General features: G+C 47.2%; 1 protein-coding gene across 2 annotated transcripts; it reads right to left on the bottom strand.

Annotated features, from left to right (window-relative positions):
• Positions 1-7,954: 7,954 nt before the first annotated feature.
• Positions 7,955-62,543, bottom strand: uap1 (UDP-N-acetylglucosamine pyrophosphorylase 1). 2 transcript variants are annotated; one of them, XM_038794918.1, is made up of 10 exons: positions 61,605-62,543; positions 43,069-43,273; positions 41,084-41,259; positions 37,361-37,533; positions 31,364-31,557; positions 31,103-31,243; positions 28,828-29,016; positions 26,797-26,844; positions 23,967-24,033; positions 7,955-9,391 (listed from the first exon to the last, which is right to left on the bottom strand). In XM_038794918.1, exons 1-10 carry the CDS (start codon positions 61,891-61,893, stop codon positions 9,299-9,301), a joined length of 1,575 nt encoding a protein of 524 aa, XP_038650846.1. In that variant the 5' UTR covers positions 61,894-62,543; the 3' UTR covers positions 7,955-9,298. The 2 variants fall into 2 exon arrangements, with proteins under 2 accessions (XP_038650846.1, XP_038650847.1); XM_038794919.1 differs by lacking the exon at positions 26,797-26,844 and having other exon boundaries at positions 61,605-62,528.
• Between the last annotated feature and the right edge of the window lie 66,986 nt (positions 62,544-129,529).

Here is a 129,529-nt window from a genome sequence, read left to right as displayed (position 1 = left end):
CGCTTCCTTCCATCATGTCCAGGCCTCGTTGTGCCAACCCTACCCCTGCCTGGCTGGACTGCCTCCCTGCCGGCACCGACACCAGCAGCCCTGGCGATGTGGGTCTGCTGTTGTCCCATACCTGCCATTCCCAAGAGCGTCCGCCACGAATCCTGTGCTTTCAGAACGGTTCCTTTTGCATCCTCCCTCACCGTCCAACATACCTGCGTCGCTGGCTCAGCTTCATCAGCCTATCACCGTCTCCAGCTCCTCCTCCGGTCTGTTGGCCGGTCACCAGCCCCGTGGTTCAGTATCTCGCTCTCTCTCCAGCCGCCATGAATTTATCAGTGTGTCAGTCCTATTGCTATCGATGATGACATTGGTTAAGGGACATGCTAAATGTTCATAACTTTATTTTTCTCATTAAAGCATGAATGATTTCTTCCTTCTTTAAGTGGGAAAATGAGTTTGGAAGACCTCAAAGTTATATCAACTTTAGGTACATATATGCTGCTCCTTCACTATCTTGTTCCTTCACCACCATCACTCCTCCTGTCTGGCTAATGTGGTGCTCTCCTATTCTAATCAAAATAAAGGGTAGGGTAATTTGTTCTACCATTTTCCATTCTCTATTTAGATAATGTTCCACTTCATTGCTATACAGTTCTCTGCTGTAGTCCTATCATGGTGAGATAGATGATAAAATCCTAAAATGTATTGACATCTCTGTATTTTGCATATTATGTTTTAAAAATAACAGTTTGATATATTGATTGAACAAAATATTCTATTTATGTGGTATGGACACTTCCTGAAGCCCATAGAAATGCGGGTTCAAATATTTGAATGAAATTATTGGATTTTATACTCATTCAATAATTAGAAGATTTAATAGACTATAGCCGTAAATTGAGAAGAGAATCAGCTAGGGTGTCTGCTATTAACCCCTTGGTGATTCTTAGTGAAGGCAGAATTGGCTTTATAAAAAATAATCTTTATTGTCACAAGTAGGCTTGCATTAACTCTGCAATGAAGTTACTGTGAAAAGCCCCTAGTCGCCACATTCCGGCGCCTGTTCGGGTACACTGAGGGAGAATTCAGAATGTCCAAATGACCTAACAGCACATCTTTTGAGACTTGTGGGAGGAAACCGGAGCACCGGGAGGAAACCCACGCAGACACGGGGAGAACGTGCAGACAGTGACCAAGCCAGGAATCGAACCCGAGACCCTGACGCTGTGAAGCAACAGTACTAACCACTGTGCTACCATGCTGCTTAACTGTGACGTACAGCCTGCTGGGCTTACTAACTCATACATAAAGAAGAGTCTCTTGGGTGAGATACCCAGTGCTGACATTTGGAATTGTTGCCAAGTGTGGTTCGTAGTTTCGAAAGAGATAAGAAAAAGATGGGAAAATGGAAAACTGGTGTGTGGGAATTCAGAAGCAGGAATAATACAAGTAAGCCAGTACTAAAAATATATAATTCACATTTGAGTGCAATGGTTTGTCTGAGGTTTGGTGACTCCTTCATCACAGGTGCAGCAGCAGACATATGGGAAAGTCAGAACAGACTTCACTACCTCTATCTTTTACTTCCCTCTATTCACACCCAGGAGAGACAACTGACTTTCCAACACAATGGGCGTGAAGTGTTTTTCCAATGCCAAAATAGCCTAAATAATTGCTTATTTACAAACTAAGTGAGCAGCATTGAAACTTAGTGCAGTGACAGTAACATTTTAACTGGATATCTATTTGGTGCCTTTTTTAATTTGTGTGAGTGCACTTCAGGAATCCCAACATTTTAAAAGAAAAAGACCACATGAAATTGGTGCTGGCACTTGATAATAATGTATCATAGAACATAGAACTTACAAAGCAGAAAGAAGCCATTTGGCCCATTGAGTCTGCGCCGGCCCATGGAAAGATCAGCCTACCTAAGCCCACGCCTCCATCCTATCCCCAGTAACCCCATCTAACCTTTTTGGACACTAAGGCCAATTTAGCATGGCCAATCCACCTAACCTGCACATCTTTGGACTGTGGGAGGAAACCGGAGCACACGGAGGAAATCCACACAGACACGGCGAGAACGTGCAGACTCCGCACAGACAGTGACCCAAACCGGCAATCAAACCGAGGACTCGGGAGCTGTGAAGCAACTGTGCTAACCATTGTGGTGCCGTGCGCCCAATGTATCAGTGGTGCCGCCAGCTTTCCACGCTATATGCTGGCTCCAACCCTACTTGGAGAAGGCCGGGAAATTATGGCCGGGTTTCTCTGATCCCGCGCTGAAGAATCGCTGCCAGCCGTGTGCATGCGGGTGATGCGGCGCCGGTCGGGGGCCCTGCGGCGATTCTCCACCGGCGTGGTTCCCATATGGTTCCACCCGGCGGGAGCTCAGACCCGCGGCCGCGGTGGCCGTCCTGATTGGGGGGGGGGATCAGACTCCGGGGGGTCCTCCACGATGGCCAGACCCGTGATCGGGGCCACCAATCGGTGGCCACGTGTGATCCGGGGGCGGAGCCTACCTTTTTCTGTGCAAGCCCGCTGTGTGGCTCCGCCATGTTGCGCGGTGCCAGCATGCAAGCGGCCGGCGCGTGCATGCACGGACCCATGGCCAACCGCCACGCATGCCGCGTGCATGCGCGGACCCGCAGCGAGCGGTGTAGGGCCGTGTATGGCAGCGCCGTGCTGTCCCCCCATTGATGCCGGTGTGAAACACTTAGCCGTGTTTTCAGAGAATCCCGGCCCATATGTCCCTGATGCATACTTAAAGGCAGCCAGTACCTCTTAAAGGGGCTGTAGGCATCAAGGCAACTTTCCAGATTGTGAAACAAAATGGTTGGAAGATATCCACAGCATGTAATCAAACTCCTTGATGCCCTCATGGATGTCCTATTCCAGGTGATAGACAGGTGCGATATCCTGTTCCATGGGGAGGATGGGGGAGGGCAGAAATCTCTCTAGACAACACTACTGGCACCAGTGAAAAGAAGCTGCAGAGGAGGTCACTCTCAGGAACTAAACAGAAAAGTACAAAATGACGATGCCAAAAACGTTCATAGAATTTACAGTGCAGAAGGAGGCCATTCAGCCCATCGAGTCTGCATCTTGGAAAGAGCACCCTACCCAAGTCCACACCTCCACCCTATCCCCATAACCCAGCAACCCCACCCAACACTAAGGGCAATTTTGGACACTAAGGGCAATTTAGCACGGCCAATCCACCTAACCAGCACATCTTTGGACTGTGGGAGGAAACCGGAGCACCCGGAGGAAACCCACGCACTCAGGGGGAGAACGTGCCGACTCCGTACAGACAGTGACCCAAGTCGGGAATCGAACCTGGGACCCTGGAGCTGTGAAACAATTGTGCTAACCACTATGCTACCGTGCTGCCCTTTACAAGCCAAGGTAGGAATAATGCTCATTATTTACTCATTGTCCAGGAAACCTAAAGAGGAGCCCAATTTAACATGCTGGACAGCAAAATCCAGCATGGGACAGAGCTTCATGCATTGCTTGTCGTATCAGATGCTGAGGTGCCTGTTTTCATGACGCCAATGAAATTCAGCTCAATATTGTCACTTTTGCCATTTTTCTAATGTGTTTCCATTGCATTTTAATTATTTATATCAAATCCTATTTCTCATTACTCCTACAGAACTTGTTGCCTACTCTGAATCTTTGAGCCCAATCTGCGACTCCCATCTCCAGACAATGCTCTGGTCATCAGCTCCAACTACAGCTTTCCACAATTATAAATTTAACTTGAAAATTGCCATACATTCAGTGTCCAGCCAAATCTATCCTTGCCTCTTCAACATCCTGGAGTAGCAACTAACACTCATTGCCATGGTTGATACATAGGTGAGGTTCTGCAAAGCAGCCCGAACTGTACCCATGTAAGTACTTAATACACGGGTTCTCCGTTGACCGATGGTGGAATGCGATTGGGCGGAAAATTGATTTTGCTGCCGAAATCGTGGCAGGCGCTGGCTTCACGCTAAATCACAATTCTCCGGTGCCTTGGCAGTGGTGTCACGAGTTACACTGCGCATGTACAGTAAGTGTCATTGACATATCATTAGTGGGCCAGACCTGGTATCCTCTGGGGCCTCCGAGATTCTCCGCCTCTGCTGGGGGAGTTGCCAACGGTGAGGTTCACTTGTGCTTTTAAAAATTGAGAAACAGGTGCCATGGCTGATGAGGGAAAGAGGTGAGGTAGGTCATGGAGAGGCACGACCATGAGCTGCTGGTCCTGACACTGGCAGGGCAGGCTTGTATGGCGGGAGTTGGCAGGGGGGCTCTGCCAGAGCAGGGGGAGGACGGGGGTGACTGGTGGGATGGGTCATGGGGCCAGTGTGACCCTCCACGGGACTAGAGACATGTCCAGGCATAGATTGCCATTGCCACGGTCTGCAAGGCAGCCATCTTGCTGCGCACCAAACTGACCACCTGCCTTGGCCCGTGGTTCAGCAGAGAGCCACCGGGCCATATGGATGACCCCACCCCTCCACCACATTCCATCCCAGCATCTACCCTCCACCTCACCACTTCTGTACCCCAACCTCCACCATACTTTCCCCCCAATCGGTCGCCACCCGCCGGCGTGGCATCACGCAGCCCTCCCAAGGGCAACAGCCACAGTAGCCCCTACAGGGGAGCACCGAACCTGGGCCATGGAGCGTACCGCTAGCATGGGCAGCGTCAGTTGACGGTACCCGACAGCAGGGACGGACGCTCGGGCCAGATGCACCCACGGTGCCGGGCACCGACAGGGCCATGGGTGCAGGGATAGAATGTGGGGATGGAAGGGGAACATGCGGGGACAGAATCTGCAGTGCCAACCAGGGCCACCAGGTAGCCCTTTTGACCTGGTTGGACACGGAGGTATGCAACATGGTATGCACCATGCTAACATGTCGGCCTTTCACCCCCTGCAGACAATGTATATCGGAATCCATCCAGCAATTAGTAAGTTTGCAGACGATACAAAGGTAGGTGGAATTGCGGATAGCGATGAGGACTGTCAGAGGATGCAGCAGGATTTAGATAGTTTGGAGACTTGGGCGAAGAGATGGCAGATGGAGTTTAATCCGGACAAATGTGAGGTAATGCATTTTGGAAGGTCTAATGCAGGTAGGGAATATGCAGTGAATGGTGAACCCTCAAGAGTATTGAAAGTCAGAGAGATCTAGGTGTACAGGTCCACAGGTCACTGAAAGGGGCAACACAGGTGGAGAAGGTAGTCAAGAAGGCATACGGCATGCTTGCCTTCATTGGCCGGGGCATTGAGTATAAGAATTGGCAAGTCATGTTGCAGCTGAATATAACCTGTTAGGCCACACTTGGGAGTATAGGGTTCAATTCTGGTCGTCACACTACCAGAAGGATGTGGAGGCTTTAGAGAGGGTGCAGAAGAGATTTACCAGGATGTTGCCTGGTATGGAGGGCATTAGCTAGGAGGAGCGGTTGAATAAACTCGGTTTGTTCTTACTGGAACGACGGAGGTTGAGGGGCGACCTGATAGAGGTCTACAAAATTATGAGGGGTATAGACAGAGTGGATCGTCAGAGGCTTTTCCCCAGGGTAGAGGGGTCAATTACTTTGGGGGGGGGGGGGGGGGGGGGTGGGCATAGGTTTAAGGTGCGAAGGGCAAGGTTTAGAGGAGATGTACGAGGCAAGTTTTTTTACACAGTGGGTAGTGGGTGCCTGGAACTCGCTGCCGGAGGAGGTGGTGGAAGCAGGGACGATAGTGACATTTAAGGGGCATCTTGACAAATAAATGAATAGGATGGGAATAGAGGGATACGGACCCAGGAAGTGTAGAGGATTTTAGTTTCGACGGACAGCATTGTCGGCATGGGCTTGGAGGGCCGAAGGGCCTGTTCCTGTGCTGTAATTTTCTTTGTTCTTTGTTCAATGGCGGCCTTCCTCCTCATCAACACAGCCCTGGAGGATGCATTGCAGCTGGAGCTGCTCAAGGAGGAGGAAGCTGCAGCAGCGGAGCCTGCCCCAGAGGAACAGGAGGCAGCCACAGAGGATGGAGAGCCAGCCACCCAACAGGCCGAGGAGGAGGTGCAAAGGAGGCGCCGCATGCGGCCTCGCGTGTACCGGCAGTGCCCGTCATTCGAGGACCCGCAGGACCGGACATGCCATTGAAGACTCCGGCTGAACAGGGGGACGGTGCTACATATCTGCCAGATCATGGCGCACCTGGCACCGTTGGGGAGGACACCCACTCCCAGTGGCCGTCAAGGTAATGGTCGCGCTGAACCTATACGCAATGGAGCCCTTCAAGGCGCTGAGTGGGGACTTGTCTGGCATCTTGCAGGGCTCGGTGCATTTGTGCACATTGCCGTCACGGAGGCCCTATATGTTTAGTCGGCACAATACATCTATTTCAATGTGGACGGTGCCCACCAGGATGCCCGGGCAGTGGGGTTCGCCACCATTGCCGAGATGCCTGGATCCACGGGTGATCGATGGAATGTATGCCGCCCTATGAGCACCTGCAGATGACAGGATGCTCTTCACAAATAAAAGGGGTACCACTCGATGAACATGCAGTTGGTCTGTGACTTTTAGATGTGCATTATGTACGTCTGCCCCGGATACCGGGGCAGCATGCACGACACCTTCATCCTGGCACACTCGGTTCCCAGCCTTTTCGAGGCACTCCACTGGCTTGGGGGTTGACTTTCGGGTGACAGGGGTTATCCGCTGCGGTCATGGCCAATTACACCTATCTGAAGGCCACAGACCGATGCGGAAACCCGCTACAACGATGCCCATGCAGCGACCAAGGGCCTGATTGAGCGGTGCTTCAGCCTCCTGAAGATGCAGTTCAGGAGCCTGGACCGCTCTGGAGGAGCTGTGAACATTAAGTCTCTGGTCGCGATGGGAGCAGGCCTCCAGGACTTTCAGCGCCAGATTGCGGGGGAGCCTCAGGGGTTATCTCCACTCGCACACCTGTCCCAAGGAGCAGCCATGGGGCCATCAGGTATCCCAAGGGAGGATGAGGTGATGGGGTTGTGCCGGTGATCCGTGCAGCGGTCGTGCCCTCAGACTCCCCGCTTCTGTCCCTGGCACATCTGATGCGCAACGGGCAGAACAGGGCAGCCCCATGTCCCCTGGGACACCCGAGTGGCAGCCGGGCCCACCTAGGCTCAGTCGCCCCAGAAGACGGCCACCAAAGGGAAGTTTTGGGTTGGGGGGGGGGACCCAATTTAGTTCCCCAATTAAGGTGCAATTTAGCATGGCCAATTTGTCTACCCTGCACATCTTTTTGGCTTGTGGGGGCGAGTCCCACACTGCCGCATGTAATTTGAGGTGAAGAGGTTAGATACATTTAAGGGAATGCTACATGAGCAAATAATGAAGGGAAGAGATGGCTATGTTGAAAGTGAGATGATAAAGATGAAAACACCTCAAGAGGAGCATAAACTATGGTATGGGCTGGTTGAGCTGAATGGCCTGTTTCCGAGCTGAAGTATGTTTCCATTTTTAACCATAGTGGATATCGCGGTGTTCAAGTCACCTGCTCTGGAGATACGAGTGCATCATTCTTTAAGTGTAGCTCCATTCATACTTTACCCCAAAATACTTAAAGGAAAGTCTCACTCAATAAGGTTCTTCTCGATTCCAATCATATTTCCACTCAACTTCTCTTAACACACCTAACTTCAAATGGCATATAAACTTAGACCTTTTAATAGAGAGGTGAAATTGCATCATGTGGGTCTGCATCATGCAATGGAAACATTTTCACAATCTTGTGTTTTGAACCCACTGTCCCCTGCACCAGCCAGGTCCCAACCAGATCCCAACTCCACCTTATTATCAATGCCAACATTTCAGCAAGAGAGAACCTATTAACTGGAACTTGCCTTAAAAGGTAGAATTTTCTCTAATCATTTGATAGGGAATCACCAACTTAACAGCTATAAGATTAATAAGCAAACAATAAAATTAGATGATTTTATTTGACTGTGAAAATAATCACTCTAAAAAGTGAGACACACAATCAGCAATTTGCTAATGCTGCAAAAGCCACATTCTGAATTTCTATGACAATACATCTCTTCCCATTATTGAACATTCTGTGGATGTAATTTAATAGTAAAATGTACCTTCATTCCTATTACAGAAAGTAAAAGTTAGAAAGATAGCTTTCATAAGAGCAGTAACACAAATTAAAAGATGTAGCATCTGGTTTAGCACACAGGGCTAAATTGCTGGCTTTTAAAGCAGACCAAGGCAGGCCAGCAGCACGGTTCAATTCCCGTACCAGCCTCCACGAACAGGCGCCGGAATGTGGCGACTAGGGGCTTTTCACAGTAACTTCATTTGAAGCCTACTCGTGACAATAAGTGATTTTCTTTCATTTCATTTCTTTAGAGCATGGCTTTAGAATCCTACCAATAGGCTAAGAAGTTCAAGATAAATTTAAAATTTGGCCAAGCCAGGCTTCAAAGGACCTATTTTTTTCTAATGGGAGTTGTTCTTCCTCATTTATTTACTGAATAAAACCACTGTAGTAAAGTTTAATCTGTGTTACAAGCCAGAGTATTGGTCCAGAATATGGGGTGATTTGGAATAGACATAATAAAATTGGACTGCAAGCTGCAATACAATCTCAGCTTTTGGAGAAGGGGAGTTATAGTAACTATAACAGACCAACTCTAATCTATAGAGATTATGCTTTAAAGGCTCAGTTTCAAAATATAAATATCCTAGTACCAATTGAAACCCTTCATACAGAACACAGACATATAAATATGTGTGTGTGTGAGATAATGCAGTAACAGTCATTTTTAATTGCAGGTGTAAGTTCCATAACTCAAAAGTGCTGTAACTGAGAGTTATGAAGGACTTCCCCACAATTAAAGAAATAATTAAGTTGAACCGTCACTCAAATGATATTCTAATTATTGTGTGGGTTTTGAGTTTAAAAAAAAATCAAATCAATTGTCACATTGAATATCACATTAGTGGATAAAACAATTTATTTTAATGTGAAATATTGGCCCTACAAAATACAACTGTACCCAGAGACCAAAACCCATTCTACTGAAAAAATAAATCAGTTTCTATAATAATGCAAGTAATGATTTAAATACTAAAACTGTAAAATAGTTTACTAAAATTTTCTTTCAAAGAAAATATTTAAATTATAATTTAAGACCTGTTTGGCTATAACTGTTGCTGAACAATGTACAAATGGTCCGAGTTACATTTTGTTGTGCGGTTTAACTGTTGTAAAAAAGTGACGTCAAAAGGATCTTCATATTCTGCTGCATGTTGCATTTTAAAGCCCATTTGTAGTCAATTCTCTGACTCCTTTCTCATCTATAATCAGCGGAGGTCGTAAATCTCGTCCTGCAACATATTTATCCAGACCCTGAAACACAAATTTCAGTTTTAATTCCAGTAAGATTAGTAAGAGAACAGCGCCATTCACATGGAATTAGAACATTTTCAGGATGGTTGTGGATTATAACTGTGTTCTGTCAATACTTTAAAAAATATATATATTTTATTCCAAACATTCACATCAACAAAATTACACAGTCCATCAAAGCATAATCCAAAATTTCCCCTTTTACTCTCTCCCCCTCGCTCCGACAAATAACTCCTCAAATAACATCATGAACGGCCTCACTGCATCTCGAGACCCTCCTCTGACCCCCTCAACTTCTTCTCCAGTCAGAGAAAGTTGTCCCCCAGCCAGGTTACCACCGCTGGCAGTGTATCCAATCTCCAATTCAACAGGATCCTTCGCCAGGCAATCAGAGAGGTGAAGGCCACAACATTGGCCCCCTTACGCTCCAGCATCTCCGGAACCCCTGAGACCCCAAAAATTGCCACCATAGGGTCTGACCTAACCTCTACCCCCATTATCTTAGATAATGTCCCAAACACTGCCTCCCAAAAACTCTCCACCTTCTTGCAGCCCCAGAACACGAGGATGGGGCTCCTCCCACTTGCGCTTTATTCTCACCACTTGTGTCCCACCCAGCTACCCCAACCACCCGTATATATCCCCCAAATGGTCAGGGAGCAGCAGTTGCTCCAACAACGTGTATTCTGGGAGCTTGGGGAACGTCCACCACTCCTTTCATGCAAAGTCCCGCACCTGCTCCTCGGCAGATTAAACCTCTCCGCAGCTTGTCCAGTTCCACAAACTTCCCCTCCAAGACTATATCCTTAACCTGCTCCAGCCCCGCCCTCGTCTACTTTCCAAATCTGTGGTTCCCACACAGTGGTGTCGCACAGACATATTCTTTCCAGCTTGAATTGCCTACTCAGCTGGTTGTATATCCCGATAGTCGACTGCACCACCGCACTCCCTGTATACTTCCCTGGAACTAATGGCAATGGGGCCGTCACCAAGGCCCACAGACTAGACCCCCTACAGGATCCTCTCCTCCAACCTGATCCACTCACCCCCCCCCCCCCTCCCCCCCCCACCTCCCTGGCCCCCACAAACCCCATTCTGTTGCCCAACAAAAGGGCCACCCCCACTCGACTTCGAATCAAAAACTCAGTGAAATACTTGTTCCACCCATTCCTTCCTTTGCCTAATCTGTTCCTTCACCTGGAAATATGTCTCCTGCAAGAAAATCGCCTCCGCTGTCATACCCCTCAGGTGTGCAAAAACCTGGGGCGCGATTCTCTGCTCCCCACCCGGGGGGTGGGGGGGGGGGGGGGGGGGGGGGGAGAGAATCGCGGGAGGGCCGATGAATCACGACACGCCGCCCTGGCACCCCCCGCGATTATCCCACCCCCCCAAAATGGCGAGTTGCGTTTTGCAACACGCCACTCGGAGAATCGCCGCTCGCTGTTTCTCATGGCGACCGGCGATTCTCCAGCCCGGATGGGCCGAGCGGCCTGCCGGACCCGACCGGTTCACGCCGGCGTCAACCACACCTGGTCACTGCCGGCGTGAACATCGCGCGACCGGTAAGTGTGGGGCCTGTGGGGGGGCGGAGGGAGGATCGAGCACCACGGGCGTGCTCATGAGATGTCTGGCCCGCGATCGGTGCCCACCAATCATCGGGCCGGCGTCTCTAAAGGACGCACTCTTTTCCCTCCGCCGCCCCACAAGATCAAGCCGCCATGTCTTGCGGGGCAGCGGAGGGGAAGACGGCAAACGGCATGCGGGGGTTGGTGCGGCCAACCTGTGCATGCGCGGCTGACGTCACTTAGGCACCGCTGGCCGCGTCATTCTCGACGCGCTGCTTTGACGCAATCGTCAAGGCCCGGCACCCGAGATTCACGTGCTGCCGCTTCTAGCCCCCCCGGCGTCAGCTGTTTCTCTCCATTTCAGAGAATCGCGCCCCAGGGATTTGGACCTGCCCATTTAGCCCCCATACGAGTCACGTTATGACTCGTCCTAGAGGCTTGTGCATCCATCCCCCTCTATCGTCTGCGATCGTCCCCCCCTCCCCATCCGTTCTGCCTCACCTAATCCCACTCTGAACCGGGCCCATCCAAGATGGCCCCCTCTCCACCCATGACTACACTCAACCTCCTAACCCGCCATGTTGCATTCCCCCAGTTTCCCCCCCCAACACGCACACCTGACCATCCCCTGCGACCTCCTCCCCCACCTCACTTCTGTTCACTAGCATTGCTTGCTAGCGTGGCAACTCCCGCCCGAAGGCCCCCTTTACACCGCTCCCACCCCCCCCCCCCCCCCACCAGTCCTTCCTTAGCCTGCGCAACATGCCTCTAACTCACCTGAATAACACCAAGGGCCCCATCAAATGCACCCCTTACATGAATCAAACACCAAAAGTCACAAACAACTTCCTCTCAAAAAACATACGGTCGGGGGTGGGAGGTGTGTGCGTGTGATTACTCCCCGTTACAAGCTTACAGCTTATAAAAATAAGACCTTCAGAAACACAAAACAGCAGCAACATTCAACTTTTGAGAACTTAACTCCTCCATCCCACACTGCCCCTCAGTTCTCCCCCAACTTATGATCCCTTTTAAAGCAATTCACCTCATCCAGCCTCTCAAAGTTATACTCCCAGCCGTCATAAGTAAGAGTCTGGCTGGATACAGCACCCCAAAACGGACATCACCTTGGCCTTGTTGAATCTCGCATGCCTCTTCGCCAGCTCTGGACCAATGTCCTGGTAAATCCAGACTTGATTATCCTCCCATTCAGAGACTCACTTCGCCCCAGCCCACCTCAGGATCTTCTGGCCCACGAACCTGTCGTGGCGCAGAATCACCGCCTGCGGCAGCTCCCCACTCAGCCTCTGCCTTGAGGACCTGTGGGCCCGATCCACTCTGGGGTCATGTCCGACAGCTTCTCCTCCACCAACCAACTAGCATCCTCGAAAGGTACTTTGTTGCGTTCATTCCCCCCACACCCTCCAGCAGTTCCACAATCCGCAAATTCTGTCATCTGGACCCATTTCCCCGCTCCTCCACCTTCAACCACAGCTACGTGCACAGATTCTCCAAGATCCCCATCTCCGCCTCCAACGATGCAATACGGTCACTCTGGCCGGACACCACTTTTCCACATCGTGGATTGTTGCCCCTTGCGCCTCGAGACACTTTTCGAGCCAATCCAACGACCCTCAAAGAGGTGTCACTGCTCCCTCAATTGTCCTCGTCTTGTCACTGTGCATCTCCTTCCTCTGCTGTCGAAATTCCTCCTTGATGAAGCTCATCAATTGCTCCATCTGAGGTTTTCCTACCCACAGCGGCCCTTCCCCCTCCGCCATTCTCATAATTGGTACTGTGCCACGTTTCCTCCAACTCCTTAGCCAGGTCCTTCACTATCTTCTGCCAAGTCTGATAGCCAGTAGACATGTCAATCAAGAGGAGAATCTCTTCTCCGACACCGTCCGCTCCAGATTACTGCCGAAACTACCCCGCTGATGGGTAAAAAGTGCAGAAACTAACGCCTTTGAGGCGGAGCGGCCCATAAGCGACCCCTCACAACATGGCCACCACCGGAAGTCGTGTCCTGTCACTAGTGGCTTCAAGTGATCCTACCTATTTGCAATTTAGAAAAATCCCACATGTAGTGAGTTTTGGGAGCCTAAATTCAGCTTGCAGAGGGGATGAACTGACAATATAGCACTGATAGTTCAGAGCAATTGACAGAAACCTGCCAATCCCATGCAGATAGGTCAAAGGGGACTGTGTTGGAAAGTGTAAACAATTGGACTGGAGGGTGTGTTCTTCTGATACTGGTGTTATAGGGACATAACGGGATGATTTCTTCTGTGTATTAGAACTGGTTAAGTACAAAGGGCGTACAATTTTGCTGCACTAAAGGAAGTCATTCTTTAATTCTTAGAAAAAAAGCAGAGGTGAACTTTATTCCACACATGATCCCAAGACATCGTATGTGGTCTTGGAATGCTCTTACAGATACAGGGGAACCAAAATGCTTCATTCTTTGGCAAGCACCAAAATTGAATGAAAAAAAGAAAAACAATTTTTATTTATATTCGCTTGGTAGCACAGATCTTGAGTACTGCTGAAAAAAAGAAATGCTGCTGGAGCTTTTCATTTTGCATTTCTCAGGACAGTATAAATGCTTGCTCTCTTTGAAACTTGGTATCTGTCCAGGTGAGTGCATGACAAAAAAACTTTGGCAGCACATCTCTTTTCAGCAATGTTTTGTACTCAGCAATCAGTGCTTACATCGTTGCATTTTCAGATCTGTCCTATTAATTGTTGATCAATGAAGGAGAATCTGGAGTATGTTTACACTGTCGATGCCTTCCAAGAATCCTTGAATGGTTCTTGCTGCCATATAGCACAGGACAATTTTTATACCCCCTGAAGTAATCTTAAAAGTACATTCAGCTATTTTAAAATCTCCTTCAATGAACATCCAAAGGTTTGTCATGATTATAGTAAGAAGTCTTACAACACCAGGTTAAAATCCAAAAGGTTTGTTTCAAATCACTAGCTTTCGGAGCACTGCTCCTTCCTATGGTGAATGAAGAGGCAGGTTCCATAAACATATATATATATATGGACAAAGTCAAAGATGCAAGACGATACTTTGAATGCAAGCATTTGCAGGTAATTAAGTCTTTACAGATCCCGAGAGAGGGGTAATCCCAAGTTAAAGAGGTGTGAATTGTAGGATTTAGCAAGCCCAGGCCAGGTGGTGAGGGGTGAATGTAATGCGGCATGACTCCAAGGTCCCGGTTGAGGCCGTACTCATGTGTGCGGAACTGGGCTATAAGTTTCTGCTCGGCGATTCTGCGTTGTTGCGCGTCCTGAAGGCTGCCTTGGAGAACACTTACCCGAAGATCAGATGCTGAATGCCCTTGACTGCTGAAGTGTTCCCCGACTGGAAGGGAACATTCCTGCCTGGTGATTGTCGCGCGATGCCTGTTCATCCGTTGTCGCAGCGTCTGCATGGTCTCGCCAATGTACCCCGCTTCGGGACATCCTTTCCTGCAGCGGATGAGGTACACAATGCTGGCCGAGTCGCACGAGTATGTACTGCGTACCTGGTGGGTGGTGTTCTCACGTGTAATGGTGGTACCCATGTCGATGATCTGGCACGTCTTGCAGAGATTGCCATGGCAGGGTTGTGTGGTGTCGTGGTCGCTGTTCTGAAGGCAGGATAGTTTGCTGCAAATGATGGGTTTGTTTGAGGTTGCGCGGTTGTTTGAAAGCAAGTAGTGGGGATGTGGGGATGACCTTGGCAAGATGCTCGTCTTCATCGATGATGTGTTGAAGGTTGCGAAGAAGATGTGTCATCATGTCATCGATGAAGACGAACGCTGAGGACCTGGGTTTGATCCCGACCCTGGGTCACTGTCCGTGTGGAGTTTGCACATTCTCCCAGTGTCTGCGTGGGTCTTTTTTTGACTGAGGCTTCCAGTTCTGAGCTTTCACCTTCAAACAGCCAGAGCCCAAACCATAGTCCAAGGAGATAGGGAGAGAAGTGGAACCTATAATAAATGGCCTTGACTGGGGAGCTCAACAGCGCCTTGTCAAATGCAGGGGGATTAAGTTTCTAATTACAGGGTGAATTTCAGTGAAATACGTTTACCACGAGTTACAGGTACAATATAGGGGCAATATTACTAGAACAGTGTATATTTCTTCAGCAGCCTTAATATAATAATATCCCAAGATGTTTCACAGGAGTATTATAAAACAAGAGGACACAAAGCCATAGAAGGAGGTATTAGGTTTGATGACCAAAAGCTTGGGCAAAGGAATTTTAAGGAGTGGCCTAAAGGAGAAAAGCATGGTAGAGAAACAGAGGTGCATGGACCGAATTCCAGAGCCGAGGATCCTGATACCCACCAAAGATTCAGAGCCCCCCCACTGCGATGATTGATGTGTGCGGCTAATGATGCCCCCTCTGTGTCCCACAGGAGAAGTTGGCCCACAACAGATAGAAGCGAGACTAGACATGGCAGCATGGTGGTTAACACTGCTGCCTCACGGCGCTGAGGACCTGGGTTCGATCCCGACCCTGGGTCATTGTCCGTGTGGAGTTTGCACATTCTCCCAGTGTCTAAGTTGGTAGATGGATTGGCCATGCTAAATTGCCCCTGAATTGGAAAAAAGATATTTGAGTACTCTAAATTTCTTTTAAAAAAGGGAGAGGGCCCAGATGTGCGGCAGGGTATCAGACATCAGAGTCCTCACTCCCTACAAGGAACGAGCCCTTGAAGTCACTGGGGGGCTGAGAACAGATCAGTCACCAACGTAGAGGTGGGCGTATGGTGCAGAGGCGAGGGTACATCCGCCCCCATCCAGATGAACTGTCAAACGTGAGTTGTTACTGCCTTACAGAATGACACATCACTCCCAGTGACCACATGTCCATTCTCCCGCAGGTTCTTCATCAGATGGTGCCGGCCAATCTGGGGTGCGGCCATGAGATTCCGAGGGGGATGTCAGCGACTCTCCAGCAGGTCCAAAATGGAGGAGTCCTAGAGGTCACGGGCGCAGAAGGTGGCCCCAGCAATGTGTGGCACTGAGGCCAACACTGCTAGGGTGGCAACCACAGTGCAGAGCCTGGTGCACGACCTCGGTAGCATGAGTGGATGAGTTCAAGGTGTGGCTCAGTCGGTGACACCCATGGCTGAGCGCCTAGACAATGTGTCCCAGTCACTGGGGGATGTGACCCCTGTACCAAGCAGACTTTGATGAGGTGCAGCGGCACATGTCCTAGTCTCAGGTGGGCATTGCCAAGGTCCTCCAGAGCACATCCAAGACCCATGTGGGCATTGCTGTGGCATTGCGTGACATGTCCCAGTCTCAGGTAGGCATAGCTGAGGTACTGCAGAGCATGTCCTGGTTACTGGAGGGATGTGTACTGCAGTTCACCACCAGAGTGGTTGAGGCATCGGGTCTGCATCTTGAGGAGTCTGATGCACCGATCAAAGACAGTCCAGATAGTCACATAGGCTTATTTTTATCGGGTCTTCATTTGGATCATCAGCCTTCGTACTGGAGTCATTAGCCAGATCCTCAGCGGGTATCTCTTATCACCCAAGAGCCAACCGGCCATCCTGGGATGGTCCTCGAAGAGGCCAGTGATGTCCGTCTGCCCCAGGATGTAGCTGTTAGGCACACTCCCTGGGAAGCGTGCATAAACGTCTCATGCCTCTTGGAAACCTTCCCAGACAGAATTCTTAACTTTGTCTCATTGAAGGACCATCAAGTTGCAGTAGCAGTGGTTACAGTAATTAATTAGCTGGGATAAAGGATGCATGTATCATTAGTTGCATTTATAGATTACATATCTGCAACAATTGAACCAATCATTTGTCCAGTTTATTTATTTATGTTTTTAGTCTGCTACATTATTTTATACACAATAATGTTTTTTAAATTCCAAAAGTGTAATAAAAAAGTGCTGGAAACACTCAGCAGATCTGGCAGCAACTGTGCGGAGAGAGACGAGTTAATGTTTCAAGTCCAATCTGACTCTTCTAAAGGTGTGCTAGTCAGTGGCCAGTCCAGCATTTCTTACTAATGCCTAGCTACCCTGGTGGTGGACTTCAGTGAATCATGGTATTCGATGTGGTAATTGCACTCCCACAATGCTGTTAAGGTAGGGAGTTCCAGGATTTTAACTCTGCGGTAATGAAGGAATGGTGAAGTATATTTAAGTCAAGATAGTCTGTGGCTCAGAGGAAACCTAGGAAGTGATGGTGTTCCTCTGCATTGGTTGCCCTTGTTCTCCTAGACTTTTGGAATTGCTGCCAAAGCAGCCATGGTGAGTTGCTGCAGTGCTTCCTGTAGACGAGACACTCTGCAGCCATGGTAGACCAATGGAGAAGGAAGAGGTTGTTGAAGCCAATGGATTGGGTAACAATCAAGCAGATTGCTTTATTCTGTATAGTGTCAAGCTACGAGTGCTGAAGCTGAAGGCGACTGAAAAGCATTCCATGACATTCCTGACTTGTGCCGTGTTGGTAGAAGAGAGTGCTTTGAAGACTCAGGGTGTGCTATTTGCTGTTAAATACCCAGCCTCTGATGCCACTAAAATACAGCATAGGTGGCTATGCTCTATGATGTTGGAAATGGTTATTGCATGATAATTGTGTGTGGTACCAATGTCACTTACTATTTATCATCCCAAGCCTGGGAACAGGATGGGCGACTTCATTATGTGAAGAATGAATTACTTTGTGCATTCATCTCCATTTGTAATTATAAGCAAGTGTTTCCATTTCTAACCTTATGGTTGAGAGATCATGGAAGCAACAGTCATCACTAAGGAATTCTTGCAGTGATACCCTGGGACTGACATGATTGTACTTAAACAACCACAACCATCCTTTGTGCCAAGCTGACTCCAGGTACTGAGAATTAACTGTGAGGTAACAAAGCACTACGCACTTTTTGGAGCAGACAGGAAAATGTGGGGGTTCGCTCATCTGGCTTCATGCATTTTATAGGCCTGTGATATGCTGTTTTATTCACTGTACTCATAAGGGTTCAGGTTCTGACTTACATAAGATTTGCTCCATTCATGGAAACTGCCATTTAGTTGTGAAGTTAAGATTTGGGAGGAACAGTCTTTTGCAACAGTCTGTTCTAATCATACTGTCCAAATCTTCTCAGAACTCATTGTTCAAAACCACTAATTAGTTGAAACAAAACTGTGACAAAAATGGCTTTTAGACAAGTGGAAAAGATTTGCAATAAATCCCATATGTCTCAAACAGAAAATAAAATTCAACTCTTCCTCACTTTTACATATTGCTAGAATTTGATTATCTTAGAACATAGAACAGTACAGCACAGAACAGGCCCTTCGGCCCTCGATGTTGTGCCGAGCAATGATCACCCTACTCAAACCCACATATCCACCCTGTACCCGTAACCCAACAACCCCCCCCTTAACCTTACTTTTTAGGACACTACGGGCAATTTAGCATGGCCAATCCACCTAACCCGCACATCTTTGGACTGTGGGAGGAAACCGGAGCACCCGGAGGAAACCCACGCCCACACGGGGAGGACGTGCAGACTCCGCACAGACAGTGACCCAGCCGGGAATCGAACCTGGGACCCTGGAGCTGTGAAGCATTTATGCTAACCACCATGCTACCGTGCTGCCACCATGATACCGTGCCAGGTTTAGTAATCAGGACGATTCTTTTATGAAATGAAATGAAATGAAAATTAAAATCGCTTATTGTCACAAATAGGCTTCAAATGAAGTTACTGTGAAAAGCCCCTAGTCGCCACATTCTGACGCCTGTTCGGGGAGGCTGGTACGGGAATTGAACCGTGCTGCTGGCCTGCTTTAAAAGCCGGCTCTTTAGCCCTGTGCTAAACCAGCCCCAGTAAATGTAGGTCTTCCGCTGTTCAAGCCAATTAATAATTATAAGTAATATTAGATTAGGACAATGATTTCTGAATTTAAAATAAAATTATAATATCAGTGATATTGTAGGTAGAATTAATTTAACTTTAGATAACATAAAATGTATCAGAATTTGCTCTTCAAAATGGTATGCTACCCGCCTGCTGATATTCTACTTTGGAATACAGGAAGTATGCTGCTACCTCCAAGGTGACTCATAAGCATTGATTGCAGGGGCTGCATTTCACAAAAAAAAAAAATTTATGCCACAAGATGTAACCTGACCAACAGCCCATTGTCATTCTCCACGGACCACTGGCAACAGCATTAAGAGGGTACTGCAATTTTAAAAGTAGCAGGATTCCCCAACGTTTATCAAGCTATAGATGTGTAACTGTGCAGCTAACGGTTCTCATTTGGCCGATCCTTTAATCGACTTTGTCCAGCACATTCGTGGCCAGCAAAACTGCATTATGCAATTGGATACTCACTTTCTGGCAGCTGACAAAATAAAATTTCACCCACACTCTTTGACTTAGCAAGGTACGTAACTGGGTAGATCTTGGGAGATCAAGAATACAATTTTTGGGGTGGCACTGTGGTTAGCATTGCTGCCTCACGGCGATGAGAAGTGGGTTCGATCCTGGCCCTGAGTCACTGTCTGTGTGGAGTTTCACATTCTCCTCGTATTTACGTGGGTCTCACCCCTACAACCCAAAAATGATATGCAGAGAAGGTGGATTGCCCATGCTAAATTGCCTCTTTATTGGGAAGAAAAGAACTGCGTACTCCAAATTTATTTTTTTAATTTTTAAAAAAGAATACCATTTACAGCAAATACCAATGCTTCTAATATGGTTATAACAAGGTCTATTTTGACAACAATCGTGATGAAGAATACAACTAGAAATCTTAAAACAGTGGCCTAGATTTTCCACTGTCCACCGCCGGTAGTAGGGTTCCCGATGCAGCGGAGAATTGAAAAATCCAGACCGGCGCCGGTAATGGGGTCCCTGATGCAACAGAGAATTGAAAAATCTGGTGCTGGTCGCGGTACTGCAGTTCGCGCCTGCGTGCCAGCGGGAGGATGTTAATCGACTTAGCGGGTCCGACCTTCAGTGATTCTTCTGTCCTCTGGGCCAGGCTTTACGACAGCTCTCACCAAATGTGAGCCTGGTGTGGTTGCCCTTGCAATGGTCCAAGGGGGTTGCCCTTAATGGAGTTGTCCCCAAAATCAACACCCCGCTCCCCCCCACCCACACACAATGAACAACTGCTCCTGAATCATAAATTTGCATGACGAGGAATACAGACTTGCTTCCTGATTTGCCTCCCAGGGGAATGTGAACCGGCAGCAATTCTCCCCCGGTGGGAGAACATAGGGCTGGATTCTCCGGTCGCTGACGCCAAAATTGCGTTCGGCGAACGGCCGGAGAATCTATATACCCAACGAAATCGGAGGTGGCGCCGCTTTTGCAATGCTCCACCTCCTCCAAAACGGCATACTCGTAGAGTACGCCGCGCCACGTATCGACGGCCTAAAGCCATTGCCTGAGGCCCGTCCCCCCTCGATGCTCCGTTCCCGCGACGTGGGACACGTGTGGTCTCATCCGTTGGGAACTTGGCGTGGCGGCTGCGGACTCAGTCCACCGCCACAGTCGGGGGAGGGCCAATCTGTTGGCGGAGGGGGGGGGGGGGGCGTATTCGGGGCTTGGGACACTGTGGTGGGGCAGTCCGGGGCGCGCGAGCCCGTGTCGCGTCTTTTCATCCGACGTCATTTCGTCCAACGACACTTCGTCCACGTCTTTTGGTCCAACGTCTTTTTGTCCGCCCGTCTTTTGGTCCAACGTCACTTCGTCCAATTAACCAATTACAAATCAACTCCGTATAAAAGCATTTAATTGATAGAAAGCAGGCACAATACAGCAAGTGAATTTAATTGCTAAAATGCAAGTAATTGATGAAATGCAAGTAAAATGCAAGCTGAAAAATGCAGTTAAAAAGTTAAAAAATCTAAAAATGCATTTAAAAAGATCTAAAAGTTTACTAAGGATGAATTCCCGAAATTACTTAAAATTGATGTAAATTGTGAGCAACATTCCTCAAGAAATCAATTTTCGCTGTAGGAACATATTCAACGACCAATCTTTTGAGGCGTTCAGTTATTTTCTTGTATCGCGTACATGACGTCGACTGATCTCCCCGAAGAATTTGAGCCTTTTTGCCTATTATTAGCCCTTCCCTGAACTTTGCCATTTCTGGATGGGCGAATTCGGGATTAGGAAAGAGACCGATAATATCTATCCTTTAACGAGGCTCGTTAAAGGGGAGAGAACGATAATAACTATCCTTTAACGAGGCTCGTTAAAGGAAAGAGGCTGGTAATAAAGATCCTTTATTGTATATTATGTGCATTTGAGAAGATTTCTATTTACAAAAGTTAAAGTGGAGTGGAGTGCTACTAAGCAAGTTTGGTCATGCTAAATTACTATGCTACTAAAAAAGTCTTTGACAAAAAAAATCATCCGACAAAAACACGTAAAAAGTCACAAACATTCTTTGACAAAAAAAATCATTCGACAAAAACACTCAAAAAGTCACAAAAATTATTTGACCAAGAAAATCATCCGACAAAAACACGTAAAAAGTCACATAAATTCTTTGACGAAAAAAATCACCGGACAAAATGACGTTGGACCAAAAGACGAGCGGACAAAAAGACGTTGGACCAAAAGACGTGGACGAATTGTCGTTGGACGAAATGACGTCGGACGAAAAGACATAGCACCGCGCGAGCCGGCCGAAAACGGCCTCCGCCACGAAGCATGGCGCGGCTGTGGCCGTGCCCATGCACCCGGCAATTTTCCAGCCTGTATCGGCAGCTAGAGCCGGTGCTTTATGCTGCCACCCTACTAGCCCCCAGCAAAATGTGGAATTGGTGGCCGTTTTGCGTCAGTTTTCCGCCACCGTTCCCACGACTCCGTGGGGACATAGCCCCCAGAATTGGAGAATCCAGCCTATAGTCTCCCAAACAAGAAACTTGTCTAGTGGTTAGAGCGTTCGGCAATATATTCTGGCTGGAGTCTCAAGGATTGTCCATGTTGGACCACTTGGAGGTACCAGAGAAGGAAGGTAGCCAAAAACAGTTTGAAATAGGCTGGCAACTTAACCTTCCAATGAAAGGAACAATTAAAAATGGCAGCAGCTGGCTTGGTATTAATAAGAGTTAATTATAGGCTGTTACTGCCAAGTTGTATCAATTTGGTCTGGTGAAAATTAACCCCAACGTGTGGAAGCAAGCCCAGTGATACAGCCCAATGCACAAAGATTATGGGCTATCCACATGCTAGGAAATAGAAAATAAAGAGAGAAGCAGAAAGATATGGGGCGGAATCCTCTGCTTCTGCGGCTAAGTGCCGACGCCGGCATGGGACCTGTGGTGTGTCATGACCCGCAAATCGGCGTGAACCCCTCACCGATTCTGGTGAGGGGCTAGCACCGGCACCGCGTGAAACACCCGGGGCTCGTGCCAAAAATGGCCGGAGAATCAACGGTTCCCGGGCCGCGCATGCGCACGGCTGATGACCTCCACCGGTCATGCCGTACAACATGGCGTCAGCCATGTGCGACCCCAACCTGCCAATCACGACCCTTCAGCCCACCCCCTGGCCACCTCCCACCAGTCTCCCCTAGCCCGAGCACATGCCCTCCCGGCCAGCGGAACGGATTCCCGCTGAGTGTGGGAGCGCTGGTACAGCCTGCAGCCATCACGCCGGGTTCCCACAGTTGGGACCATCCGTAGCCTGTGCCTTCGGGAACTTGGCCCATCGGGGCTGGAGCATCATGAGTGGGCCTACCAATGATGCGCCTACGCCATTGAAACGGTGCGCGTCACGATGACGGCAGTTTGAAGGGGGAGAAGCATGGCAGACCGGCATCAAACTGGCACCAGCCCCGACTTTGGCATGAAAATCCATTCGCCGCCTGATCGCCAAACACGACTTTGGCGCCGGGCTACGGAGAATCCCGCCCTGGGTCATGGTTGTGCACAGCCCAATTCCACAATCTCTTTTGCAGAGGTCCTGAAAGCTTTCTCTCTTCAATCCTGTCCCTAAAGCTCCCAGGTTTCTTTCCGTTTCTCCTTACCAGACTTAACCTTAACAGACTCATTCTTCAAGTTCCTCAGTAGAAAGTGTCATAAGTACATTCAAGTTTAAATTTCTTAAAATGAAAACAGGTTATACTTTGTATTATGGCAGGACTGAGAGGAGGTGGGTGTTGAGGAAGAGTGGAAGCCACATGGGATAATTCATTCAAAGGGGCATACTAAGGAGAAACAGGGAGCATAGGCAAAACGGTAGCACAGTGGTTAGGACTGTTGCTGCACAACTCCAAGGTCCCAGTTCGATTCGCGGCTTGGGTCACTTTCTGTGATGAGTCTGCACATTCTCCCCGTGTCTGTGTTGGTTTCCTCTGGGTGCTCCGGTTTCTTCCCACAGTCCAAAGATGTGCAGGTTAGGAGGATTAACCATGTAAATTGCCCTTTGTGTCCAAAAAGGTTAGGCGGGGTTACTGGGTTATGGGGATAGGGTGGAGGTGTGGCCTTAGGTGGGGTGCTCTTTCCAAGGACCGGTGCAGACTCAATGGGCCAAATGGCCTCCTTCTGCACTGCAAATTCTATGATTCTAAGTCCCAGCAAGAGGTTCCTATGGCTCTGCAATATAATACTCTACCAGTAGGACTCATGCTCAAATCTTGCCAGAAGCATGAGAAACATGTTTAATTGGACACCATTTAGAGATCGCCAGAGCTGATGCTGCCTGGGACTCATCTAACACTATGGCTGAAGATAGAGCAGTACATCTCGCGCCATGCGTATGCATGAATCATACTCACTCAGCAGCTCATGAGACATTCACCACTGCAATATGCGCATGTTTATCATGGTAGGTTTTCTGGTTAAATTGACTTCTCTGTACAAGGTTTGTTAGATTGGTTTATAGAAGACTTGCTCAACTATATACCACATTTAGCCTTGTAGCTATTGAATTGATTTTAAATAACTTACTAACCCTCACACTAATTATTTATAATTACGTTTTCACATCACTTCTTACTGGTGTTAAATAAACAGACTCACCTCTCCAGCATAAGACACAAGTGCAGAAATTTCACATTTGATTGGAACATCTGTTAACTCCTTCAGACTGAAAAGTAAAATATGATTTTCAGTAGTTTATTAAAAACTCACTCAGCAAATACCAAGTCTCCTTAGAATCTATCACCACAATTCTTGCATAGCCACTTTTTAACACATCATTTTAATAGACTTCAAAAGGTTCATGTTAAGCCAGAGATAATTGGATTCGAACTGTAAACAACTATGTGCCCCATTTGGAGGTGACTGGAAATATGTATTTTCAAAAAACCTGACATCATACAGCAGTGCTTTCCACTTCCCTGTGATACTAAAATCAAGTGGTCTTATTCACTATGAATCACAGTCATTGCAAAAGCATCAATACCGTTGAAACCTTCAATGTACTTCTGCAATCGGATCAAAACTTCATACTTATAAGTGAAGGGAACATGTTACATTGAACATGTAAAAAATGTCAAATCAGGTTGCAAGGTGGAATAATGGTAAACATAACCTCTGATTTTAATAACAGAACTGTTTCCTTTCTCTTATATATTCAATTGAAAGAAATGTGTTAATGTTAGTACATCAATGGAATTTAAGTTTATTTCAATATAAGGAAGTAAGGGCTGGGGTTGGAAGAGCCACTGTAAACAAAAATGAAGCTCAAAGATGAATTTGAGGACAATTTGGCTTTCAGTTAATTTTGTGGTATGTGAGTGCACTCTAGTAACCTCAACACTAAAGGAATCAAATGAATGACCTGTAATTTTAAATTGGAATTTTGACTGATGTATTTGTGGATAGATTCTTTCGAAGACACAGCATTGCTGAATTAAAAGCCCAAACCGACCACCAATACTCAAGTTAACATGCTAAGAAGTGTTGAGGCATGCAACCCTTGGTTTGTGTTAGTATGTCTCTTCACCGCCAATCTAACAAGCCCAGCATTTACCTGCAACTGCCAATGTCTAAACCTAACTGACGTGTGAAAGAATTGCATTATGAACACATAGGCATGGACTATTTTCTTATGCTCAATGGCATTATCTCTATTCTATTGATGCACATTTAAAAAAAAAATCAAGGATTGAGAAACAGCGAATATAGTGGGTGTGGTTTTTGTAAAATAAATTTAGAGGACCCAATTCATTTTTTCCAATTAAGGGGCAATTTAGCGTATTCAATTCACCTACCTTGCACATCTTTGGGTTGTGGGGGCCAAACCCGCGCAACACGGGGAGAATGTTCAAACTCCACACGGACAGTGACCCAGAGCCAGGATCGAACATGGGACCTCAGCGCTGTGAGACTGCAGTGCTTCCACTGCGCCATCGTGCTGCCCTATAGCGAGTGTGGTAAAGTGGCTGTGTTGTACTTGAGCAAGAGTGCAACCTGGCTGGTAGATCCCGGGAAGGGCCTCTTGCGGGCTTACCGGCAGCCTTCACGTCTCGTGGATATACCTAAGTCCCGTGAGGTGTAGAAATCGGAAATCATGCCCAACTACCGGTCTCTCAGTATCTACCAGCCTCCCCATAGATGCTGCAGCTGGGCGGCATTAAGTACTGCTTCACATAAACGTGGACCAGATGGAAGAGAACCCAGGGGTCTACCAGGCCATCAGAGACCTCGGGTAGCCAAGGATAGTGCAGGGTGCCTCCATGGCCCAACCCCTGGAATGCCAAGGTGCCCAGGTGGCACTGTCAACGGTCAAGGTCAGGGGGGGGGGGGCATACCCATAAAAGGAGAGTGGGGGGAAATCTGACGGATGGGGTGAATGTGGCAGATATGTAGGGGCCTCAAGGGGGTTGGAGGCTGACGGGTGGGGATCCATGAATGGGGGCGGGGCGGGCTGAAGAGGGAGAATCTGTAGGGTCCCCATCGTGGGGTGCCCTCACTCGGGGGTGGATGCGGGGTAGCGCACATGTGGGGGGGAGTGACATTGTCCATGGGTGGGTTGGGGGTGTGCCCACAAGCTGACTTAGAGATCGGGGCACCCTTTCAAAATGGAAGCCCGATCTCGGAGTTCAGGTCCCCAGTGCTGAAAATGTTTTAAGTGTGGGCTAAACCGCTGACAAATTCCTCAGGGCCCATAAAAATGACTGTCATTTGATGGAGTGGGGAACTCGCCGGCAGGAAACTCTCTGAAAAACCCGCCACAAATTAACTTAGAAATTTTTCCATTAAATTCCACCCACCATTTTTAAAAATGGGTCAAATTCAATATTTTAGTGGTTTGAGGTTGTATACACCCATGAATGGAATGATACCAAACAATGAATCACCAAGTAGAATAAAACTGAAGTGCCAAGGACTGTCAAATTAAGAACAAACTTTTTAAAAAAGCATGTCTTGAATATCAGTCTTGATAAGTGCAAGACAACTTTGCATTATTTTTGTTTTATTTACAAGACTGATGATCTGTAAAGAATAACAGAACATGAGCAGATCTATGGGTGACTACCCCTCACTTGACTTATTTAATGTGTAGCCACAAGGATCCAGATGTTCTTCTGCATTTAAGGCATCTCTACAGATTTCTAATGCAAAGGTAATACATTTGGACTTGTGTAAAAAAATTAGATCTTACACAATCTGCACATGTCCTTTTAACACTGCTGTTGTAAAATTTTCCAGAGGGCAATATTAAGTTCATTGTAAGGACCACAATTAAATATACAAAATCTGTTAATAGAATCTTGCTTTGCTTTAGGAGCACTTACACACTGGCAGTACAAAAAGGCAAAGTCCTTTTCTACAATCTTTTTTTAAAGTCAGCAAAGCAGCCACGACCCATCACCATGCATTAAACCGAATCCAAGATATTTACTTGTCATTGACAGCAGCAGTGACTGCTTCTGACATTCCAGTTGTCGAACTGCCACATGGGAAGAAAAAGTGAGTTAATGGGAAAATAAAATGCAACAAAATCACAATGTTAAAAATAAATTTTGGATTAAGATAAAACTGAATTAATAAAAACCACCTCCTATAAAATGATATTGCCGGAAAGTAAATTTTAATAAATGTAACAGACCATGGATGGATAACAAAGATTTTTTCTCTCACTTCAACGCACAATGTAATAAACTAGACTGGCTATTCTATTGTTCAAATGACGAATTAGAATGTAGACATTTCATATACTGGGCACCCCAAACAGAATTAAGATATCAAAAGAATTATGAACAAGTATTCATTGTGTATTAAACTTCTGTAAAAAAAAAAGAATTACTTTTCTGGATTGCATTATATCGATTTATCAGCAGTCAAATAAACAGACATTTTAATGCAGATTCATGGCATTTGAGGAAAATAAAGATAAAATTTTTAACTGCTGGAATTACTTTACAAACATGGGAATGTGAAGCTCAAATTTCTATATGATAGGGTAAAGGAAACTGCAAAAGAAAAATCCACATTAATTATGATGTACTCTAGTTAGTTTGAGAAATCAGGAAAATTCATGAGAACTCAGAACCATGAAAGTTTACCATGGGCTACTACCATAATGTATGCATAGGGATCATTAAATTGAGGTAGCAAATAAGCCACACAGGGCATGGGAAACATTTCATGTATCAACAGTCGTTTGGGAAGCTACCACCAAAATTAAAACCTAAATGTCATTGTTTCTGGCTATACTATCAATGACAGCCACTTGTGTGAATGCAAAAGCATACATGTACATGTAAAACACAGATTTCCACCTAGATTTCCTGATTGTTAATATTTTGATTCTGGTGATAACCCATTTATGTTCAATAGTTACAGTGACTTTTAAAAGGCAACATCATTTGGTAAATCTTAGCTTTGGCATCCATAATTATAACTACTGTTACTATGAAAATGCACCTACCATGTATCAAATCAACTGAAGGCTGTAATCCAATCTGTGTTCTAATAGTTATAAAACTTTTCAAACAGATTATGACCTTGAAATCTCTGCTTGTCCTTATATTCTACAACAGATTCTATTCCAGATGTTATTGCTTATGCAATAAAATATTGTTGTTCTGTAGCAATCTCGAGACACAATGTAGCATGTTTACAAGATTCCAGAACAAATACTGCAGGTAGGTGAAGACAATAGGTAGCCCCTGACACAGGTATAAGCAGAGTTTCTGCTGCTCTATTACAGGAGCCAATGTAATCACCTCCAAGAAGATTTTTTTTGATTACTTTCAATTTTATATCAACAGATGATTACTACTTTGAAGATAGAAACACCCCAGGGAAGTCCGAAAGGTGACGTTTACACTTGGACAATGTCACGGGGCTTATTTAGAGATATATTAATCTGCCCACCCAATGTCTTTACATTCATTTTTGGAAAGTAGGCATCACTTGGCAAGAACCATATTTAGTGCTCATCCCTAGATGTTCTTGAATAGATGGTGTAAACTTTGTTCTTGAAGCACAGCAGTCAGTGTGGCCAAGGTACTCCAATAATCCGGTAACATAGGGCGTTCCATGAATTTGACGAAGAAGAAACAACAAAATGTTAAAGTTTGAATGAGACTTGGAGGGAGATTTGGTGCTGATCATCTTCACATAAACCTGCTACCCTTGTACTTCCAGGTGGTAGAGGTTGCAGGTTTGGGAGGAGTTGCTAAAGGAGCAATGGCGAGTTGTTGAGTTTCATTCAGAATCTAAAAATTTGCTCTAGAACTTTCTGCAGAAATTTTGGTTGCGACATGAACTGCCTTTTTATTGTATTTAAGCCAAAGTTAAAAACAGAGGTGGGGATCATTCCATGTGCATGTTGCCCTTGACCTTCTAATTGGTAAAAGTCACGGGTTTGGGAGGTGCTGCCAAAGAAACGTATATTTTATTGTAGAAATATTGCTTAATTATATACCTGGGAATATCAGGAATCCTTGTTCCATTTTCATCAACAAACTTTCCACCTGCATTTAGCACCCAACGATGGTGCAGTGACATCAGAGATTGGCATGCTGTTGTAGGTGTGTCCTTCCCATTCTGACTATCTGCATTCTTCAGTGGAGAAAATTCATCTTCTCTTAAGACTTCAAAGACTACAAATTTCCTATGAAAATATATTTTAATTACATTTAAGAAACAGTTAGGATTGACTTGTCGAGGAACGAGGAGACACAACTTAAAATTGAGGGGTCTCCCATTTTAGACAGATGAGAATTTATTTCTTTCAAGATGGTCGTTAGCCTGTGGAATTCCCTTCCCCAAGGGATCATTGAATATATTCAAGACTGAGTAAGATAGTTTAATGAGCGACAAGGGAATCAAAGGTTATGGGGGCAGACAGGAAGAGAGAAGATGAGGCAAAAACCAGAGCAGCCATGATCTTATCAAATGGCGGAGTGGGCGCAAGTGGCCAAATGGCCTACTGCTGCCCCTAATTCTTGTGCGTAATGTGAAAGTGATTCCAAATACCACACCCTAAAGGAAACACAGTATAGATCGTAATTGCAGTTACATGGGAAAGCTTACAATAGTCCAAATTATACGTTAATGATTACCCTACTTCCCTCCTAAACCTGGAAATTCAATCTACTTGATGATTAGATACTTTCCTCCAGGCTAAAGAAAAACTTACCAGTGATAAAGGAATATTTAAAATCAGATCTATGAATTGGCTGGGTGAGAAACATTATGCATTTATAAATAGTAAAAGATGCAGTGAACAACTGAAACAAGTTGTGTGGGAACCTCTGCAGGTTTCTATAAAGAAAATCTCAGCTGAGTACCAAATTTAATTTATACTATAAGATCCCTATCAATTGGGGTGCAACATTAGGACAGAATCATTAGAAAATTATACTCAAATGTACACATCTTGGATGAGTGCAACATGACACCTGGAATTAAACTTAACCAAGGGTTCAGAATTATGAAAAATCACACGCATGTCCTGGTGACAAGATGTCCCAAAAAATAAAAAGACCATTCATGGGAAGTAGAGGTGGGAACAGCAATATGGGATCCAAAAGTAAAACCCTTCCAATGCAGTGCTTTAAATTATCACCGGTGGAATCCAGGAAGAGGATACTATTTTATTCCCACCCAAAGTCTAGCAGTTTCCCACTATTTTGTCCCATTTTGGATGTAAACATTCTAAAATTTATATCGACAAAAGGAACTAGTATTTGGCAAAGGATTCATCACACAGCGCAAATTTAAAGAACTGGTTTTGGCTGCTTTTGGCACAAAAACAATACTATATTGCAGGAGTTTGTTTACAGAGCTGACTCCCGAAGATACTGAAGCCAAGGCCACCTCTACTATGAAGTCTCAACACTCTTCCTGCACACTTGATATAATAGAACTCCAATTTGACAAAGTTTACTTCCATATTATTTAGTTTTAAGAAAGGGAGCTTATGCTCCCCATGCTCTCTGAACATTAAAAAAAATAAGCTGATGGAGTAGAATAAATAACACAGCTCTTGTGCAGCCAGCAGTGCAAATAGCATTTTCTGGTTGCAAAAATGGACAAATTTTTTTTAAAAGTCGGAATGATGCAAGGCTATTTTCAAAACCAAAACAGTATAATAATAAGTTAAGGAAAACATGAACTGAACAAAATCCGAGGAACTGTTTTTCCAAAGTTGGTATTAACTGCCACCTAGTGTTGCGAATGGCAAATCAGTATAGTGCAAAATGGTTCTCCATTCATCACGAAGAATGGGAGTTTAACACAAATAGGAACAAGTCAAACATGGCCAAAGAACCTGAAAGGGAAGCTCAGTAACAAGGGATTCTGGTTGGTATTGATTTTCCTACCCATTGTAGTCTTATAAATTATGTTTAATGAATGCAGAAGAATGGATTACGTTTTAAATAAATGGGAGTGCAAGTGACTCAATTAGAGGACAAAATACACACTGGATCAATGTATTTATCGATCAGATTCTTCCAGTGGCTGAGGGTAAAAGGGCTGATGGGCGTAGTAAGCCATTTATGTCAGGGAGGTTCAGGAGCGGATAAGGCTCTCCTGTCCCTATCGTCAAATAGTTGTTGATGTTCATTAACTAGACTCTTTTGTAAAGGGCAACATAGCCAGGGTATTGTATGAACCATCCCAAAGCATGTGTCATCACTGAAGAGGAGAAAGAGAACATTTATAAAGAGAATATTATTTGCAAGAAAACTTACTTTGAAAACTGAAAGATGTCAAATACAAATTTTTCCAATTTGATTCCATTCGGACGGTCTGGTTTAATTTGCTGGCCGCGATCATCAATAAAAGCAATTTTCTTCTGCGCAACATGGTGTCGCAATTTGGGTTCATAATCTCTGACAGAGAAAAAGAAAACTTCAACTAATTCCGTAGCATGGAAACAGTCAAATGCATTTATATAATGGAGTCTGAAAGCAATCATATTTTATAGAATAAAACCAAATGCAATAACTTACTTAACAATCTTCTTTAAAAACTTCAGCGTAAAGAAGTGGTTGCATATGTTCCCTGCGTTAAATGTTAGCCTCCCGTCAGCATTCCTTCTCTGTGCTGTAGTTAGGGCGATCTCACTGTATTCCACAACTTGATACAGGCCATTGACTTTACAAACAACACCAACAGCCTCAGTTGGATTAGTCTTTTCTACTACCTGAATTTAAACACAAAATATCACAAGAACACAGTTTTCAGTGCTGCTTTACTCAATCATAGGCAGCTAGAATATTTAATAACAACAGGAAAAAAGATCAATAAATTGTAGACATTTAGCCAAGATTGCAAACCACATAATCCCCCTTTAAGCATCCTCATTACTCTAAGTTTACATATGTAAAATTTACATTTGCATTTATTTTGGTATCACCACTGAAACATGAAAATCTTGGAGAAAGCATATAAAATGACTGGGACCCAACATAAGCAGTTGGCCTGCATTGAAATAGGCATCTGCATAATCACAGTAGGAATGTTTTGAGTTAATCTTTAAAAAAATATATATCCTCGAGTGACAATTGTTGTGTGGATTTATCTCTCAAAGCCGAGAGATGCTAAGGCTTGAATCACCCACTGAAAATAGAGTAGTGTGGGGCCTAAAATGGGAATGCTGCATTTATTACCTTGTCCCTTGACCTATCCCGCCATTTCCCTCCACCCCCAAGAGATGGTGCTCATTAGTTATACGAATAAGGATCCTAACACAACTTCCAATTTTTGAGGACAAATGGGCAAAGCAGGTGCTGGGCACATCCACCAATTTGGACCAGCCTTTTGAGCAATGGAGCCGGTACACAAAATGGTTCAAGTTATTTTGTTTTATTGGGGCCAGGAGAACCACGAGTGTGGGTGCACAAAAACAAATATCACTATGTTCTGCCTGTTTGTCCACCTCCTCCCAATGGTTGTCACTCATCCCTCACCACTGATTATCTGTTGGTCAGCTCAGTATTGGAGCCAGCCAATTATATGTCATAGAACATAGAACAGTACAGCACAGAACAGGCCCTTCGGCCCTCAATGTTGTGCCGAGCCATGATCACCCTACTCAAACCCACGTATCCACCCTATACCCGTAACCCAACAACCCCCCCCTAACCTTACTTTTTTATTAGGACACTACGGGCAATTTAGCATGGCCAATCCACCTAACCCGCACATCTTTGGACTGTGGGAGGAAACCGGAGCACCCAGAGGAAACCCACGCACACAGGGGGAGGACGTGCAGACTCCACACAGACAGGGACCCAGCCGGGAATCGAACCTGGGACCCTGGAGCTGTGAAGCATTTATGCTAACCACCACGCTACCCTGCTGCCCCTGTCAGGCTGCAGAAAGGGCATCGCAGCTTGCTGATGCAATAAAGATGAATCCAAGGCCAGCCAATGATTCAAGGAGCGACATTCAAAAACGAGCAGGCACACACCACCCATTCAACACGCCGTAACACAGCATGGCCGATAAAGTCAGGAGACCCTGCTCCCAGATCTACCTAGTTTGCAACGCCTCACGAGATCCAAAGTAATTTTGCGTTACATTGTGATGTAAACACCACCCATTGTGGGTGGGATCATTTTTTTGGCAAATCTGCATATTAGTGCAAGACAGCAAGCCTTACTCTAATATGCAGATTTCCAGAGGTACCTGAGGCTTTGGGATTCATCCCTTCGCCTTGAAGCCCTCGAGCGAGTGCCATTCAGCACTGATCAACATACACAAGGACCAGATGGAACGGCACTTGTCGGTGTCTCCCAGGGGAATGGACGCCTCCAGCTGCATACCCTTTGGGCAGGGTGGTACCCTGGCACTGTTGATGCCATTTGGGTACCCTGGCAGTGCCACTCTTGCAGTGCAGCCTGGCACTGTCAAGTTGCCACGTTTGCATTTTCTGCACGTGCCGATCGAGGAAGGAGTGCCCGATCGGCAAGTACTCTCGCTATACTGGGGAATTCGACGAGCAGAGCTGCCCAGTGTACAAAACTGGGCTCTGTGTGGCCTCGGCCACACGTTCCCCGCTTAGGCCCCTTATCGTGTTGTATAGCCATGTGTTTCTCGGTGCTGTGAGTGCCGGGAAACCTGCGGCTAAATGCACTCGGTACGGGACTGCATCTAAGCGCACTCGCTCCGGAACTTTGTTCCCAATTAGCTGAATTGGGCCCCTAGTCTACAATGATCTGATCACGTAAACCCATATACTGATGCCATGAAACACAGGAAGCATAAAAAAAGCTGCGGAATATGCAAGATTATGTTCAAACATCAAAATACTTGCATATCTTTTAGCTGCATTCACTGCATTAGGTGGTGGTGTAGTGGTATTGTCACTGGACTTGTGGTCCAGATTAATGCTCCAGGTTCCCAAGTTCAAATCCCACTATGGCAGATGGTGAAATTTGAATTCAATAAAAATCTGGAATTAAAAGTCTAATGATGATCAATGAAACCATTGTTGATTGTCTTAAAAAACATCTGGTTCACTAATGCCCTTCAGGTAACGAAAACTACACGTCACTCCAGACCCACACAGCAATGTGGTTGACTCTTAATTGCCACCCATTGAAATGGCCTAGCAAGCCACTCAATTCAAGGGCAATTAGGGATGGGCAACAAATGCTGGCCCAAACAGGCATGCCCATATCCCCAAGAATGAATTAAAAAAAATGAATGGTCACATCCCTTGCGGGCTCTCTTCAAGATCAATTTGACCCACTGCCCCACCCTTGCCCCATAATCTTGTAATTTATTTTCCCCATAATATGTTTTATCGAGTTTCCTTTTGAAAGCCTCAATTGCATCCTCCTCCACTTTCCTTTCAGGCAGTGCATTCCAGTTCACAGCTACTCACTACCTAAAAGTTATTTTGCCCATCACTTTGTCCTCTGATTCTCAACCCTTTAAACAAAAAGGTCATTATGCCAGTGTAATATGTCCATATATTTATACAAGTTAGACACTCTATTTTTTTGAAAGAACAGAATGAAAATGGTCAGGTGACTTGTGTGCTTTGTACAGACAAGGGAACTGACATGGCTGGGCACATCTCTAAAAAGTTACTCCAAATGTAAATGCCTTCCCAGGTGTTGATGATTGTCCCTCTCCATTTCAATTGCAGAGACCAAAACTAACAAAGGCCGTTAGACTTTGCTGACCCCATGAAGATAGAATTACAAATAAAAGACATTTTAGCTATCCACAGCTATCCACAACTGGAATGTTAATGGGATATCAAACATCCTCAATTATGAGAAACATTGCTTAGCCATCAGTCCATTGCGTGCACAAAGAAACAGAGGACTGGGAATGTCATTTTAAGAAATGTTTATCTTCTCAAGTGGCTGCAGTGATGTCAGTGTGGGTGGAGCTGAGCTCTGGCTCTGCTTTTTACTTTTGTTTTGAGCTGGAAGCTGTTTTTGGCTCTGAGTTTTAGTTTTGTTTTCAGTTGGAGAGCTGCATTCAAACCAAGGAGGTGCATTTTGGTCTCTCTCTCTGCATGCTTAAGAATGTCTCCAGATCACTTGATGATTTCAATGTAATACCTGTTTCTGTAAGGAATGCAAACCTATTGTCTTTGTTGAAAAGAGTCTTTGACTTATGGATGTTGTTAGGAAAGTTACTAAGGGCTACCTATAGAGTACTTATCTTTGGGGGGTATCAGTGTTGATAGTTGATAAGATGTTTACTGTGTGTTTATAAAATGTTAACTGGATTCATAGAATAAACATTGTTTTGTTTAAAAATACTTTAGATCTCTGTTGCATCACACCTGTAAAGTGGGCCCTTGTGCTTCCCATACCAAAATCTATTAAAGGTCGTGGGTCAGGTGAACTCCATGATATACTTTGGTGTTCTCTAAACCCTGGCCCATAATACTGGTCCCCTGGCCGCTTGTTTCTCAGTGGTATGCTGTTTGCTGGCGGCAGGATTCTCTACTCCCAATTGTCAATGGGGTTTCCCATTGAAGCTACCCCACGCCATCAGAAAATCTGCATGCCATGCAGCAGTACACTGCCGACGGGAACAAGGAATCCCAATGACTGGAGAATTCCGTTGAGGGATACTGTTGTCACATAGGTCTAGGATACAAAGATCAAAGCCATTTCGCCTAGCAAAAGGAATGATCTTGCCCAGAAAATCCATCAAAGGTACTGAATTGGGAATAAATTGTTTTGCTCAAGATTACATATTTTTGCTGAGGGGTTCATCCATTTCAAGTGGAAAACAGAAACCTGCTTTTGCGTGGAATGAACTATTGTGAATTCATCAGAAATCTCTGACACCTATCTTTTTCTCCAGGGAGCCAAGAGAATTCTCAGCCTGCATTGCTTCCAACCAAAGAATGCACCACTCAACACTGACAACTGTTATTGTCAGATACCAGCTGCTGCTAAGCTGTCTTAACAGGCCAAGAACAATACCAAGTATCATTTTTTCTCACATGTAAAGGCCCTTTCCATTCACAGCACATTTGGAGATTAATTTTGTTCTTGCACCCAATATTTAAGACATGCTCTAGAATCACACCCACAAAAAGAAGCCATTAGGCCCATCATTCCTGTTACAGTTTTCTGAAAGAGCTATCAAATTAACCCCATTACCCCGGCACCTTTATCCCACAGGCCCATAATTTTACCTTTCCATTTCCCTTTGTGACAATCCCAGCGGATGATGATACTGGACAAGCCAGATTCCAGAGTGAAACCTGGCTTGAAAGATCCTAACCTTTTTTTAAAAAAAAGTTGTGGAGGAAAGTGAAAGAGTCAGGCAGAACCTACCAGCCAAACCTGCCTGAAGTGACACTTTAGAAATTTTCCATTACATTGTGCCCCATGCTTCAAACTCACTTTCAGTAGCAACGCCACAGAACCGATCACATTAGTGAGCCCCATAATTGACTATTAAGTTAATTACCGTCCCATTTTTCTTTTCAAAGCTGAGAAACCCAGTCTTCCCTCTCTGACACACACTAACTGAAATGCCTCTCAGCTCCTGTTTGTGTCTCTTGACCAATGTCATTCAGTGCAGCCCTGTTTTTCTACTTTGTTTTTACCCCCCAAAATTTAAGGGATTTTGAATCCCTTATTAATCTCTTTCAAACTTCAGGGTGTTGTAATAACCCATTAAAATGTATATACATATCAACAAACCCACCCAGATCTCTAGGCATATATAAATAAATAAACATATATATATATATCACACACAATAAATATATATATACACACAAAATTATATATATATATATATAAATATATAAAAATTATACATTGTTCATCATACTTTTGAAAGTTACTACTGAATCCGTTTCCACCACAACTTCAGCCTGTGCATTCCAGATAATTTGCTGTGTAAAAAAGAAATTCTTCACTTCCCTTCGGGTTCCTTTACTAATTATCTTCTTGTTTCCTTGGATTACAGACCCTCATATCAGCAGAAACATTTTTTCCTCAATCTTCTGTTTCAAGGAGACAATTTCAACTTTCTGCTCTTTCTTCATAACCGAAGTCCAACATCCATGATATAATTCTGGCTAATCTCCTCTGCTCTGCTGAAGGCCTTGACTTCCTCTGTAAAGTGGTGCCTAAAATTGAACATAATATTGCAGCGGAGGCCTAACCAGCAGCTAATAAAGATTTCTTCACACAGAGTTAAAGTTGGGCTTCATGCCTCTAAGCCACGGATTTTAAAATTGAACGTTCATCCACATTTCTGTTTGTAATGGTGAGAAGCAACTTATACTATAGGACTTTATTGGAGAGAAAAACCAACAAAATAAGATATTTATTTAATATATTTATCAATATATTTAGGTGTTCCTTAACAAATCCCCTGCTCTCTCTGCTGTAAGATCTTTTATGTCTACCATGGGGGTAGACATCTTGCCGGAGTAAGTTATAAACTGAACTGTACAGCAAGTTTAGGTGCCAAAAGATGTTGAGCAAGGTTTTAAAATATACACATACCTTGGCTCCACAGTCAGCTTGCTGCTTCACACAGAAGCCAATAAATGTTGGATCTGCAACTTTAACAAGAATATTGTCCACACAGTACACATGAATAAAACCAATGCCTCGTTTTTCCATATCCTCCACAATCTTCTGATTACGAAGTGCACGATAAAGACCTCCGTTCCCATCTGTGAAACAGAGTATTTTATATAACATCTCTTGGAATGTATATAGTACAACTGCCAGCTTTAAATTCTATATATTTTGAATGTGAAACTTGGCTAAATTTCAAAATATTGGGGATAAATGCAACACCATAAACAGCATGGTTGTTGCAAAACGGCTGGTAAGTAAGGCTACAGGGCCACCCAGTGACTATTGGTGGTGTTGCAAGAACAGGCAATTCTGTGAGACCATTTGTAGATATTGATAGAAGAGAAGCAGTCCAGGTGATTGGCACCCCATCCATTACCTTCAGAATGCTCTCCCTCCACCACCAACACACAGTGGCAGCATCTACAAGATGCTCTGCAGCAAATCACCAAGACGCCTTTGACATAAGCTTACAAATCCCGACCTCTACCACCTGGAAGGACAAGGGAAGCAGATACATGGGACCACCACCACCACGTGCAGGATTCCCTCAAAGTCATGCAGCATTATGACTTGGAACTATATGGTTCTTCATTCACTGTCGCTGAGTCAAAATCCTGTTTCATCCCACAGTCCAAAGATGTGCAGGTTAGGTGGATTGGCCATGCTAAATTACCCCTTAGTGTCCAAATTGTTAAGTGGGGTCACGGTGATAGGGTGGGGTCCTGACCCTAGGTAGGGTTCCCTTTCAGAGAGGCAGTGCAGACCTGATGGGCCAAATGGCCCCCTTCAGCACCATAGGGATTCTATTCCATGAATTTTCATCCTCATATAATTGCACAATAATGGTTCTTTCTCAAAGGTTATGGCTGACATTCAAACAATCCAAGTTGACAAATTTATACTGTACCGAAATATCATAACTATAAAGGGGTCCACAGTGCCAGTAATACTCTATATTGAACTGACTTGAGAATGTAATCAAGTGATCTGGGATTTTAAAAGGATAATGGTTCTGTTACTTTTTGCAGAGTTAGGAGTAGACAAAGCTAAAGCAGATGCAGTTCAGAGTGGTGAAGTGGGGTTATTTTTTTCACTATCAAGACAGACAAATGCAAGAGATCAGGACCCGGGAAGCAGCAGGTGAATTTAGGTGCCCATGTACACAAATCTTTAAAAGTTTGTGCGATGGTATAAAAAAATTATCAAAACGGCTAATGGAATTTGGCCTTTATTCAAGTGGTTGTAATACAAAAGTGAAGAAGAACTGCTTCAGCTATATAGAGTTAGTGTTAAACCTTATGTCAAGCACTGTGTGAAAATTAGGGCAATAAATCTAAGGACAGATTTATTGGCCTTAGAAGAACACAACATAGATTCATTCGGTAAAGGGTTAAATTGACAACAGCTCACAAAATTGGCTCAATTTAATTCAGTTTAGAAAGTCAAGGGACGATAAAATTAAGATATTATAAATGATAAAGGGATTCAATAAGTTAGATGTAAGCGAGAGATTTTTTTCAGATGAGGGAATCCAGAACGAGAGGGCACAACCTTAAAATGAGGGCAAAACTGAACAAAATTAGGAACCTGAATCTTATCACAGACCTTTCATTTATTCTTGTTCTCACCCGTCCCTTACTCAAAATCTAGTTCTAACTTTCTACATGAAAGATCACAGAACTCAAACATTTCTCTCATAGACATGTTGACTGTTTCCAGCATTTTCGATAGTTATTTCAAAATGAGGGAGCAATATAGGAATTTCCGATATATTGTATTATAAGTATTTGGTACCATAAGTGTTAAATTCCTGAATTAGTATGTGACTGCTGCAGCAGCCATGTTTTAAAATAATCTTGGCTGAAAGGGTTTTAGGAGCCAGGAAAAAGCTTGAGCTAATGCAGTATTGTTTGGATTAAGGGGATTCCCTGTGGAGTTAGTTAGATTTCAACTTGGTAAGATGATGTAATTACTGGATAGAGCTACGGTATCTGTCATTTTTTGCAGAAAAACAAGTTTAGTTGTGTTCTAGATGAAACTGTGAACAGATGTCAAGCAACTTTCTCTCACTGCTGTTCACGTAAATATATGTTGGTAGGTAGATTAGCAGTCTTTCCAAGCAGTTCAGAATGGTCTGATAAGGTGGTGAGCGGAAAACAGCAGAAGCAGCTTCTGGAAGAAATACTGCCAGAGTTTCTGCATGGTTCTGACAGGATTCAGGTCTTTTCTTTAAAACAGTCTCAAAGAACATCTCTTTACAGTAGGTATTCCTGGGTGCTAACTGTATTTTAACAGTGGATTGAGAGCGGAGATTTTTTTTATTGTTTGAGTGAGAATAAATATAGCAGTTAGCGGTTACTGTATTCACTGTTTTGATTAGCATTATTTAAGGGGTAATTGGAAGTTATTTTCTGGTGTGATGTTAAAGATATTTTAATATTGTGTTCGGAATAAAGTTTAGGAATAAAGTTTATTCCTAACTGTACAACTATTTTTTTTCGTGAAATCATTCGAGGAACCAGGGCCGGGATTCTCCCCTAACCGGCGGGGCAGGGGGGATCCCGGCGTTGTGGAGTGGCGAGAACCACTCCGATGTCGCGACTCCCCAAAGGTGCGGAATTCTCCGCACCATTAGGGGCTAGGCCTGCACCGGAGTGGTTTCCGCTCCGCGCACCGGAGTGGTTTCCGCTCCGCCGGCCGGCGCGAACGGCCTTTAGGGCCGAAAGGCCTTGGCCGGCGGAAGTTCGCACCTGCGCCGGAGTGTCAGCGGCTGCTGACGTCATCCTGGCGCATGTGCGGGGGAGGGGGTCTCTTCCGCCTCCGCCATGGTGGCGACCGTGGTGTAGGCGGAAGAAAAAAGAGTGCCCCCACGGCACAGGCCCGCTAATCGGTGGGTCTCGATCGCGGGCCAGGCCACCGTGGGGGCACATCCCGGAGCCAGAACGCCCCACACCCCCCCCAGGACCCCGGCGCCCGCCCGGGCTGCCAATCCTGCCGGCACCAGACGTGCTTTGATTCCTGCCGGCGGTCCGGAGAATCGCCGCGGGGGGCCCGTCGATCGGCGCCCCAGGTATCCTTTCCTCACAGTCTTACAAATTTTAAATAAAATATTGGGGTATCTGTCCAGTATCCTCGTCACTGTTGGGGTCTGGTCTGGGATAAAAAAATATGGAAGTCTGGAGTTCTCTCTCAAAACTCTACGGATGTTAAATGAATTGCAGTGTTTAACATGGAGATTTTCAGTTGTCAAAATTATCAAGGGATATGGAGCAAAGGCAGATAAATACCTCAGCAATGATCGAAACGAATAGCAGTACTGGCTTGAGGACTGAATAGTTCACTCCTTCCTTCCTATTTACTTACCTGAACAATTTTAATTCCTATCATAAAGCATTCTGATAACGTTCAATGATGTTTGTTTTTTTATTAAAAGCAAATAAAAGCTGCCATTAGTGATGTCTTTATGAAAACTGCTCAACATATAAATGTTATCTTGTGGAAGATGTAACACGTTACACCTTGATTCATTTTGGACAAGGGGAAGAGGACAGTTATGACCAAGCATGCATTCTTGATCTAAACCCAGTTGTAATATTGAACCAACCTTATACATGCAGTTCTCCCCAAAGTTTTTAAACCAACCTGGTGCCATTGAAATTTTGCTTTTTCCTTCAAGGATGGCTTTCCCATCAAACGTCATGGCCGGCAACATTCCCTGTTGGAAAAAGATGACATTTCCTTCCTCCAAGCCAAAGTAGTTATTTTTAGCAAAAAACTTTTCCGTAGATTCCATTGTCTGGCCACTTGTCATGATATACCTAAGAATTATTTCAAAAGGCAAAAAAAATAAAAAATAAAAGTCTAATCTATTGGTTCAATTAAAAAAAGACATTTGAGCAATATTAAAATTATCCAGAAAGGTGTCCAGGCGCATCAGCATACTACAATATTGATCTGAAAATAACAGGCATCATAGAGTAATATATGACAAAAGCAATATTTGACTATTCAATCAACAATGTTCTCAGGCAGAATGAAGAATGTCATATCCATTAAGTATGTTGAATCAAAGGGCAGTACGTGGCACAGTGGTCCGCTGAGGACCCGGGTTCGAATCCCGGCCCTGGGTCACTGTACGTGTGGAGTTTGTACATTCTCCCAGTGTCTGCGTGGGTTTCACCCCCACAACCCAAAGATGAGCAGGTTAGGTGGATTGGCCACGCTAAATTGCCATAAATTGGAAGAAAAATAAATGTTTGTCTAATCAAGTTGAGAAAGTAAAAACGGCATATTCCAAAGTACTTTTCACAAGAAAATAAATCTTGCAAAAAGCAGCTGTGTTTTAAAATTTGGTTTAAATCCAATTAAAAGGCCATTGTATAGAAACAAGGGCCGGGATTCTCTGCGCCTCCATGACGGCCAGGCCCACAATCGGGGGGCTACCGATTGGCGGGCGCGCGTGATCCGTGGGGGGCCTGCCTTCTTTTGAGCCAGGCTGCTGTGTCGCTACGTCATGTTGCGCGACGCCAGCATGGAAACGGCCACCATGCGCATGCGACGGCACAGAAACAGCCGCTGTGCGCTTGCGTGGGAACGACCGACGCGGAATCACACTGACAATACAGGGGTGCGTGTCGGCTCCTGAACTGCGTGCCACACTCCGGCGCTGTGCTGGCCCCCTGTGGGCCACTGAATCGCTGGGCCAAGAGGTTAATTTACACCGTCGTGAAACACTCCGGTGTTTACGCCAGCGTCAACATTTAGCTGGGATTTTGGAGAATCCCGGCCAAGATCTCTGTAGAAAAGTGCAGAGTATATTTTTAGATTCAGAATAAAACCAATTAATTCTCAGTAACTCACCAAGGATCCTTCAACAACACTTTCTAAACCAGTGACCGCAACCATCCAAGACAAGGACAAGAAATGTTTGGGAACAGGACTATCTACAAGCTCTACCCCAAGTCACAAAGTTTATAATTTAGCCATGTGGCTCTTTTGCATCTTTCAAAGATAAAGAGATCATATGACAGCCTACAATAAAGCCAGCAGCTGAAATAAACCGAAGACAGTTCTCTACTTGGTCGAGGAAGCTATTTACAGAAAATAAAACCACTAAAACACTGGGAGCCATTTGCATCAAAAACAGAAGCCAAAAAATACCTAGTGCAAAAAAAAAGTAAATCCTCAAAATGGAAGGTACATTTTCTCATCCAGAATCCACTAACATTTTATTCCCCATAAGATCTACAGTAAGGGGCCATGAATTAAAGCAGTGAATTCATTAAAAAAATTGACTAGTCACCATCCTTAATTCACCCCACGTTAAACTGATTACGCAAGTGTATGCAAAAGTTCTGCAAGGGATCTCTACATGTTCTTTTCTCCCCTCCCTAGCCTTGGTGCCATGCAATTGTTTCCATATTTGGCATGGAAGCCAATTTCATACAGCTGAAATAACATTGTAACAAGCAAAAAAGCTATGATTGAATCAATTAAGACAAACTGAATTCAATCTACATCCACTTCAGTGATCCTTTTAATTGTGCAGAATCCTTCATTCAAAATCTCATCTGTACATTTAAACACACACAAGAGTAAAAATACGAAAATCGGATAGACATACTGACCATGGAATAGTGCATTTGTGACCAAACTGCTCTGTAGCCAACCGCTGAAGTTTCAGAATACGTTCAGCTTGAATTTGGAAGAGAGTTTTTCTTGAAAGTAAACCAATATTGTACATTCCTTTAGGATAGGATACTCCAAGGCGTGTTCCCTGTCCACCAGCTAAAAGCAATACAGCTACTTTGTTTTCAGAGATTCGAAGAAGTCCTGAGGAAAAACAAAGATCAGAAAATGGATTTGTTTTTTCCCTATACACACCGAAATAAGCGCTGATATAGTACATAACAATAATCATTAAACCAGCAAAAACAACATTGCTGGTGCAAGGGGGAATCAAAGTATCATTTTAATTTAACGCTTTTGGGGATTGCAAACCGAAAAATAGCTTTGTGAGAAAATTGCAAATGGTGAACTAACTGTAGTGATGGAAACATAATGAAAGAAATAAAGAATAAACAGCAATCAAGTGTCAGAGAATGAGGAAATTATTCAGTTAGGCACAGTAAGGTTGTGGAAGGCTTGGATATTTAACCCCAAGTGGAAAAATGGCTGTTTCTCCATTTTTCCAAGCTTCGGCCTGTCAGGAAAGATGCAATCACATCCTTACTGAAGTCAACACTAAAATGACAGTTGGGTCCAAATGATTTAATCGGAACCCAATCTTCGATCAAATGTCCTTGACACCTGCAATTGAAAACTGTAGTTTGTGGGAATAGGGTGGGACAGATCTCCTATTAAACTTCAACTGCCAGTGTGTGGGAAAGTTAAAATCACCTCTTAATATTTTTCAGTACATGGGTAGCTGCAAGTATAATGAATGTGAGCACTGTTCAATCGCAGCTGACTGCAACATCTATGTCATCAAATTCACGACTGATGCCAGACAGATAGTTGTAATGCATTTCCAACAGTGCTTTTTGCCAATGGTAGCATGCAAATGATGACTAGAAGGGAGTCCAAGCGAAGAGTTCTGAAACACAGAGGAGGTGGTGCTAGCATTAAGGAAGAAACCTTTGAAAAGGTTGCAGTGACTCTGCTAAGTGCCGGCTGAAATAGAGAATTTTTTTTTTTTTAATAAATTTAGATTACCCAATTATTTTTTCCAATTAAGGGGCAATTTAGCGTGGCCAATCCACCTACTCTGCACATTTTTGGGTTGTGGGGGCAAAACCCACGCAGACACGGGGAGAATGTGCAAACTCCACACGGACAGTGACCCAGAGCCGGGATCGAACCTGGGACCTCAGCGCCGTGAGGCGGTTGTGCTAATCACTAGGCCACCGTGCTGCCCATGAAATAGAGAATTTGAGGGTGTTTTATGACATCATAATCGGCACCGAACACTCATCGATTCTGGGACCGGTGAAGGGCTAGCAACGGCGCCGGGTGAAACTCCCGGCTCCCATGCCAAAATCTTTTTTCAAAAATAAATTTAGAGTACCCAATTCATTTTTTTCCAATTAAGGGGCAATTCTGCGTACTAGTCCCCTTAGCTAAGGAAAGATAAGACAGGCTTTGGAGGCTGTCCAGAGAAGGGTCACTCGGCTGATCCCGGGTATGGAGGGGTTTTCTCATGAGAAGAGGTGAGTAGGTTGGACCTGTACTCATTGGAATTTAGAAGAATGAGGCAACCTTATTGAGACATATAGGAGTCTCATGGGGCTAGACAGGGTAGCTGCACCGAAGGTTGTTTTCCCTTTTGGGAAGAGTCCAGAGGGCATAATCTCAAGACTAAGGGGTCGCACATTTACGACAGAAATGAGAAGGAATTTCATGTCTCAGGACTAGGGAATCTGTGGAATTTCTTACTGCAGAGGCTGGGTCATTAAGTATGTTCCAAGGCGGAGATGGACAGATTTTTCATCAGTTAGGAAATTAAGCGTTATAGGGATAAGGTGGAAAAGTGGAGTTGATGATCATCATATCAAATCGATCATGATCTCATTCAATGGCGGAGCAGGCTTAATGGACTGATTGACCTACTTCTGCTCCCAAGCCTTATGGTCTTAAAATGTGAAGGAGAACAAATACACAATTTGGAAAGCACCCACATCAGCAAATTGATAGAAGCCCAAACCACAAAAGAAATGCAAGGTGAACCAATTAGGAAAGATGAAACAAGTGCTCATCTTTACAATACTTAAACACCTGAATTAGATCACCACCTGCTCGTTTACAATCCAGGGATTACTAACCTAGTTTATGCATATATTTTTATTAAAACAAACCTTTTGGTGACTGCAGTATCAAATCATATTTGACTGGAAACATTACTTTGTTTCTCTCTCTACATGCTACCATACCTGCTGAGTATTTTCAGTATTTTGTGTTTTTATTTTTGGTTCCTAATTTGTAGGAGCTGAGTGCCTCATTCAGTAACAAATTACCATTTGGCTTTTAGAGCAAGAGTCTAGGGTTGAATAAAAGATTGACCTGGATGGTCCATTAAATTTGGAATTATTAGTGCAGGACATTTTCTCCCCAACCTCCTCGTATCACCAAAAAAGTTGTCAATTTCAACAAGACCAAAACAGAAGCGGAGGTGAAAAGAACATCCATATCTGGTAAAATAGCATAATTGAGTGTAACAGCAAAGCCATGGTATGTGCATCTTATGAAAGAGTATTAAGTAATCTAGTAGTTATCCAGCATTTTTCAACTGAAACTTACCTCAGAAGCTAAAACTTAATTAACTGCTACAGTATTTGAACAGAACTACTACATTTACAATTTAGCCCCTTTTGAAACAAGAAACAAGACTTGTAGCAAAGGAGTTTTCTCATTATATTAGCTGGTTTTCCAGTGGAATTTCTCCAAGGACAATTCTGCTCATCAGTAAAGTTGTTATTAATTTGTTCCTCATTGCAGAATATTTAATGCTATAAATAGCTGCTGCATTCCAACTTGGAGGGAGGGAACTACATTTTTTTAATTAACCATCATTCACATACAAGAACTTTGTCAATTTATACAATTACTCAGCTTTAATCAATTTACAACACTTGGATTGTTAGTAATTTTCATTGCTTTCTAATTTTGAAGACTGCAAAATAACTTAGTAACTGAGAACAGGAGCTACACCAACTTATTTAATCGCCTTAAACATTCTCCCTATACAATTTCCAACGTTTACAAAGACAGGGAACTTGGTTCAGCAGTTGGCAAAATACATAGGCATCCCAAGTCTTTGCGCAGATATTTTACCAACTATTGCTATGACCCTGGTCCTAGATTAAACTGTGTCAGATAAAATGTGGTATAGTAGCGTCTCAAATCCAGCTGTCCAAATATTGGAGTTGTCTGAAAACTGAACATTTTTAGAATGTGTCATGCATCAATTTTAATTGAGGAAAATTTAGAAAATTACCATGGCAATTTGGCTAGGCACTGTATTGGCACGGTGCATCACCATACTAGTTATAACAATGGCTGTTTTCGTGCCGGTAATTTTTAATATATTTGTTCATGTGGTGTTGGCATCACTGGCTAGGCCCTTATTTATTGCCCATCCCTAATTGGTATTGAGAAGGTGGTGATGAGCTGCCTTCTTGAACTGCTGCAATCCACGTGTTCGGAACACCCACAGTGCTGTTGGGGAGTTCCAGGGTTTTGACACATCGACAGTGAAGAAATGCCGATATAATTGCATCAGTATGGGCGTGTGGCTTGGAGGGCAAATTGCAGGTGGTGGTGTTCCAATGCATCTGCTGTCCTTACCCTTCTGGATCAGACAGGGGTTGTAAGGTGGACGGTGCTGTTGAAGGACCCTTGGTGAGCTCCTGCAGTGCATCTTGTAGATGATACACACTGTTGCCACTGTGTACTAAATGAATGTTTATAGCGATGGATCGGGTACCCATCAAGCAAGCTGTTTTGTCCTGAATTGAACCACGTTTCAAGTATTATCGTTGCTACATTCACCCAGGCAAGTGGACAGGATTCCATCGCACTCCTGACTTGTGCCTTTAGATTCTGACCTGCTCTTGTAGCCACAGTATTAATATGGTTGGTCCAGTTCAGTTTCTAGTCAATGGCAAACCTAAATGTTGATATTCTTGTGCTCTAGGCAACCCTGATCCCCACCCGATCTGGCTTGTTTCTAACTGCCCATGGCCCAAACCTAAATCTGGCAAGATCTGAAATCCAGCACAACTTCAGTCCTGAGGTTGCCGATTTTGAGACACTGTGCCTATATGAATTCTGATTTATTAGCTCTATCTTTCATTCCACTTACAACATAACTTGCCGAACAGCTTGTAATACAAGTCAGAATCTTGTGACAGCTCTATTCCAATACAATATTGCAAATGGAATACTGAAGGCTGGAGATTGGATTGGATAATTAATTAGATATAATGGCTCAGCTTTTACTTTGAAATAACTGCACCATTAATAGGGTCTGCTGGGCTGGCAAGGTGGCACAGTGGTTAGCACTGCTGCCTCACAGTGTTGAGTACCCAGGTTCAATCCCGACCCGGGGCACTGTGTGGGGTTTGGACATTCTCCCCGTGTCTGCGTGGGTCTCACCGCCACAACCTAAAGATGTGCAGGGTAGATGGATTGGCCACGCTAAATTTCCCCTCAATTGGAAAAAAATAATTGGGCACTCTAAATTTATATTACAAAAGATGGGCGGCATGGTGGCACCGTGGTTAGCACTGCTGCCTCAGTGCCAGGGACACAGGTTCAATTCCAGCCTGGGCTTACTGTCTGTGTGGAGTTTGTATGTTCTCCCTGTGACTGCGTGGGTCTCCTCTGGGTGCTCCGGTTTCCTCCCGCAGTCCAAAGATATGCGGGTTAGGTGGATTGGCTATGTTAAATTGCCCCTTAAAAAAAAGGGATCTGCCGGTGTCTAAACTCAGCCAGTAAACTTGCAGGAAGATGTCCCATCAGTTTTAAATCCATAGGCAATTTGACTCACTCTCCTTAGCTTATAAAAATAGTAGCTGGCCTCAATCATCTCAAATTTTGTAGAATTCCAGCATTTAGGCATGTTTTGCCAATTGATCTCTGCAGAAATTGAGGCCTGCTTTATCAGTGATACAGAGCATTGGGCAGATAGCATTTGGAGTAGTGTATAGTCTTGGGGCGAAATTTACCAGCTGTTCACGCCAGTGGGACATTCCCGTCTCACTGACGGCACATGGGTTCCCCGGCGACGAGGGGTGCAGTCAACAGGAAATCCCGTTGACAGCAGCAGGATCAGAAAATCCCACAAGCAGGCCACCTCCGCAAAACACACGGCAGGTTGATTGGTATATCCCACCCTTGATCTCCTTCTTTAAAGGAATGATGTAAATGTGTTGGAAGTTCAGAGGTTTATTAGTCTAACATCTGGAATGGGCAGTTTGTCTTATGAGGAAAGGCTGGATAGGTTAGGTTTGTATGTGCTAAAGCAGTGGTTAGCATTGTTGCTTCACAGTTCCAAGGTCCCAGGTTCGATTCCCAGCTTGCGTCAGGGTCCAAGGTTCAATTCTTGGCTGGGTCACTGTCTTTGCAGAGTCTGCAAGTTCTCCCCGTGTCTGCGTGGGTTTCCTCCGGGTGCTCCGATTTCCTCCCACAAGTCCTGAAAGACGTGCTGTTAGGTAATTTCGACATTCTGAATTCTCCCTCTGTGTACCCAAACAGGCACCGGAATGTGGCGACTAGGGGCTTTTCACATTGCAATGTAAGCCTCCTTTGTGACAATAAAGAGTATAAATATATATAACGATACATGAAGTTTGGAAGCTTCGAAAAGTTGAAAAAACTTTTATTATGGAAGTATACAAAGCAAAACATTGAGTACATTTTTAAACTAAACTGAATTTACAATTTGGCTCTGTAAGCCTGTATCCACTGGGAATGAATATTTACTGAAAAATATTTTACCCAACAGGCAGAGGAGAATTTCAACATTATGTTTAGCTTGGATTTTGACCAAGAACCTTTATGATGAATGAATAACTAATTTCAGTGTACCAACCAGTCTCTAACTTCTTTTATGAATGCCTACTCTTTTAGAAGAATTTTGTTAACTCTAACATGCAATACTAAATGGAAAACTGGAATCTTCTGCCTATATAACAAATTATTAGAAATTGATTTGGAAAGCTATAAAGATATTTTGTGAAGATGTCCACATGTTGGAAAAACATGAATGTTTATACACAATTATCTCTGTGGAGAAAAAAAGGTCTCACTGGAAGGATGCTAAATCAACCCTGCTTGAATTCAGGGCAAAATCGATTAGCTTATCTTTCATGATGTTCTTTGAAAAATCTAACATCTACAGCACATTTATAATATTTAGTTGCTAACATGGCATATCAACTGCCCCTTTCTGAGCACTACTCAGTTACTTCCTGTGCAATGCGTCTAAAAAGGTCTAATGTTGATTTAGGAATAACCTATGCAATAAGCTCTTTTTGTTGTCAGCTACTAGGTAGCTCTCCAAATAAAAATAAACTAACACAATTTTATTTTAACCTGCTTGGTAGAAAACCTATGGGATTAGGTTTGATGACAGCTTCTCTTTTAGTATGCTTTTCCCTTAAAATTGTTGGTGCTTTACAAAAAGTGTGATGAATGACATGACTTTCAATGATGTGGAGATGCCGGCGTTGGACTGGGGTGAGCACAGTAAGAAGTCTTACAACACCAGGTTAAAGTCCAACAGGTTTGTTTCAAACACGAGCTTTCGGAGCACGGCTCCTTCTTCAGGTGAATGAAGGAGAATTCTTCAGGTGAATTCACCTGAAGAAGGAGCCGTGCTCCGAAAGCTCGTGTTTGAAACAAACCTGTTGGACTTTAACCTGGTGTTGTAAGACTTCTTACATGACTTTCAATGCAATTGTTTACCTCAATTAAAAGGCCAAGCATGTGACAAGAGACTTTTATACATATTGTATTACAAGCAGAGGAGTAGGCCAGTAGCCCCTCAAGCCTGTTGTGCCATTCAAAAAGATCATAGGGCTTCCCCGCCCTTTTCCTGTAACCCCCTCAGGGGGTTTGCGTGGGTTTCCTCCGGGTGCTTTGTTTCCTCCCACGGTCCAAAAGACGTGCAGGTTAGGTGGATTGAACATGCTAAATTGCCCTTGTGTCCAAAAAGGTGAGGAGGGGTTATTGGGTTACAGGGATGGGGTGGAGGTGAGGGCTTAAGTGGGTCGGTCCAGACTCGATGGGCCAAATGGCCTCCTTCTGCACTGTATCTTCTAATCCACTTAACCTGCACATCTTTGGAATGTGGGAGGAAACCGGAGCACCTGGAGGAAACTCACGCAGACACGGGAAGAAGATGCAAAATTTCACACAGGCCGTATACTCCACACAGGCTGGAAATGAACCTGGGTCCCTGGCACTGTGAGGCAGCAGTGCTAACCACTGTGCTGTCCTTATCATTTAATATCACTTTACTGGATTACCTAACAAAAATTTATTGATCTGTCTCTGAAGTTCAATTTATTTTTTTGACTTAGCATCCTCAGCTTTTGGAGAAATAAAGTTCCAGATTTACTTTGTGTAGAAGAAAATGCTTCCCGAGTTAACATGATGGCTTTGCTTTAAGATTATGCCCTCTTGTTTTGGGATCGTCCTACCCTAACTTGAGGAAATAACACATCTATGCTACTGAATCACCTTTTCATTTTAAACATCTTGTTCAGATAACCCCAAATGTAAGCCAGGTTTTTGTAACTTGTCTTATTATTTCAATTCTCATATTATTCTGATGAATCTGTTATATCCCAAAAAACTGAAAGCAGTGCTCCAGGGGTGAGATCTGACCAAACCTCGTACAATAAAAGCATCACTTTTTCTGAAGAGGGTTGACATTCTAAAGGGAAATATTCTATGAGCATTTGGTTATCGCTGTCCCTTTGCTCGTCAATAGTTCATAGGATTTAGTGCAGAAGGAGGCCATTTCTACACTAGCCCTTGGAAAGAACACCCTACGCAAGCCCACACCTCCACCCTATCCCACACACACACAATTTACTGTGCAGAAGGAGGCCATTCGGCCCATCGAGTCTGCACTGGCTCTTGGAAAGAGCACCCTACCCAAGGTCAATACCTCCACCCTATCCCCATAACCCAGTAACCACACCCAACACTGACGGCAATTTTGGACACTAAGGGCAATTTATCATGGTCAATCCACCTAACCTGCACATCTTTAGACTGTGGGAGGAAACCGGAGCACCCGGAGGAAACCCACGCATACACGGGGAGGATGTGCAGACTCAGCACAGACAGTGACCCGAGCCAGGGATCGAACCTGGAACCCTGGAACTGTGAACCAACTGTGCCACCGTGCTGCAAATTCTACATGTTTCATCATTAAGAGAACACTTGATGTTCCGATTACTTTTTGGATTCTGATTTTCTAGTCACAGGGTTAAATTTAGTTAACATTAGCTCTTTTTCTAATCAAAGCGAATAGACATAAAGGTCTGGCATGCCAAAAACAATATACATCTGGATCTTATTCCGATGGGTCAATGGGTATTTTAATGCCCGTTGACTGTTAAGCCATTCTGTCCAGATGGCTGGAAAGTGATCATTTGCCATAACCACAAGTTGAATGAAATATTACAAAAAATTAACATGGTATCAAATTATTCAGTTTAAAACTCCAATATGATTGACTTCCTAAGAATCGTTTTGAAGCAATAGATTTGACTAACTGGAAGACTTAAGCCAGGTTTTTGACTGTGATTCTTTATTGTTCCTTTGACTGACAGCTTTCAGCTCGGATTCTCAAATCCCTCAGCTCAAACAAGCACTCTAAAAGATGCTGTGACAGAGATAGAGAACAGCCATGCACAAGATGATAAAAAATTAGGGAAAGGCTATTTTGGTCTCTTGAGCCTGCTCCATTCAATAAATAGTTGATCTTTTACCGTAGCTACATTAACTCATGAGTGAGGCTATTCAAGTCTACACTGACCCTCCGAAAAAACTGCCTACGCCCCACCATATCCACGTAACCCCACACATTGATTATGACCAATCCAACTAACCTGCACATCTTTGGACTGTGGGAGGAACCTGGAGCACCCGGGGGGAACCCTCGCAGACATGGGGGAAAATGTGCAAACTCCACACAGTCACCCAAGGCCAGACTCAAACCCAAATCCCTGGTGCTGAGGCAGCAGTGCTAACCACTGTGCAGCTGTGCTGTCCCTTTCTATCCAAACATTTATTGATCTCTGACTTGAATATGCTCAACAACCGAGTATCCAGAGTTCTCCGAGTTCCAAAGATTCATAATTCTGAAAGCCAAAATTTCTTCTTGTCTCAGTCCTAAATGACTGACTCTTTACCCTTAAACACTTAATTTTCAACTCCCCAGCCAGGTGAAACATCCTCCCAGCATCTAGCACATGAAGTCCTTTGAGAACTTTAAATTTGAATCAGACTTGTACAGTGTTGCTTTTATAATAATATTAGTGTCACCAGTAGGCTTACATCAGCAGTGCAATGAGGTTACTCTAAAAGACCCCTAGTCGCCACACTCCTCTGCCTGTTTGGGTACACTGAGGGAGAACTCAGAATGTCCAATTCACCTAACAAGCACGTCTTTCAGGACTTGTGGGAGGAAACCGGAGCAACCAGTGGAAAACCATACAGACACGAGGAGAACGTGCGGACTCCACACAGACAGAGACCCAAGCTGGGAATCGAACCTGGGTCCCTGGCGCCGTGATTTTGATCAAGGCGATTAACAAAAATATTATTGAAAATATATAGTGAAGATTGCTCTTTATTTGTTTGACAACACAAGAAAGAGTAGTAGGCCCCTTGAGTCCCTCCACCATTTAACAAAGATTGGTTCATCTTTTACAACTCCATCAACCTGCTCTATCCCCATATCCCTCAATGTTTTATTATGTGTCATTATGCGATGCGATAGATCTAGTAACTTTAGTCATCACTACCGGTGTATTGGGAGGAACAGGCAGATCTGAGTTCATGACAGAAGCAGGACCTGCTTTTGGGATTGATCCGTTAGACTAAGCCCAAGGGGATAGCTCACATAAAAACGCATAATAAATGTGCAACACACCACTTGAAAATAAATTACATAATAGCAACTGAAAACCAGTTTTACACTGATTTGGCTTCTAAAATCTGATCTTTTGAATACTTTTCTAAGCATTCAAGAGCATCATGTTCAACAGGATTATTGAAACAACAGTGAGCATAAGTTTCTGAAATTTGGCAACTTTCAATGGGATAGCCACAACATTATCCCTATTTCGAACAAGTTCTTCCAGCAAATGTTAATGCTTAAAATTCCAAAATGTAGCAATACGGCTTAACCAATCTGGTTAAAGGAGTTATTGAAGCTTGTGAAGTCAAAAACAATTTCTCTGAACAATAAATTTGTGCAATGGAACTTATTAACTATGCTATCCAAAATGATATATGGGCTAATTTATTTCTCTCCCTGCAGGATATACATCAAGATTAGCAGTTTCTGCAAAATTAGGAAAGTCATATGTACCCTCCCACTTCCTCCTTAAAACCTTATTGACCAACCTTTTGGTCACCTGTCAAGTCAATGTTCCTGTTCAGTTGTGTACTTGCACGACTGCTCAGATCATTCCCTCCCTACACGAAACCATGTGCGCAAGGCTATGCGAAAAAATTTGAAAGAATCATGCATTGAAATAAACAGGCCACGCACAAAGAAATTTAAAGGGAACAACGATCTTAATACCTCTGCATGTGGCTCAATTTGTTTGTTAACGTTCAACATTTTGTAGAAGTGCACATTTTGTTAAAGAAATTAAAACTCAGCATTACGCTGACAAGAGGGTACAGGGGCTTTTCACAATAACTTCATTGCAGTGTTAATGTAAGCCTACTTGTGACAATAAAGATTATTATTACTTTCAAAAGTTTACATACACCAGACGACAGCTTTTTCTTTTGTGTATTGAGTCAGACAACTCCACACTTGTGTCTGGGGCCAGGGCCACAAAGGAATTTAGTGTTACTCTGGCTAGTTTCACTTAGCGGTACTGTATAGTAATTAGGGATTAATGGATTCACTTGCTCTCACAAAGATGAAAAGCATTTGGGAATATTTTAAACTGGATATATTGCTTGTAACATGCTTCAATTCAGGACTTCCAGTTTGCTTTATTTTTCGTATAGAATGGTTCTGCAAGGCAATGTAATGATTGAACTTGATTTGCTGAAGTAGAAACCAGATAAATCTAATCTAATCCACATTCTCAACACTTCAAATCTGGGAGCAAACAACATGAAAGACTAGTCAATAATTCTTCCTGTTTGCCTTTTCAGGTGAAGATGATCATGCTCATCATCCGCAGTGTTCCAGTGGGTATGTAGGTGACAGCAACTTAAAGCTATTGACTTGAAGATGGAGAAACAAACTCATTACTTTATGACAATTTTAATTGCAGCAGAATCAGTGTAACACTAAATAGTACAAAGATATGTAGCCTGTGTTTGCAGCAAAATGCTGTTGCTTCATGGAGTTTGTGTAAATATTGACTTTTAACAAATGACACTTTCAGCTTCTTGTCTACAGCAACATCGATAACTCATTAAAAACCTACCATTTAATGATTATTACCTTATGTGAGGCAATATTGCAGTGGGAAATATAGTTTTGCTCAATAAATCAAACAATATTTTTGAACAAAAAGTGATTAAACCTAGATCATTAGACAGGTTAATTATCTATTTCACTTCAATTTGGATTGCAACATTCTCATGACTGCACAAAACATGGATCATTGAAAACAAATTTAGATTGCTCAATTAACCAAGTTTATAAAGGAAAGAAAGACTTGCATTTATGTAGCGCCTTTCAAAAATGCAAGATGTTCCAAAACACTTTACAGTCTCTGAAGTACAGTCACTGTGGTAATGTAGAAAATATAGCCAATTTGTGTGCAGCAAGTTCCCACAAATGGTAATGTGATATGACTAGATTATCTGTTCTCGCGATATTGATTGAGATATAGATTAATTAATATTTAAGGTTTCATTGTAGAACTGTGGTGAGCGAATTGGTTCAACATGGCTGACATTATTATACATTACATTGACTGAACACAATTTCCATGAAGTGATACAAGACTTGACATCTTTAACAAATGAGTCTTTTTAGAAAATATACATCATCTATATGTATATCACTGATCAACTGGATTGACATTCATGTCAGCACTTCCACACAAAGCTGGAGCAATTATCTCAAATTTAGTTCAGGCAAATCATGTAATATTAAGTGAGTCATTCTTTCCACAGATGTTGCTAGATGTTTCCAACATTTCCTGACTTTGCTCCCTCAAATTTAGTGGACAATAGCTACATACATGCAAAAACCAGCTGGTTCAATGAAAAAAATAGCCTGGTCAGTCATAGTGAACCAGTGTTAAGCAGTTATTTTACAAGCAATTTTTACAACGGTGCAGTTGTCCTACTGTGATTGAGATACACATCTAAACTGACAAATGTTACTGAATTTTTAAACCAATTCAATTTTTTTAATGCACATGCAAAGATATTCATTTTTTGTTTTTCACTGGTTAATGTAATACACATTAACAGAAACAGAGACTAACAGAGACTAAGTGGTTATTTTACCATTGGTTGTCATGTTCTGTAAACTGGCCGAAGTGAATGATGAATGACAGAACATAGTCTTAAGTAATTTATTATAGAACAAACTGTGGTAAGATAACTAGGATAAAAATGATCTAACTAACAACTAACACGAAATAACACTCGTGGAGCTACTGCAAATATGTCTATCTTTCAGCACGATCAACTCCCAACTCCTAGATCACATGGTGACGTGAAGGGTTTACAATGCCACCTAGTGGTCAGAGGTCATGCATAACATTATGTACAAACCTACAATATGTATATCATCACATTGGTCTTGAACCAATGCTCAGTGTACACCCAAACTGAACTGCTAACAGCCCAGGTGTCCCAAAGGCACAGATTCAAACTTCTCCCAAAAGTGTCCATTGTATAGGACAGGGAGATGTTGACAAGCTAATGTTTACTTGCAAATTTCTTTACTTGCTAGTGTTATTCTATGAAGAGTTTAAGTTGAAGTGACCTTTTAACTATTAGGTAACAAATGAATTGTCATAGGAGCTTTAAGTAAGCAATTTTTTTAAAAACTGGGAAACTTCAGTCTTTTCTCTTTATAGATGCTGACTACTGTGCATTTCCCACATTTTGTTTGAGGTTTCCGATATTTGCAAAAATAATTTTCATGTGTACCCAGTTAAGAGAGCTCTGTTGTATTTGGCATTCTACAAATGTTTCACAACCTGATGTAATTAGGATACATGGTTTGACTTCTTTCATTCCTGGACAACTTTGGAAAGGTACAGATATCAACAATAAGAATGTATGCTCTGATGATCAGATTTCCACTGAAACCATCAGCAGGACGGCTATGATCTCTATGTAAAGCTATAGTCATGCTATCCTACTTTCAAGCATGGAAATACCCATCACTTAATTTTTGTACAGGTTGAAAATCCCTCATCTGAAAAGCTTGGGGCCAAATTTGTATCAGATTTCGGAATATACTGCGCACGGGCGGTGTGCATTGTTAACTGCGCATGGGCGAAAGATTGGGAACTGCACATGTGCAGGGTGTGTTGGGAACTGCGCATCGCCCGGGCACCTTGTGGGATTTACCACTCGTGATGTCATGTTGCTGTTCGAAAAAAGTGTGGATTTGGGAATTTTTCAGAATTTCAGATAAGGGATGCTCAATCTGTACTTGCGGTTTTCTATGCACTTCTGTAAATCTTTTCTGCAGTTATTTAATCGGTTAGTAAATTTGTTTTGCATAATTTACATGCATCGGATAATATTTTATAATGCTTTATAAAGTCTAGATGATCATAAGGGGGACCATAATAGACTACATAAGCTGAAAATAGTAGTAAGGGTCTCTCTTCTAAGTGTCTTTTGCTTATACTTTCTTGTTAATATTCTAAAACATTTTGCATACCTCAAATTTCTAAATTTACAGCTTACATTTTCTATTCTTTCTTCAGTCTGGGGCTGTTTAGCACAGGGCTAAATCGCTGGCTTTGAAAGCAGGCCAAGCAGGCCAGTAGCACGGTTCGATTCCCGTAACAGCCTCCCCGAACAGGCGCTGGAATGTGGCGACTAGGGGCTTTTTACAATAACTTCATTTGAAGCCTACTTGTGACAATAAGCGATTTTCATTTCATTAATTCAACTCTCCCCGAACAGGCGCCGGTGTGGCGACTAGGGGCTTTTCACAGTAACTTCATTTGAAGCCTACTTGTGACAATAAGCGATTTACATTCTCATTTAGACTTGGGATCAATGTTTTTGTTCTTCTTGCATCATCCACAACATAATTCATCTGGAAATGGTAAGGAAAAGGAATGATAAAGGGACTGTCCTGTCTCTGATACCCTGGTTCACATTTCATCACTCCTAATTCTCGTTGTCAGAGAGTTCCCATACAAAAGTGCAAGTTGCATCACCAGCTTATTTACCTCACCTACATCACTGTTGAGGACTCATGAAAGAGCAATTTATTCATACATTTCATCTAATCTATAATACTGTATATGCTGCCAGCATGCAGTCATCTCTATATTGAGGACAAAACAAAGTGGTAACATAGAACATTGCAGCACAGTACAGGCCCTTCAGCCCACGATGTTGTGTCGACCATTTATCCTAACCCAAGATCAACTTAATCTACACCCCTTCAATTTACTGCTGTCCATGTGCCTGTCCAAGAGTCACTTAAATGTCCCTAATGACTCTGACTCCACCACCTCTGCTGGCAGTGCATTGCACACACCCACCACTCTGTGTAAAGAACCGACCTCTGACATTTCCCCTATACCTTACTCCAATCACCTTAAAATTATGTCCCGTCATGACAGCCACATCCGCCCGGGGGAAAAGTCTCTGGCTATCCACGCCTCTGATCACCTTTACACCTCAATCAAGTACCTCTCTGCCTTCTTCGCTCCAGTGAGAAAAGACCTAGCTCCCTCAACATTTCTTCATAAGACATGCGCTCCAGTACAGGCAGCATCCTGGTAAATCTCCTCTGTACCGTCTCCAAAGCATCCACATCCTTCCTATAATGAGGCGACCAGAACTGGACACAATATTCCAAGTGTGGTCTAACCAGGGTTTTATAAAGCTGCAGCAAAACCTCGCGGCTCTTAAGCTCAATCCCCCTGTTAATGAAAGCCAACACGCCATACGTCTTAACAACCCTAAAAACCTCGGTAGCAACTTTGAGGGATCTATGTACGTGAACCCCAAGATCCTTCTGTTCCTCCACACTTCCAAGAATCCTGCCTTTAACCCTGTATTCAGCAATCAAATTCACCCTTCCAAAACAAACCACTTCACATTTATCTAGGTTGAACTCCATCTGTCACTTCCCAGCTCTTAAGTGTGACGAGGGATCCTCACTTTAAAACCCCTAACCTCACTGATCCTTGTCATTTCTACAGAGGTGCTTCCAACACAGCCTTAAAGAACAATGTTTCAGTTTTCTTCTGGGCATTCTGAACCCCCTGGCCCAAACACTGATGTCAGTAACTTAGACTTAGCTACATCATTTTCAAACTGGTTTTAATTACGTTTTCCATCTCTCTCATTTCCCCAAACATACTTTCTCAAGCCCTTGGTCTCTTTAGATATCAATCTTTCTTAATGCTCATTGGTACTTTAGAGTCTAAAAAATCTGTAACCAAAACATTAACTTGTGTCCTTATTCCATAAATCTTTACAGCAGTTTTGGTTTTACATTTCGGGCATCTAAAGTATTTTGCTCTTCTCCCTCCAACATGAAATTCAATGCATTCTCTCCAAAGCACATAACTGTTTCTGTAACCATAATGAACAGTGTTTCAAGAGTTGTCTGACCAGTTAATTACTTGACCCCAGAATTACTGGAACTGCTGCTAAACTGATCATTTGTTTGTTTTTGTAATTACCTTCCCACTTTGTTCTAACATTCAAAGTGGTGAGGATCACTTCACAATCTGCCAATTCAATCTCATCTATTGTATGATGTAAATGTCAATTTCAAAAATTGCTCAATGTTGAATTTAATTTGCTGTTTTTTCAATCCAATTGTAGATCATTCTGCAAATCTTTTAGTACATTCTCGATACAACCAATCTTTGAGCATGAAATACATTTTTTTTTAAAAGTACCCAATTAATTTTTTCTAATTAAGGGGCAATTTAGCATGTTCAATCCACCTACCTTGCACATCTTTGTGTTGTGGGGGCGGAACTCATGCAAACACAGGGAGAATGTGCAAACTCCACACGGATGGTGACCCAGAGCCGGGATCGAACCTGGGACCTCAGTGGCGTGAGACTGCGGTGCTAACCACTGCACCACCGTGCTGCCCTTTAGCATTAAATTTTTTTTTTAAAACCACAGGACACCATGGCCAATGACAGCTAACATGATAACAAACAATTCACTCAATGTTTAGTTTGGACCGTTAAGTACTTCCAAGTTCAGTAGGATATGTTAATCGTCTGAATGATTTGCATTCTGCCTTAAAACTAATTCCAAATAACCACGATACTCTGTATATCATTTTTTTTTTGCCTTTCAGCATACTTAATAGCCTCAAAAGAAACAGCCACACCTCCATGTTTTGAGATCAGGAAATAAGCAATAGATGTGACCCGAAACCATGAATCAGTCTACTTTAAAATGGATGTTAAGTTGTCTTGTATCTGAAAAACTAGCTAATGTGAAAGACGAGTAAGTACAGCCCTACAAAACATCTGTGGTTAAATTAATCTCATTATTGCAACAGTGTTGCTTTAAACGTTTGTGTGGTAGCATGCACATTATAATAATAATCTTTATTGTCACAAGTATGCTTACATTTACACTGCAGTGAAGTTACTGTGAAAAGTCCCTAGTCCCACAATCCAGCACCTTTTCGGGTACAGAGGTAGAATTCAGAATGTCCAAATTACCTAACAGCACGTCTTTTGGGACTTGTCGGAGGAAACCAGAACGCCTGGAGGAAACCCATGCAGACACAGGGAGAACGTGCAGACTCCGCGGACACAGACAGTGGTCCAAGCCAGGAATCGAACCTGGCACCCTGGAGCTGTGAAGCAACAGCCATCCAAATCAGACTGTGTAAAAACTGTGGAGGGTAAAGACTGCAAACATCTTCTTCGCCTACGGAATCATTACTGATGTATTGTTTTAATTTGTCCGGCAGCCCTCCTATAGAACAGTACAGCACAGAACAGGCCCTTCGGCCCTCAATGTTGTGCCGAGCCATGATCACCCTACTCAACCCACGTATCCACCCTATACCCGTAACCCCCCACACCATTAACCTTACTTTTATTAGGACACTACGGACAATTTAGCATGGCCAATCCACCTAACCCGCACATCTTTGGACTGTGGGAGGAAACCGGAGCACCCGGAGGAAACCCACGCACACAGGGGGAGGACGTGCAGACTCCACACAGACAGTGACCCAGCCGGGAATCGAACCTGGGACCCTGGAGCTGTGAAGCATTTATGCTAACCACCATGCTACCCTGCTCCTAAAAGCTTTCCATTCAAATCTAGCAAATTCTCAATTTTAGCACAAAGAAAAGTTTCTAAATAATAAGTTGCATCAAATTGCCCCTGCCATTTTGCTGCACTTCATCAAATTTATCATTGCATCCACCCTTCCCATTCCTTTCATCTCCATTTCTCACAGCAAGAATCTTGGCAGTCATAGTAGTTTTATTGTTGGGCTCCCCTTACCATCAATTGTTTTTGCTCTCCAGCACGCCTCCCTCTTACCCACCATTTCCACTGACCATTGGTAATCATACGCAAGTTGTGTGCCCATTTGTGCCAGGCACCACTCGCCAAATAAACCCATCAACAGGCTCGCCCTTGGTTAACCAATCAAGACAGGGTGGGCAGGCAAAAAAAATCATTGATTCTGTTTCGTCTATGACAGTGGGAGAAAGCATGCAGCAGTTGAACAAAACATAAGTACTGAGCACAGTGGTAGCAGGGCAGTCTCACAGTGCCGAGGTCTCAGGTTCGATCCCGGCTCTGGGTCACTATCTGTGTGGAGTGTGCACATTCTCCCCATGGATTGGCCACACTAAATTGCCCCTTAATTGGAAAAAATGAATTGGGTACTCTAAATGTTTTTTAAAAATACTGAGCACATCAACAATTGGGGGTTTAGAAGACCAATGGACAGCAAAAATAAATCAGTTTTCTCAGGCATCTGGATACAATTAAATGACTGGGATTGTAAAACCATGTGCGTCCCATGCTGCATGGAAATCGCACGTTTTTCTTCCTCTTTTACTGAAACTTGTTACGGGTTCGCAGCTGTCACCCCATCGCCAACTCCACCACCGTCCCATCCCCCTGGTTGTACTGCCTGTTTGAGGATTATAGGCACAGCTTGGAGTGGCTACCCAGCTGAAGTTTCAAAGGGGGGGGGAAAAGGTGACAGCGTCGCCCAACACGGACTCACCTTCCGCCTCCCATTCGGGCAGCCGAACCTCGTCTCTGCCCACGCTGCCCTGCACGTCCCTGGGCACCGGCTCCATCTGCTCGTCTATTTGCTTCTGCTGCCTCTGGAGAGTCGCCGGCACCTGCATAGCCCGCTCGAAGAAGCGCGTGATCTCGGCGAAGTGGCAGCCGCGCAGGTCGCCCAGTAGCTCGGCTCGCTCGGCCTCGTTCAGCTCGTCCCAGAAGCGGAGTAAGTGAGCCTGTCCGGCCAGCTCCAGCTGCTGCCGCTGGGCGGCCAGCTCCCCGTCCATTCCCCACCCCTCCTCAGCCGGGGTCGCGAGCGAGCGAGCGAGCCGCCCGGACCAACCGACCCCGCGTTCGAAATCCGGTTTAAACCGAGCGCGAGCTCAGCGCAGGCCGATTCAATTCAAAAATTATATAGTTATGAGCAAAATATTATATAGTTATTAGCAATTTCAATAATCTATTTTGAAATTTCAAAATTGAGGCGGATTTACTGAACGCCGAATGGTTTTTAAAATGTACAATCCTTCGGTTCCAACCGTTAATACGGTGAGTAATCACTTATTTAAAAAAAATTCCGTGAATATATATTTTTCAGTAGGTTAAGTAAAACGCTGTCCCACTGATAGCATACACGCCTTTCCGTGTCCGGCTACACACGGATTTAAAGTCACAGTATATTAAAGGTGTCAGCAAGCACACGGAGTTGATGGACACGGATGGGGCTGTACTGCCCCGCCTCTCTCTCTCATCTCCTCTCCTCTGCTGCCTGATCTCCTTCCTCTCTCGGCTCAATGCAAAACCGGCCCTCCCTCATTCCTTCCGCCAGTCTCACTGACGTGGCGCTACCGCAGGCCTTCTGTGCGAGGCCAGGACCCGCCTCACGGGCGAACACAATAGTCCGCCTCCTCCTCCTCCTCCTCTTATTATCAGCAGGTCCGACAATGAACAGGGCGGCTCTGCTCTGCTCGGCTGCCAAGACACCACTGCGGGGCAGGGAGTTCCCCCGTGCTCATACCTGTGACTGCCAGGCGCACACATCCGCATTCCCAAAGTACACGTACACATACATTCCCAGTGACATTTTCGATGTCAACACCCATACGGAGAATCTAAATATCTTCCCTTGATATTAATTTCTGTTGAATCCCTGCCTCATTCTGGGGGTGACCATTGACCAAAAACTGAACTGGACCGGCCATATAAATACTGTGGCAACGAGCAGGCCAGAGGCTGGGAATTCTGTAAATGGTCACTGACCTCCCTCCCCAAAGGCTGTCCATGTACAAGGCATAAGTAATGGAATACTCTCCACTTGCCTAGCTAAGTGCAGCATTTGAAACTCAACGTAATCTTGGACAAAGCAGCTTGATGGGTACCCAATTTACCATCTTGAGCATTAATTCTCTTGTGCGTAACTATGAGTTTGGTGTTTTGTAATTTCTTACCCCAGTCGGGTAGGTACTTCTACATTGGTGCAGCTGGTAGTGTCCTATCATGTGGATTTCATGCTATACTGATTTATTTATAGTGCTGTTTCCTTTATGGTAGATTGACGGCTAAATCCGTCACGTCCTGAGTGGTTTGCGGAGCAGAGTGGCTCTGAAACAGAATGGCATCTAAATAGAGTGACTTAATTGGGAATTTGGAGACAGTGGGAAGTCCTGGCAAGTATTGATAAGTGGAATCTGTAAAAGCGAAAGTCTAGTTTATCTTGATTAAACTAGAATTTCTAAAGTTCTAAGTTTATCAGAACCTGCTTGCCGGTGGCAGTTAACTGTCAATCAGTTGTAAAGCATTTGGTTTTGAACAGGTGCGGGGCAACATGGTGGAGCAGTGGTTAACACAACCGCCTCATGGCACCTAGGACCTGGGTTCGATCCCAGCCCCAGGTCACTGTGTGGAGTTTGCATTCTCCCCATTTCTGTGTGGGTCTCACCCCCACGATGAAAAGATGTGCAGGCTAGGTGAATTGGCTACTCTTTGAGGTCAACCAAATATAAGAAAGTACAGTAAGAAGTCTTACAACACCAGGTTAAAGTCCAACAGGTTTGATTCAAACACGAGCTTTCGGAGCGCAGCTCCTTCCTCAGGTGATTTCCGTGGAACTGCGCTCCGAAAGCTCGTGTTTGAATCAAACCTGTTGGACTTTAACCTGGTGTTGTAAGACTTCTTACTGTGCTCACCCCAGTCCAACGCCGGCATCTCCACATCAAATATAAGAAAGGAAACAAACTTGAGGATAAAGTAAAAATGGCCGCTCCTGATAGGGACACTGCCTTAATGTAACAAAGATCAATGGAAACTTAAAAACATTAAATAAGAGTGCAATTAATGGAGTCAATAAAGCATCCGACCCCTCCTTTTTAAAAAAAAAAATTAAATAAATTTAGAGTACCCAATTCATTTTTCCAATTAAGGGGCAATTTAGTGTAGCCAATCCACCTAACCTGCACATCTTTGGGTTGTGGGGGCGAAACCCAGGCAAACACGGGGAGAATGTGCAAACTCCACACAGACAGTGACCCAGAGCCGGGATCGAACCTGGGACCTCGGCGCTGTGAGGCAGCAGGGCTAACCCACTGCGCCACCGTGCTGTCCTGACCCCTTCCTTTTCTTGATCTCTTTGCCATTTGCATTCATCCTCTGTTGCTGTGCTGTCGGGAATGTGCAGCCATTCAACGAGCTCAAGTGCCTCATGTGCTTCCACTCCCATGATAGACTCACCGTTCCGTGTCCACAATGGAAAATGGTATGATGTGACATCTGTTGCTTCGAGCTCACATGTTCCCAATGTCGCAATCTCATTCCCATTGTAGCTTTCAGTAGTCTTGTTTGATTGACGTCTTTCGGTTTAACTCGCAGTCCGTTCAAATCTGACAAAACTGATAAGATTTGACATCGCTCCTGTGTCGAGCTTGCATTTAATCAATGTGTCATTCAGCATTGATGGAATTGTCCATCTGTCTTCCATGGTATCGGCATCACTATCACTATTGCCGCAACTGGTAAATAAGACTTCTTCACTTTGCATATTTGGACTCATTGTTTCCTCAGTCGAAATCAGATCAATAAAAAACAGGTCTTCAATGCACATCTCATCAATCACGTTGACTGACCCTGTTTGGTCTACTGTTGGACGTGAAAAACATTCCCAAAGTGATTTGTTCTGGCACACTTGGAACACACCATCCCAAATGCTGGACAGTGTCGTGTCAAATGTCGATTGCTGCATCGCTGGCATAAAATGGCGGACCCTGTTAGTCGCTTAAAATGGCTGCCCACATTGGGACCCTTTTTATTCAACTGCGTCGCAATGCTTATGGTGCTGGCATCTTCTCCCACATTGGCACCAAAAATGTTTCAGATTGAACATGCTAATCTGCTGTGCAGCTAGCTCGCAGGCATGACAAATCATGATTGCGTTTTCTAGTCGAAGCTCACCTTCCCTTAATAGCCTCTTGCGTACCTTGTCATTTGACATCTCGAACACTATCTAATTGTGGATTATTGACGACTTTAAAGTACTAAAATTGAATGATTGCGCCTTCAAACGGAAGTCGGTTAGAAAACTATCAAACGATTCGCCAGCCTTCTGAGTAAGTGCGAAAAGATTTAATGCTCAAACGTTTCATTTTTTTTCGGGGGGGGAAGGAGGGCGCTATGTCGATCAGAGTATTGTATTACTTCATCAAAGCTCTTGCTTTCTGCTTTGCTGTCGAATGCGAAAATATTATAAATTTGGACCTGCTACCGTGAGCTGCAACGCAATATGCCCCTCGTCAGGCTATGCCTGCAAGCCAAGGACTGTAACATACAGCTTGAATTGCTGCTTAAAAACTCACCAATTCTCATCTGCATTACCGGTGACTTGAAGCAGGTGAGGTGCCTTCAGACCTTCCATCTCTAACTTCACAGTCTTTCTGTGCGTTGAGTTCCAGTTGCCCTAGTAGTTTACCAGGCCAATGGAAGAATTAGCTTTTTTCATTCTTCGGTCTGTTTCGTCCTGTCTTCTCCATAGTCATCTTCAATTGTTCAACACACCTGGTACCATGTTATGTTCTGTGTCTTGGTTGTGGTAAAGATGCGCACAGAACATTTAGTTCTTTACTAGTAATATAGTTAATTCACAAAATGAACACGTGGAAAGATAACTAAAGGAACCATGATAGAAACGGTTACAATAAGTGAATTCTCCTGGAGCTACCTCTAATGCTACTGTCCTCGAGTACAACTTACTACCAACTGCCCGATCTCTTGAGTTACGTGGTGGATCTCTGTCCCCACTTGCTGGGCAGAGGTCGTAAATCTAACTATATACATTACTATGCAAATGCACATCACCACATCCGTGTCGGCATGGGTCTCACTTCCACAACCCAAAAAGGTGTGCAGAGTAGGTGGATTGACCATGCTAAATTTCTTCCTTAATTGGGGGAAAAAAAAGAATTGGGTTCTCTAAATTTAGGGAGTAAAAACGGGAGGAACTCAAAACAATTATAACCACCAGGGAAAGTATACTGAGAGAACTATTAGAACTAAAGTCTGACCAGTCCCCATGACCTGATGGCCTGAATCCTAGGGTCTTCAAATAAGTGGCTACAGAGATAGTAGATGCATAGTTTGTAATTTTCTAAACTTCCCTAGATCAGATTGGAAAATAGCAAAAGTAATTCCTCTACACAAGAAAGGAGGGAGTTAAAGGGTTGGAAACTACAAGACAGCTTGCCTAACATCTATCATAGATAAAATGCTAAAAACTATTATGAAGGAGGTTATAGAAGGGCACTTTGAAAGTGGAAAAAAAATTATTTTTCACTAATTTGTTAGAGGCCTTTGAGGAAATAACAAGAAAAATGGATAAAGAGAAACCAGTTGCCGTGGTCTGCCTGGTTTCCAAAAGGAATTTGATAAGGTGTCACGTTAAAGATTGCTGCACAAAAAAGGAGCTTATTATGTAGGAGGTAACATATTAGAATGAAAGGGGGATTGATTAGCTAACATGAAGCAGAGAGTAGGGATAAAGGGGTCATTGTTCTGCTGTCAAGCTGTAACTAATGACGTGCCACAGGGATCAGTACTGGGGCCTCAACTATATACAATCTATATCAATGACTTGGAAGAAAGGATGGAATGTATGGTTTCGAAATTTGCTGATGACACAAAGATAGGTAGGAGGAATTCTCAATTCCTGAGATTAAGTGTTGACGCCGGGTCAGGATTTGTGGGCTTCTACGACAGAAAAACTGGCACTGCACCTGAACCATTTCAGTGACCATTGATGGGCTAGCACCGGCACCACGTGAAACAATCGATTCCAATGAGAAACCGTGCCAGATTCGCTGGATTCACGATAGACACTCAGGAGACTGACAAGATGCAGTCGCATATACATACTGCACTCCCCATGCACACCATTGCAGCCAACAAGATGGCAGAGAGGAGAGCGACACCCCCACATCATTGCAGGACCTGCTGATGATGGGCGAACCATTTTGGTGTTCCCAGCCACAGCCAGTGCCATAGCCCCAGATGCTGAACAGCGACAAGGATGATACCAACACGGACTGGAGCCATCAATCCAAGACCAGGCCAGCCCGGAGTTCGAGTCCGGGGATGTCACAGATTTCCTGTCAACACCCTCCAGCATCCCAGAACCACTCACCTTGGTTGGGCACTAAGGAGAAGGGGTTCCTGGGACACATTCTGGTTCACACCACACAGTTGATCAGGTATCATCAAGTGGAGATAGGAACTCTCAAGGGGAGGACGGTCAGAGGGCAGGCCGATCCCAGAGACTAGAGCAACACGGTAGCACAGCGGTTAGCACTGTTGCTTCACCGCTCCAGGGACCCGAGTTCGATTCCCGGCTTGGCCACTGTCTGTGTGGAGCCTGCACGTTCTCCCCGTCTGTGCGTGGGTTTCCTCTGAGTGCTCTGCTTTCCTCCCACAAGGCCTGAAAGACGTGTTTATTCAGTGGATTGGACATTTTGAATTCTCCCTCTATGTAGCTGAACAGGTGCTGGAGTGCGGCGACTCGGGGATTTTCACAACAACTTCCGTGCAGTGTTAATGTACGCCTACATGTGACACTAATAATGATCATTATTTTTAGCTGCCATCTGGATGGGTTTCGGGCTTCTGGACGGTCCTATTGACCGTGGAGATGCAGTTGCAGAGCTAGGGACTGCATGAGGGGTTCTCGGCTCGCATCCAGCACCTGCAAGCACAGGTGGAGGAGACCAACCGTGTGCAGGAACAGGGGGTGTGCTGACCATAGCGCCACCCAGGCCAACCCCGCACGGGTGGCGTTTGCTGTGGTGGCCTCGGAGGCAAAGGTATTGGCCATGGGTCAAGATGTCCAAGGCCTAGGCACTCTATGCGGGCACTGGCCAAGTCACCTGGACAATGCAGCGGCGCTCCTGAGCATGTTGGGCTTGGGCAACATGTTGTGCGGCCTTTTGTGCCTGCTCAGACCCCATGTCCTGCCCATCCTCGTCCTTTCCTGCATCCTCCTCATTAGATGAGGACTGGCATTCATCCTCCTCCTCCCAGCATGTTGCCCCTGTGTTGCGCAATGTTGTGCAGGATGCAGCAGGCCGCACGATGTGTGCAACTCTCCCAGCGTCATATTGGAGGGTCCCTCCACAGCAGTCTAGATTCCTGAACCGCTGGGAATCGTTGAATGTGCCAGGATGAATGTGTCGTGCACATTGCCCGGGTATCAGGCGCAGGCGTGCATGCTGCGAATCTGATGGTCATACACCAGCTGCCCGTTCATCGAGTGGAACCTCTTTCGGTTTCTGAAGACTGGCCTGTCATCTACAGGTGCCCATCGGGCAACATGCATCCCGTCAATCACCCCCTGGACCCAGGGCATCACGGCGATGGCAGCGAACCCCACTGCCCAGGCTTGCTGATGGGCTTGGTCCACATTGAAATAGATGTATTATGCAGACTGGGCATATAGACCCTCCGTGCACCGAGATCTGTGAGATCCTAGACAGATCCCCACTCGGCGCCTGGGCAGAGCCCGTGGCGTAGAAGTTCAGGGTGTTATGGGCCAGGGTTTAGTGAACTCCAAAGTGTATCAAGATCATCTGACCCACGACTTTTAGTTAGTGATGAAGATTGTCAGAGGCTAAACAGGTTATAGGTAGGCTGCAAAATTGGGCAGAGAAATGGCAGATGGAGTTTAACCCAGAAAAATGTGATGTGATGCATTTTGGTAATGGAACTATAAAATAAATGGCAGAGCCATCAGGAGTATCGAGACACAGATCTGGGCATGCAGGTCCACAGATCCTTATCGAGTATAAAAGCTTGAAAATTATGTTACAGTTATATAGAATGTTGGTTCGGCCACATTTGGAATACTGTGTCCAATTCTGGTCACCGCACTACCCGAAGGTCGTGGAGGCTCTGGAGAGAGTTCAGAAAAGGTTTATCAGGATGTTGCCTGGTATGGAGGGTATTGGAGCTATGAGGAGAGATTGAATAAACTGGGATTGTTCTCCCTAGAGAGAGAGAGGCTGAGGGACAACCTGATAGAAGTGTAAAAAAATTATTAGAGGTATAAATAGGGTGAACAGTTGGAGGTTTTTTCCCAGGGCGGAAATGACAATTGCATGGGGGTTCAAGGTGAGGGGGGAAAGGGTCAGTGAAGATGTGTGGGGGAGGCTTTTTACGCAGAGGGTGGTGGTGGCCTGGAATGCACTGCCAAGTGAGGTGGTTATGGCATATATGTTAGCGACCTTTAAGACTTATCTGGATAGGCACATGAACAGACGGGGTATAGAAGGATACAGGCGGTTGGTCTAGATAGGACACATGATCGGCGCAGGCTTGGAGGGCCGAAGGGCCTGTTCCTGTGCTGTATTGTTCTTTGGCACGCTCCACTGCTGGAATTTCCTCCTTCTCGAGCAACTCCAGTTCATACCTCAGTGCATCCCTAAGGGCTGCGGCGACTAAGAGGAAGGCCACCATTGCTGGTTGTATTCCAATATCCATTGTTTTCAGGAGGTGGAAGGCAGCCATGTTAGCATGGTACGTACTCCTACGCCCAACCAGGTCCAATGGGCTACACGGTTCACCTGGTTGGCACTATGGACTCTGCCCCTGCACGTTCCCCCTCTGTTCCACCTCCAATCTATCTTCTCCGTACCCTGGGCCCCATCGGTGCCTGGCACCGTAGTGCCCTCTGGCCCTGGCACCCACCCATACTGCCAGTGGTACTGTTGGCTGGCACTGTCCATGACAAAAATACACTCTGTAGCCTCCTGTGGGGTTACTGTGGGTGTTGCCCTTGGGTAAGTCATGTGATGCCCCACCGGTGGGTGGCAGCTGGTTGGGGACGGGGGTCGTGTGAGGAGGGTGGTGGGTGGGGGCACCCATGGGGCCAGTGACACTGCAGAACCAGGAGCCAAAGTGGGTGGTCAGTGGGGTGCGCAGGAAGATGGCTGCCTTGCAGGCCATGGCAATGGTGGCCTGTGCCTGGACACCGCCCTGGTCCCATGGTGGGGTCATCACAGCCACTCCCCCCCCCCCCCCCCCCATGGCCTTGGCAGGGCTCTTCCACCCCCCCCCCCCCCCCCCCCCCCCCCCTGCCCAGCCAGCTCACCAGTGTCTCTCCAGGTCCTACTTCCTCTTACTCCCTCATCAGCCACGGTGCCTGGTTCTCAGTTTTTAAAAGCACAAGTGAACGTCGCCGTCGGGAATTCGCCCCTAATGGTATGCGAATGGAGTTTACTGTATATGCGGAGTGGAACGCATTGGCATTGCAGTCAAGGCACCGGAGAAGTGCGATTTGGCATGAAACCGGCCCTGCCACGATTTTGGTATCAAGACCGCGCTGGGTCGGAGAATCGCCAAGGGGGTGTGTATCCCACGACGTCGCTCCGACGCTGGGCTGGCGATTCTCCGGCGACCAGAAAATCGGCGCCAACGGCACTGTGGCGGTCGCTGTGGCGCCGCTGGGGGGCCATTCACCATGGCCCCCCCCCAGCATTTCTCTGCGCTTGACGAGCCGAATGCCCGCTGAGTTTGGGCGAGGCCAGCTGGCGTCGTTCGCGTGTCGTCCTACAGGGTGGGAACTCCGCGTTCTGGCTGCGGGAGGTGTCCTGGTTGGGGGGGGGGGGGGAGATCCGACTCCGGTGGAGGAGGGGCCTCCACGGTTGCCAGGCCCGCTCGGGGGCTACCGATCGGGCAGGCTAATTCTGGCCTCCACGGTGGCCAGGCCCGATCGGGGGCTACCGATCGACGGGCGGGCTAATTCTGGGGGCGGGGGGCCTATGTTCCTCCGTGCCGGCCCCCTGTAGGGTTCCGCCATGTTGCCTGGGGGCCGGCATCCCACACGCATATGCGGACCCGCGCCGACCGTGCTGGCGCCCGTATCGGCAGCTGGAGCTACGTGCTACCAAGTGCTCCAGTGCCGTGCTGGCCCCCTGTGCGGCGCAGGATCGCTGCTCCTAGCGTTTACGATGGCGTCAACACTTAGCCCCATTATTGGAGAATGCCGCCCCGATTCTCTGAACAATCGTCCTGATTCCAGCATCAGCTGACGGAGAATCCTGCCCAAGGTGTCCGTAAAGTTAGTTTAAGTGAGTGGGCAAAAATTGGCCAATGGAAAATAATGTGGGAAAATAGAAAAGCCAGATATTATTTAAATAGACCGTGATTGCAGAACTCTGCAGTACTCGGTTCCCTGGTGCACAAATACATAAAATGTACAGCAAGTGATTAGGAAGTCAAATGTGATGCTGGTATTTACAGCAATAGGACTTAAATAGAAAAGCAGTGAAATTTTATTCCAGTTGTGCTGTGTGTTGATGAGACCAGATCTTGGAGTACTGTGTGTAGTTTTGGTCTTGTTACTTAAAAAAGATAATTACACCAGAAGCAGTTCAGAGAAGGTTCATTTGACTAATTCCTTGAATAGGGATGTTATCTTATGAGGAAAGGCTGGGCAAGTTGGGCTAGTACTGGAGAAGATTGAGAGGTGATCTTATTGAAACATTTAAGCTTTTGAGGCGATTTGACAGGGTGGGTACCAAGAGGATACATCCCCTTAAGGGAGATACTGGAACTAGGAAGCACAGTTCAAAAATAAGGGGTGGGATTCTCTGCTCCAGAAATTAAGTGTTGATCCTGGGACTGAATCAGTGACATCTACAACAACTAAATTGGCGTCAGTCCTAGAGCAATTCATGATCCGTTAATGGGCCAACACTGGCGCCATGTGGAACTCGATTGCTTTCAAAGAAAAACTGTGTCCGTTTCACGGATGTGGATCTCGAGACCCTACTGTACGCCATGGAGGAGAGACGGGCCACCCTGTTCCCTGGAGTGTGAAGGAGGCTGTCACCTGCTGTTTTACACCGTGCCTGGGCGCAGGTGGCAGAGGCCGTGAGTGGCCTGGACCACACCACTAGGACTGGACCGCAATGTTGCAAGAAGCTGTATGACCTTAGGGCGGCCAAGGTAAGTAGGCAGCACTGTGCCCCTCTCACCAACTCCTGTCCTAAACACCCAGAACCCCAACCCAGAGGGTGAATGAACCCCACCCGCCTGCAGTCTGCGCGCCACCCCACTATGTACCACATGCCAGCACCCATACTGCGTGCCATGGCCGAGTGCCCTAGCCACGAATGCCCCAAGCTGCTCATCCCCTTTGCTGACCGTTTCCAACTATCTAACACTGCGCTTTCTGTCTGCCCCCAACCCCCAGGAGAAGGCAATTGCATAACCGGAGAGTGGGAGAGAAGACCGGAGGAGGACTGCCAGACCTGCAGCCCCTTACTCCCGCGGAGCGGCGTGCACTGGACCTGGTTGGTGGGCCCGGAGAGAGGGAAGCCGCCAAGGGCAAGGTTGGCATTGGACAACCAAGTGAGACCCCACTGCATTAAGGTTTCCCATGGCACGACCCTAACCACCGCCTCACCACCCGAACCCGCAATCAAAACATGTGTTGTGACTTGTGTCTTGCAGGTTCACATGGCACCGAGGCGGGTCCTTGTGGTGTCCCCCGCCCTGACCCCCAACCCCGAGAAGATTCCAGCGACGAGAAGGCAATGGACAGTGACACGAGCCCCCAAATGCCAGCCCATGACACCCCGGAGCACCAATCTGGGGAGAACACTGACCTCCCATCATAGCTGTCTCCAACACCTTCCAGCATCCCAGAATCACTCAACCCGGTTGGGCACTTTAGTGAAGAGGCTCCTGGGGCACTATCTGGTCGTCTGCTCCACACATGTGCAGCGGTATATCAGATGGAGGTAGAAACCCCAGAGGGGGCAGGCAGCCAAAGGGCAGCCCCACCCCAGGGACTACATGAGGGGCTGTCCAGACTGGTATCGTATTCCAGAAAGGGTAGTCCCATCGATAATGGAGAGGCAGACACAAAGCCAGTGACTACATGAGGGGGCTGTCAGCAACTAACCAGCACCTGCAGGTGCAGTTGGAGGAGTCCTACAGTGGTAGGATACAGTGCTGACTCCGCATGCCACCCAGGCCAACACCGCATGAGTAGTGACTGCGGTGGAGGCCTTAGGGATGAATTTATCGGCCATGGATCAGGATATCCAAGGCCTGGGGCACTCTGTGCGGGCAGTGGTTGAGGCACAGGCAGCTATGTATCAGGGCCATCTGGACAATGCGGCAGTGCTCCAAAGCTTGGCCCAGTCACAACGGTTATGGCTGAGGGTATCATCGGCATTGCCTGGGCACTGGCTGACCTTCACCTGTCCCAGAGGGAGGTGGCACAGTCACTGAGTGAGGTGGCACCGTCCCCAAGGGAGGTGGCCCAATCCCTGTTCTCCATGGCTGCAAGCATGGAGATCCTGGTCGGGACGAGAGCAGGCCTCCAGGTCTGGCACCGTCAGGTGCCCCCCCCCCCCCATTCCTGGCACATTCAATGACCAACAGGCAGAACAGGGTGGAAGCACACCACTTTGGGCACCCGAGCAACTGCGGACCCATTCAGGCCCGGTCGCTTCAGAGGACAGCGGCCAAAAGGGACCGATGTCACAGGGCGGGATTCGCAGCAGACCACCTCCACCCCGATGTACCACCTGTGGATCCATCCAGACATGGCGTTAGGGCCTGTGAGGCCAGAAAGGCAGACAACAGTTATGTTGGCACAGGCGCAATACATAGATTAGCGTTTGTAGCGGGGGCACAGACCTTTGCAGTGATGTTCACCTGTTACTTGCAAAATAATCACCTGTGCAAAAAAGTTCCATCCTGCCTTGGTGCTCTTTCAGAAGGATGTGAGGGCAGGGGTGGGCTGGCTGGCTGCAGAGCAGAGGGCCCCGCTGGGTCAGAGGGGGGGATGGGGGGTTGTGTGGGGGGAGGGGGGGGGAGACAGATGGGCGGATGGTGGGGGTGGTCACAGGCCAGGGCACCATGTCGGTCACCGCACATTGCCCTGGTACCCTGCCCCTCCCTTTCCTCTCGCCCAACACCCTGCCCCGGCAACCTGTCCCCACCTCCGCCACCCCAAGGGTTTGGTGGGCCGTGTGATGCAATGGGCAATAGGCATGCAGGGATCACCGAGGCGGATGATGGGAACTGCTACCGTGGGCAGGAGTCAGACGTTGTCAAACGATGAGGAGCACTAGAGGTCATCGCAGAGTGGGGCATCATCATCCTCCACACCATAGAGGAGACCTGTTGTTACCACAGGCTGGGGGGTGAAGGGCGGTGGGTGGGGGTGGTATGGGATGTTCGTGCTGTCGGCCCGGTCCCCTAGACATAGAATCATAGAATGTACAGTGCAGAAGGAGGCCATTTGTCCCATCGCGTCTGCATCAGCCCCTAGAAAGAGCAGCCTACTTAAGCCCACGCCTCCACCCTATCCCCGTAACCCAGTAACACCACCTCAAATTTGTGACACGATGGGGCAATTTAGCATGGCCAATCCACAGACCCTGCATATTTTTGGACTGTGGGAGGAAACTGGAGCACCCGGAGGAAACCCAGGCAGACTTGGGGAGAAAGTGCAAACTCCACAGTCACCCGAGGCCGAATTGAACCCGTGTCCTTGGAGCTGCGACCACAGTGCCACCGTTCCGCCCCATTTCAATCCTTCACTTTGCCCCCACTCTGACCTTGCTGTCCTTGATCTGCTACAGAATTTCAATGAAGCTCAATGTGTCGGTGAACCTGGAGACGATTAGAGCATCCCGTGACGACCAGCCCTGGCACATGTGTTGTGTGGCCTGTGCCTGCCCATCCTGACCCTCCCCTGCATCCTCCTCATCGGATGAGGCCAGCCGTTTTTCCCCTTGCAGACGATGTGGGAGGTCCTAGCGCTATACTGGAGGGTCCCTGCAGAGCACCTGAACCCCATCATCTGGATGCCGACGCACTGCTCGATCAAGTCCTTGATCGCAGCATAGGCATCGTTGTAGCGGGTCTCTGCATTGGTCTGTGGCCTCCGGATAGACATCATCGGGCACGACCACAACGGATATCCGCTGTCGCCCAAGAGCTAAGGGTGACCTTCACGGTGACGGGCACTGGGAGTGGGTGTCCTCCCGCGTACCCCTGTGGGTCCAGGTGCGCAATGATCCAGCAGATATGCCTTACGGTCCCCCTGTTCAACTGGAGTCTTCGGTAACATGCCCAGTCCAGCAGGCCCTCAATCGACAGGCACTGAGGTCTGATGCAGCGCCTGCTTCCCACCTCCTCATTGGCTTGTTGGGCGGCCGACTCTCTATTCTAACTGGCTGACTCCTGTTCCACTGGGTCCTCCCTGAGAAGTTCCTGCTCGTACAGCCTCAGTGTATCCTGCGGCCGTTATGAAGGCTACCATTCCTGGATGGATTCCGAAGTCCATTGTCTGTAGGGGGTTAAAGGCAGACAAAATAGTACAGTGAGTAACCCGTGCCCAACCAGGTCCAACGGGCTACACGGTGACCCCAGACTGCACTGCAATCCCTGCTACGCATCCCCCCCTCCTCTCCGGCACCACTCACATCCCCATACCGAACCCTGGCCTGTCCCCCTGCACTCTACCCTCCGTATTGTACCCCTGGCCCTACCAGTGCCAGGCACCGTTGGGGCCTATGGCCCCAGCAACCGTCCCTGCCCGTAGAGGTACCGTTGGCATGTGCTACACATGCCAGCTGCATGCTCTGTGGCCCCCGTTTGGTGCACTCCTGTAGGGGCTACTGTGGGCATCCTCCTTGGCTGGGTCGCTTGATGCCCTGCCAACATGTTGGCACCCGGGTGTGGGAGGGATAGGTGGGGCACCCATATGGCTGGTGTCACTCTGTGCAACCATGGGCCATGGTGGAAGGTTAGTGGGGTGCGCCGCTGGTTTGTAGGCCATGGCAATGACACCCCCGTCCCCGCCCACATGGCCTATCGCCTGGTTGCCCCCATCAACCGACGCTACTCCAACCCCCTGCCCTGGCCCTGGCAGGCGCTGCTCCCCAGCCCCAGTCAGCCCTGCCAGCGGCAGGACCCGCAGCCCACGGTCGTGCCTCGGGGAACATGTCCGACCTCCTCTCCCTCTCAGCAGCCTGTTTCCCGATTTTTTATTTTTTTATTTTTTTATTTTTTTTTATTAAACAATTTTATTGAGGTAGTTTTTGGCTTTATAAACAGTTACAGACATCATCAGAAAGGAAGCAAAAAAGGCAAAAATGTGCAAACATCCACGTACTTTCAATACTTCCACCGTAACATATTGCACAAGCCCGCTCCCCTCCCACCGGTACTACCCGCCATATTTTCCCTCCTACTCTACTCTAACCCCCCCCCTGCTGACGCTCACTCTCCCGCAAAGAAGTCAATAAATGGTTGCCACCTCCGGGTGAACCCCTGCACAGAACCCCTCAAGGCGAACTTGATTTTTTCCATCCCCAGGAAACTCGACATGTCCGCAAGCCACCACTCAGTCTTCGGGGGCTTTGAGTCCCTCCACGCCAATAATATTCGTCGCCGGGCTATCAGGGAAGCAAAGGCCAGCACATCGGCCTCTTTCTCCCCCTGGACGCCCGGGTCTTCCGAAACCCCAAAAATTGCCACCCCTGGGCTCATCACCACCCTTGTTTTTAGCACCTGGGACATGACCCCCGCAAATCCCTCCCAGTACCCCCTCAGCTCAGGGCATGCCCAGAACATGTGAACATGGTTCGCTGGTCCTCCCGCGCACCTAGCGCATTTGTCCTCTATCCCGAAAAATTTGCTCATCCGAGCCACCGTCATATGGGCCCGGTGAACGACCTTAAATTGGATCAGCCCGAGCCTAGCACATGTCGCGGTCGAGTTTACCCTACTCAGGGCCTCTGCCCACAGCCCATCCTCCATTTCCCCGCCTATCTCCTTCTCCCATTTAAGTTTCAGTTCCTCTGTCTGGGACCCTTCCTCCCTCATGAGCACCTTATAAATACCCGAGACTCTACCCTCCCCTTCATCCCTCCCAGAGACTATTCTGTCTAGGATCCCCATTGGCGGGAGGCGCGGGAAAGATGGGACCTGTCTACGAACAAAGTCCCGCAACTGTAGGTATCTAAAATCATTTCCCCTTACCACCCCAAATTTCTCCTCCAAGCTCCTCAAACTCGCGAAGCTCCCTTCGAGGAACATATCACCCACCCTTCCCGCCCCTGCTCGCCGCCATACTCGGAACCCCCCATCCATTCTGCCGGGGGCAAACCGATGGTTGTCGCAGATTGGCGCCCAGACAGACGCCCCCATCTCCCCCACATGCCTCCTCCACTGGCCCCATATCCGCAGGGTCGCCACCACTACCGGGCTGGTGGTGTACTTGGCCGGCGGCAGCGGTAGAGGAGCCGTGACCAGGGCTTCCAAACTGGAGCCCCTGCACGAAGCCGCCTCCACCCGCTCCCAAATAGACCCCGTACCCACCATCCACTTCCTTATCATAGCGATGTTGGCCGCCCAGTAATAATTGACCAGACTCGGCAAAGCCAGCCCTCCCTCGCTGCGGTTCCTCTCCAACATTGCCTTCTTCACCCGCGGAGACTTTCCCGCCCAGACAAAGCTCATGATCAGCCCGTTAACTCTTTTGAAGAAGGACTGTGGGATAAAGATCGGGAGGCACTGAAAAATAAACAAAAATCGAGGGAGGATTGTCATCTTTACAGTCTGCACCCTCCCTGCCAGCGACAGCGGGAGTGCATCCCATCTCCGAAACTCTCCCTTCATTTGCTCCACCACCCTGGCCAAATTTAACTTATGCAGCCTGCCCCAGTCTCGTGCCACCTGGATTCCCAAATACCGGAAATTTTCCTCAACCAGCCTAAACGGTAGCCCTCTCAATCTGTTCTCCTGGCCCCTTGCCTGGACCACAAACATTTCACTCTTGACCGTATTTAATTTGTACCCTGAGAACTGGCCGAACTCCCTCAGCATTCCCAGTATAGTTCCCATCCCGGCCACTGGGTCCGACACGTACAGGAGCAGGTCGTCTGTATAAAGAGAAACCCTGTGTTCAACCCCGCCCCTCACCATCCCCTTCCAACCCTCTGCGGCTCTCAGCGCCATCGCCAGCGGCTCTATGGCCAGCGCAAACAGCAGCGGGGAGAGCGGGCAGCCCTGCCTGGTCCCTCGGTACAACCTAAAGTACTCCGACACTTCTCTGTTGGTCCTGACGCTGGCCCTCGGGGCCTGATATAATAATTTGATCCAATCCACCAATCCCTCCCCGAACCCAAACCGTCCGAGCACCTCCCATAGATAGTCCCACTCCACCCGGTCAAAGGCCTTCTCGGCGTCCATTGCCACCACTACCTCCACCTCTCTACCCGCCGGGGGCATCATTATCACGTTGAGCAATCTCCTCAGATTGGCCGCCAGCTGCCGACCTTTCACGAACCCCGTTTGATCCTCCCCAATCACCTCCGGTACACAGTCCTCCATTCTCCCCACCAGTACCTTTGCCAGGAGCTTGGCGTCTACATTAATCAGGGAGATTGGCCTGTAGGACCCGCACACCTCCGGGTCTTTACCCCGCTTCAATATCAGAGATATGGTGGCTTGTGACATTGTCGGCGGCAGGGTCCTTCTGTCCCTTGCCTCATTGAAAACCCTCGCCAAGACCGGGCCCACCAGCTCCGAGAACTTCCTATAAAACTCTACTGGGTATCCATCCGGCCCCGGGGACTTCCCCGACTGCATGGCCTTTAGGCCCCCCAATACCTCCTCTACTCTAATCGGGGCGCCCAGCTCTTCCACTCGCCCCCCCCCCCCAACTGTTGGGAATGTTAACCCGTCCAGAAACCTTTTCATCCCCTCCGGTTCTTCCGGCGGCTCCGAAGTATACAGCTTACGATAGAAGTCCCGGAATACCCTGTTCAATTCTGCCGGATCCTCCACTTTGCGCCCCCCCTCGTCCCTCACTCTACCTATTTCCCTGGCCGCCTCCCTCCTCCTGAGTTGCTGCGCTAACAGTCTGCTAGCCTTTTCCCCATACTCGTACACCACTCCCCTCGCCTTCCTAAGCTGTTCCACGGCCCTGCTCGTGGATAGTGCCCCCAGTTCCGCCTGTAGCCTCCGCCTTTCCCTGAGTAAAACCTCCCCCGGGGACTCCGCGTGCTCTTCATCTATCCGGCCCATTTCCCTGACCAATCTATCCATCTCTGCCCGGTCTGCCTTGGCTTTGTGGGCCCCAATTGAAATCAGCTCCCCCCGCACTACTGCCTTTAGCGCCTCCCACACGGTCGCCGCTGAGACCTCCCCAGTGTCATTCACCTGCAGGTAATTTTTTATACATTTCCGAAGCCTCTCGCAGATCCCCTCCTCCGACAGCAGTCCCACATCTAGCCTCCATTGCGGGCGTTGATAACTCGCTCCCCCGAACTGCAGGTCCACCCAATGCGGGGCATGGTCTGAAATGGTAATTGCTGAGTATTCCGTGTTCTTTACCTCCCCCATACAGTCCCTGCTTATTACAAAGAAATCTATCCTGGAATATACTTTATGGACGTGCGAGTAAAACGAGTAGCCCCTTCCTGTTGGCTGTCCCTCTCTCCAGGGGTCCACTGCCCCCATTTGCCCCATAAACCCTTTCAGCTCCCTTGCCATTGCTGAGAGTCTACCCGTTCTGGGACACGACCGATCCAAAGTCGGGTCAAGGACCATGTTAAAGTCCCCTCCCATTATTAGCCTGCGAGAATCCAAGTCCGGGATCTTCCCCAGCACTCTTTTAATAAAGTCCACGTCATCCCAGTTCGGGGCATATATATTCACCAGCACCACCCTTCTCCCCTCCAGTCTGCCCCGTACCATCAGGTATCTGCCCCCCCTGTCTGCAGATATGCCCTCTGCCTCAAATTGCACGCGCTTGTTGATCATGATTGCCACCCCTCTGGACTTCGAGTCCAAGTCCGAGTGGAAGACCTGGCTAATCCAGCCCTTCCTTAGCCTGGTCTGGTCTGACACTTTCAGATGTGTCTCCTGCAACATATTTACGTCCGCCCTCAGGGCCCGCAAGTGCGTGAACACCCGCGCCCTCTTAACCGGCCCATTCAGTCCCTTGACGTTCCAGGTGATCAGCCTGGTCGGGGGGCACATCCCACCCCCCCCACCCCGCCGGTCAGCCATAGCCTTTCTCGGGCCGGCCCCTGACCCGTGCGTCGCGCCATTCCTGGCCCGCCCTTTGGCTGCCTCCACCCTCGACCTCCTTTCCAGTGCCTATTTCAAGTCCCTCTCCCGTCAGCAGAACAACCCCCCCTCCCCTAACCCCATCCCCCGATACCCCCACCCCCGCCATCTACTGGCTGTAACTTCCCCCCCCCATCTGACTTCCTTGACTAGCCAATCTGCTAGCCCGGTGACTCAGCACTCCGGCGCCTTCCTGTCCCATTCCCCTTGTTCCCCCGTCCTCCTCCCCACCCACTGGGGCAAGCTGGTTCCAGTGTCTTCCACGAGCTGCACAAAAAGCCCAAACAGGAAAGAAAAAAACAAAAAAAGGGAAAAAACCACAGAAAAAAGAGAAAAAGCACATAAATGTCCATGAACAAAGGAAAGAGTCTCAAATGTTCTGCTTGGCCCCTTTGGCCCAGCAAACCGTTGAGCAGCGGTCCAGGCACATTCGGCGTTCCTTCCCACAAAAATCCTCGGGCCCTAACTCGCGTCCTTGGGGCCTCCTTTCGGGACCAGCCCCAGGTCCCTCACAAAATCCATCGCTTCTTCGGGCTCGGAGAAGTAGTGGTGTTGACCCTGGTGCGTGACCCATAGCCGGGCTGGGAACAGCAGACCAAACTTCACGTGCTTCTTGAACAGCACCTCCTTGACATTCTTAAAGGCTGCTCGCCGCCGAGTCACCTCCTGGCTTAGATCCTGATAAATGCGGAGAACACTGTTGTTCCACGTGCTGCTCCTGGCGCTCTTTGCCCACTGCAGCACCCGCTCCTTGTCCACGAACCTGTGGAACCTAATCACCATCGGGCGGGGGGGTCCGCCCGGCCGCCCCTGCCTTGCCTGCACTCTGTGTGCCCCCTCCAGCTCCAGCGGTCGTGGAAAGGCTTCGGTTCCCATCAGCTGCTTCAGCAGGTCTGCTACAAACGCTGCAGCATCAGCTCCCTCCGCCCCCTCCGGGAGGCCGACCATCCTCAGATTGTTCCTGCGGACTCTATTCTCCAGCTCCTCCACTCTGTCCAGCAGTCTTCTCTGCCGCTCTTTCAGGCCGTCCACTTCTATCGCTGCAACCGTTTGCGCATCCGCCTGTTCCTCCACCGCCTCTCCCAGCTCCTTAACTCTAACATCCTGGGCGTCCAGCCTCTGGTTCAGCTGATCCACCGCTTTCTGGATTGGGTCCAAGCTGTCCCGCTTCAGCGCTTCAAAACTGGACTTCATTACCTGGAGCATGTTACCCAGCGCCAACTGGATTGCTGAGTCCGGGGTCCGTGTGTCCGCCATCTTAGGTCCCAGGTAATTTTCTTCAGGTCCTTGTCTCTGTCCCTTTTTCTCCTTCTTCTTCTGCCTTCTGGAGTCCCGCTGTTCCATATGCCGCAGCCCGCTCCTCAGCGCCTTCGCTGCCGCTTTCCTTTGCCCAGCACCTTAAATTTTTCCCCCCTCCTGGGCATCTGAAGCGGGTCCAAGCTGTCCCTCCTCAGCAACTCCAAACTTTTTTTTCCCTTTGTCCTGGAGGAAGGAAGGTCCGTGGGTCCGCCATCTTACCCTTCAGGTCAGCTTCCTCCTTGCCTCCGTCTCTCTCTCTTTCTTCCTCACCTGCTGGCCTCCCACACTTCCATTTGCTGCAGCTCGCTCTCCTCTTCTATTCCCGGCAGCTTTTCTGCCGCCCCCGTGGTCCCGCTATCGCGGGGAAACAGCTGTTCAGGCCCGCCGGAGTGAGAGCCCACCGAATGTGCGGCTCACTCGGACATCGCCGCCACCGGAAGTGATGTTTCCCGATTTTTAAAGCCACGAGTGAACCTTGCTGTCGGTAATTACTCCTCGCTGAGGTGAAGCATCAGAGCATCACGGAGGCCCGGGAGAATACTGTTAAGAGGCCTGTTAATGATATGCCAATGGCATATACTGTGCGTGCAGAATAGAATGCATCGACGCCGCTGTCAAGGTACTGAAACTTGGCATTCCGTCGGGTGCCCTCCGGCGGCCATGATTTTCACCTCGTGCACGATTCTCCGTTCAATCGCGTTTCACGATTCCCACTTCACTGGATGGCCCAAGGGGGTGTCCTACTTAAGATGAAGCTGATAATTTTTTTCTTAGCGTTGGTTAATATGTGGAATTTTCTTCCCTAACAAGCAGTGAAGGCATAGTAAGGCTGAGTTAGTTAGATTCTTGATTAGAAAAGGAGTCAAAGGTTAGAGGGGTAAGATAGGAAAGTAGAGTTGAGACCATTATCAGATCATTCATGAACTTGTTGAATGGCAGAGCAGGTTTAGGAAGCTGAATTGTCTACTCCTGCTTCTAATTTGTATGGTTGCACGTTCCTTGGCAACATCATCCAAACACAGCTTCAGCTTTCACATGTGTGTGCCGGTGCCATGCAGCTCTACCTCACTATCTTCACTCTGCCACTGTCTTTAATTTATCAAATTGCTGTTTGAACATGAATAGTGGGTGAACAGAAATTGCTTCCAATTAAATTTTGGGAAAACAAAGCCATTGTCCTTGATTCTCCCACAATTCCACTTCCTTTCCACCAACTTCATCCTTCTGCCTGCCTGGAACCTGATTCTTGGTTTTGTGGCCGAACATATACCTTTGCCTCCACTAAAACTGCTTATTTCCATCTCCATAACATCACCTCAGGTCCTGTGCTGCTGAAACTGTCATTTTGACTCCATTGTTACCTCTAAACATGACCACTCCAATACACTTTTTGTCATCTTTTCACATTCTACGCTTTTCCTAATAGATATTAATGATCCAGATCGAGGTATGTAGGGGACAATTTCAAAGTTTGTGGATAACATGAAACTGCAACTGTGAAGAGAGCAGTGTAGAACTTCAAACAAACATAGACAAGGTGGAGGAGTGGGCAAATAGGTGGCAATGAAGTTCAGTGTGGAGAAACGTGAGGTCATGCATTTTGCTCGGATGAACCTGGAAAGATAATGTTAAATAAGGGGTAAAAATTCTTCAAGGGGTGCAGGAACAGAGAGACCTCGGTGTACATGTGCATGGATCATTGAAAACTGCAGTGGTAATGTTGAGAATAGCATTTGACAGGAAATCAGAGATGCATGTGCTAAAAGAACATCTGTGATTATGGGTGACTTTAATCTGCAAATAGATTGGTGACTCAAATTAGTCACAGTACAATAGACGAGGAATTTTTGGAGTGTATACAGATGGTTTTCTGGACCAGTATGTTGAGGAACCAACCAGGGAACAAGCCATTTTGGACTGGGTGTTGTGCAATGAGAAATGATTAGTTGGCAATCTAGTCGTGAGAGAACTCTTGGGGATGAGTGACCTTAATTTGGTAGAATTCTTTATCAAAGTTTATTTTTTTAAATTTAGAGTACCCAATTATTTTTTCCAATTAAGGGGTAATTTAGCGTGGCCAATCCACCTACCATACACATCTTTTGGATTGTGGGGGTGAAACCCACACAGACACGGGGATAATGTGCAAACTCCACATGGACAGTGACCCAGGGCCGTGATTCGAACCCAGGTCCTCAGCGCCGTAGGCAGCAATGCTAGCCACTGTGCTGCCCCTTTCTTTATCAAAGTTAATAGTCAGGCAGTTGATTCTGAGACCAAGGTCCTGAACCTCAATAAAGGTAACTATGATGGTATGAGGCATGAGCTGGCTACGACAGACTGGGAAATGGTATGATAGCCTTCATTGCGAGAGGATTTGAGTACAGTAATAGAGATGTTTTACTGCAATTTTGTAGGGCATTGGTGAAGCCACACCTGGAGTATTGTGTGCAGTTTTGGTGTCCTTATCTGAGGAAGGATGTGATTGCTATGGAGGAAGTGCAGCAAAGGTTCACCAGGCTGATTCCTGGGATGACAGGACTGTCATATGAGGAGAGACTAAATGAGGAGAGACTAAGTCAATGTTCTCTGTTGATTATTCTTTTGTCTACTATGTATGTACTGTGTACGTTCCCTCGGCCGCTGAAAAATACTTTTCACTGTACTTCTGTATATGTGACAATAAATCAAATCAATCAATCAATAAATCGATTGGATTATATTCATTGGAGTTTAGAAGAGTGAGAGGGGGTCTCATAGAAACTTACAAAATTCTAACAGGATTAGACCGGGTAGATTCAGAAAGAATGTTTCTGATGGTGGGGGAGTCCAGAACAAGGGGTCATAGTTTGAGGATAAGGGGTAAACCTTTTTAGAACTGAGGTGAGGAGAAAATTCTTCATTTAGAGAGTGGTGAATCTGTGGAATTCACTATCACAGAAAGTAGTTGAGGCCAAAACATTGTGTAATTTCAAGCAGGAATTAGATATAGCTCTTGGGCCGAAAGGGATCAAGGGATATGGGGGAAGGTGGGATCAGGGTATTGAACCTGATGATCAGCCATGATCATAATGAATGGCGGAGCAGGCTTGAAGAGCCGAATGAACTCCTGCATCTATTTTCTATGTTTCTATGAAAATGGCAGGACGGATGGAGAGAGCAGTGAATAAAGTATGTAGTATTCTGGGCTTTATTCATAGGGACACAGAGCATAATAGCAAGGGGGTTATGCTGAATTTATACACAAGTTAAGACTTTTGGAAAATGGAGTACAGTTCTCTGCGCCACACGAGAGGAAGTGTCCACCACCTTGAAGTGCCATGGAAGCAGGTTTAATTGAGATATTTAAGAGGGCATTACATAATTACTTGAATAGAAATAATGTGTAGAGCTATGGGGAAAAGTCATGGGAATGAGAATGTCAAGATGCTTGATTGGGGAGTCTGTGTCAATACATTGGGCCAAATGCTCTCCTTCTGTGCCATAACAATTCTGTGATTCTATGATACTCTCTGTAAGCATGTGGTCAATCAAAGTTCTCCTGTGATCAATCAAAGCTCTTCTTGCTCACACTCAGTCCCAGTCACCCATCACCCCAGTGCTCACTGACCTTCAGTGGCTCACAGTTAAGCAGCATCTTAACTTTAAAATTAATTCTTGTTTTAAATTCCTTTGTTGCCTTGTCCTTCACTATCTCTGTACTCTCCTCCAGGCCCATAACCCTTTAAGATTTATTTGGTCCTCTAATTCTGGCCTCTTGAGCATCCCTGGTTCATTGTTCTACTATAAAGTTGTTTTTGCTCTTCTCCCCAATTAAGCAATCTAATTTTTGTCCTCATTGGATTGTCTCTTTCACTACCACTTGAATATATCACACAAGAGGCTTTTGTTGAGTTTTTATTTGTAGTGAGGAATGTTGATTAAATGCAGTCAACTGCATGTAGAATATATGTAGCAGGGTAAAGACATGGCAAATAAAGTGAATATATAGCCTCCACATAGGAATTGCTGGCTAAATATACTAACCTCATAAGATATTAACACAGGAGTGTCCGAGTTGGATCTCTGGAATATGCTCTGTTACCCGTCCTGTCAATTCGCAAGAAGAGTGCCTCCAACATCTTTTGGAAAGCTGAGATAATGTCAGCCAAAATTCCCACTGATGATTGACACCCAATGAGTCCTGTTGGAAAATATGTCCAGACATCACTTGGAGCAAGATGCTATGGTGCAAGTGAATGCAGCACTGAAAGTATTGGTCCTGCTTAGTACCACAAACTTATGTAAAGCTGGATGTTTAACATTGACACAGATGAAAATAAAATACCAATTCACCATAGTATGTGCAAGTCAAATATACCTTTACAGCTTGACAGAATTGTTGCTCAGCACCAACAACAGGTTTCATAAAAACAAAACTGATAAATAGATACATTTAATTGGTTAACTGATCATTATACAGTAATAAATATTTGTGTTATGGGGGGGTTCATCTATTTTTTATAACATTAAGTTGACTATGCTTTTAAGTGAGTTTGTGTAATTGTGGGCCCCTCTGTTCAGCCTCATTTGGTTACCACCACATTGGCACATGCAGAGGTGGTGCTGTTGTTAATGAGTGGGAGATACCAAGAGAAGTGATGGTGACCAAGATAGTCTCGTGGATCAAATCAGATTGCTAGTTAAATCTTAAAATTACCAGCAAATCTCAAATCTCCCTGGCATCTAAAACATACTACACACTGGCTTGCACAATTCTCTATCATGGTTCATCCATTGTGTCAGAGGGCGGCAAGGTGGTGCAGTGGTTAGCACTGCTGCCTGCGGGGCTGAGGATCACGGTCCGACCCTGGCCCCTGTCTGTGTGGAGTTTGCACATTCACCTTGAGGCTGCATGGGTTTCACCCCCACAACCCAAAGATGTGCAGGGTAGGTGGATTTGCCAAACTAATTTGCCCCTTAATTGGAAAAAATAATTGGGTTTTCTAAATTTAAAAAAACATCCACTGTCAGACTCACCCATCCGACTCCTCAAATGAGGCTTGTGCTTGCTCCATTTGATCCTCCTCTATAAGCTTCCCACTCTGGAGTGCCAGGATGTGCAAGGCACATATTACTCGAGTAGGAGAGTATTGAAGAGCATCACTTGACTAGTCTAAGAATTGAAATTTGTCTGCTCAATAATGGCCCTGTGTGAAGGATGGCTCACATAGTTCCTCTCCAGCTCAGTATGTGGATTTCAGACTGAGGTTATTAGGCAACTTTTCAGGGGGTGTCCTTTGTCATCCAGAAGCCAATCATCCAAATTCTGGTCCACAGAGCACCTCAGATACCTGGCAAGGCAGCATGGTAGCACAGTTGCTTCACAGCTCCAGGGTCCCAGGTTCGATTCCCAGTTTGGGTCACTGTCTGTGTGGAGTCTACATGTTCTCCCCATGTGTGCATGGGTTTCCTCCGGGTGCTCCGGTTTCCTCCCACAAGTCCTGAAAGACGTGCTGTTAGGTAATTTGGACATTCTGACTTCTCCCTCTGTGTACCCGAACAGGTGCCGAAATGTGGTGACACGGGGCTTTTCACAGTAGCTTCATTGCAGTGTTAATGTAAGCCTACTTGTGACAATTGTTGCTCGTTCTGAGTAAGTGTGTTTAACACTCTTCCAGCAGAGGAAGTGTGCTTAACACTCGCTTGGCTCTGTTTCTCGTTTCTATGCTCTGGAGTCGCCAGGTGCCGTAAGAGACACCATCACAAGTATCAAGGTCAAGTTCAAAGCAATAAAGCTATACACCAATTAGTAAGTCCAAACAGTTAGAGTTTATTATAACAATTATAATAAATACTCATGCACACGCTAAAGACTAACTTACTTCTACCATTAAACGACTAATACTTATCTAAGAAGGAACAGGCAAGGCCAGGGAACAAGGCCTTCGTTCCGTTCTGGTCTGCAACTTCTTGTTACTACTGGTCGGCACGGGTATAAGTAATGCCTGGGTCAAGGTAGCGATCGTCGTTTGGCACTTACTTATCGATGGCTGCTGCTCGACGGCTGGTGTAAAAGACAGGAGTCTGGAGGCTGGAGTCGGAGGCCGGAGACAGGAGACCGAACCATGTGCGGGACCTTCTTTTATAGGTCCCAGGAGGTCCATGCCCCTTGGGGCGGGCTTCCTCACCTGCTGGGGATCGATTGGGCCTTTTCCCAATCGATATGATTTGAACCCCCCGATCCTAGGGTCGTTCCTTGATGGCTGGGGCGGTTCTTAGGACTCATTGTCCTTGTTTCGCTGGCTCCATCGTGTCTGCTTCACTTTTGAAAGTATCGATTGATACTTGAGTGTATCTATTGTGCCCGGGATTGTCCCGGTATCACCTCATTAATATGTAAACTGTTTTCCCATTTACAGCGCTGCCTGAACTCTGCAGCTGTCAGGAAACCGGTTTTTGCAAGTGTCTCAATGCTGACTGCTTCTGCAAGCTGTTTGCTCTTTACTATGTCCGTTTTTCCCTGTATTCTTTGCAGTCTTCCATTTTGTGTTACTGGTGTCCATCTTAGATGGCTACACAATAAAGATTTTTTTTTTATAAGTGTTTAAGGATTATAGGCACCATGACTGCTCCTAAGACAGCGTGCACAAACCTCCATTATCCTTTGCCTGTGGTCATGTGCAAATTGCACATTGATGGAATCATCAATGTTAAGGAAGGCCCCTGGCTATCCCAGTGATTTTTACAGATACATGTGCAATCTATTATGTTTTGCACCTTTGGAAATCCTGCAATGTTTGAAAAGTCTCTGGATCTGTCTGCCTGATGGACATTGTCATGGCTAAATAGAATGAACTCATGGGCACATCTGAATATTGCATCTGTAAAAATCTATAAGCAATAATGGGTTGCTGGCTTTAAGATCCCACAAAGGTTGCCAGATTTTGGCTGTAAGGACACTAGACTAAAAGACCAATGTGATCGTCAATGCCACAGGCATGGTGTTTTCACCAGCATAATTTGAGGCAATCTTCTCAGCCAACACGTCACACAATAATGTGTCTGTCTCCCTGGAGAGATGCAGCCTTCTCCGGCACTGACACCCTGACATTTGAAATTATGTTATCGTTTGCTGGTATATTTGTTGGCAGGCTAGTGTTTCTGCCTACTGTCTGCCTGCTGCTGCTGTCTCTCCTCTACAAGCTCTTGGCCAACAGCAGGTTCCAAAACTTGCTGAACCACAGGGTGTACTTGTACTTGGCGAGCTTCCCTCCTCCTCACTGGAGGATCCTCCTCCAGAATGTACAGTGATTTCAGGGTCCAATACTGGGTTGCAGAACATTCACTTTCTACCTATCTTGAGGTCACATTCCCTGACAATATTTCCCACTGAAGGCTCAAAAGGATTATTAAAGTAACTTTTAACAATACTGGCAAACACAGGCAGCATGGTGGCACAGTGGTTAGCACTGCTGTCTCACAGCTCCAGGGTCCCAGGTTCAATTCCAGCCTCGGGTGACTATGTGGTGTTTGCACATTCTCACCGTGTCTGCGTGGCGTTCCTCTGGGTGCTCCAGTTTCCTCCCACAATCCAAAGAAATGCAGGTTAGGTGGATTGGCCATGCTAATTTGCCGTTTAGTTTCCAAAAGGTTAGGTGAGGTTACTGGATTATGGGGATAAGGTGGAGGCGTGGGCTTAAGTGCAGTGCTCTCTCCAAGGGTTGGTGCAGACCCGATGGGCTGAATGGCCTCCTTCTGCACATTCTATGATTCTACCTCTTCCAGCTGATCATTCTACGAAAGACAGCCATACTTCCCTTTGGCTTTTTTATTCGCCTTTGCAATGCCTCCTCATATCTGATGTAACTGCTTTCAAACATTTTCCTATGCACCCATGAAGAAAATAGCATGGGCAATGTAAAATGTAAGTCGATTGGGCTGTTAATCATTGAATCATTCGGCCTGTCGGGTCTGTACCAGCCCTTGGAAAGAGCATCCTACCCCTACACGCTATCCCTGTTACCCAGTAACCCCATCTAACCTTTTGGAAACTAAAGGGCAATTTAGATGTTTGTGCCATTTGGCCTTGTATATATTTTGTACTGTTTTAATAAAGAGATATGGCCAATCCGCCTAACCTGCACATGTTTGGACTAATAAGCTTAATAGCTTATTAATTTATTTTTTTAAATGGCAGATGGCTTGCCAATTTTGATGCTGACTTGACCTCTATTATAGACTAACATGACGACGTTGGGTGGGCGAGCCGACATGAATACCCCAGATTTTGCATAAGCATGGGTGGGCAGCAGTCCTGATTTCCAAACCTAAAATTCAATTTCGTATGTTGATACTGAGCAAGAGATAAATGCGTAAAGCCTCAGGGTAAATTCCAACAGAAAAAACCTGGAAGTCAAAGCACTGAAGTTTGGAGATACAGCATCTGAAAGAATGAAGGGTGCTGAAGTTGCTGGTTAGAATGTTGTTAAATTAAAATATTTGTCATTTCCATTGAACATTATGCAAATTCACATGCTGCCACAACCCATTGTCTCGTAGAAATGGGTACTCTGCATAATAATGATACAAATGTATGAATAATTAAATAAAGCGATTGCTGTTTTTGGGATTGTTCCTGATTATGCCTTTTACATTGCTATGTACTCATAATCAATATCACTGAGGGTAATTTGATTACTAAGTTCATTAAGACACAACAGGAGGCATAGATAGTGGAATCAATTGATTAAAATGTCACTAAATGAATTCAATATTCTCAAACACCGATGTAATTTAAAGGAATGCTACAGGTGAATATTCAAATATAGCCTCCCCCCAAAAATATTCAAATATAGTCTGAAATCTCTCCACAATGGTGGTATTGGTTAAACAAGTCTTTCTGCCTTAAGACTGGGAGTTATTTTGATTAAAGGGTGAAAGCAGGTGTTAAATGGGTGTGTGAATAAGCATTCCTGTTTGAAAGTCTGGTTTTAGCATGCAATTTTGATCCTAATTGCTGAATTTACCTGGAGTTAATAAACATACAGCTGTGCGTTTAGCATGCTAGAACTGATTAGATGTAATTTCCATGGAGCAACATGTATGGGGTTCACTCACTCATGTCTGCTGAAGTGCTGACATACAGCAGCACATTTCAGAATGACACAGATTCTTCTGGAGTCACGGTGGAAGAGGTCGAGAGCAGTGTTTTTCAAACTTTTTTGCCCGGGACCCATTTTTGCCAACCGGCCATCCTTCGGGACCCACACCGACTGACCTTTGCGACCCACCATTTTCACTTACCTTCAATAAGACTATAAGACATAGGAGCAGAATTAGGCCACTCGGCCCATCGAGTCTGCTCCGCCATTCAATCATGGCTGATACTTTCTCATCCCCATTCTCCTGCCTTCTCCCCATAACTCCTGATCCCCGTATTAATCAAAAACCTATCTATATCTGTCTTAAAGACACTCAGTGATTTGGCCTATAACCTTCTGTGGCAAAGGGTTCCACAGATTCACCACCCTCTGGTTGAAGAAATTCCTCCTCATCTCAGTTTTAAAGGGTCATCCCTTTAGTCTGAGATGGTGTCCTCTGGTTCTACTTTTTCCTACAAGTGGAAACATCCTCTCCACGTCCATTCTATCCAGGCCTCCCAGTATCCTGTTAGTTTCAATAAGATCCACCCTCATCCTTCTAAACTCCAACGAGTACAGACCCAGTGTCCTCCACAGTGCCTCATACGACAAGTTCTTCATTCCAGGGATCATTCTTGTGAACCTCCTCTGGACCCTTTCCAAGGCCAACACATCCTTCCTTAGATACGGAGCCCAAAACTGCTCACAATACTCCAAATGGGGTCTGACCAGAGCCTTGCATAGCCTTAGAAGTACCTCCTTGGTCTTGTATTCTAGCCCTCTCGACATGAATGCGAACATTGCATTTGCCTTCTTAACTGCTGACTGAACCTGCACGTTAACCGTAAGTGAATCGTGAACAAGGACTCCCAAGTCCCTTTGTGCTTCTGATTTCTAAGCTTTTCCCCATTTAGAAAATAGTCTATGCCTAAATTCCTCCTTCCAAAGTGCATAACCTCACACTTTTCCACATTGTATTTCATTTGCCACTTCATTGCCCACTCTCCTAGCTTATCCAAATCCTTCTGCAGCCCCCATGCTTCATCAATACTACCTGTCCCTCTAACGATCTTTGTATCATCTGCAAACTTAGCAACAGTGCTTTCAGTTCCACCTTCCAGATCATTAACATCTATTGTGAAAGTTGTGGTCCCAGCACAGACCCCTGGGGCACACCACTAGTCACCGGCTGCCATCCCGAAAATGACCCCTTTATCCCCGATAAGCCTGCTTAGTACTCATGATGTCACTTGCTTTGTTATTCAATACAATATTTCTGATAATGACATCCGTTGATGATTTAAGATCTCACTGCATTCGTTGAAACAAATAAAGAGGTTTGTCCTTGAACCCGCCATGTTTAGTCTCAAATGTCTTTGAAGTTTGGAAGGTTTAAAACTTTCATGCGGCAATCTCAAATGTCCATCACTGCCAGCGTTTTTAAAGGCCGGTCGTGGCCATTTTGCCGTTCCTCCCACAATCGGGAATGCCGCGATCGAGTGTCGTGATCGTCTCGAAACCTGCCCAAAACCCATCCGCAGGTTGCGACCCTGAGTTTGAAAACTGGTCCAGAAGGAAACAGATGTCCTACATTTGCAGTGTGGAAGGTGTCTACTTTGCCCTCCTGTTTCTCTCCATGACCCTTCTCCTCCTCCTCTTCTCATTTCTGCTGACCTTCACCCTGTTACACAATTACTAGTAGTAATGTCTGCTCTTGTGATTACAAGATTGTGGGGCATGCAGAAAGTCATCATGATTCTGGAGCTCTCCTCACTCCCAGGATCTCCTCTTACTCTCACTTGCAGCAGCTGGGATGGCTCTGTGTGGCTTTATCTTATTTTCTCATTCCTCCTGCAGACCAAGGAAGGACCCCAAGCATGAAACCAGTGATCAAGCATTCCTTTTTCCCTGGGGATTCCAATTAGGTGGAATAACCACTAGATGGCAGCACCAGATATATGTACATGAGGTACACTCAGAGAGAGTTTCCGCCTGTTTGTATCAGAAGTGACTCGTGAACAGTGTTAGAGATATAGCTTAGTGTGCAGGTGTAGTTAAACAATATAAATGTACTTAATCTTATTTATCTAATCTATAGTTATAGTTATTGAAGAGTGAACAGACTCATAGTTAATTTATAATCGTTACTCAATAAACAGTATATGCTTTATTTGAAGACTTCGAGTGTTACTGAACATCAAGCATATGACCATTCTGAAAGTAAGCAAATGAGTAACAAGATATTACAATGCGTAGTATAACAGAGGGCTTTCCAAGTTTGGAGGAGCTAGAGGAGGAGTGTGAGTTGCCAGGCGGGAACGGGTTCCGGTACCTGTAAGTGTGGGAGTCCGTTCGGAGGCAGGTCCCAAATTCCTGCGCCTCCTACAAAGGCGGCAGCAGGACAAGGTGGTGTCAAAAACATGAGTTGAGGAGGGGAAGGTCTTGGAAGTATATAAGGAGCTGATGGAGTGGGAAGGAGTTCCAATAGGAGAGGTGAAGAGGAAGTGGGAGAAAGAGTTGGGAGGGGAGTTGGAGCTTGGGTTGTGGGAGGACGCCCTACGGAGATTGAACGCGTACTCATTGTGTGCCAGGCTCAGCCTGATCAAATTCAAGGTGGCCCACAGGGCTCATATGACTGTAACCCAGATGAGCAGGGTTTTTTGAGGAGGTGGAGGACAGGTGTGGCCGCTGTGGGGGAGGTCCTGCGAATCATGTGCACATGTTCTGGGTGTTGAGCGGCTTTTGGCAGGGATTTGCGGACGTCATGTCTGAGTCCTGCAGGGAGGGTGACTCTGAAGCCAGAGGTGGCGATAGATCCGGGAGCCCGGGGTGGGGGGGGGAGAGAGAGCCGACGTTTTGGCCTTTGCTTCCCTGGTGGCCTGGAGACGGATTCTGCTGGGCTGGAGGGACTCAGAGCCCCTGAAGTCGGGAGTATGGGTAAGCGACATGGCGGGGTTTCTCGGGTTGGAGAAAATGAAATTCACCTTAAGGGGTTCATTACAGGGGTTCGCTTGGAGGTTGGAGCCGTTCATCAACGTCTTTAAGGAAAATTAGCGGGGGGGGGAATGGGGGGTGGAGGGGGGAAAGGGGGAGGCATGGAAGGGATGAATAATGGTAGGAAAACCCAATGAAGGGAGGATCGTGAGATGGAGTGTTTATATGGACCATGTTAGTTGAGATCTGTGTTTGGGGGTGCGGTGACTATGTTATTGTGGATTCTTTGTCTTTGTTGGATCTTTCCATTTAAAAGTGTTGAAATTATAAATGCCTTAATAAAACATTTTCTAAAAAAAAATCTGTTGTTAGCTTTTGTAGCTATGTGGCTCTTTTTACTTTAATGCTTAGGAATGTGTATTAGTTGACTGTATCATGTTATATTTTTAAGTGAATCTTGCACACCAAACACTTTTAAGCACTGATTTTATATGGATTTTATATAGACTGTAATTTCTGAAACTTTGTAATTTTTGTAAGTACATCATTCTGTATTTTCAATTGACTTACACCAAGCACTGGCAGATATAACAAAAACATACAATTGCAAAGCAGTTGTCTTGAACATAACACATTGATAAGACCTGTTTCAATGAAAACACACTGATAATCCCTATCTCCAATGAAAGTTCTATAGGACATGTGATACTGATACCTACAAATCAATTAGAAACCTGGAATTATTAGACCTAGACATCACACACTCTCTTATCTCAAATAAACAGATACCCAAACTATCTTAAGGTCTCTGTTATTTCAATAGAAAGTCATAGAATTGAATGAAATAACAGTAAAAGCTATAATAAGGTTGGTTCCACAAATAATTGAGATTAAGGGTCGGTCAGGAGACAACAGGAAATTATATCAAAAGATCATCGTCAGTCTCCAGAGAGAGGAAAAAATATACCTCACATCATCTTGTGCCCGAGGCTGAATTTGGAATCAAGAACCACGTCGAGCCAGTAAAGTCATTGCTTAGATTGTGAAGTATAATTTTTGTTGCTTAATTAATGTTTCTTGAATTACATAAATTGCCTCCAATTGTCTGAATGGTTATAGTCTCAAAAGAACAAATTAATGTTAAGTGAGTGGATTTGGAAGCTAAACACCACTCCTCCCCCTGCCCCCCAAATGTTTGTTACCTTCAATGATTTGTGCACATACAGTAACAGAGAGACCTAGGGGTGCATCACCTTTAGAATAGTATCCTTTAGTTTCTATTGCCTCTCGTCATTCTTCCTATCAAAATGCATCTTCTCACATTTTTCAGTGTTAAATTTCATCTACTACCTCCTATTTCCTGTAGCTGTCCACTTACTGCCAGCGATGTCGGTGAGAACCTGAATCAGCTGCACTTCAGTGAATCTGATGCAGTGCAGCCATTAGCAAACTAATTCTGAGCCCACTGTACACCCCCAGTCTCAGTTCCCAGGACAAAGAAGACCCACCAAAACCAACATATTCTCTTGAAATCTATCACCTGATGTAGTATAGGGTGTAGCAGATCAGTACCATGAACTCAGCTCCTGAATACTGAAGGGCATCCTCAGATATCCCAAGCAACCAGCATTGCATCTGCAGCACTCCAATTTCAATTACAACTCTGGTGCTCATGTGGCTTCTGTGTACCTTTCCTGGACCTCAGCGGTAGTGGTTCTCACAGAATTCATCAACCATACTCCGAGGATAGCCCTCGTCTTCAGGGAAGCTTTCTCTGACTCTGCTTCGAGGTGTACATATCTGTGGGACACTTGGCTGGCACAGGAAGGCAGCCCCCTAGGAGGCTTTCACATACATGCACATTGATTTTTCAGTGGTTGCAAACCAGCTAAGTATTGTTAAAGTGAAATCTTGGAACCACTACCATGCTGGCAGTTTCAGGTGCTTTAATCTGCTTCCAGCACATAAAGTGGCCTGCCGAGACTGATTAAAGCTTGGGTGGAAGATCCAAAGGGATTTGTCGGTACAGATACCCAAATCACTGAATGTAATGATTCAGATTAATAATATCATTAAAAAATACTGGCCGCGATTCTCCGCTCCCCACGCCGGGTGGGAGAATCGCGGGAGGGCCCCCCGCCAAATTTAATGCCCCCTGGCGCCCCCCGCAATTCCCCCCCCCCCCCCCCCCCCCCCCCCCGCTCAGAAGAATCGGCGCTCGCTGTTTTTCACGACCTGGATGGGCTGAGCGGCCTGCCGTTCGCGACCGTTTCACGGTGGCGACAACCACACCTGGTCGCTGCCGTCGTGAAACGGGTGAGATATGCCCGTTTGGGGCTTGTGGGGGGAGTACAGGGGAAAGAGCACCACGACTGTGCTCGGGAGTGGACAGGCCTGCGATCGGTGCCCACCGATCATCAGGCCGGCGTCCAAATCGGACGCACAATTTCCCCTCCGCCGCCCCGCAAGATCAAGCCGCCACGTCTTGCGGGACGACTGAGGGGAAAGACGGCCACCGCGCATGCGCGGGTTCATGACGTCAGCCGCGCATGCGCGGGTTGGAGCTGGCCAACCTGCGCATGTGCGGCTGATGTCATTAGGCGCGTCGGCCGCGTCATTCTTGGCGCGACGCCCCCGCGGCAGAGAGTTACGGAGCGCCGCTCCTAGCCCCGCCGGGAGGGGAGAATAGGGGGCGAGGAGCGGCCTCCAAGGCCGTCGTGAAACTCGGTCGAGTTCACGACGGCCCTCCCGATTTTTCCCGGGAGCGGAGAATTCCGCCCACTGGATTTCATATTTAGAGGAGTAGAGCTTCAAAGCAGAGTCATTGGGCAGGATTCTCTATTTCTGTTGACGCCAGTGCAGGATTCCTGGAGTTCCACGGTAGCAAAACTGGAGCCGCACCTGGACAGATTCAGCTACTGTTAAGGGGCTAGCACCGGTACCACGAGGAACACAAACAATTCCAATGAGAAATGGTGCAGTACTCGCCAGTTTCACGATTGACACACAGGAGGCTGACAAGTTGCAGCCGCATATACAGACTGCACTCTGCACACACACCACCCCAGTCAACAAGATGGCAGGAAGACATGTGCCCCCATGCTTCAAGGATGCTGATCTGGAGACTCTCTTGAACGCGGTGGAGAAGAGCCAGATGACCCTGTATCCTGGCCCAGGAAGGAGGCTACCAGCTGCCGCTATTTGTCATACCTGGGCACAGGTGGCAGAGGCGGTGTGCGCCATGGGCAACACCACCTGGTCCAGCCAGCAGTGCCAGAAAAATCTGCACAACCTCCTCAGGGCGGCAGGGTGAGTAGGCAGCACCAAACCCCCCCCCCCCCCCGCCGACACCCATACTCCTATCCCCCCGCACAACCTGGAGGGAAGCCGAACCCCCACCCCGCACCACATGCCGGCATCCATACTAGCCGCCATGGCCAGATGCCCTGGCCGCTGAGGCCACCAGCTACCCACCCACTGGGCTACATGTGTCGCACTGTCTAACACTGTCATTTTCTGTTCCCCCCCCCCCCCCCGCCCCTCCGCCATCTGTGATGCAGTCACAGAGCCAGGGACTACATGAGGGGATGTCGGGTCAATTACTAGGGTGCATAGGTTTAAGGTGCGAAGGGCAAGGTTTAGAGGCGATGTACAAGGCAAGTTTTTTACACAGAGGGTAATGGGTGCCTGGAACCAGCTGCCGGAGGAGGTGGTGGAAGCAGGGACTACAGTCACGTTTAAGGGGCATCTTGATAAATACATGAATAGGATGGGAATAGAGGGATATGGACCCTGGAAGTGTAGAAGATTTTTGTTTCGACGGGCAACATGGTTGGTGCAGGCTTGGAGGGCTGAAGGGCCTGTTCCTGTGCTGTACCTTTCTTTGTCCTATGTTCTTTGAGCGTCCAGTACCCGCAGGCGCAGTTGGAGGAGTCAAACTGCATGCAGGAGCAGGAAGTGGTGACGACCATGCGTGCCACCCAGGCCAACACTGCATGGGTGGCGTCCATGGTGGAAGCATTGGGGATGACGGTTTTGGTTTTGGATCAGCATGTCCAAGACCTGGGGCATTCTGTGCAGGTGCTGGCCGAGGCCCAGGACAGGGTTGCCACCTCACAGGCAACCATGTGCCAGAACCACCTCGAAATTGCAGCGGCACTCCTGAACGTGGCCCAGTCACAGCGGGCCATAGCTGGGAAGGTTGGCGGCATTGCCCAGGCGCTGGCTGATATGGCGTGGACACAGAGGGAGGTGGCCCAATCCCAGAGGGAGATGGCGCAGTCACTGGCTGATGTGACACAAATTCAGAAGGTGGCGCAGTCACAGTGTGATGTGGTGCAATCCCAGACGGAGATGATCCACTCCCTGTGCGAGCGTGTAGACCCTGGCCGAGACCAGAGCAGGCCTGCAGGACTGGCAGCACCAGGTGGCGGGGGAGCCTCAGGGGTTATCTCTGCTTGCGCCCTTGTCCCATGGTGTAGCCCGGGGGCCATCGGACACCCCGAGGGAAGAAGACATGATGGGACCCGTGCCGGTGCTGGAACACCGCAGCATCTCGCACACCCACCCACCCCTCCCCCAATCTCCTGTCCCTGGTGCATCTGGTGGGCAGCAGGTGGCATCACGCCACCTGGAACACCCAAGCAGCAGCTATCCAGGCCTGGGCACCCCTGAAGACAACCGCCAACAGGGACTCAGGTCGTAGGGCAGAAATCAGCAGGTCACTACCATTCCTGCTGTACTGTCTGGGAACCTAGCATTAGGGCCCATAAGACCAGAAAATTATACACCAGTTAACTTGCCCGGGTGCAGGGCATTTTGCTATAGGGGCTAGGGCACAAATCTGTATACATGTTGTCACATTAAACACCTGTTCACACTGTTGCAACCTGTCTCGGTACTCTGTCAGATGGGTGTGAGGGGTGGGCTGGTCTGGTCTGGCCACAGAGAGGGGGGAATGGGCAGACATTGTGAGTGGCCTGCACAACCCCCCCCCCCCCCCCCCCACCACCACCCCCCCCACCCCCCACCACCCCCCCCCCCCCCACCCCCTCCCCCACAGACCATCCCCACCACTGTAAACCCAGGGATTTGATGGCACCGTGTGATGGAATGGCCAGCACGCATACAGGGACCACCCAGGTGGACAGTGGAAAGTGCTACTGTGAGCAGGTCAGGCGTCGTCAAATGATGTGGAGCACCAGAGCTCATCGCAGAACGGTTTGTCATCATCCTCCATCCCATGGACCAGACCTGGTGTTACTTCCAACCCAGGGCCCCCACCCCATAATGTGGCAGGTATGTATCACGGAGGGGGTTGCAGGTGGGGAGAGGGGGGGTGGCCAGTGATCCTGGCCAGTCCCTACCCCCACCCCCCTCCAGCACATCGCCCCTCTGCTGTGCAATGTTGTGGAGGATGCAGCAGGCTGCCATAATGCGGCCGAACCTCTCAGTGCCACCCTGGAGAGCCCCTCCAGAGCGGTCCAGGCACCTGAACCACATCTTCAGGTGGCCAAAGCACCGCTCGATCACGGACCTGGTCGCTTTATGGGCGTCGCTGTAGTGGGTCTCCGCACCGGTCTGTGGCCTCCGGATAGGTGTCATGAGACACGACCACAGTGGATAACCCCTGTCACCCAGGAGGGGAGGGAGGGGGTGTCTCGTACATGTCAGGAACTGTCGAGTGTGCCAACAAAGCGTTGTTCACACTGCCCGGGTTTCAGGCGTAACTGATGATCAGATATCAGCTGCACGTTTATCGAGCGGAATCCCTTTCGGTTTGCGTAGAGTAGCCAGTTATCTGCAGGTGCTCATAGGGGGACATGCATCCCATCGATCACCCACTGGATGCAGGGCATGCCGTCAATGGAGGCGAACCCGACTGCCCGGGTATCCTGGTGGAGTTGGTCCACATTGAAATGGTTGTATTGAGCCACCTGGCACATAGGGCCTCGGTAATGACACAAATGCACCTGTGCACCGAGGTCTATGAGATCCCGGATAGGTCCCCACTCGGTGCCTGGAAGGACCCCGTGGAATAAACGTTCAGGGCGACCGTCACCTTGACGACCACCGGGAGTGATGTCCTCCCTCATGCCCCTGTGGTAACATGTGAGCCATGCTAAATTGCCGATTAGTTTCCAGGGATGTGAAGGTTAGTTTATAGGGTTGGTACATGGTTCAGTGCAGACTGTCGGGATTCTATGAATTTATTCTATGATCTGGCATAGATCATAGCTTTGTCTCCCTGCTGAACCAGTAAGGCAGGTCCTCGAATGACTGCTGTCGAGGTGACGGATAATTGCAATTTGGCGTCAAATTGGCACCCGTGACGATTTTGGCGTCGGAACCTATTTTCTGCCCAATTGCGAGGGCCAACGGAGATTCTCTCCCATATGTTTAACTTGAATGCAAGTTGATTAGGTCAAAACTTTCACAGCCAGATGGAGATGGGTTCAGATGTGTATGGGGTCGGGAAAGTCTGAGAAACTGACAATTATAGGAACTCCTGATTTTATCCCGCTGTTATAAAACCCATGAAACACATGGTTGATCATTCTTTTTGTCAACTATGTACCTTCTGTGTACGTTCCCTCGGCCACAGAAAAATACTTTTCACTGTACTTCGGTACATGTGACAATAAATCAAATCAAAACAAGGGACGATTAATCTCCTGGGAGCTTCTTGGAGTATGAGCATCCCCACTGAGGGGCAGAGGCCCATCAGTGGGATAGTTAACTCAGGACCTTAAAAACAGGCCAGATGGGAGCTGAGCTGCTGAATAGTCCCAGCATTGGGACTGTACTTGTAAATACTCAACTTTTGGTAATAAATCTTTTGTTTCACTCTCCTTTCCAGACTCCACTTTGACTACGAAACCCACTCTCCTCTGGCTTTCCCGGAAATGGATTTTGTTTCCTGCAGGGAACCCCCTTGAGTATGCCAGGAAGGCAATTGAGGCGGCGATTTTAAAAGAGCAGGAGCTGAAAGCCACAGCGGTAGGAGTCAGAGAGGAGACCAGTGGCTAGGATACTGGATACTGGACTGAAATCCCAATATTTTAGTTCATTTAAGACTGTGCAGAAAGAATGATTTGCTCCAGGAGTGATTGCATGAAAAAAAGGCTTTGGTATTTCTAAAATAAAACTTTATTAGGAATACAATATTGTACTTTTAACTTCACATCCTAAGAGAACAGCTTACAATTACCCCTTAATAATCCTATACAATTTCCGAATTAACAACAAGAAAAGAAACATGCAGCTCTCAATTTGACTTAAAAAATAGTAAAGCACAGATTAACAATTACTTTATAAAGCAGATTTGGCTCCGGTTCGAAACCCTTCAGACTCTGGCTGAATATCTTCAGAATAGCTGCTTCAACCATGTTGTTTCAGCCTCTTCCTTGTCTTCAGACAAGAATGCTCTGCTTTAAAAATTATTACTCTTTTTAAACTATACTACTGCCAAAGAATGATGGATGGTTCAGGCAGATCAGAATTAAGCCCCTCCTCTCTCTCTCTCTCTCAAAGCTTACTGCCTCTCTGCTTCCTGAGCTCCACACAGCAATGACCTTATCTCCCCAAGCTCAAAAACAAATTATCTCTGCAGGTTGCAAAAGCACATTAACTCCCAGGGACTTTGGCAGTCAGTCCACATTTCCCTGGTCAATTTCACTGCTGTTTTCTAGAAGCAAAACAAAATCCTTTTTAAAACATGACCATTGCAGTCAAACACTCTATACCTCCAGACTTTTAATTCTTGCCCCAATATTTAGAATTCAATAATCCTAAAATCTCCCAATCATCACAGCTTTAAAAAGAGCGAGAGCCGAGAGTCAAAGCGGAGATTTAAAAATAGAGAGAGCTGAGAGTCAGAGCGGAGATTTAAAAAGAGCGGAAGCTGAGAGTCAGAGCGGAGATTTAAAAAGAGCGGAAGCTGAGAGTCAGAGCGGAGATTTAAAAAGAGCGGGAGCTGAGAGTCAGAGCGGAGATTTAAAAAGAGCCGGAGCTGAGAGTCAGAGCGGAGATTTAAAAAGAGCCGGAGCTGAGAGTCAGAGCGGAGATTTAAAAAGAGCGGGAGCTGAGAGTCAGAGCGGAGATTTAAAAAGAGCGGGAGCTGAGAGTCAGAGCGGAGATTTAAAAAGAGCGGGAGCTGAGAGTCAGAGCGGAGATTTAAAAAGAGCGGGAGCTGAGAGTCAGAGCGGGGATTTAAAAAGAGCGGGAGCTGAGAGTCAGAGCGGGGATTTAAAAAGAGCGAGAGCTGAGAGTCAGAGCGGGGATTTAAAAAGAGCGGGAGCTGAGAGTCAGAGCGGGGATTTAAAAAGAGCGGGAGCTGAGAGTCAGAGCGGGGATTTAAAAAGAGCGAGAGCTGAGAGTCAGAGCGGGGAATTAAAAAGAGCGAGAGCTGAGAGTCAGAGCGGAGATTTAATAAGAGCAGGAGTTTACTGCCAGGGCAGAGATTTAAAAAGAGTGGGAGCTGACAGAGGCACCTCTGGGCAGCGGGCTGAAAGCAATCAGGAGTGACTACATAGGAAAACGTTACGTTTATTGGCTGGTAACTGATTTGTATTACCAATTCTAAATTGCTTTCAGATTAAAGGTAAAAAGATAATTATCTTACAGATTAGAAAGACTGAAAACCAGCTGGAAATAAAAAAAATTAAGTAAAAATTAACCAAATAAAATAGAGAGTCATGGCCAGGCGATGTGTTGTATCTACGTAATGTGGGAGCTGGTGGGCCCCAAGTTGGTTGCTTGAGGAACTTCGGCTCAGAGTTGATGAGCTGGAGTCTGAGCTTCGGATGCTGCGACATGTCAGGCAGGGGGAGAGGTACCTGGACGCTGTGTTTCAGGAGGCAGTCACACTCTTTAGATTAACGACATGGAATTTGGCCAGTAGTCAGGGACAGGAGAGTATGACTATGAATGAGGTAGGTAGAGGGATCGAGGTGGTAGGGTTGCAGGAGCCTCAGCTCTCGTCCTTGTCAAACAGGTTGAAGATTCTGGCTCCCTGTATGGATGAGAGCGGGTACTGAAGGGAGAATGAGCAAACTGACTACAGCAGCGTGGTACAGGAAGCCGTTCAAATGGGGGAGGGAGCAAAAAGAAATATAGTCGTAATCGGGGATGATACATATAGTTAGGGGCATAAACTTTGCTCTCTGTGACCAGGATGGCGAGTCCCAAAGGTTTGTGTTGCCTACCTGGCGCTCGGGTTCGGGATATCTCGGGCGCGATTCTCCACTCCCCACGCTGGGTGGGAGAATCGAGGGAGGACCGGGCGACTCACGACATGCCCCCCTGGCGCCCCCCGCGTTTCTCCCACCCCCCGCTCGGAAGAATCGCTGCTCGCCGTTTTTCACGGCGACCGGCGATTCTCCGACCCGGATGGGCCGAGCGGCCTGCCGTTCGCGACCGGTTCACGACGGCGGCAACCACACCTGGTCGCTGCCGTCGTGAACATGGCGCCAAACGCTGGTTTGACGCTTGTGGGGGGCGGAGAAGGTAGTGAGCACCACGGCTGTGCTCGGGAGGGAACTGGCCCGCGATCGGTGCCCACCGATCGTCGGGCCGGCGTCTCAAGTGGACGCACTCTTTCCCCTCCGCCGCCCCGCAAGATCAAGCCGCCACATCTTGCGGGGTTGCAGAAGGGAAGACGGCAACCGCGCATGCGCGGGTTGGCGCTGGCCAACCTGCGCATGCGCGGCTGACGTCATTAGGTGCAATCAGCCGCGTCATTCTTGGCGTGCCGGGCCTTGACGCCAGAGACAAGGCCCGGCGGCCGAGAATAACGGAGCGCCGCTCCTAGCCCCCCGGGTGGGGGTGAATAAGGTGAGAGGAACGGCCTCCGAGGCCGGCGTGAAACTTGGCCGAGTTTACGACGGCCTTTTCGTTTTCCACGGGAGCGAAGAATTCCGCCCCTCATCTGGGTTACAGAGGAACATGGAGTGGACGGTAACGATCCAGTTGTCATGGTCCACGTGGGTACCAATGAGACAGGTAGGACAAGGATAGAGGTTCTGCTGAAGGAAAATGAGCAGTTAGGACAAAATTAAAAAGCAGAACCAAAAAGGTAATAATTTCTGGATTGCTACCTGAGTCACAATCTAATTGGCACAGGGTCATTAAGATTAAAGGGGTAAATGCGTGGCTGAGACTTCCGGTGGCGGGGATGTCCTCCTTGGAAACCAAATTTAGGCAATTTTCACTGGCGGGTCGGGTACGGGCGGTTAAAACATGTTGAACGTGTTGCCGCGATTTCTGTTTATTTTCCAATGCCTGCCGATTTTCCTGTCAAAGGCATTTTTGAGTTCAAAGCAAAGTGGGAGGAAGAGTTGGGAGAGGATATAGAGGAGGGGGTCTGATGTGAGGTGCTCTGTAGAGTGAACGTCTCCACCTCGTGTGCGAGGTTGGGGCTGAGACAGCTGAAGGTGGTATACAGAGCACACCTCACGAGGGCGAGGATGAGCCGATTCTTTGATGGGGTAGAAGATGTGTGTGAACGTTGCGGGGGGGGGGACCCCGAAAATCACGTTCATATATTTTGGTCCTGTCCAAAGCTGGAGGATTACTGGAAGGAGGTTTTTAGGGTAATCTCTAAAGTGGTGCACATGATACTGGACCCGGGCCCCCGGGAGGCCATATTCGGGGTGTCGGACCAGCCAGGGTTGGAAACGGGTGCGGAGGCAGATGTTGTAGCCTTCGCCTCGTTGATCGCCCGAAGGCGGATCCTGATGGGTTGGAGAGCAACCTCTCCACCCTGTGCCCTGGCGTGGCGGGGGGACCTGTTGGAATTCTTAACTCTTGAGAAGGTTAAGTTAGAACTGAGGAGAAGGATGGAGGGGTTCTACAATTCATGGGCATTATTCATTATGCACTTTCAAGAACTGGATAACATCAAACATTAGTTGGGGGGGTGGGTGGGAGGGCTGGGGGAAGGGGACTGTGTGTGTTAATGGTGACTGTGGGTGATTCCTGATCCCTTTTTGTCATTTGTTTATGTGGACATGCGGGCAATGTTTGGGGTTTGGTGGGAGGATGGGATCGTTGTTATTGATATGAGGATTGACATATTTGTTACTGTTTATTGTTTATTGTTGGTGGGTGTAAATTTGAGAGAAAATGTGAAAAAGGAGAATAAAAATATTTTTTTTAAATTTAGGCAATTTTAGACATAGAATTTACAATGCAGAAGGAGGACATTCGGCCGATCGAGTCTACACCAACCCTTGGAAAGAACACCCCACACCTCCACCCTATCCCCGTAACCCAGTAACCCCACCTAACCTTTTTGGACACTAAGGGTAATTTAGCATGGCCAATCAACCTAACCTGCACATCTTTGGATTGTGGGAGGAAACTGGCGCACCCGGAGGAAACCCACGCAGACACTGGGAGAACATGCAGGCGCCGCACAGACAGTGACTTAGCGGGGAATCGAACATGGGACCCTGGAGCTGTGAAGCAGCAGTGCTAACCACTGTGCTACATGCTGCCCTTTTAGAAATAATCTGTCAGAACAAAGAAAAAAAAGCATCCCCTCACCATCCTCTGCAACCTACACAAAAAGATACAGGAACTGTCAAAAAAGGACGAGCAACAGCTGCACCAGAGGCCGCAAGGAAACCAGGGGCAACAGGAGCCTGGATAAACTGACAAGCAGGACGGAGGATCCACGAGGCGAGGAAGCCCCAGCGGCATCTGAAGGAGAGGGGCCATTTCATTTTTTCATTTCACAGGGAACTACCCCTCGCCAGAGGCTGGCTGGAGGAAGTTCCTCACCAGAGAGCTGAAGGAGCTCAAGGGGAACATAGGCTCAGAATCCAGGCAACAGTCAACGTGGCAGTCGCAGAAGCGCTGGCCGCCATCCAGGTGGCCCTCAACAAAGCAGAAAGGTGACTAGAAGTCCAGGGAAACACAATCAGGGAACTAGAAAAGGCCTCCACAAACCAAAGCAACCGGATCATCGCTCTGGATGCAGAAATAACCAGGTGGGTGATGGCCCAGGGAAACCTTAGAGGGAAGATCGAGGACCAAGAAAACCAGTCGAGGTGCCAGAACCTCAGAATAGTGGGACTGCGTGAGGGTGCCGAAGACAGGAATCCCATGGACTACGTGGTCCAGATGGTGGGAAGCCTGGTGTGAATGGATAGCTTCCCCAGTCCGCCAGAGATAGACAGAGCACACAGGTCTCTCCGGCCAAAATCCAGGGCCAGGGAACAGCTGAGGGCAATTATCATGAAGATGCACTGGCACCAAGACTGGGAGGGAATGTTGAGATGGGCCAGGCAGAGAAGAGCCTGCAACAGCGAGGGACACCAGATACGGATTTAACAAGACATTGGGGCAGATCTGGACAAGTGCCGAACTACATTCAGAGCGAAGTGGCCATGACCAAAAGTGAGGGGAAATTTGGATGCTCTACTTAGCCAAGCTGTGGGTGACCTACCAGAGCAGAGCACTATTTTACAGCCCCTGCAGAAGCGGATGTGTTTGCCCAAAAGAACAGAAATCAAACAATCACCCTGAGGAACTGAAAGGCTGAAATTGTACTGGGATTGTACTGCCTCATTCTGAATCCAAAAGCTAATGCACAGAAAGGATGGTGTGAGGGCAGTGGGGAGCAGGAGAAAGGGAAGAAGGAAGAAAAACAACGGGCGAAGGTAAGGTTCAGACCAACCCCAGGAGGGGATGCCGCCACACTAGTGGGGAAGTTAGTGTGAGGAAGTAGGAAGTATGAGCGAGGAGGGCAGTGGTTGAATTCCCATGGGAGAAAGAGTGCCTGGCAAAGGTGGGGTGTGGGGGGGGGGGGGGGGGCAAATACAACGAGGAGGCAACAAGTAGTGGGGTAGAAAAGGGAGAGAGAGGGGGTGCACGGGTAGGGGGGAAGGTGCAAATCCAAAGGGAGTGGAAGGGCGATAGACTGGCTACAACAGGCCACTCATGGCTTCACGGAATAGGATAACGCTGCAAGCAGTCACTTTGGCAGGACCCCAAACAAAAGGATGCAGGGGCTCACCCACATGCTGTACACATTGGCAGTGGCCATGTTGAGTGGCTCCTGGACAAAGGGAAGCCTCGGAGGGCAGGGGCCCGACCTCATGGTGAGTACGGTCACCGTGGCCATTTTGGATGGCCCCCTAACAAATGGAAACCTAGAGTGCAGGGGCGCATCCACGAGGTAAGTATGGTTGATCCTGCAGGGGTGGGGGGGACAGAAACTCCCTATCAGGTTAGGCACCTGGAACATCAGGGGACTTAGCGGTCCGGTGGAAAGACTGAGAATCTTTGCCCACTTGAAAAGTATGAAAGCCGACATAGTCATTCTCCAAAAAACGCATCTGAGGGAGAAGGACCAATTGCGGGTAAGAAAGGCTGTGTGGGATAGACATACCTTTCTTACTTCGGGATGAGAGCTATACTGCTTAGTAAGAAGATGGTGTTCATGGCGATGAGAATGGTTATGGACCCAGGGGATGTGATGGTCAGTGGTGTTCTGGAAAGGGCACATTGGTCTTGGTTAACTTGTACGCGCTCAACCGGGGATGACACGGAGTTCATAAAGAAGACCATGGCAGAAATACCAGACATAGACACTGACTCATAATGGGAGGAGACTTTAACTGTGTACACGCCCCACGGTCAGACCCCAAAACAGGGAAGACCTCCAGCATGGCGAAAGAAGTCAGCACATTTAGGCACCAGAAGGGGGCAGTGGACCCATGGATGTTCACGCACCCAGGGGAGAAGGAGTTCTCCCTCTTCACCCAAGTACATAAAGTTGTAGTAACCTAGCAAGGGCTAGATTTAGGCCCGATTAAAATTGGGGGCTGGATTCTCCGCAGCCCCGCGCCAAAATCGCGTTTGGAGTGGGGTTGGAGAATCGAAGTTCCAGACTGAATCGAGCCTGGCGCCGCTCCCACAATTCTCCGGGCCCCGGAGAATCGCTCATCCGCGAATTACGCGGTGCAGCTAGGGGGCCATTGCCAGAGGCCCTCCCAGTGATACTCCGCTCCCGCCCGGCCGAATTCCCAAAGGTGTGGATTTAATGTGGTCTGGCCAGTTGGGACTTTTGCACGGCGGCTGCGGACTCAGTCCGCGGCCACCCTGGTGGGGGGTAGGGAATTGTGCACTGGGGGGGCCTTATGGGTGGCCGGGCAGCGATCGGTCTGGTCCGATGCAGCGGCGCGCGGCCGATCGGGGGGCGGGGGCTACATTGTCTGTGTTGGTTCGCAGTCCGAATCCGCCATGGCACTCGGTGCAGCCGCTGGAGGCCGCCGCAGTGCACATGCACGGACTTGGACTTGCAGGGCCCGTATCCGCAGCCAAAACTGCGAGCTTCACGACAGGTCCCTGCTACCCCCCTGCAGGTAAGTGAATCGCATTTTATCTTTTGCGGGAAACTGGGGAGTGCAACGCCAGCGTTTGTACGCCGGTGTGTGACATAGTCCCATTTTGGGAGAATCCAGCCCTGGGTATTTTAAATTAAAGAATTCGCCTGATTAAATTAGATATCTTAAATTAAAGAATTGGGCATTTTAAAATCATACTGCAGTTAAACCTCAGGCAGGCTGTTGAAATTCAGACTTGACCAAAGTCAAATACACAACCAACAGACAAGCTGCCAGAACATGTCTGGGCCTGTCCCATTCAATTACCCATCAAAGATCATCAGACTCTACTGAGACCCAGCAGGAGATCATCGCCCCCCTTTGAAATGCACCAGCCTATTGTTAGAAGCCCAGATCAGGCCAGACTTTCTGTCATCTAGAGTTCCTGCCGCTATCTTTTGAGGCAACAGGTTGCAACTGGTTGATTCGATACTGGAGACAGACCAACCGATGCTCCGCGGCCCTGACCGTAGTGCTTCGGGCAAAAAGGAAAAAGCTACAAATGGACTTTGACCTGCTCTCCACGAGGAAAACAGTGCACCAACTCTGCCAGGCACAGGGGGCCTTTTATGAACACGGAGACAATGTCTGAGACAATGTCGGAGACAATGGCTCACCAGCTGAAAAAGAGGCAGCCATGAGGGAAGTAGCTCAAAATTGGGACAACAATGGCAGATTAGTCACAGAGCTGGAAAAGGTTAACGATGCATTTGAGGCCTTCTACTGGGGGCTGTGCACCTCAGAGTTCCCCAAGCGGAATCCAGGATGAAACGAAAGAGAAAATGGTGGAAAATCTCAGCAGGTCTGGCAGCATCTGTAGGGAGAGAAAAGAGCTAACGTTTCAAGTGCGATGACTCTTTGTCAATGGTGCTTTGGCAAAGAACCACTGGCGATCCCACTCAGAGTGGCGAGAAACTAGAAAGGGATCTGGAGGGGAGGCTGGAGAGAGCACAGAGACTCACTATGCAGGTGACCTCCTCCTCTATGTTGCAGACCCACATAAAAGCGATCATAGCGCTCTTGAAAGAGTTTGGAACCTTCTCAGGCTACCAACTCAGGCTGAGCAAAAGTGAGATCTGCCTGGTGAACCCGCAAAGGAGAGGGGCAGAGCTGGAGGGCCTGCCATTTTAACAAGCCCAAAATAAATTTAGCTACCTGTGGATCCAAATCACCCACAACTGGGCATGGATCCACAAATGGAATTTGGGTAGTCTGGGGGAGGAAGTAAAAAAGGACCTGCAGAAGTGTGACACACTCCCACTCTCCCTGGGGGAATGGTGTAGATGAAGGGTGTAGACGATCAAGATGAACCTGCTGCCCAGGTTCTTCTTCCTGTTTAGTTCCATACCAATCTACACCCCTAACGCAGCAGATTATAGGGAAGGGAGGAACCCCAAAAAAGTCCCTCAAAGAACGAGATGCATGAGGGGCCTGGCCCTCCCAAACCTGCAATATTACTACTGGGTAGACACAGCGGAAAGTGTGAGGGGATGGGTAAAGGAACCAGAAGCTGAATGGGTAAAAATGGAGCAGACCTCCTGCACAGGGATGCCCCTCCGTGCCCTGGCCACAGCAACATTCTCATCCCCACCAATCAAGCATTCAACAAGCCCAGTGATAGTAGCCACACTTGGAACCAACTAAGACAACACTTCGGTCTGACCAAAATGTCCACTATGGCTGCCATCTGCAACAATCACAGGTTCGTGCCAGCGAAAATGGATGCCGCCTTCAAAAGGTGGAGACCGGACGGCGTAAACTGACAGTTAGTGACTGATACACGGACAACAGACTGACCACGCTAGAAGAACTGAAGGAGATGCTCCAACCGATCAGGGAGAACGAGTTATGACTCATGCAGATCAAAAACTTCATCCATAGGGAAACAAGGACATACACACAGGCGCCAGGACAATCGCGATTAGAAAAACTCTTAGACTGAGAGGGATAACTGAAGAGACTTGTATGGGTCACTGTTGGGAAAAGTATGCTCCCCATTGGACAAGATGAGGGAAAATGTGAGGAAGAGCGAGGGATTGAAATAGGGTGGGGACTCTGGAGTGAGCACTGAACAGGGTCAACTCCTCCTCCATTAAGCTAAGCCTAATACAGCTGAAAGCGGTGTACAAAGCCAACTTTTTTTATAAATGTTTTTTTATTGAGTTTTCATATTTTATATATGACAAATTACAAGTTATTAGAGAGAGAGAAAAAAAAAGGAAAAGGAAAACACAAAAATTTAACATGAATATTTACAGGTAAGCATCTTCATAACAATAATTGTGGCCGCCCCCTTTAGCCAGCATACATATTTTACATTCCCCAATATGGCCGAGGCACATGTTTATAGGCATTTATTTATAGTTTGGTTTTGGGCCTTGGCTTGCCATCAAACCCCCATACCGAGCCCGTAGCCCCCCCCCCCCCCCCCCCCCGGCTACCTTCCCCCGATTCCCGTCAATTTTCCCCTGGTTCTTGGCCACCCGACTATTCTTCCTCATGTACGTTGGCCACAAACAGGTCCCGGAACAGTTGCATGAATGGCTCCCACGTTCTGTGGAAGCCGTCGTCCGACCCTCGGATGGCGAATTTGATTTTCTCCATTTGGAGAGATTCCGAGAAGTCGGACAGCCAGTCTGCAGCTCTGGGTGGTGCTGCTGACCGCCAGCCAAACAGGATTCTACGGCGGGCAATCAGGGAGGCAAAGGCAAGGGCGTCCGCCCTCCTCCCCAGGAATAGATCTGGCTGGTCTGAAACCCCGAAGACCGCCACTATCGGGCATGGCTCCACCCTCACCCCCACCACTTTGGACATAGCCTCGAAGAAGGCTGTCCAGTACTCCACAAGTCTGGGGCAAGACCAGAACATGTGGGTGTGGTTGGCCGGGCCTCTCTGGCACCGCTCACATTTGTCCTCCACCTCCGGGAAGAACCTACTCATACGGTTTCTCATTAAGTGGGCTCTATGTACCACTTTTAGTTGCGTCAGGCTGAGCCTTGCGCACGTGGAGGTGGAGTTGACCCTATGCAGTGCTTCGCTCCAGAGTCCCCACCCTATCTCCATCCCCAGGTCGTCCTCCCAGTTCCTTCTTGTTGCGTCCAGTACGGTGTCGTCCCTATCTACCAGTCGGTCATACATGTCACTACAGTTCCCTTTCTCTAGGATACTTGCGTCCAGTAGGTCTTCCAATAGTGTCTGTCGTGGCGGTTGTGGGTACGTCCTTGTCTCCTTTCGTAGGAAGTTTTTGAGCTGCAGGTACCATAGCTCGTTCCCCCCAGCTAGCTGAAATTTCTCTGTCAGTTCGTCCAGTGTTGCGATCCTGTCGTCCGTGTATAGGTCCCTGACTGTCAGTGTCCCCCCGTCCTGCCTCCACCTTTTGAAGGTGGCGTCGGTCAGTGCTGGTTTGAACCTATGGTTGTTGCAGATGGGAGCCTTGTCCGACATTTTGTACAGGCCAAATTGCTGCCGCAGTTGGTTCCAGGATTGGAGGGTGGCTGTCACCACTGGGCTGGTGGAGTGTTTTTTGGGTGGGGATGGGAGTGCTGCCGTGGCGAGGGCCCGGAGGGAGGTTCCCATGCAGGAGGCCTCCTCCGCACGCACCCACTCGGCTTCTGGCTCCTGGATCCATCCCCTTACTCGCTCGGCTGTTGCCGCCCAGTGGTAGAATTGTAGATTCGGGAGGGCTAGCCCCCCCCTGGATTTTGTTTTTTGTATGACCTTCTTTGGGATCCTAGCATTTTTACCCCCCCATACGAACGCCATGATATGTTTGTCCAGCGCTTTGAAAAAGGCCTTGGGGATGTAGATCGGAATGGATCTAAACAGGAAAAGGAACCTGGGCAGTACGTTCATTTTGATCGTCTGGACTCTCCCCGCGAGGGAGAGCGGGAGTGTGTTCCATCTTTGCAGGTCCTTTTTAACTTCCTCCGTCAGGCTGGTGAGGTTCCATTTGTGGATCCCTTTCCAGTCATGGGCTATTTGGATCCCCAGGTAGCGGAATTTATTTCGGGCTTGTTTGAACGGCAGCCCCTTTAGTGCTGCCCCCCCCCCCCCCCCCCCCCCCCCCCCCCCCTTGCGGGTGTACTGGGAAGATCTCACTTTTGCTCATGTTGAGTTTGTAGCCCGAGAAGGCTCCAAACTCTTTCAGGAGCGCTATGATTCCGTCCATGCTGCTTTGTGGGTCCGAGATATAGAGGAGCAGATCATCCGCATAGAGTGAGACTCTGTGCTCTCTACCTCCCGTTCGGATCCCCCTCCAATTTTTTGCTGCCCTGAGCGCGATTGCTAGCGGTTCGATTGCTAGTGCGAACAGCAGCGGGGACAGTGGGCATCCTTGTCTGGTGCCCCTGTGCAGCTGGAAGTATTGGGAGTTGGTATTGTTGGTCCGTACACTCGCCATGGGAGCGTTGTATAGGAGCTTTACCCAAGCGGCGAACCCTGTTCCAAGCCCGAACCGCTCCAGTACCTCTATGAGGTATTTCCATTCGACTCTGTCGAAGGCCTTTTCTGCGTCCAGGGAGACGATCACCTCTTGTGTTCTCTCCTACAAAGCCAACTTAACAAGAACCCAAATGAGCAGGTTATTCTCGGAGGTGGAGGACAAATGTGAATGGTGTCAGAGAGGCCTATGACCCACATGTCCACATGTTCTGGACATGTCCCTGACTTGCCACGTTCTGGACAGCCTTCTTCAAGGCAATGTCCAAGGTTGTTGGGGTGAGGGTGGAGCCATGTCCAAAAGTGGCAGTTTTCGGGGTATCGGATTAGCCAGAACTTTTTGTGGGGAGGGGGGCCAATGCCGTAGCCTTTGCTTCCCTAATCGGCCACCGAAGAATCCTGCTCGGCTGGTGATCGGCAGCATCACCCAAAGCTGGCAGACCTGGCAGAATTTCTCCAAGTGGAGAAAATCAAATTCACCACCTAGGGGTCAGAAGAAGGCCGTTTTGTAGCCAACAGACAATAGAGTGGGGAGAGAAGTGGGGGGGGGGGGGGGGGGGGGGAGATGAGGGGGTTAGGGGAGGGGGGGCCACAGAGGGACCTTAAGCAGCAATGAAAAGGAAGAGGGATTGGGGGGGGGGGGGTGGTTAGAAAATAAGGCACATATGTTGACCACACCCTACAACGGGGGTGCCCCCACCCATGTGGTGATGTGTCTGTGAACAAGATTGTATGCAGTTAGCAATGCGGCCTCCAATGAGCTGGTGGCATCAGAACTTAGTCACATGATGTGGCAGACTCATCAGTCAGTAGTAAGGCATACACAAAGACAGTCGCATATCGGGTAGTTCCTGATCAACCTAGTCTATATAGTATTCTGCATGTTATCCTTTCACATGTTAAGCAATAAACATCATTCTAAGTAAGTCATCAGCAGTTCTGTGAGCATCATTGCAACAGCAAGGTAGCAAAACACAACATCCCAGACCTAAAATGTGCAAGCACAGGCAGCCGAAGAGGGATACCCTACCAGTTATGTTTGTCACCATACAACCCCATTATGTATGACAATAAAAATCAATAAAGAAAACATATTATTGTTATAACCTGCCTGCTTACCATTGGTTGGGGATGAATGGTAATCTCACAATCCTTTGGGAGTATGAGCTTCCCCAATGAGGGGGGGTGGAGAAATCACTTGTAGATTCTCTGCATAAATAAAGCTGTCCAGTTTGGAATTGGCTAGAGGAGAACGAGCAGCAAAGGATTTGCTGCTGCTGCATATATATGTTATTGTAAAGAAATGTTATTTCTTTCTATCCTTCAACTTGTGCTGGATTCTTCATGGCCCTCACAAAACTGGCGATGAGGGTTAAAGTGAATAGCTGTCTACACTGCTGAAGCCACCTCCTTGGATTTTTGTTGGATACAGGTTGGAAGTTGTTTTCTATTACACCATGCCTCTGTATGGACGTTTGGATGTTTTTGACGCTGTGCTGGAAAGCTGGAACCAGTACGCACAATGGATGCGTTACTATTTCCGGGCAAACAACATCACCGAAAACGAACGGCAGGTGGTCATATTGCTCACTGCCTGCAGCCCGCATACGTTTGGGGTGATTAGGGGCCTTACGTACCCAGCTGCGCCGGGCACCAAAACGTTTGATGAACTTTTGAACTTAGTGGGGCAACATTTTAACCCAACCCCATCCATGGTAGTCCAGCGTTACCGGTTTAATACCGCCGAGAGGACCCCAGAAGAATCCCTTGCCGACTTTCTATCCAGGCCAAGCAGGATTGCGGAGTACTGTGACTATGGTGAGACCTTGTCAGAAATGTTACATGACCATTTGGTTTGCGGTATTAACAACGCGGCCACCCAGAGAAAGTTGTTCGCTGAGCCAACATGGATTTTTCAACAGGCCATTCAAATAGCATTGTCCCGAGAGAGGGCAGAACAGGGAGTGCAGGAGCTACAGGGAATGGAGGTGCATGCCTTGGGGCGTAACCCCTTCTGTCCGAAAGCGCCCCCCGCACCCCTGAGGTACTTTGGGCGAGGCGACGTCCGGATTGACGCCAGTGGCCGGAACATTCCTCCCCGAGCCTTCCCTAGAACCAATGGATGAGGAGCCATGTCCGTGTCAGACTTGTAGGCGCCAACCCCGTCACGGATACCAGTCCTGGGGGCGCCTGAGGCGCCGTCGTTACGACAAAAACTGGAGCCAGCCCAAGGGCCGCACCTTCCATTTGCATGAATCTTCGGCGACTACTCCCAAGGACGTGGAGACGGAGGAAGACTGCCTGCAGCTGCATTGTGTGGCAGCTCCCCGTGTGGCCCCCATTAAGGTGACAGTACGGGTCAATGGTCACCCACTTGAGATGGAGTTGGACACTGGCGCAGCGGTCTCCATGATCGCCCAGAGGACATTCGACCGCATCAAGCAGGGTATACAGACCCTTACATTAACGACAGGCCAGGTTGGCCACCTATACGGGGGAACCATTGGACAGTGCAGGAATTATGATGACCCCTGTTGTTTATGGACGCCAGGAGGGGCGTTTTCCACTTATCGTGGTGCGTGGCCAAGGGCCCAGTCTGTTCGGTCGGGACTGGTTGCGCCATTTGCGGCTGCAGTGGCATCACATCCTCCAAACAGTTTCTGGAGGGTTGACTGAGGTGCTAGGACGATACTTTGATGTATTCCAGCCCGGTTTGGGGAAAATAAAAGGGGCCGTAGCCCGTATCCAAGTCGAACCAGGAGCCACGCCGCGCTATTCCCGGGCGCGCCCGGTGCCTTACGCCTTGCTCGAGAAGGTAGAAGGGGAGCTCACTCATTTGGAGACTTTGGGTATGATCAAGCCCGTCTGTTTTTTCAATTGTACCTGTAATGAAGCCAGATGCCACAGTCCACTTGTGCGGTGACTATAAACTTACAGTGAATATGGCTTCCGGGCTGGACCGATATCCAATGCCTTGCATAGAGGATCTCTACGCGAAGCTTGTAGGCGAACTTTCGTTCACAAAATTTGACATGAGTCACGCCTACCGACAGTTGGAGCTGGACCCTGCCTCCCAGCGATATGTAATGATCAATACACACTGAATATACACATTTGCCCTTTGGGGTTTCCTCTGCCTGTGTTATTTTTCAACATGTCACGGAGGGCATTTTGAGAGTTTACCGCCTGTTGCTGTCTACTTAGACAACGTTTTGATTACAGGGACGTCGGAGCAGGAATATTTAGAAAATTTGGAGGCTGTCCTTAGATGCTTTTCGGAGGCTGGAGTCCGTTTACATCGCACAAAGTGCGTTTTTCAGGTGAAGGAAGTAGTCTACCTGGGTTATCGGGTGAACCGTGAAGGTTTGCACCCCACCGCAGAGAAGGTGCGAGCAATTCAACAGGCCCCCACCCTGACTGACACTTTGCATCTTCGTTCTTTTCTCGGCATCGTAAACTATTACGGGAAATTCCTCCCCTGGCAACTATGCTGGTCCCGTTGCACCTTCTGCTAAAGAAGAATCACACCTGGGTTTGGGGTCAGCTGCAAGAAACCGCTTTCCGGCGGGTAAAACAACAATTGTCGTTGTCTAGGTTACTAACACACTATGATCCTGGAAAGCATTTGCTCATCACATGTGATGCATCCCTGTATGGTATTGGGGCCGTCCTGTCCCACAAGATGGAGAACGGGGCCGAGTGGCCGATAGCTTTCGCCTCCCGCACATTGACTGCAGCGGAAAGATCGAGAAGGAGGGCCTGGCGGTGGTCTTTGTGGTGAAACGTTTCCACTAGTACGTGTATGGCCGCCACTTCACTATCGTGACTGATCATAAGCCTCTGCTGGGACTTTTCCAAGAGGATAAGCCAATACCACCCATTGCTTCTGCACGGATCCAGCGCTGGGCTTTGTTGCTCGCTGCATACGAGCATTCACTGGAACACAAACCAGGAACCCAGATAGGGAATGCTGACGCACTGAGCCGATTGCCTTTATCGCGGCCCCATGTGTACCCCCACGACCGTGAAGTGGTTGCAACCCTAAATTTTATGGACACCTTGCCTGTCACGGCATCACAGATCCGTGAGTGGACCCAGACGGAGCCAGTCCTGTCAAAGGTTCTGTACATGGTTCTGTATGGTGGGCAGCATAGACAGCTCCTAGGCGAGTTGCGGGCATTTTCCTCCAAGCTGTCAGAATTTAGCATGGAAGACGGTATCCTCTTGTGGGGGAGATGTGTGATCGTTCCAAAAAATGGACAGCAAAATGAAAATGTAGGCCCGGAGTTATGTCTGGTGGCCAGGCCTCGACACCAACATTGAGAAGGTGGCCCAAAATTGCTCCATTTGCCAGGAGCATCAGAAGCTTCCGCCGGCTGCGCCTCTACATCACTGGAAATGGCCAGGGCGGCCTAGGGCATGTGGATTTCGCCGGCCCTTTTCAAGGATCTACGTTCCTTCAATTAATCAATGCCCAGTCTAAATGGTTAGAGGTGCATAAGATGGTAGGCACAATGTCCTGCGCAACAATCGAGAAGATGCGTTTGTCTTTCAGTATGCATGGCCTCCCCGAGGTGCTGGTCGTGGACAATGGTACTCCGTTCACAAGAGAGGAGTTTGCGAGGTTCATGAAGATGAACGACAGATGCCATATCCGCACCGCCCCATACCACCCGGCTTCAAATGGGTTGGCAAAGCGCTCCGTGCAGACATTCAAACGAGGCCTAAAGAAGCAGTCTTCCGGGTCAATGGACACGAGACTGGCTTGTTTTTTGTTTTCATATAAGACCACGCCACATGTGGTGACTGGGGTAGCTCCCGCGGAACTCCTAATGGGCCGGAGACTTCGCACCCGCCTTAGCATGGTTTTCCCGGACATTGGCGCAAAAGTACACCACACTCAAGAACGGCAAGGACATGGTTTTTCTCGGCATCGGCCAATTCGTCAGTTTACGCCTGGTGACCCAGTGTTCGTGTGGTATTTTGCTGGTGGTGCACAGTGGGTCCCTGGCGTAACCTTTCGCCAAACGGGCCCTATCTCTTACCAGGTGCAAACCCAGGGTCATCTCTAGCGCAAGCATGTAGACTACGTTTGGTCCAGAAGATTTCCTTCCAAAGATTTCCCGCCTCCGGAGCTCATTTCTACAGTCACAGAGGCCAGGCACAGTGGAAAGTATTCCTCACAATCTTCCTCTTGTGCCACACTCAAAGCCTACGCAGGTCATTGCAGAACCGCATGGAGATCGAGATGACGGAGGCAGCGTACTCCGACTCCGAGATGGAGACACAGGACGCCTCAGAGGGGGACTCCTCGGGCCCACGGGCCATGGATGTACAACAGTTACGCCGTTCATCACAGAAGTGCCGTTCTCCATCTCGTTACACGCTGCCAGATCCAGCGCCTCGTGCAAATGGCGCCTGTTGCAAAACGAGTCCGACGCCCTCCTTCGCCAGGGTCTTTGGTGGATACATAAGAACATAAGAACTAGGAGCAGGAATAGGCCATCTGGCCCCTCGAGCCTGCTCCGCCATTCAATGAGATCATGGCTGATCTTTTGTGGACTCAGCTCCACTTTCCGGCCCGAACACCATAAGCCTTAATCCCTTTATTCTTCAAAAAACTATCTATCTTTACCTTAAAAACATTTAATGAAGTAGCCTCAACTGCTTCACTGGGCAAAGAATTCCATATATTCACAACCCTTTGGGTGAAGAAGTTCCTCCTAAACTCAGTCCTAAATCTACTTCCCCTTATTTTGAGGCTATGCCCCCTAGTTCTGCTTTCACCCGCCAGTGGAAACAACCTGCCCGCATCTATCCTATCTATTCCCTTCATAATTTTAAATGTTTCTATAAGATCCCCCCTCATCCTTCTGAATTCCAACGAGTACAGTCCCAGTCTACTCAACCTCTCCTCATAATCCAACCCCTTCAGCTCTGGGATTAACCTCGTGAATCTCCTCTGCACACCCTCCAGTGCCAGTATGTCCTTTCTCAAGTAAGGAGACCAAAACTGAACACAATACTCCAGGTGTGGCCTCACTAACACCTTATACAATTGCAACATAACCTCCCTAGTCTTAAACTCCATCCCTCTAGCAATGAAGGACAACATTTCATTTGCCTTCTTAATCACCTGTTGCACTTTCTGTGACTCATGCACTAGCACATCCAGGTCTCTCTGCATAGCGGCATGCTTTAATATTTTATCATTTAAATAATAATCCCGTTTGCTGTTATTCCTACCAAAATGGATAACCTCACATTTGTCAACATTGTATTCCATCTGCCAGACCCTAGCCCATTCACTTAACCTATCCAAATCCCTCTGCAGACTTCCAGTATCCTCTGCACTTTTCGCTTTACCACTCATCTTAGTGTCATCTGCAAACTTGGACACATTGCCCTTGGTCCCCAACTCCAAATCATCTATGTAAATTGTGAACAATTGTGGGCCCAACACAGATCCCTGAGGGACACCACTAGCTACTGATTGCCAACCAGAGTAACACCCATTAATCCCCACTTCCTTGGACTTTGTGGGGGAGGGATGTTATAACCTGCCTGCTTACCATTGGTTGGGGACTAATGGCAATCCCACAATCCTTTGGGAGTATGAGCTTCCCCAATGAGGGGGACGGAGAAATCATTAGCAGAATCCCTGCATAAATAAAGCTGGCCAGTTTGAAACTGGCTAGAGGAAAGTGAGCAGCAAAGGAGTTGCTGCTGGTAAATAAATGTTATTTCTTTCTATCGTTCAACTTGTGCTGGATTCTTCGAGGCCCTCACAAAAAATATATAAGAAAAAGGGGAGGGGCGGTTGCGGGTGTTGACGCCCGTCCGAATGCACGCCCTCCGGAGCATCACGCCAAGCATGTGCAGCGCACCAGTGACTCATGTCGCTGGTCCCAGAGAAAGTTATGGGTCATTGAATTGAGTTACAGGTTATCAATTGAAAAAGCATACAAATCACATTCTCACCCTGTTTGGGTGAGATTAGATCACGCCAGCGTGAAGGGCACAGAAAGATCGCAAACTGGCCAAACCGCGTTTTGGACCTCATGTTAGATATTCTTCACATAACTGGATTTGCATCGGGCGCAACATGGTTGGAAAACCACCCCGGCATGTTAAGGAGAAGCATTATTGGAGATTTGAAAAATTGTGTCATGGACTTACCAGTCCAAATTCCAATCCTCCCAACTTCGAGGATAATAATTAAAATAATTTTTTTTATCATGCTAATAAAAAAAGCTTTCTATACAAAGAAAATCAAATAATGCAAATACATTTTTAAAAAATTGCTCTCTAAGTATTTTTGAATATTCTTTTGAACATTTTACAATTGAGCTCCTGTTTTGTGGTGTGGCAGAAAATTCAATCATTACAGCTGTTCTGTCAATACCTCCTCATTCTCCTCTGGGAATAGAGAATAATGAACTGTAATTTTGTTTAATTCCATTAAGTATTGAACTCGTAACTGAGAAAGTGTCTCGATAAGGTGCTCTTAAATTTAAATTATTAATGTGAAGGCAAAAAATATAAAATTCACCACTTGGTGGCAGTACTGTTATTGTTACCAGAAAACTTCAGAGTATAATCTCCATTTTATTATAATAATTATTGTACTGAATGGAAGGCAAAGTCATGTTTACCTCACAAAACATTTTTTCCCTGTAAAATCTGCATTGTCTTAGATCTATGGTGAGTCCTGGTATAGGCATCTAACTAATGTAATTTCATAAAACAAGTGTATTTCTACAAAAAGTAAGGTAATAAATTCACATAACACACCCGCCTGCACTTGATAAAATACAGGATAATATTTTGGATGGAAATGAAGAACAGACTAATTTGATTGGGAATTGTGATAAACAAGGGAACAATCAAGAAGGGAGATGGGTCACGAGGTAATTATGGACAATTGGTTCCCCTTAGTTGATTTATTCATTAAGTTTCCAAAGTTGAATTGGTTCCCAAAAGATCTTTGGGTTTTCTCTACTGCTCCTTCTGGCATTCTATTCCATACTTCAACCACTCTGTGTAAAAATGAATTCTCTGATAGGGATCATCCGTGAATGACCGAGTTACATCAAATACTGGCCGGTTAGTTCAGTTGGCTGGATGGCTGGTTTGTGATGCGGAGCGAGGCCAACTGCTTCAATTCCCGTACTGGCTGAGGTTACTCCTGAAAGCCCCACCTTCTCAATCTTGCCCCTCGCCTGAGGTGTGGTGACCCTCAGGTTATATCACCACCAGTCAGCTCTCAAAGGAGAGAGCAGCCTATGACCCTCTGTGACTGTGACAAAACTTTTTTCTGCATCAAATACAAACTTTTGGCATATTCAGTGTGAAGAATACACTGTATATGATTCTTAATGTCCTAATAATGGATACGATTGTTATGCCAGCAGCTGGGTTGTGGAAGTGGGTTCGGATGGGTGTTGGTGACACATCACATTTTATGAGCTCAGGCCCTACTCCAACAACTTATTGGCGGGATGCATCAGCCCTTCCTGCCAGCGGGATTTTCCGGACCCACCGAAGGTCACTCCCCTGCAACAGGCTCCCTGGCGTTAGGGCAGGTGAGATAAACAAAATAACGTTGACTGGAAGATCCCACCAATGGAAAACATGCCGGGAAGGGGGAGAGGGTGTCCTTGGGGAGGAAAATCCAGGCCCTAATCTTGTACTTACATTTAAGTGCCAAATTTGATGTCACATTTTGAAAGTTTGTGAATCCTGAATTGTAAAAACTTTTGCACAACTCCTCAACTTTAACTTTTTCCATATATTTCAAAGTGATTACACTAGTTGTTCATTGCTCCAAATGCTGGTCCAAGTGGAATTGCAGAAGTTTAAACAAGCACAGCTTGTGTATCAGTTCAAAGTCTTGATTATTGATTATTTTTACTTTGAGGGTAAAAGGAGCAAACTTCGAGTAGCAAAGTAACCATGTTTGTTTATTATTATAGAGTTTTCACAGCAGCTTCACAATGTTGGTAATGTGTACCCTGTTAAATTGCAAATATGTGCTTTGAGTTTGTGAATTAATTACAGCAACGCAAAATAATATTTTAATTTCCATTGTTTTCCGCTCAGATGAGCGGCATAGTTCAATACAAAATCTAACATGGGGTGAGATTTAATGGAAAAGTTGCTACGTGTGGTAGCGAGTGGGAACTGCCGCGAGCTTCCTGATGCTTGACCTGGCGAGGCCGTCATCGGTATCAAACATTAATTGGTTCACTTAACAAAGTCCCACGGGCCTCACGCTGCAAATGATGGTCTGGCCGGCTGATTCGCCGGGACTGCATCCGCCAGCTCCCCGCTAACAAGAGGGAACTGCATTTAAACCGATCCAGCAGTACAAAGCCCACACAGCACACGGGCAATGCCACCGACGAGATTCGGACAATTTGGAGCTGCCGGCCTGGCCAGATTGTTCAACGCGGTCAAGAACAGATGGAATGCCCTGTTCTCCCGAGGGGCTCTGAGCGTCAGCCACAAGGCAGCCAGTGTCGCCTGGGAGGAAGTGGCAGCGACACTCAGCTCAGGGAACATCACCAGGAGGACTGGCACCCAGTGCCGTAAGAAGATCAACGATCTCCACCGGGCCGAGAATGACCCCGCTATTGAACGGGGCTCTGTTGTTTTTTCTGGCCTCGGTCGGGAACACCTCACTGAGGCCGCTCTTACCTCACTTCCTCAGCTCATTTTAAAATGCCGACCCTATTTCTCGACCACTCTCAGACACTCCACCACGGCATCCAGGTACCCGATATTATAAGGATTCTTATAATAATTTTTATTAGTGTCACAAGTACATTAACACCCCAATGCAGTTACTGTGAAAATCCCCTAGTCGTCACAGTCCGGCATCTGTTTGGGTCACTGAGGGAGAATTCTGAATGTCCAATTCGCCTAACAAGCACATCTTTCAGGACTTGTGGGAGGGAACCGGAGCACCCGGAGGAAACCCACGCAGACACGGGGAGAACGTGCAGACCACACAGATATTGACCCAAGCTGGGAATCGAACCTAGGTCCCTGGCACTGTGAAGCAACAGTGTTACTGTGCTGAGAGGGTCCTCAAGCTCCATCTTATAAGGGCAGGGCACCCTGGGCCCGATCCCTGGCTCAGACACTCTGGCACCTGGGCACTGTGGAACCTGGGCAACATGGCACTGCTATCCTGGTACCCTGTGTAGCCATGCTGGCCACGCAAAATGGACACTGAGCCAAACTAAAATGGAAGGCTGCTGAGAAACAGACAGTTCAGCCAGAACAGCAGTCTGCAAAGAGCAGTTTGCATTCTGCAGCAGCAGAAACCAGTTTGGGCTCAGGTGAAAAGACCTTAGCTAGGTGCAAATGGCAAAACGCTTTGCATGCTAATGAGGCCATCAGACTTGAACACCCACACAATAGATACATTTGGTTCTGAATGGACACATTCCAATCAAGACCCAGACATCGAGGCACCAGAAACCTCCAAACAAAAGGACATAAGAAACGCCCCCTCCATCACGGAGACCCCCTCGCATTGGGGAATTAATCCAGTATCGATAAGAAATTGATCCAATAGGTAGAGCCCGCCCGAGAAGAGGGAAGGACAACGGAACCCCTATAAAAGATAGGGACCTCGTGTTGTCCGGTCTGTTAAACCCGTGCTCCGGCTCCGACTGACACCTGGTATCCTGACTCCAGCCGTTGAGCACCAGCCGCCGAAACCGTAAGTTCAACGCTCGCTACGCGATCCAAGCCCACTAGACTCCCAAGTACCAGAACGCTTGCTGAAGGCTGCAGACAAAACCAGGACGAAGGCCTCGTTCTCTGACCTTGCTTGTTCCTGTTAGATAAGTATTCTGTTTGCTTATGTTTAGTTATAGCTTAGTCTCTTAGTGTGCATGAGTATTTATTATAACTGTATAATAAATATTGATCGTTTGAACTTTACTAATCGGTGTATCGTCTTTATTACTTTGAACTTGACCTTGGAATACTTGTGACGTTGCCTATACGGCAGCTGGCGACTCCAGAGCTAAATAATTACATAGAACAGAGCCTAGCAGTGTTAAGCACACGTCGAACTCGGAGGCGTGTTAATACACTCCAATAAACGCGTTTTACGCCCATAGTAAAACGTGCAACATTTAGTGGCGACTCCGCCGGGACCCTGTTGTAAGTGGAAACACCACAGTGTCCAGGACCCTGAAATTTGAATCAGAACTCCAAATTGCAGAGAAAGAAAGAGATCACAAGTATTCAAGGTGTTCAAAATAATAAGCGAAATTCGGAAGTGTGTTTAGTGCATGCGTACTAACAGGGCTGTAAGGTAAAACTGGAAGCTTTTTGTTGCGACAAACTTTCGGTAGTTTTGTAATCGGAAAATAGCGTAAGCCGTACCCTTTTCACGAAACACCACCCCAGCAACCCCCTGTTCCAAATTATAAAAAGAGAGTCAGAGGAAATGGCCATGCAGGCAATGGAACGTCTGATGGATCCAGCAAAGTTTGTGGTCGCAGCGACCAGCAGCAGTAGCAGAGTAGGCCAGTGTCCCACGTGGGAGCTGGAACTCCGCAAATATCTGCAGGGAAAGGGATGGCCCCTTTGGAAAGAGTTTTGTGCAAATGAGGAGACAGGTCCCGGAAGTATAGGTCATACTTGGTGGGAGAACCTCTCTCAGATACACAAAAAGAGTTTAGGTAAAGCACGCAAGCCGATGGCGATTGTGTCCTGCTTGGCACAGTTGCGAGGCGCAGAGGAGGTCATCAGGACGCTCCGGGCAGATTTAGAGGAAAGGAACCGAATGAGTAAGGTCGATGTCAGGGACATCGAGAAAGAAAACCTGGATCTTAAAGGGAAGTTGGCAGAGAAGGGTAGAGAGGTGGATGATGCCAAGAGGGCTCACCAGTCTTGTCTAGCTCATCTGAACAGTTCCCAGACCCAGTATGAGAAAGCCTATCAGGACGTGCAACGTGCCGTTCTGATAAGACAGGAATCGGAAAAGCAGGTGGAGGCATTGCAGAGGCAATGTTCCGATCTCAAAGCAGCTTTGAGAGCACTCCATGCTGCAACGACCGAACAAAGACAAAGCACAGTTGACCACGCGAAATGCAGGAAACAGATTGCGGAACTGCAATCTCTGCTTTCGGTGCAGAATGGCTTCCAAAGCACCTTTGGAGCTCAGTTAGATGGGGAAAACGCCCCAGATTGGCAGGAATTAAGCGAGACAGCGCAGCGTTATGTTCAGGGAACATGTGCGCCCGCAGCTCAGCAGAAACGACAGGCACCCCAACCCCCCACAGCTCAGACCATAACCGCACCCATGAATCCCGTAACCACACAGAGGAAAGCCGAATCAGAAGGCGCCCCAGACATAACTTACACCACCCCTTTAACAGTAACCCAGCTAAGGGACGCTTGTGAAAAGATCACTCCGTTCCTCCCCACTGCAGACCCCCACCAGTTTTTCGCTAAAGTAAAACAGCAGGCTACCATGTACGGCCTGGATGAGAGAGAGCAGGTTAAGCTCACCGTGCTGAGCTTAGACCAGAGTGTAGTGGCAGCCCTCCCCGACCCACAAAACGTGGCAGGAGGCAGCCTAGAGGAGATGCACACCGCCATTTTAGATGCCATCGGGTACAATAGAGGTGACCCCGTAGAAGGATTGAATAAGTGCAGGCAGAAGAGATCCGAACACCCCACAGCATTCGCAGGAAGGCTGTGGATTCATTTCAGCGCAGTTTTCGGACAGCTAGATAGAGCGCATTTAACCCGCGAAAACATGGTTAAGTGGACGCGCACAATTATCTCACACGCAACAGAAGCAGGACAGAGCGCTTGCAATAATTACGACCCCTCAGAAGAGGCCCATAACGAAAAATGGGTCCTGAAAAGATTGTCCCGCGCTTGGGAGCAATCGCTTCAGGCAAAAGGAAAGGTTAGATCCCCAGAAGAGGCTCAGGCTGCTGCAGATATCCAAGCAGTCAGAGAGCACCAGAAGCCCGCATGGGTAAATGAAGGCAAGAGCAGCCCTCAACAGAAAGGACAGGAATGCTATAACTGTGGACAGTTAGGGCATTGGGCAAAAGAGTGTAATGCACCCCAGCGATCTCAGAGAGGCCAGCAGACAGGCACTCTGAACCGCAACAAAGCAAAACCCATCCACAATGTAGGAGTACAGTCAGGACCCACCAATGTGGACGAGACGAACTGACGGTGTTCGGGCTCCCCCACTTGGGTCTGTGACACACTATGGGACTCATCAGGGAGGCCCGTAGTCACGGCAAAAGTCAAAGGGAAGCCCATAGAGTTACTGTGGGACACAGGAGGATCCCGCACCACCATTAACTCCACAACCACGGCACACGCAGACACGTGGCCGACCACCTCCACCATCACACTTAGCGGGTTCACCGGACACTCGCAGCAGGGACATATCACAGCACCCGTAGCGATCCAGCTAGGGAACATTTCCACAAGACACCCCGTAGTTTTAGTAAATCTTCCCCGGACAGCAGAGCACATCCTGGGGATAGATTTTATGAACGCTCATAGCTTGTCGTTCGACCCAGTGAACCAGTGTGTCTGGCGAATGGCGAGATCAGACAGAGCCCCAGCCACCCTCACAGTAGGAGACTACGCTAATCGGATTAGCGCAGTGGGAGAGTACTCATTCGACCTGACTACACTCCACACCGACCGACAAATTAAGGCCCTACTAAACAAACACAGGACAGCATTTGCAAGTCACCGTCATGACTGTGGCAGAATGACTGGACAAGTTCATGTTACCGGACAGGACCCCCGACCGCAAAAGCAGTATAGGTTTCCCCTTGAAGCAGAGGTGGAAATAGAAAGGGTTATAGGCAGCTTGTTGGACCAAGGTGTACTGAGAACGGTAGCCTCCACCAACAATGCCCCTATTTGGCCAGTGAGGAAGCCCGATGGATCATGGCGTCTGACCATCGATTATCGGGAACTCAACAAAGTAACACCCGCAGTAGCCCCAACGGTAGCTACTAGTCCCGAGACCATGCTCAAACAGGGTCTCAACGCCAAGTACTTCACGGTATTGGACATCAGTAATGGATTCTGGTCAATACCATTGGCAAAAGCGTGCCAATACAAATTCGCATTCACTTTCAAAACTCAGCAGTACACGTGGACATGCCTCCCACAAGGATTCCACAATTCCCCCTCCATTTTCCACCAACAGCTGGCAAGTGGATTAGAAAAATTTTCCCGCCCCGAATGTCTGGTACAGTATGTAGACGACCTACTACTGCAGACAGACACAAAGGCAGAGCACATTTCGCTTCTGGCCGAACTCCTGGAACTCTTAACTGAAATTGGCTGTAAAGTTAACCCGAAAAAGGCCCAAATATTGGAAAGTAAAGTGATGTATTTGGGATCAGTCATCACGCACGGCAAACGCGAGATCGAATTCAAAAGAATTGATTCGATTGTCAAATTGCCCCTTCCCCAGAATGTTTCAGCCCTCCGGTCGTTTTTAGGACTGGTTGGCTATTGTCGGAACCACATAGACGGATTCGCGACAAAAGCCGCCCCACTTTCAGACCTCCTTAAGAAAGGAGCCCCCTGGGAATGGCTTCCGCAGCATACAGGCGCTGTGGAAGAGTTGAAACGAGCCCTTAGTGCAGCACCCGCGCTGCTAGTCCCCGACCAACTTTCACCGTACGCAATAGAGGTAGCTAGCACAGATCTGACCCTCTCGGCCGTGTTGCTTCAGGAACGGCACGAGCAGCTAAGACCAGTGGCTTATGCCTCCCGACTGTTAGACCCGGTAGAACAAGGATTTTCAGCCTGTGAGAGGCACCTCCTTGCTGTCTTCTGGGCAGTACAGTATTTCTCATACATCACCGGACTAAACCCCATCACCATTCTAACCGAACACACACCCACACAGCTACTACTAGACGGTCGACTGAAGGACGGTTCAGTTAGCCAGATTAGGGCAGCTAGGTGGACCCTACTTTTACAAGGACGGGACATTACAGTGAAACGGACACGCACACACACATACTTAGCAGACAACCTCCAATACCCCGGACAGCCCCATGACTGTGAAATTGTAGCTCCCCTGCATAACACAGGACCCTTTTTAGCAAAAACACCCCCCAGGAAGATAGGGAACCCGAAACAAAGCCCCCAGCCCACAGACACGTGTGGACCCTTGAGGATTTATGTAGACGGTTCCTCCACAGTTTTAAATGGTGAGCGTATCACAGGATGCGGCATCTACGTCGAGGACGCGCAGGGGCGCGCTCTCGAAGAAATCGCTCTTAAGTTACCAGGTCACTTAGGCGCGCAGGCAGCAGAGCTAGCAGCCATAGCGTACATAGTGGACCACCCCGATTCTTTCCCCAGCCCAGCAGACATATATTCAGACAGCTTATATGTCTGCAATAGCCTGACAGATTTTCTGCCCCTGTGGAGGACACGAGGTTTTGTCTCCGCAGACGGAAAACCCCTTCCATCAGCCCCCTTACTCCAGCATATCCTAGAGAAAGCGAAGGACAGGACCTTCGGCATCATAAAAGTTCGCAGCCACCATAGGTCATCACCCCCTGGGAATGTAAAAGCCGACGCGTTGGCTAAGGCAGGTTCCAGGAGAGGACACTTATGGACCCCCCCAGCTAGCGCACCAGCTAGCGCCCCTGTGAGCGCAGTCCAAGTCTCACAGACTGATATTAAAGATCTCGTGGCAGCACAAAAACAGGACGGAGACCTCAGGGAGGTTTTCAAGGGAAACTTTGTGCCTGCTTACGAGCACTTTAAACACGCACTGACCACACATGAGGGTGTGATCATTAAGGACCAACTTTACGTGGTCCCACAGCAGGACAGGAATCAGATGATTGCCTTGTTCCATGACGGACACGGGCATCAGGGAATTGATGCAACAACGAGGCACCTCAGGCAACTCTGTTGGTGGCCTAATCTCAGGAATGATGTAACGCACTACATAGAGAATTGCCTGATTTGTGCTCAGAATAACCCGGAACGGTATTCTAAGAAGGCACAACTTCGGCATACTCGCCCAGTTAACGGCCCTTGGACAAACCTCCAGATCGACTTTATAGGTCCATTGCCCCCTTGTCGGAATGGCTATAAATACGTTCTGGTGGTGATAGATACCTTTACCAAATGGGTAGAGGCATTTCCCTCACGAACAAATACAGCTAAGACAGCTGCAAAGATCCTGACCCACCACATCTTCACGAGATGGGGTTTACCCCGAAGTATCGATTCGGACCAGGGATCTCACTTTACAGGACGGGTCATGAGGAACGTCCTGACAATATTCGGAATCAAACAGAACTTCCATATTGCGTATCATCCACAGTCCAGCGGGATTGTGGAGCGCATGAATCGGACCCTAAAAACTACCCTCAGGAAAATGGTCCAAGAGAACAATTCCACATGGGATTCAGTGCTCCCCTTTGCACTTATGTTCATAAGGAACACTGTCTCCACATCGACAGGATACACACCACACACACTCATGACCGGACGCCCTATGAAAGGTACAGAATTCCTTTTAGGACTGGACATGACAAGCCCCGAAGTGACGGCCCTCACACATGAAAAGGCAGTTAAAGATCTAGTTGACACTGTGAGGTCTGCACAGCTCGCAGCCGCAGTCCAGCTAGGGAAACGCCGACAGCAACGGACTGCCTGTTTCAATAAAACCGTACACACCACAGAATTCCAGGTTGGGCAACAGGTAATGTTATCTGTTTATAACCCCAGCAGTTTTTTGGCTCCAAAATATTCCGGTCCCTACTCAATTTCGGACAAAATTAGCCCCTCCGTTTACAGGATAAAGTATCCTAATGGGAAGACCGCGTGGTTCCATATAAACCAGTTAAAGGCTTATGGAACACAGGCCAACCATGCTCACCATGTCCTGCTAGACGCAGCAGAACACTTCACCCCGCCCACCAGAAACACTTTTCCACCATCCCCCTCACAGACCAGTTCATCAACGGACTCGCCCACGACTCCGCCCACAGACCACTACAGACCACGCCCCGACACGCCCACAAGCTGCCACAGCAGAGACAGTAGGACAG

This window comes from Scyliorhinus canicula, chromosome 4 (genome assembly GCF_902713615.1).
Source record: "Scyliorhinus canicula chromosome 4, sScyCan1.1, whole genome shotgun sequence".
Lineage (NCBI taxonomy): Eukaryota > Metazoa > Chordata > Chondrichthyes > Carcharhiniformes > Scyliorhinidae > Scyliorhinus > Scyliorhinus canicula.
The sequence above is the reverse complement of the archived record's forward strand: the minus strand, read 5'-3'. Positions and strand labels throughout refer to the sequence as shown.

Excerpts from the sequence above, each read along its gene's own strand:
- uap1 (XM_038794918.1), bottom strand. The coding sequence starts at position 61,893 with ATGGACGGGGAGCTGGCCGCCCAGCGGCAGCAGCTGGAGCTGGCCGGA. Across the intron at positions 31,558-37,360 it reads AAGCTGACTGTGGAGCCAAG|GTAGTAGAAAAGACTAATCC; the intron begins GTATGTGTATAT and ends GTTTAAATTCAG. Across the intron at positions 26,845-28,827 it reads AGGATTCCTGATATTCCCAG|TTCGACAACTGGAATGTCAG; the intron begins GTATATAATTAA and ends CCCATGTGGCAG.